Here is a 121,896-nt window from a genome sequence, read left to right on the forward strand (position 1 = left end):
GAAGAGGATGAAATTGACCGGTTCTATGAAGCCCTGCAGCACCTTATAGAATTAACACCAAAAAATGATGTCCTTATCATCATGGGGGATTGGAATGCTAAAGTAGGAAGCCAAAGATAACTGGAATAAGAGGCAAGTTTGGCCTTCGAGTACAAAATGAAGCAGGGCACAGGCTGGTAGAATTTTGTCAAGAGAATATGATGGTCATAGCAAACACTCTTTTCCAACAATCCAAGAGATGACTCTACACATGGACATCACCAAACAGTCAACACAGAAATCCGATTGACTATGTGCTCTGCAGCCAAAGATGGAGAAGCTCTATAAGTCAGTAAAAACAAAACCAGGAGCTGACTGTGGCCCAGATCATGAGCTTCTCGTTGCAAAATTTAGACTTAAATTGAAGAAAGTAGGGAAAAGCACTAGGCCACTCAGGTATGAACTAAATCATATCCCTGATGAATATACAGTAGAGGTGACAAATAGATTTAAGGAATTAGATCTGAGAGTGCCTGAAGAACTATGGAGGTTCGCAACATTGTACAAAAGGTAGCAACTAAAACCAAAGAAAAAGAAAGGCAAGAAAGCAAAATGGCTGTCTGAAGAAGCTTTGCAAATAGCTGAGGAAAGAAGGGAAGCGAAAGGCAAGGGAGAAAGAGAAAGATACACCCAGTTGAATACAGAATTCCAGAGAATAGCTAGAAGAGATAAGAATGCCTTCTTAAATGAACAGTTAAAAGAAATAGAAGAAAACAATAGAATAGAAAGGATCAGAGATCTCTTCAAGAAAATTGGAGATATGAAGGGAACGTTTCATGCAAAAATGGGCATGATAACGGACCAAAATGGCAGGGACCTAACTGAGACAGAAGAGATTAAGAAGAGATAGCAAAATTACACAGAAGAACTATACAAGAATGAGCTTAACATCCCTGATAAGCACAATGGGTGGTCACTGACCTCGAGCCAGACATCCTAGAATGTGAAGTCAAATGTGCCTTAGGAAATCTGAGCAACAACAAACCTAGTAGAGGAGACAGTATTCCAGCTGAGCTATTCAAAATCTTAAAAGACGATGCAGTAAAAGTGCTACACTCAATTTGCCAGCAAATTTGGAAAACTCAACAGTGGCCACAGGATTGGAAAAGGTCAGTTTACATTCCAATTCCAAAGAAAAGCAATGCCAAAGAATGTTCAAACTATCGCACCATTGCACTCATTTCACATGCTAGTAAGGTTATGCTTAAAATCCTACAAGCTAGGCTCCAGCAGTATGTGGATCGAGAACTACCAGAAGTACAGGCAGGATTTTGAAGAGGCAGAGGAACTAGAGATCAAATTGCCAACATATGGGGGATCATGGAGAAAGCTAGGGAGTTCCAGAAAAACATCTACTTCTGCTTCATTGACTATGCTAAAACCTTTGATTGTGTGGCTCACAACAAATTGTGGCAAGTTCTTAAAGAGATGGGAGTACCAGACTATCTTATTTATCTCTTGAGAAACCTATATGCAGGTCAAGAAGCAACAGTGAAAACTGGACACGGAAACACTGATTGGTTCAAAATTGGGAAAGGAGTCCAGCAAGGCTGTATATTGTCGCCCTATCTATTTAACTTACATGCAGAGCACATCATGAGAAAGGTGGGGCTAGATGAATCAAAAGTTGGAATTAAGATTGCCGGGAGAAATATCAACAACCTCGGATATGCAGATGATACCACTTTAATGGCAGAAAGTGAAGAGGAACTAAAGAGCTTCTTAATGCTGGTGAAGAAGGAGAGTGCAAAAGTTGGCTTGAAATGCAACATTAAGAAAACTAAGACCATGGCATCCAGCCCTATCAATTCCTGGCAAATAGATGGAGAAGAAATGGAGGTAGTGACAGATTTTATTTTCCTGGGCTCCAAAATCACCACAGATGGGGACTGCAGCCAAGAAATTAAAAGACACTTGCTCCTGGGGAGGAAAGCTATGGCAAATCTAGACAGCATACTAAAAAGCAGAGACATCACCCTGCCAACAAAAGTGCGTATAGTCAAGGCTATTGTTTTCCCAGTTGCAATGTATGGCTATGAAAGTTGGTGTCAAGTTTCGAGGTAGTCTCAAATATTTACTAGAGTAAATGCAGCTTGAAGTGCTGACAGTTGGACCATAAGAAAGGCTGAGCACCAAAGAATTAAGGCCTTTGAACTATGGTGCCGGAGAAGACTTCTGCGAGTCCCTTGGACTGCAAGGCGATAAAACCGGTCAGTCCTAGAGGAGATCAACCCTAACTGCTCTTTAGAAGGCCAGATCCTGAAGATGAAACTCAAATATTTTAGCCACCTAATGAGAAGGAAGGATTCACTGGAGAAGAGCCTAATGCTGGGAAAGATTGAGGGCAAAAGAAGAAAGGGACGACAGAGAATGAGGTGGCTGGATGGAGTCACTGAAGCAGTCGGTGTGAGCTTAAATGGACTCCAGAGGATGGTAGAGGACAGGAAGACCTGGAGGAACATTGTCCATGGGGTCGTGATGGGTGGGACATGACTTCGCAACTAACAACAACAACAAGACAATGACTGATTTAAATTTTCCATATACCATATACCTCAATAATCTTGAAACAGAACCAACATTCATGACAAGACAGAACATTTATTATGATCAATCAGACTGGCATCAAAGTATTTACAGTATCAAGTTCTTCATTAGGCAAGTTGACAAAAATTAAATAAAAGAAGGGTTTGAGACAAAGAAAGTTAGTGAAATAGAGCCAGCGTTTCAACAGTAGAATGTGCACTTTAATAGCCACATGATACTGAGTATACTAAATGCATTAGTCATGTATACTAAATTATATTTATGGCATATACTAAATATGCTATAGATACTAAAATATATTAGTAATGTATACTAAATACATTAGTCAGTGGTTAAGAGTTGTCACAGTTATCATGTAGAGACAAAGAATAATATCTGCATCCTTCCAATTATGAAAATGTTAAAGCTGTCAGACTCCAATTTGTATCTTCAATGTTGATTTTCTTGTATTCTTGTATGTTCTTGTATTAGAAAATCTCTTCTAAGAGAACATGATTTTTATTTAGAATATGGTACAGTATACAGAATCAAGAATATCAACCTTGATAGCATCTATTGGCTTTTGGAATTTATTTAATTTCTATAACAGACTGTATACATCTCCCAGGAGCCCAGAAAGTGACCACTGATGACCAAATCACACACAATGATTTCAGCCTTTTTAAGAGAGAGATGTTCTCACCAGCCTTGAAGGAAGCAATAGTATCCCCTTCCTTAAGAGGTTGTCATCACTGGATCCTTCCCCGCTGGATCAGTTAGTTCTGATTTCCTTTTGCAGAAGTTTGTAAAAAAAAGTGGTTGGACAACAGCTATAGACGATCTTGGAGGAAACTTCATCATCCATTTCATTCTGATTTCAGACTAGGGTACAGCATGGAGACAATATCCATCATGCTTGTGGATTATCTTTGGCAGAACCAGAATGGTAGTGGTGCTTCCATTCTAGTACTTCTTCATCACTCAGTAACACTCAATATTGTCAACCACAGTATCTTTTTGGACCAGCTGTGGGGGTAGGAGTGGGAAGCACTGAAGGTTTACATCCTTCCTCAGGACTTGGTGTTAACAGAGAGGAAGGGTCACATCCATGGTTCCTCATGTCTGGTGTCTTGATGGTCTTCTCTCTTCTGTTTAACATCTGTATGAAACCATGGTTGAGATCATTTGCTGATTGTCAGCTCTTCAATGTGTACCAGAATAGGGAACCAGAGTCATAAATGTTAGTACCAGGTAGAACTTTTATAATAAAGTTACTGCAACAGAATTGTTTAAGTCTGAATGCATTTTCCCCCTCCTTCCCTTGGGAGTGTATGTCTGGGATGCTTTCTCAAATTACATTTTTGCTCCAGACTCCAATTTCTTTTATCAGATCATTGTCTTGTTTGTGGATCTTCCTCCTGTTTCTCAAGGTTACTTGGAGTTCAGTATCATCAGTATGCTGATGCAACCCAGCTTTACTTCTCAACCCCACGTTGCACTGTCAATGAAGCTGTCAATGTATTGATCCAATGTCTGGAGGCTGCTCAATGGAGCAGCCTCCATTGAGACTTTAGCTCAATTCTGACAAGACTGGTTGACTGTGGCTCTTTGGACCTCCAGGGTCAGGCATTTTAGCATTGTAGATCTTGGATGGGGATGCACTTCCCCATTTATAACTGATGCAAAACCTGGGGATCTTTCAGGGTTCACAGTCTGGGGTAGAATCTGGAGCTGAAGTGAGGGGAGGAATGAAAAGATTGGCTAGTTTGGAATCACTAAGGGAGAGGAAGTGATGGAAAGCAGATCCTCCCTAAATCTGCAGTGCTTATTTAATAGTTTCTCTAGTAAGTGCATTAGTCTAAACATAACATTTTGATCAATTTGGTCAATTACTTGTGTCATCCTGGTCCCTTGTGCCTGACATAGCTATTGCTACAAAACAATTGTGTCAAGTCAAGACAGGTGACAATTGTGGCCCAGACAGTGATTGTAAGGGAGCCCTTCAGATTCATGCCCCAGTCATCTTACGACTGGATTATTGCAATGAACTATACTTGGGACTGTTCTTGAAAACCACTTGGAAGTTATAGCTGTTTCAAAGTGCAGCAGTGAAAGCAATAATGTGCGCTTTTTGGTATGTCCATGTGTCACCACTGCTACACAAATTGCATTGACTGCCAGTCAGCTTCCAAATACAATTCAAGGTGCTGGTTATTTTCTTTAAAGCTCTTCCTGGATTAAAATCTGGTTAGCTGAAAGACCATTTGTCTCCAACAGCTCCTGTTCCTCTGGTATGTTTAGGTAAAGTGAGTGGTCTCCAGGAGCCCTCCATTAAATGTGTTTTCTTCCTGGATTAAGGAAGTGTGACTTCTCTATTGCTGCTCCTACCCTATGGAACAGCACCCCACCCTCAGAGAGAAGAACAGTGCACTCTCTCCTAGAGTTACAGAGGTTCTCCTTAGAGTTACTGTATTTTGTGGGAAAATGTTTCGTTTGGCAAAAGTTGCTTTTAAGATTGTTTTAGTTAAGACTGCTTATGTTGTTCCACTTCATATCTGTTTTTATGGATTTTGGTTTGTAATCGAGTAGAGCCCATTGGCGTTGGACAGCTAATTTTCAGTATTTGCAGAAATGTTCTAGACCAGGGTGCCCAATCCCTAGGCCGCAGCCCATTACTGGGCCGTGGCCTATTCAGAATTGGGCCATGCGAGTGGCTGGCTATGTGCCAGCCACTCGCATGCACGCAGCACAATTTGCACAGGCCGGTGCATGTTTGACAGCCCACCACTTGGATCAATTGAGCTGTATGTGTGCATGCCAGCCCACCACTGGCACAGCCCGGTTCTCTTCTCTCCCCCTCCCCAACCAGGCCACCAAGCCCCAAAGGTTGTGGACCACTGTTCTAAACTATTTTGCATGGCCTGAAGCTATCCATAAAGTACTTGCAATTGAATTATAAAGCTAGTTTGTGGTTACTCTGCTCAGTACTGAACTAACCAGTCTCATACAGGTAGTCCTCTGCTTACGACCTCAACAGAGTCCAACATTTTTGTTGCTAAGCAAGACAGTTAAGTGAATGTTGCCCCATTTTATGACCTTTCTTGCCAGAGTTGTTAAATGAATCACTGTAGTTGTTAAGTTAATGACATGGTTGTTAAATGAATCTGGCTTCCCCAGTGGTGAAATTCAAATTTTTTTACTACTGGTTCTGTGGGCATGGCTTGGTGAGCATGGCAGGGGAAGGATACTGCAAAATCTCCATTCCCACCCCACTCTGGTGCCAGAGGTGGTATTTGCCGGTTCTCCGAACTACTCAAAATTTCCACTACTGGTTGTCCAGAACCTGTCAGAACCTGCTGGATTTCACCCCTGGGCTTCCCCATTGACTTTGCTTGACAGAAAATTGCAAAAGTGGATCACATGACCCTGTGACACTGCAAAAGTTATAAATATGAATCAGTTGCCAAGTATCTGAATTTTGATCCTGTGACCATAGGGATATTGCAATAGTTGTAAGTGTGAAAAATGGTCATGTCCCTTTTTCCACCTTCAGGGCCCAGCAGCACCCAACTTACCTTTGTTTTTTGCAGAGGAGCCTGGGCCAGGTGAGACAAGGCGAGGCTTTTTTGGAGAGGCAGCTGGCCTTGTGCTAATCTTCTAGCAACTGGTACTTCTGGAGAGACACCCATTTTTTAAAGGCGACTCAGTTTGTTTGTAGACTTTTTTTTCTAAAGGAGGCACTGTTTTTTTTCTGAGGTTCCTTGTGGAGCTCTGTTAAAAAAATCTGCTGTGACAGATTATTGAAATATACTTGGTAACAGAAAATCAATTCCTTAATTTGAGTATTATTTTTAGAAACTTGAGAAGACTCCATACTTAGATTTCCCTCAAAAAAGCACTGCTTAGTGATGTTGTACATATACATACATACATACACACACACACACACACACACACACACACACACACACACACACACACCATATATATATATGGTATCTAAAAACAGAAATTTGTTTCTGGGTTGATAAGTATTTTTAAATATATGTTCTCACTAGGATTTTTGATGTTCAGTCCCAAACTAAAAGAGTTCTTAGAATAGCTGCCAAATTTTCCAAGGGAAAAGTAGCAAAACAATTCCATATGGGCATGTTGCCCTCTGTTGGTTGGTTTTCCTCAGAGGAAGACCAATTTACTTTCCAGGCCTAAACTGATGTTCTAGGTCAGAGTTCTGCAACCTTTCCAGCTTTGCGGACCAACTAGGGGTGGGAAAAGGGCTAGTTCCCTGTGAGTGGCTGGCAAGCGCACATGTGCACAGCTCCATTTAGGGGGCGGTGGGCACACCTGCCCACCACTCGTGCAAATGGAGTGTTCCCACACATGCTTGCCCGCTACTCACGCAACTTGGTAGTAATTGTTTTTTTTTTTTGCAGTTCTAATTATCCTCTGAAGTCTGTATCTGTCTTGTTAGGTTGCAGAACCAAACCAGACAGTTATAGAGGTGCAGATGACAGACTCAACAATTCCTCTGTAGAACTGTATTTTTTTTTATTGAAAAGTTTTACAAAAAACAAAAATTTTCTTCCCCCCCATATTCCCTCCACCCTTTCCCTCCCCTCATCCCACCCTCCCCCTCAGACTTCCCAGAGCAAAATACAAGGTGTTTCATTTAACAATCATAAAATAGATTAACCTACTTATCCTCAGACTACTAACTCCCCCCCTGAAACCTTAACTCCATTATAGATAACATAATACTTCTAATACTTAACGTTCATTCATAAGCTATTTGATATTTTCTTGTCTGATACTTATTTTGAACTTATCAATCCATCAGTCAATCCATCTTCTCCATTCCAATACATATCTTTCTTGTGTATAGTCCTTCAAGTACGCTGAGATTTTCGCCATTTCTGCTAGGTTCGTTACTTTCAGTATCCACTCTTCAATAGTAGGCAAAGAGTCCTTTTTCCAATATTGCGCTACCAACAGCTTAGCTGCTGATATTAGATTCAAAATCAATTTAGTCTCTGATACTGTACAGTCCGTAGTTATACCCAATAGGAACAATTGAGGAGTAAATTTCAACCTTCTTTTCAGAATATTCTGCATCACCCACCAAATTTTTATCCAAAATGCCTTGATTTTCTTACAGGTCCACCATATATGATAATAGGTTGCATCATTACATTCACATCTCCAACATTTAGCTTGCAAATTAGAGTACATACATGATAATTTTTACGATCTAAGTGCCATCTATAAAACATTTTATAAAAATTCTCTCTCAAATTTTGTGCTTGTGTAAATTTAACATTTCTGACCCAAATCTTTTCCCACGTTTCCATCATCACTGGTTCCTGAAAGTTTTGTGCCCATTTTATCATACAATCCTTAACCAATTCCATTTCTGAATCTATTTCTAATAATGCATTATACAACCTTTTAATATGCATCTGGCTTTGATCTCTAATCTGTTTCACCAGATTTTCCTCATTTTGCATAACACCAAATTTTTGAACCTCTGTAGAACTGTATTAACAGCTCCTTGGGCAGTTTGAGCTTCCTGAGTTGGCGCAGAAAAAACATTCTTTGTTGTGCTTTTTTGATGACGTTTTTGATAGTAGCTCTCCATTTTAGGTCTTGAGATATGATAGAACCTAGAAAGTTGAAGGTCTCTACTGTTGATACTGTATTTAGTATTGTAAGAGGTGGTAGTATGAAGGGTTTCTCCTAAAGTCCACCATCATTTCTACGGTTCAGTTCCAGATTGTTCTGGTCGCACCACGAGGCTAGTTGTTCAACCTCCCGTCTGTTTGCAGATTCATTGTTGTCTCGAATGAGACCAATCACTGTTGTATCTTCTGCAAACTTCAGTAGTTTAACAGATGGATCATTAGAGATGCAATCATTGGTATAGAGAGAGAAGAGAAGTGGAGAGAGCACACAGCCTTGTGGGGCCCCTGTGCTAATTGTACAGGTATCTGATGTGATTTTGCCTAGCTTCACCTGCTGCTTCCTTTCTGTTAGGAAGCTTGTGATCCACTTACAAGTGTGTTCAGGTACCGCTAGCTGGTTTAGCTTAGTTAGAAGAATGTCTGGAATGATGGTGTTGAATGCTGAACTAAAGTCTACAAAGAGGACCCTTGCGTAGGTCTTTGGAGATTCAAGATGTTGTAGGATGTAGTGTAGAGCCATATTAACAGCATCATCTGTTGATCTATTTGCTCGGTATGCAAATTGCAGGGGGTCTAACAGCAGGTCCGTGATGATTTTCAGGTGGGACATCACTAGCCTTTCAAAGGTTTTCATAACTACAGATGTTAGAACAACTGGTCTGTAGTCATTCAGTTCCTTGATGGAGGGCTTCTTTGGCACTGGGATTGTTGCAATATTTTTAGGATCAGACTCAATAATAATAATGAGAGTTAGAGGTTTAAATATATTTCTCTTTAATTATAATAGGCATTCTATATTCACTGAATATTCACAGATAGAAGCCAAGAAAATGGTGGAGGTGGCTCCTTATATATACAAAGGGTGGAGCCAAGAGTGGGAGTGGTGAATTATGAATACATTAAGAACCAAAGAATAAGTTAACCCCTGATATCCCATATATACATTATTTACACATTAGGGAATAAGGCATTTACATCTGACAAATCCCCCTCTAAATGCCGGTTCACTATACAACACCAATTACATTCAGATTCAGGACAATATAAGACATACAATTTGGAAGTTAAGTATTTGTGCTGTTTAGAAGGTAAAGGCTTCGTCAATATGTCAGCTAATTGTTCAGAGGTATCACAATGCACTGCTTTGATAAATCCATCTTGAGACAATTGTCTCACATGCTTAAATTTTATATCTATATGCCTGGATCTTTGTCCAATGGCATCGGATCTAGATATTTCAATGGCCGCTTTATTGTCTTCATGCATAACAAAAGGCAAAGCAGGTTTTTTCCAAACATCTGAAATTAAATCATTAAACCATACAAGGTTATTTGCAGCTTTGGATAAACAAACATATTCCGCTTCTGTGGTTGAAGTGGCTACCAGTTCTTGTTTACCAGTGTACCAGTAAACTGGACAGTCATTTAACAGAAAAATATAACCAGAAGTACTTTTTCTGCATGATATATCTCCAGCCCAATCCGCATCTGCGTAACATGTAAGTCTTGGTTCTTTATTATCACTAGGTTCTAATACTAGGCAAAAGTCTAATGTACTTTTCAGATATCTTAAAATTCTTTTGACAGCTTCCCAGTGATACATTGTTGGTTTGCTAACGTGCCTTGATAATAAATTGAGTGGTAATGCAATATCTGGCCTGGTCCAATTAGATATATAAAGAAGTGAACCTATGACTGATCTATAAAATGTATTATCCCTGAATTCAGGGGAAGATTCATCAGTATTTCTAAGGAAATCAGTTTGCATAGGGGTGTCACAGGGTTTGGCATTGTTTAAATTGCATTTGTTTAGAAGTTCAATAATCTTATCTTTCTGAGTAAGTTTGAATCCCCTTCTAGTTTTGTTAATTTGTACACCAAGGTATTTGTTTACTTTACCTAGAGATTTCAACGAGAAATGTTCATTTAACTTGTTTACAAAGATTTCTCTTCTCTCTTTGTGTTTTCCTATATATAAAATATCATCTACATAAATCAATACAAATTCAATGTGATCATCACTCTTTTTGACAAAGAAACAGTTATCAGCAGTGGTGGCGTTGAAATCCATGGTCTTAAGTACTTTTACCAAGCAATCGTACCATCTTTTGCCAGATTGCTTTAATCCGTATAAACTCTTGTTCAATAGCCAAATTTCATTTTTATTGGTGTATTGACTGTGAGGTGCTCTTACATATATTTCCTTATCTAGTTTTGCGTGTAGGTACGCAGTCTGTATGTCATATTGAAATACATCAAGATTGAGTGCGGATGCTACTACTAGAGCTGTTTTAACACTCTCTGTTCTTACTGTGGGGGAGTATGTGTCAGTATAGTCCTCCGGATATTTTTGTGCATAACCTTGTGCAACCAATCTAGCTTTGTATAAGGTATTGCCTCCTTCTAGGTTCTTAATTTTATAAATCCACCTGGTACCAATAATTGTTTTATCTTTAGGTGCAATCGCAGGTGTGAATACATTTAATCCTTGCAAACTTTCCATCTCTTTTTTCATAGCTAGTTCCCATTTTTCCTTTTCTTCACGAGGTAGTTTTAATACTTCCTCATATGTATTAGGTGTTATTTGTTCACCATCCATATGCATTATGTAATCTCTGTATTTATTTGGTATTTGATTTCTGTTGTTCCTAATAGCTCTTTCTGGTTTGCTATGGTAGTCATGCAAATATCTTGCTTCCTTTTTTGTTAATGTGTCTGTCTTTATTTTGTGTTGACTATTTGTCCATGTTTTGGTTTTGTTTTTATTTTTGTTGACATTTTGATTTTCTATTGTCCCTTCCTCACGAGATTTGGTATCTTTGCATTTATTCGGAAATATTTCATTAAGATGTAATTTAGACCAGTTGGCCTGTTCATGGAACACAGCTGTTCTGGAAACTATAAATTTATTATTATTATCAATGAATCTGTACCCTTTGGTGCCAGTTTCATATCCCATAAATCTTAGTCTTCTGGATACGTTTTCTCCCTTTCTTCTCAACTGTTTGGGTATGTGTACGTCTGCAGTGACCCCAAATATGTGCATGTGTGCTAATTTTGGTTTCCTATTATACATCACCTCATATGGTGTCTTATTCACAATACTGGACCAGGTTCTATTTTGAGTGTAATTTGAATAATGTAGGGCTTCTGACCAAAATTGTTTGCCTAAACCAGCATCCTCTAATGTGCATCTAATCATGGTTTGTAATGTGGAATTCTTTCTCTCTGCAATCCCGTTCTGGAACGCAGAAAATGGACTAGACGTGTAATGTAGCATTCCTCTATCCTTTAACCATTGGGAGAATTCTTTAGACATGAATTCACATCCCCTATCTGTCATAATTTGTTTTATTCTGATATTATGTTGTGTTTCTATGCGTTTGTAAAATTCCTTAAATTTTTGAAAGGTTTCATCCTTGTGTTTCAATGTGTAAACAAAACCATAGCGACTATAATCGTCTACTATTGTTAGGAAGTAACGTTTTCTATAAGTGATTGATGGAGTTAATGGGCCAACTAAGTCCATGTGTACTAAGTCAAAAATTTTGTTAGTTGATCTGGTGGATTTTTTTGGTCTGGGACTAGTTTTTAATTTAGTAGATTTACATACTGAGCATTCCAAATAATTTTCACAATTTTTTATTTTGACACCTTCTGCGTGTTCAGTCATTTTTTGTACTACAGGAAAACTTGCATGTCCTAACTTCCTATGTAAGATATGAGCACACTCGTCATGAATTGGTTTACCTATTTTTGGTTTCTTCTCATTGTGTGTATCTGTGTGATCATGAGATATTTTACATTCATCATTGTCACTGTTACTAATATTTTCATCATCTGCCTCAATACAATCTTCCATATTTGAATCAATGTTATGTAACCATCTTTCTCTTGTTATCAGATAGGGTAGGCCTCCTTTAATCATCACAGTGCCTACATTTGTTTTATTCTTCTCTAAAGTTGCTTTTCCCTTTGAGAAAACTATATTGATGTCAGAATCTCTGCTTAGTTTTATGGCACTTAGTATGTTATGAGGTATTTCTGGTATTAACAATACCCCCTCTATTTTTCCTAGACCAGGCAAGGTCACATTCCCTCTGCCTAATACTTGAACTTTTTCTTGATTAGCTACCTTTATTACAAACTTATCTTCTGTAAATGAAGACAATATATTTTTGTTATTAGTGGTGTGATTAGTTGCTCCAGAATCAATAAGCCAATTATTGTTCTCATTTTGTTGCGTTTTGGTGCTGTCTTGTTTATTTAGTCCATTCAGTGAACCAGATTTTCTCTCTTTTGAATTTTCTCTGCCCCCTCTACTTTCTCTGTAATTTGGTGGGCTTCTATATTTATGTCTATCTGTGGAAGACTGTCTATAATTGTATTTGTTCCTATATTCTGACCTATGTCTTTCCTTTGAAATTTTGGGACAATCTCTTCTATTGTGTTCTCTGGACCCACAATTGTGGCATTTAAAAGTTTCATTATATTTTTCTTGGAAAGCTACCTTCCTAAAAGATTTGTGTTCTGTGTGATTGCTATAACGATTTTTTCTTGAATTGTCTTCTGCTATCAATTTGTTAGACAGACTTTCTATTGACAAATATCCTAGATTGATGGTGTCTAAGTGTGACATAAAACTATCCCATGATGAATCAAGTGAGTTGATAATAACACTTTTCATTGTTTGATCTGAAATCACTTCCCCCCTCAAATGCAGCTCAGCTCTTATTTTGTTTAAAGATATTAAATGCTCACTTATGGAAACCCCTGGTTTTACTCTGGAAGAAAAGAAGTCCTTAGACATTCTTGTGGTGGTAGCTACACTATCGCTGTGAAACAAATTAAACATGCATTGAATTATTTCTGAAACAGTTAGATTTGGTTTGATGCTATGATACATTGCAGGAGACACGCTAGATATTATTAAGAAAAATGCCTTATGGTGTAAACAATCTATTTTTAAAGTCCAAGGTCTTCTTGGGGGACTAGTGATAAAAAATAGCAAATTTTCTTTCATAAAGACAACCTGGAGCTGTTGATACCATTCTTGTAAATTAATGCCATCAACCCTAAGTTTTGGGAAGTCACTGGGTAAGTTACCCACATTATTTTGTCCATTACTTACAACCTGAGGTAGTCCGTGGTCTCGCAAGTGTAGGAAATTGCAAAACGGCATGGGGATGCTCGCAACGAGTCTGCGCGGTTCTCTGGCCAGTTCAAGTCTTTCCGGACCGTCTACGTAGTTTCGCACATGCGCGTTGTTCATTTCTTCTTTGACGTCGTCGTGGAAGGTTCTCTCCATTGTAGCTCGCTCGCTCCGCTCCTCTTCAGACGAGTCGGTCTCTGGCTCGGTCTTAGGAGTTCTGATGGCGGCGACTGTTCTTCTCTTTCTTTTGGGTGCGTTGGCACTTGCTTCGGTCTGCGGTGTAAGGCGGAATCGACATGGCTCTCTGGGCTCGGGCGTCGTCGTTCTCGAAGTCAGGATGGGAGCGTGCAGGTCTTGAAGTATCGGCTTGTTCGCTTGCTTCTTCGTTGGCGCTTTGGAAATTTTTAATTTTGGCCCAAATGCAGTAAAAAGCGTCTTCATTGCTGACTTTACTTGGGATTTCGTTAAGTCGTCTTCATTTTCTGATTCTGGCTCTTCCGAAGAGTTTGAATCCTCCTTTTCACTTTCGTTGTCTGATAACGTTTTTCGCGCCAGAAATTTTGAACTGAGCATTTTGATTGGCTCTGCTTCGCTCACTTTGGAGGCTTGTTGAAACCAAGATGGCTGCCATTCAAAATTTCGCGCGGGATCACATCTTTTCTTTTTCATAACGACTTTCTCTGTAGTCATATCACTCACAGTTTTTTGGTCTTTGGGTTTCTCTTTAGCGATGTTTTTCTCTCTCGCTGCTCCGCTGTTCTTCAGCATTTCTTGGAGGTTCGCGATGAGGCTTTCATCATTCTTCTGGCTTTTTAATAACTTCAGTATCTCTGACCTGAGTTCGTTATTTTCTATTTCGATTTTCTCCTGGCCATCATTTTCATTTATTAATTCTTCTTCTTCAGTGGTGTATTCTTCGGATTCTCTCGAAATCGCGTTTGTGTATTCGTTGATTATTTCTTGTTCAGTTTCTATTTCTTTGCTGTAGGCCCTGGTGTTGGGCCTATCTTTCTTAGACATTTTTAGGTATTTATTGAGTCAATTAACCATCCTCTGCTACCAGTTTGTTGCAATATTTTTAGGATCAGACTCAATAATAATAATGAGAGTTAGAGGTTTAAATATATTTCTCTTTAATTATAATAGGCATTCTATAGTCACTGAATATTCACAGATAGAAGCCAAGAAAATGGTGGAGGTGGCTCCTTATATATACAAAGGGTGGAGCCAAGAGTGGGAGTGGTGAATTATGAATACATTAAGAACCAAAGAATAAGTTAACCCCTGATATCCCATATATACATTATTTACACATTAGGGAATAAGGCATTTACATCTGACAGGGATGATAGAGCATTTGAAGCAAGAAGGAACATAGCACATCTCTAGCGATTTATTGAAGATACGGGTGAAGATGGGGGGCAGTTTCTCAGCACAGACTTTTAAGCAAGAAGGAGTTATCTTGTCTGGGCCCGGAGCTTTTCCTGGCTTTTGTCTGTGAAATAGGTCTTGCACTTCCTTTTCTGTGATCACTAGGGGTTGTGAACCCAATGGGATGGGGTCAGTTGTAGGAGGCTTGGCTGTTGTTGGTGTATCTGAGATAGGGTCAGTTGTAGGAGGCTTGGCTGTTGTTAGTGTATCTGAGATGGGGGTTGTGGAGATAGGTGGCTGTAGTTTCCTTTCAAACCTGCAGTAAAACATGTTCAGGTCATTTGCCAGTTGTTCATTTCCTTCAGCCTGGGAAGGAGGTTTGCCATAACCGGTGATATTTTTAAGAGTTTTCCACATGTTTGCTGGTTCATTTGTTGAGAACTGATTTCTTAGTTTTTCAGAATAGCTTCTTTTTGCTGCTCTGATCTCCCTTGTTAATAAGTTTCTGGCCTGATTGTACAGCATTCTATCACCTTTTCTGTAGGCTTCCTCTTTGGTACGACATAGCTGCTTAAGTTTAGCTGTGAACCAAGGTTTATTGTTACTGTGTATTCACAAGTTCCTGGTCAGTATGAGCCAGGCTAAGATTCGATATTGGGATAAAACTCAAATATTAGAAATCCAAATCTTTGGTCAAGACAGAAGTGCCTCTTCCGGGCCACGGTACTGAGATGACAAACGGTATTTGACATAGGTACAGAATTGTAAGAGGGCAAACTGACCCTAAACAGATACATCCTGTTGTTTAATGTTTATTACACCCCAAATGTCATGTAGATTCTAGAGAAGGAATATTGCTTCCCTTACTGTCCTCTTTACTGCTCTTGAGGCGCCTTTGAGCCCCTTATCTTCTCTTTATTATGTCTTGAGCTCCGGAGCTGAAAGCCTGAGCCTGTGGGAACCATGCTGTTATGTCTTTCCTAGAGATAGATTAAAGGGTAACTTCTACGTGTGAAATGTTGCACTCTTCGTAATAACTTTGTCTTTATACTGTATAAATATCTGGTTGAAATCAGTAATCTGGGTTCAGACTTTTGTTTCGTGGTCTTAGGACTGTTTGAACCTTTGCGCAAATAAAAACTCTTTCCTGCACTGAAGAGCTTGTCCTAGTCCGTTATTTTTCCTACAACAGCTGGCGACTCCGCCGGGACTGGGTGCAAGGCGATATTTCGCTGAGGACCGTTTTGACCCCTCGGGACCATCGGGAGGTCGCTCCTGAACATTCTCCAGGTGCCACAGAGATACATCTCTGGGAGACAGCCGCGATAACCCGGTGGGCCCGACGGTGCTCTGATCGAGTCCAAGAACCCTGCAGTGCAGGAAAGGTGGTCTGAACAAATTCCTGGCCAGGAATCCACGGAGTGGGAGCGTTTTTAAGTGAGTATATTGTAAGAGAATTGTACCTGCTTCATTTGAAAGCAGAAGGAGGGAATTGATCACTCCCTCGGACTCGGGGTAGGCTACCCTAACGAAGTCCGTGTCAGGTTGTGTGGGTGGTTAAGTCGTCGTATTTTTCGCTAGTGGCCGTGAGTTTCCGGGGCTACGAGTCGACGGCAGTGTGATAGAATGGGAGGGGCTCAGAGCGTGCCAAATACTCCTTTGGCATGCATGTTAAAAGGTTTTGACAAGTATTTCAGCAACCCTTCCTATCCGAAAGGATCAAAGGAGCGATTAAAATTTTTATGTAAGCATGTGTGGCCATTATTGGGGACAGGGTGGCCCCCGCAGGGATCATTAAGGGAGGAAATGGTGGATAAATTGTGGGGGGTGATTGTAGTGAATCAGGATAAATATCTTGATCAATTTCAATACATTGATCAATGGGCGAGAGCCCTAACAGAAAAAGCTGAGGATTTGCTGCAGTGTCAGGCTGAGATGGTCAGGTTATGTGTATCCAGATCTGGCGGAAAGAATAAAGAGGGGAGAGAAGGGGGGAGAAGTGAGCAAGGAAAAACCCAGGCAAAAAGAGGAGAGGAATATTCAAGAAGGAGAAAAGTATTGACAGAGGATGAGGAGGAGTTAGTTAGACCCCCACCGTATGCTCCATTGTGGCAGCAGCCCCCAGCGCAGCAGCAGCCCCCAGCGCAGCAGCAGCCCCCAGCGCAGCAGCAGCCCCCAGCGCAGCCCCTAGACCAACAGCAGCAGTTGCCGGGAGCTGTAGGAGGAGAGGGAGGTGGAAATCAGAGACGCATGAGTGATCCTGGGGCTAGACCGAAAATCCGGAAAAGTCCCCCGCTGGAAGAAGGTAGTTGGAGTGAGGGAGAGGATCGGGATGATAAGGGGTTGAAGAAAGCAACAGGAGAAGAGCAGGTGGGGGTGCAAACTCGCGCGGTAACAGCGAAGTTGAAGGCTAGCAAGCAAGAAGTTACAGTGCCTTTGCGCCAGGTGGATCAGATAATAGTAAACCAGCAGGGGCAGGTGGAACGTCAGCCCCTTTTTCAATACGTGCCATTTACTACTACTGATCTTTTAAATTGGAAGCAACATTATGGGCCGCTGACTACTAAGCCCACTGAGATGGCGGACCTGTTTCAAACTATTATGCTAACACATAATCCAACGTGGCAGGATGTACAACAGTTGTTACGCACTCTGTTAACTCCGGAAGAACGAGAGAAGTGGAAAGCAGCAGTTAGGCAGTGTGTGAAAGAGATGTTGCCAAATGATGCGGATGTGCAGCCGGAGATGTTGGTCCGGGCGCCTGAAATAGATCCCGGCTGGGACCCTAAGGAGGAACAGGACAGGACACGTTTGAGGGAATATCAGAATTTGGTGGTGCAAAGTCTTAGAAGAGCAGGGAAGCCCCCAGTAAATATGTCTAAGCCATCTTTAGTGATGCAGGGTGCGGAGGAAAGCCCGGAGAGTTTCCTGCAAAGATTGATTGAAGCGTATGAGTTATATACACAGGTGGATCCCAGGCAGGGGGATAATGTGCGGATGTTGAATGAAAGATTTATAGCTCAAAGTTATGAGGATATACGGCGAAAATTGCAGCGGGTAGAGGGAGCACTTGGGAAAAACACGACGGAATTGTTGGAATTGGCACGGAAGGTGTATGTCAATAGGGATAAGGTGGAAAAGAAGGAGAGAGATGCTAGAATGCAAAAGAAGGCTGAATTATTGGCAGTGGCACTACAGGGAGGAATGAGTTTTGACCCCAATCCGGGGACACCCCTGGGTCCAAACCAATGTGCCTATTGTAAAGGAGAGGGCCATTGGCAAAGAGAATGCCCCAGACGGATGATGAGAGGTAGAGGGATGATGAGAAGACCGGAGTTTGGAGCAGGGATGAGGGGGCAGTTTGCAGGGAGAAGGGGAGAACGAGGAATGAGAGGGGGCTTGAATAGAGGATTTGGACAAAGAGGCTTGGGACGAGGCTTTGGTAGAGGAACAAGAGGGAGTGCTGGAACAAGAGAAGCAGAGAGTATTGGATTGGCAGACATGGTGTGGTCAGATTGACGGGGACCAGGCTTGGAAGAACCCCCGCCTGAGCCGTTGGTTACAATGAGGATAGGGGGCCAGCAGACAACATTTTTAGTGGATACAGGAGCAGGTAGATCAGTTGTAAATAAGCAAATTGCAGCCCCTGGATCACGTAAAATCCAGGTTCAGGGGGTATCAGGACAGATTATGGGACGGCAGGTCCTGAAGCCTGTGATGTGTGATTTTAAAGGAGCTGAAATCCAGCATGAATTTTTGTACATCCCTGAGTGCCCTATTCCATTGCTAGGCAGGGATCTGCTGAGCAAATTAGGGGCAACAATTTCTTTTGATGAAGGCAGTCAGAAAATGACCATAAGGCATTCTCCGGAGGAGATCTGGAGGTTGATGATAGAGAGACAGGTCGGTGAGAAGGAAAAGGAGGAAAAGTGGAGGATGTTTGATGTGCCGGGTTTGTGGGCAGAGGACAATCCACCAGGTTTTGCAGCACACCACCCTCCAGTGGTGGTTGAGCTAAGGCCGGGAGCGATGCCAGTCAGGATAAGGCAACGTCCCGTTTCATGGGAAGCGATCTGTGCTATCCATGAGAACATACAGAAATATTTGGAAGCGGGTGTTTTGGTGCCGACTCAATCCCCATGGAATACCCCAATTATCCCGATTAAAAAGGCAGATGGGTCTTTTCGCCCGGCCCAGGACTTGAGATTTGTGAATAGCCTAACAGTTACCTTACACCCAGCCGTGTCTAATCCATATACTTTGTTAAGTTTAATCCCACCCCAGGCGGGGTGGTTTTCTGTAGTTGATTTGAAGGATGCTTTTTTTACAATTCCTATTCATCCATCAAGCCAGCCGCTGTTTGCCTTTGAGTGGGAGAATCCTCATACGGGCACAAAAATGCAATACACATGGACTAGGTTGCCACAGGGGTTTAAAAATTCCCCGACATTGTTTGGAACAGCGCTGGCTAGGGACCTGCAGTATTACACACCTCAGCAACCGGGGGATACAATTTTACAATATGTTGATGATGTTTTAGTGACAGGACAGACAGAGGATTTATGTTGGGATAATACTAAAATGTTGTTAGACTTGTTGCTTGAGTGTGGGTATCGGGTATCAAGGAAGAAAGCTCAACTAGTGAAAGAGAGGGTGAGGTATTTGGGTTATGATATTGAGAAAGGACACAGAGCTTTAGGACCTGAGCGGAAACAGGCAGTTTTGATGCTGGCTGAACCTAGAACAAAGAGACAACTGAGAAGCTTTTTAGGGTTGGCTGGCTTTTGTCGTATTTGGATTCCTAACTTTGCTTTGATGGCAGCACCCTTGTATGTAGCCACCAGGGGCGCCAATACGGAACCCCTTGAGTGGGGGGGAGAACAGAAAAAAGCCTTTAAAGATATAAAACTTGCGCTGACTCAGGCGCCGGCGTTAGCCTTACCAAACTTGCAGAAGCCTTTTAATTTGTATGTAGACACAAGTAGAAATATTGCAGTGGGGGTGCTTACTCAACCGTTGGGAAGTTGGCAACGACCAGTAGCATATTTATCAAAACAGCTGGATGGAGTAGCACGGGGCTGGCCGCATTGTTTGAAAGTGTTGGCTGCAATTGCAGAATTAATTCAAGATTGTAATAAACTTACTTTTTCCTGTCCTATAAATGTGCACTCTCCCCATGCGGTGCAATCCGTTTTGGATGCTAAAGGACATTTATGGATTAGTGGGCAGAGATTGGCAAAATACCAGGCAATTATGATTGAGAACCCCCAGGTGCGTTTGGTGATGTCTAATAGGTTGAATCCGGCGACGTTATTGCCCACGGAAGTGGATACGCAACATAACTGCCTACAAGTATTAGACAAAGTTTATTCTACCCGCCCTGATTTAACAGACATCCCGTTATCCCACGCACGGTTTAATTGGTATACAGATGGATCCAGTTACATTGTGGATGGGTATCGGGTGTCTGGATATGCCATTGTAGATGATGAAGGAGTGGTGGAAAGCGGACCTTTAGGAAGTGGACACAGTGCACAGGTGGCTGAGTTGTGGGCATTGATACGTGCCTTAGAAAGGGCCGAGGGAGAAACATTGAATGTGTGGACAGATAGTAAATATGCATTCCTTACTTTACATGCACATGGGGCTGTTTATAAGGAACGAGGGTTTAGAGATTCAGCAGGGAAAAACATTTTGCATGCACATCTTATTAGCCGCCTGATTGAAGCTGTAAATAAACCAAAGAAAGTGGCAGTGATGCACTGTAAAGGACATCAAAGAGGAGATGATAAGGTAGCTATAGGAAACAGAGCCGCGGATGTGGAAGCAAGGGAAGCGGCAAAACAAGAGGGGCCTTTGCCCGATTTATCTGTTTGTGTAGCAATGGATGTAGGGGTTATACCTCCTGAAATCAAACCAACATATACGCAACAGGAAAGTGTGAAAGCAGTGACAGACTTGAAGGCTCAGGTTGAAGATGGGTGGTATGTATTACCGGACAGGAGGGTTTTCGTGCCAGCCTCAATGGCGTGGACACTAGCACGCCTAGCCCATGAAACAACACACATGGGTAAAACGGCTTTGGAATTAGCACTAGGAAGGGATTATTACATTAATGGGCTGGCCGGAATCGCTGCTGGAACGGTTGCAAAGTGTGTTACATGTGCTAAGGTTAATCCAAGGCAAGGGCCGCTGCTGCCCCCTGGTGCCATACCCCGGTCATACATCCCCATGGATTATATTATGATAGACTTTACTGATATGCCTAGATGTGGATTGTTTAGAGCTCTGTTAGTTATGGTGGATATGTATACAGGGTGGCCTGAGGCTTTTCCAACAAAGACCAAACAGGCACGGGAAGTGGCAAGACTATTATTGAAAGAGATAATTCCCAGATTTGGAATTCCTAGTCATATCTCATCGGATAATGGTCCCGAGTTTGTCCATCATATTAACCAGGCAGTTGCAAAGGCGGTAGGAATAAAGTGGCGGTTTCACAGTTCATTTCGGCCAGAAGCAGGTGGATGTGTGGAACGATTGAACAGGACTCTGAAGGAAAGGATTACTAAGATTTGTACAGATAGTCACTTAAAATGGCCAGATGCTTTACCACTAGCCTTGTATGCCATTCGAAGCTCACCGAGGGGCCAGCACAAGTTATCGCCATATGAGTTAATGTATGGACGACCGCCAGGGTTGTTAAGAAGAAACTTGGCAGGGTGGCCGGATTTGGGGCATAAAGGGGGGGTCTGGAATATGGAAATGGTACAAGAACTTAATAAGCAAGTTGAGAGACTTCAGCGATATGTGATGGAACAAGTGCCCCCCCGGTTAATAACCCATTGTCATCCGTTCAAACCAGGGGATCAAGTCTGGGTCAAACATTGGAAGAAAGAGCCACTGGAAGGACGGGGGAAGGGACCTTTTACTGTTATTATGACTTCTCCCCTTGCTATTAAGATTGCAGAATCAAAGTCATGGATCCACTGGACACGGGTCAAGGCGGCAGCAGAAACTGGCTGGAAAGTGATCATGGATAAACAAAATCCTACTAAGCTGACATTCAAGCGTGCTCAAAAATAGTTTTTTTTTCTATTTTATATAGGATACTTGGAGGTGTGATCGATTGTGGGGATCCTCAACAGATCATAAGAGTGACCTACATACCTGGGTTGTCGTATTCCTTTGGAAGCTGATAAACGACAAGTGACTAAAAAGAACAAAAAGGACCCATGTGGGAGGAGAGTTGGATGTGGGTGTGTTGGGGATTGGGGGTATTGGTTCTGTCGATTATTGTGTTTTACAGGTATAAGCAGTGGTTTTGTGGACGACCAAGGAGTATCACGGCACCGGCTACTCCAATTCCTAACTGCCCGGATCTGCTCCTGAACACCCACTTAGTATAAATTGTTTGGTTATTAAAGAAATCTTGATTGTAATAAGTAAAAGGGCGATTTTTGAATGTATTAAGATTTTTTTTTCATTTTTTTTTGGTTCTGTAATTGTGGATGTGAGTGCTGTTGTTGCGCTCATTGTATAGACTGTGTTTTATGTACAGGGTGTTTAATTGAGTGTGACATAAAGATCATAGAAGAAGTACTAGCACACTATTTGGTGATAGGGTTAAAGACATCTCATTATACACTTAAGGTTACCCCCACCGTTGAGAGAGCATTGAGGGACCGGAACAAAAAGGATCGGGAGGATGCAGAATATGGTGATCATTGGACTGGGATTATGGATGAGCGGATGGGTAATGAGACTACGAAGTGAGCTAGACATTCCCATGATAGAGGCGGTGAGTGAGGAGAACTGTGACCCATGCATACGCACAACATTGCAGGGAACACGGGTTTCTAAAACTTTGATTTATCACACTCAAAAGCCTGACGGGTGTAGGGAGTACAAACCCCAAACCTGTCAGGTGAACAATACCATATATCACATGTGTATGCTGAAGGATAAGGTGCAATGTTACAACCCTGCAGAAGCTAAGCAAATCACTACTTATGAGATGTCAATATATACAACAGAATGTGGGAGAGAAGAACTTTTAAATAAGACAGAGTTTAGAAAATTAGGAAATCCAGTAGAGATAACATTTGATGCCTGTTTAGCTATCAATCGTAACTGTGATGTGTGGAAATCAACATGTGGGACATTAGAATGGGAAAGAAGTTATATGTTGGACAAAAAGTATATGTGCCGAAAGCAGGGAGAATGCAGTGATCGGGACACATATAGTTACTGTCCATACTGGGCTTGTGCAGTTATGTGGACGGGGGATCAGCCAGGGGGCTCCCAGAGATGCAAGCTGGAAAACAGGGTAGCTAATAGTAATTGTCAACGAAATCAATGTAACCCTATAAAGATTACATGTACCCCGACAAAATTATGGAAGGAGGACTATGGATTAGGAATCTATGCGAAGGGAAAAGATCCACTTGTAACCCTTCGATGGTATGTCACTAAAGTTACCAGAGCGACACAGGATACGAAAGGATTGTTCTGGTCATATTATTTGGAAATGGAGAAGTTGAATGTACCTGAAATTCCTAGTCATGTAACAAATACCTTTGTCAAATTAGCCGAAGACATAGCCCATACCCTGAATGTATCGAATTGTTTTGTTTGTGGAGGAACTAATATGGGAGAAAAATGGCTCTGGGAAGCACAGGAATTAAATTATTCTAAAGTCTTAGAAATGGATTATAAGGGTAATCTGTCATATAATAAGGGTAAGGATGGAGACTGGACCTTGACTACTAGTTTGGTAGGGAATGTTTGTTTTCAGAGAAAAATTGTGCCAGGCTGTTATCAGGTAGGAAACCTCATATGTACAGGAAAATGGGAAAGTAAGGTATGGTGGTCAGGAGCTAATGCCACAGAGGGAACTGATGAAATGGCCCTGTTTAAAGTAAATGGGTTATCCTTTTTAAAGGATCCAGATAATCAGACCCTTGAATGGCTGGCTCCTGATGGGCTATACTGGATATGTGGAAAGATGGCATATGGGGTCCTACCTAAATCCTGGTGTGGAGCCTGTGTCCTGGGAATAATTAGGCCTGGATTCTTTTTACTTCCCCTTAGAACCCGACAGGTGTTAGGTGTCCCGGTATATGATGAGGTGGGAAACTTGAGACAAAGAAGACATGTAGACACATCTGCAATAGGGAAGGTTAGGGTTGGAGGTAACCAACGTAGTTGGGGAAGTGAAGAATGGCCTGCAGAGCGAATTATTGAGGTTTATGGACCGGCTACATGGGCGGAAGATGGCATGTATGGCTATCGGACCCCTATATACATTCTGAACCGCTTAATTCGTCTGCAAGCGGTGGTTGAAATTATTACCAACGAAACTGTAAAAGGTCTTACTCAATTAGCTAGGGAAAGTGTCAAATCAAGGACATATATTATGCAGAATAGATTAGCTTTAGATTATTTGTTAGCCAAGGAAGGAGGGGTATGTGGAAAGTTTAATTTGACTAACTGCTGTATAGAAATTGATGAAAGCGGAAAGGTTATTAAGGAAATAACAGACAAAATGGTTAAAATAGCTCATGTGCCAGTCCAGACTTGGAAAGGCCTTAATTTACAGGATATGTTTTCAGGATGGTGGCCAAAATTACCTGGCCTGCAGGCCATTTTTGGCCTGGTAGGATTAATAGCGGCAGGGTGTATTTTTCTCCCGTGTATTTTACCTCTGTTTGTTAAAACTATCTCTAAAAGTCTATCCTTGCTGGTGGAACGTAAGACAACTGCTCAGGTGATGGCTATGTGGGATTATAAAAGGCTCCAGCAGGAAGAGGACTTAGAGGTGTGACTCGTCTGGTTATCTCAGATGAGTCACAAAGGGGGGGTATGAGCCAGGCTAAGATTCGATATTGGGATAAAACTCAAATATTAGAAATCCAAATCTTTGGTCAAGACAGAAGTGCCTCTTCCGGGCCACGGTACTGAGATGACAAACGGTATTTGACGTAGGTACAGAATTGTAAGAGGGCAAACTGACCCTAAACAGATACATCCTGTTGTTTAATGTTTATTACACCCCAAATGTCATGTAGATTCTAGAGAAGGAATATTGCTTCCCTTACTGTCCTCTTTACTGCTCTTGAGGCGCCTTTGAGCCCCTTATCTTCTCTTTATTATGTCTTGAGCTCCGGAGCTGAAAGCCTGAGCCTGTGGGAACCATGCTGTTATGTCTTTCCTAGAGATAGATTAAAGGGTAACTTCTACGTGTGAAATGTTGCACTCTTCGTAATAACTTTGTCTTTATACTGTATAAATATCTGGTTGAAATCAGTAATCTGGGTTCAGACTTTTGTTTCGTGGTTTTAGGACTGTTTGAACCTTTGCGCAAATAAAAACTCTTTCCTGCACTGAAGAGCTTGTCCTAGTCCGTTATTTTTCCTACAACAAGTACACATAGATCTTCACAGAAGCTGACATATGAGGTTACAGTATCTGTGAGTTCATCTAAGTCTGCAGAGGTATTTTCGAAAATATTCCAATCAGTGCAGTCAAGGGAGGCTTGTATCTTTAGTTTTGCCTCCTCAGTCCAGATCCTCACTGATTTAATTGTTGATTTCATGGTTTTAAGTCTTTGCCTGTAAGCAGGTACAAGGTAAATCATGCAATGATCAGTGTCCCACAGCTGCTCGTGGTAAGGGCCGATAAGCATTTTTTAGTGTTGTGTAGCAATGGTCTAAAGTATTCTTGCCTCTAGTGGGACAATTGACATGCTGAAAGTATTTTGGTAGCTCTTTCCTTAAGTTTGCTTTGTTTAGATCTCTGAAAAATAATAATGGCCATAATCTGGTCAGATAGAGTTCGTAATGCCTTGTTCCTACACAAGCTTGTATGTTCCTCCACAAGCTGTGTATGTTCCTCCACAAGCTTGTGGAGGAACATACACAGCAATTAGGAGAAATGAGGAAAATTTGTGGAGAATAAAATGGTTTACAGTTGATAAGTAAAGACTCTAAGTTTTCATCACAGAATTTATGCATTATAGTTATATCCTGAGACCAGCTGTTGTTGATATATAAGCATAAGCCTTCTCCCTTCTTTTTATCTGATTTTTACCTGATACCCTGGTATATGCATGCTGTTGTCATCAATTTCCTCATTTAGTCAGGATTCAATAAAGCACAGGGCAGCTGCGTTATAAAAATCAGAATTGCATCTGTTTAAAAGGAGTATTTCATCCATCTTATTAGCAAGTGAACGTAAATTAGTCAGAAAGATTGAAGGGAGTGGGGTTTTTTTATTCCTCCTATTCCTTAGTCTAATCAAAATTCCCATTCTTTTACCTCCTTGTCATTGTCGTCGTCGCCTCCTGCATTTGCTTTTGGTGATCCATAGCTCTGAGGAGTTTGCTTCTTCCTGTGTTAGAATCTCTTCTGCATTTGTTTGGTGCTGCTGGGTGAGCAGCAGGCCGAGTCCTGCAAGTCCCTCAGGTGACTGGATCAACAGTTGGCTGAGGCCTATAAGCTGTAATTTTCCTCCCTTTGCCTGTATCTTCTTTAGACTCCCTTGCTTGGCTGAAAGGCCAGTTTACAAGCAGGTCTCACCCTGGGGGAATCCTAAGGGGCAGAAGAGGGAGGCTGGATGACAATTGGCCAAGACCTATAAGCCATAATTGCCCCCTTCACAGGTGCCTTCTTTAGGCTCCCTTGCCTGACTGAACAGGGGGACCCAGTGAGATGGAAGAGATAGATAGGTGAGAGCGCTGCTGCATCCCTGCAGTGGGTCATAAGGGTGAACAATGGGGGAATTGAAGTGGCCATGACTTTGAAACCAGATTGTATATACCTTTTCAGGGTTGTCTTGTAACTTCAAATAGTTGCTAAGACACCAGTCGTAAGTCAAGAACTACTTGTAAACAGTTGTATAGACATTTTTAGGCATCTCTGGACAAATTGTATGTTTCAATGAAAACTGAAGGGAACAGAAGCTGACAAACCTCTACTTGATCCAAAGTTAAGCCTGATATCTTCATTGTATGTTTACTATTAGTGTGCAGTTTTTACAGTTTCAAAACCATCACCCAATAGCTGCAAATAGCTGCAAATACCATTTCAGTCAGTACTTTGCGACACTTTCTTCTGCAAAAATAATCATTTCCAAATCTTGAGATGCCTGCTTCCTGTAGCAAAAGCCAAAGAACCTATCATGGTTATGTTCAGAGATTGAGAAGAATTCATATCCTAATCATCTGCACATTGCTTAGGTATCAGACAAATGATTAGCCGCCTGGGGTCTGTTCGCAGAAAATTTCTTAATAACAAACTGAAAAATATTTAGTCTCAAAAATAAACTGAAAAATAAATTGTATTCAGATGAAAGTAACCTAATTGCTGAAATCTTAGTCTATTCCTTTTCAATAAATCTTAGCAAAGGAAAATCAGAAAATCTTGTTTTCTGTTGTAATCAGCTTGATACCTACAGTATACCAGAGGACTGTCATCTCAACAAGTCAATCTCTTCCTCTATAGCTCTAAACTCTTGCAGCCACCATCAGCTTGTAGTCACTTCCAGATATGCTGGATCAAATTTATTATCCCCATGCTCTGTCCTCACTCGATGTTCTGCTATCCCAGGTTTCTTGCCATAAATATCTGTGAATCCTTGAAATCAATCGGCAGGACGACATCAGTTGTCTTCTGGATTCTAGCCATCATAGTGGTCCTCAGTTTTCTCAAATTCTGCTTGTTATTCAACAATCCAATGTTTTTTTTTCCTCTTCTCCTTCAGAATTCTGTTTTATACCACTTTTGCCTGTAGTCAAATGTTTTCCATCTACCAATGAGTATGAGGCTAAATTTCAGTATTATCTCAAGATATGGGCTGGAATGAAGAGATTTAATTGACCAGTTGAGAGAGAGACTGTCAGAAGAAATATAGGAGAAATTCACTAATCAAGACACTTCAGATGCCTTATCAGCATTAATCCAGGCCTGCTTTGGTAATGATGAAAGACTAAAGGAATTACTACAGAATATGAGCATGAAAGGAACAGGGCATTATTACCTTTCATTCCTTTATTTCCTTTATTTTTGTCTTGCACATCTAAGACATTATTGTTGAATCCATGGAGATAGAAGCTAGCAGAACTCCAATATCCACTGATGATGCACACAAGGCCAATGTTTTTATTGTGGAGAACTTGATCACTTGATCACTTCATAAATTGCCTATTAATGCCCCCCCTTCCGAAGCAACAATTAAATGGTGTACTGGTGGGGCAGAGAACATAGAATAATAGAGTTGGAGGTTTTCTAGTCCAATCGTTTGCTCAAGGAGGAGACCCTATACAACAGTGATGGTGAACCTTTTAGATCCTGAGTGCCCAAACTGCACAAGCGCATGTCCAAACTGAAAGGTGTACGCACGTGTGAATGTGTGGATGCGTGGGCACGTGGACATGTGCATGGTGGACATGCACACATGCGCGCATGCGCAGGAGAGACCCAAAGACCAGCTGGCCAGCGGGAGACAGGGCATCCCAACACCGGCAAATGTAAGATCTTTTTCTTTCGTGAGATTGTTTCATCATTTGCAGGGAAACAGAAGTTCACAAAAGAAACACTATGGAGATCTGATGTGGGGTGACAATGCGCGTGCCAGCAGAGAGGGCTCTCTGTGCCACCTCTGGCACGTGTGCCATAGGTTCGCCATCATGGCTATACAATTTCAGACAAATGGTTGTTCAGTCTCTTTTTGAAAGCCTCCAGTGATGGAGTTCCTCAATTTCTGAATGCAAGCTATTCCATTGGTTGATTGCTCTCACTAGGAATTTCCTCCTTAGTTCTAGGTTGCTTCTCTGCTTGCTTAGTTTGCATCATCACTTGCCTTGCCTTTTGGTGCTTTGGAAAATAGTTTGATCCCCTTGTCTTTGTAGGAGCCCCTCAAATATTGGAACAATGCTATCATGTCTCCCATAGTTCTTCCATTATTTCTATAATATATTCTTTCTCTAAGCTCTGTGTTTACATTTCACAATACAGTATAAATGAGTTAAAAAGCAGGTAATTTGTCTATCTCAGGAAATACTTTTCTACCTAAAACCAACTGTCTTTTAGAGTTTAGATGTGGAAAATGTCACAGTGAATTTAAGATAAATCTTAAATCTTTACGTGTGGAAGCGCAGACATAACACATTTAAGCATGTAATATAGTGAAAAATAAAATTCACTATTGCTGCTAAATTACGTCTTTATTTTTAATTACCACGTGTTCACATGTCAATATTGCATGCCTAAATTAAGAAATTTTAAAACGCAAAGGATGTTAGACTTTTCTCGCAGAAAAGTCAAAAATCTGTACTGTATCTTTAACATTCAGCATCTTTATTCAGCCTAGCCACGATAAAAACTAAAAGCTTTCAAGTTCATTTACGAAAGCTCCACTTTCACAAACAGCAGCGAATTTTACACGTTCTACTTTTCACTCATCGCCTCCAAGCAAGGCGTTCTTCCCTCTAGAAACCCTCTGCGTCTGCGCACCGTGTTGCGACTTGCGCCTGCGCAGCACGGGCCGCTTTTTCTCCCTTGGTAACGGAACCCAACCCAGCCGGTCCCTGGCTCTCGGCTTCGCTGGCGGTCGCCCTCTCCTTCCCTGCCTTCTTTCCGGTTGACCGTCGCCGCTATGCAGGGGGAGGATGCTCGGTACCTCAAAAGGTAATGGTTTTCCCGCCAAAGTGGCGCGGGAGAGCGAGCAATGCATTGAACCGAGAGTAAGAGCAGAAGGCCGAGCAAGGGGCGCGGTTCTTCTGCTGGAGAAAATGGCAGGAGGGGAAGGAAGGAAGGAAGGAAGGAAGGATGCTTCGGCCAGGAAGGCGGCTGGCTTTTCAGAAGGGGTTGAGCTGCACCAGGTTCGGATTAGTGCCCAGTAGCTGGGCGATATCAAGGAAAAGGACCCTAGTGGAAAAGCCCGGGCGTATTGCCCCTGCGGTGGCTTTGCTAGGCCCCTTGGAGCTCCGACCCAAGAGGAGAGGGTTCTGCAGACTCCGGGGATGAGCTTTAGTGGGTAACAGACCGCTTCATCCGAAGCAGAGTTGCTGGTGCCTGGTCCACTGAACGTAATGACGCAATGCAGGTGCCGACCTTGAAGCTGCTATTCCAAGGCTGTTCGTGCGTTCCCAATAAACCGATACAGCGGCCTCTTTGGACTCTGTATTTTGTAAGGAAATGGGGTTGAATCTGTAAAATGAACGCTGAGAAGGGGAAAAGTGAAGGGGTCAGGGAATGAGATATAGGATGGGGAATGATGATCAGAAAAACTGGATTGAGCTGCTGGACAGGTCATTGTTGAATGATAGGTGAGTCTTTGGCTTGATCGAATTTCACAATAGTTATTTTCTCATGATGCTGTCTTACCTATGAGATCTGAGAACTGCAAGTCCAAATTTTGAATTATGGCTTTAGTCTTGGATTGAAGGGAACTTGGAGGCAGCTTTTTGTTTGCTAGTAGTAAGAATGATCTCTTCTGTCAAACGGGGGATAATATCTCAAGGGTAAAATGGTACAAATTGCATTGCTCACAATGGGAAAATAATATATTGTACCTGTTTACATTTTACAATGGGAATGGCCATTCTCTCTGCTGATGTTAGGGATGATCTCTATTGCTTTTTGGTTGGATATAGTTTCATTTTTTATAAACTTGCATAGTTCACAAGCTGGAAGTAATATAAAGGAAGCATATGTAATAGCTTCTTTATAAAATAGAATATAGATTATCTTGATCAGTTCAAACTTGTGAAATACTGCAACCTGCAAAAATACTCAAAAATGTTTTTATTTCTGTGCACAGCTACAAAAATTGTAGGGTTTTTTATTCACTATTTAATTTTTACTTAACAGAAAGGTAAAAGGAGGAAATATTGATGTACATCCATCAGAAAAAGCACTTATAGTTCATTATGAAGTGGAAGCTACAATTCTTGGGGAGATGGGAGATCCTATGTTGGGAGAGCGTAAGGAATGTCAAAAAATGTAAGTTTACAGTATTCAAGCAAACCTTTGTTCAAAAGTCTTTGATAAAACACTTTGGATAGCTAATGATGTTGTCTTTAAAGTCTTTTTTTAAAGATTGAATTAGAAAAATAAATTCTGAAGCCTTAATTCAGTTTTATATTTTTTTATACATTTAGTCAGAAAAGATGTCAAGCACATTATATTTATTTTAAATAATTTAAAATACATTAAAAGTTCTTACTATGCCCTCAAATATTTTATTAAGAGATCCAAAATATATATAGCACTTTTCCAATTGCAACCACGATCCATAATATCAAAGAAAGAAAATGAATTTTTTATTTTGTTAGATGATTGATTTATCCTCATGAAAAAAGACAAAGCTTTTAGTATATTTGATTTAACCACCACTCTCCTAGGAGAAATAGTTTGCTGCTTTATTTCAGTAAAATAAAAATAATCTTTTTTTTTTTAATGATGGCAAGTCCTTTTTGCACAAACTGATTGTGTTTATTTTCCCTTTGCATGTGTTTGTACACCATACTTTGCCATGGTTTAGCATGGTTAACTAAATTGTGGTTTATAGTTTAATTGCTAGATTTTTCTAATTGCTAGTAAGGCATTTGACAAAGTAGACCACAATGTATTTGTTAGTAAGTTAGAAAAATGTGGGATAGTCAGCATCATCACCAGATGGATTTATAACTGGCTGACAAAACGCACTCAGCACGTATCCCTTAATAGAACTACATCTACATGGAGGGAAATATATAGTGGGGTATCCCAAGGTTTTGTCTTAGGCCCAGTATTCTTCAATATCTTAATAAACAATTTAGATGAGATAATAGAAGGGGAACTCATCAGATTTGCAGACAACACCAAGCTGGCAGGAATAGCCAACATCCCAGAAGACAGGCTGAAGATCCAGAAAGATCTTCACAATTTTGAACACTGGGCCCTATCTAACAAAATGAAATTCAGTGGTGAGAAAAGTAAGGTTTTATACTTAGGCAAGTACAGGTATAGAACAGGTAGAACCTGGCTCAATAGCAGTAACTGAGAGAGGGATCTAAGAGTCCTGGTGGACTATCACTTAAATATAAGCCAGTAGTGTGCTGCAGCCGCAAAAAAGCCAATGCAATCCTAAAATGCATTAACAGAGGAATAAAATCAAGAAGTGTTAGTACTGTTTTATAATGCCTTGGAAAGACCACACTTGGAATATTGCATCCAGTTTTGGTCACCACAATTTAAAAAAGATGTAGAGACTTATTGTGACCTGCCGCCTGCCAGCTGCCAGCGGAGCTAGTGGCAGATTCAGATAATGAGGAAGTTGGGGAAGAACTTGGGCCAGAGATAGAGCCAGGGCCGTCCGACTTTTCCCAGCCAGAGAGGCAGCTGTCTTTGGAGTCAGAGATGAGTGAGGAGGAGGAACAGCTGGGGCTTGTTTCAGATGTGCATATGCGCAGAGCAGATAGGAGAGGTGAACAGTGGAGGACAGTGAGATGAGGCGGCTCGGGAAGCAAAACAAATATGGATGCTGACTGGCTCCTTCCTGGCTGGGGAATAAATAGGAGGAAAAGGGAGTGCTTTGGTTGTCGCAGACAACCGTTTGCATTTCTGGAAAGTTTGTTCCTTCGTAAGACAAAGACTGCCTTGCCAGAACTGAGGTTTGTCTATTTCTCTGTTTGAACTGACTTAATTTGCAGCCTCCTGGCTGGGAGCTCACAGCCTTGCATTTATCATAACGAGCTGATAAGGACTATTGTTTCAGTTAACTTCTTGCAAGACTCTTGCCTGGACTTTCTGTTGGTGAATGCAGTTAATTCCCAATGTGTAAATAAAGAGGGGGTTTTCTTTGCAGGGAGTCTGTTTCTTGCTTCTGCGAAGGCCAGGTCAGAACAAGACTGTGGAAAGTATGTAGAGAAGAGCAACAAAGGGGGCTAGAGACTAAAGCAAATGAAGAATGGTTGCAGGAATTGGGTATGTCTAGTCTAGTGAAAAGAAGGACTAGGGGTGACTTGATAGTAGTGTTCCAATATTTGAGAGGCTGCCTTAAAGAAGAGGGGGTCAACCTATTTTCCAAAGCACCAGAGGCTGGGACAAGAAACAATGGATGGAAACTAATCAAAGAGAGAAGCAACCTGGAATTAAGGAAAAACTTCCTAAAAGTGAGGACAATTAACCAGTGTAACAGCTTGCCTTCAGATATCGTGGACACTCCATCAGTGGAGGTTTTTAAGAAGAGATTGGACAGCCATTTGTCCAGAATGGAATAGGTTCTCCTGTTTGAGCAGAGGGTTGGACTAGAAGACCTCCAAGGTCCCTTCCAACTATTATTATTCTGTTAATTCTGATATTTTGTACTGGCTCAAGGACAAGCCAAACTGTAACCAGTTTTCTTTTGAGTTTTTTCAAATATACCAATCAGAAATCTAGATAAGCAGCCAGTCAGGAACCCACCTTCTTGGACTCCCATGGCATGGATTAATCAAAGATCAGCCTCCCAGGTTTAGATATAAGAAGCCAGTCTCTGTTCACTTGCCTGTGAGCTGCCAAGAGATATACTACAAAGCATTTCACTCTGCCTCTTGTAGGAAGTTAGCACCCACCCCTTTCCTGGAAGAGTGAAATATTTTAGGAAATATGAAAAAGGCAGAATATTATATTTCCCTGGGATAAGCATGTTTTGAAGCAGCTCCCATCTTCCTGCCCCCATCCTTTGTCAATGGGCCATTAAGGCCTGGGCCAGTCTATTCTACATAACAAAGATCTACCTCCTTCAGGCAGAAACCATAGTAGGAATTGCCGAAGATCCAACAAAGATAGCCCTCTACACAATAGCAGCAGAAACCCACCACATGTGACCTGGGAAGCACATGTGACCATCAGCCAGCAAGGCCCCCACCCCCTGGGAGTCTGACAACCAATCAGGGTACTCTTTTGGGGCCCCAAGAAATGCAGAGCCAGAGAGAGCATAAAAACCCGAGGATTTTCTGTATCTGCCCCTTTTCTGTTCAGGAACTCAAGCCATGTGATCCTGTCCACCATTAAACCATCTTTCCAAGCAGTCTCCATGTTTCCAGTGTCTGTTTCCCCACTTGGAGCAGAACCTAGAAGGATGTTTCTTCCAACACTCTAAAGATGCTAGCCACAGTCCTTGAGCCAGGCAAACATCAGGGTACCAGAAAACAAGACCAAAACCATTGAGCTTGAATCAGCCTGAAGTCAGAATCAGGATTTTCCTCTGAAAAACATGGAACATAAATATTTTTCAGGATTGCAGTGAATTGATTGTGAGCAGTCTTTTTGGGGGGTCTACATGCAGTACTCAAACAGAGCAACACAGCAACCTAGTGGTGAAGATGCTTGCCTCCCATTCAGAAGGTTGAGAGTTCATCCTAGGCCCGTGATGGCGAATCTATGGCACGTGTGCCACAGGTGGCACGCGGAGCCATATCTGTGGGCACATGAGCGTTGCCTGAGCTCAGCGTGCTGGCCAGCTGATTTTTGAGTCTTTCGAAATCGGGAAATGGGCCGTTTCCGGCCTCCCCAGGGTGGGTGGGGAAGGCCTTTTTCACCCTCCCCAGGCTTCAAGAAAGCCTCTGGAGCCTGGGGACGGCAAAAAACAGGCCTACTGGGCCCACCACTAACCTTTTTGACATTGTATGCTAAAAGCGGTGGGAGTGCGGGCGGGAGGGTCGCGCATGCATGGGTGGGGGCACAGCATTGGGAGGCATTGAATTATGGCTGTGGGCATGCGTGCGCACGACACCCCCCCCCCCGCACTCCCCCCGCTTTTGGCACGCGACGGCAAAAAGGTTAGCCATCACTAGGCAATGGGAAATGTTTCTCAGGATGCAAAGAGTAAATACCTGCTGTGAACTCCACATAGGTGTCAGGAAGGGCATCTGGCCAGTAAACGCTCAGCTCCATTCAGTTACCCTGACTCCACTCTGAATTAAGGGATTACAGGGTTGTTAAAAGAAAAAAAAATGCAATAAACTCAAACACCTTTTCTAATCTGTGCCTATTTAACTGCTGAGGTTCTGTTGAATTTTTGTACCTGAATATGTAGATAGAATCCTCTGTCACTTAGAGCTGTACCTATGCAGGTTCCTTTAGACGGCCAGGTTGTGTAGTACACAGTGTCTTGAAGTAAGCAGTTGTTGTAGAGCTATGCTTTGATATTTGGGGGGAAGGTCATTAAGAGGTTGGTGAGGAATCAACTATGGAGGACACTAGAAGTATATTGCCTGGATCTCTTTCAGTCAAGATTAAAGTCCAATTTAATTGAAATGGAAACAGCATTTATTGCTGAAACGGATGACCTTAGTTGGAATCTGGAGGGCAGGATTGTGCTCCTTCTATTTCTGTTACACTCTATGAAACAGTTAGATAGGCATTCTCAGGGTAAGTTATCTTGTTAATGATACTAAATTCTACACTATTTCACTACTTTGGTCCTGAACTGGTATCTGAGCTTATTGTCAGGACTATATAATTTCTTTTTATTCATTTATATCTGTTTATTTATTCATTTATTATTCTGCCTATATTATTTTTATACATGACTCAAGACAGCAAACATACCCAATATTCCTTCCTCCTATTTTCCTCACAACAATCCTATGAAGTGAGTTGGGTTGAGTGGCCCCAAATCACCCAGCTAGCTTTCGTGTTTAAGGTGAGAATAGAACACATAGTTCCTGGTTTATAGCCAGGTGCCTTAATTACTAGATCAAACTAGAGGGAGAGAAACAAGCTATAGGTAGTCTGCCTTAATGAACATTCATTCAGTGACCATCCATAATTACTCACCCATGGTTCCCTTCCCTTCCCCACAGCCACAGCACCTGCATACTACCCCCACGCTCCTTGCCTATGACATTTGCCTGTTCCTGCTTAAAGACTTGCATGCTCCTGGGATTACAATGGCAACCCAAATTCCTGGGATTCATGTCACTAAGCAATGTGGTCATTACATTTTATGACAACAATCTCAGTTTCTTTTGCTATCCTAATGGAGGACAGTAAGATAGAAATGCTGTTTGTCATAGACATCTTGACTTCACTGAAATCTTAGTTCCCAGGGGAGGAACAGGTCATGGCTTGGGGATATAGAGGCTGCCTTAAAAGATTGCTGGGAAGCTACAACTTGTACAGAATGTGGTAACCAGACTGCTGATGGCTGTTATAGAAAAAAATGTATAAATCATTGTGTAAATAAAGTTACTGCATTGGTTGCCAGTAGGCCTCTGGATCAATTTAGAATGCATGGCATGGCACTGAATTATCTTATCCAAAGTAAGTCTGTCTGTCCTGCTATAGTTAGGTTAAGGTGTAGCCTCCATTGAAATGGGGAGGGGTCATAAGATGGCTTCTTGGTTGTGGCCCAGCTCCATGCATCTTGAAATATGTTTGGGTTTTTTACTTCTGATAGTTAGAAAGCTCTGAAAAGGTTTCTTTTTTAAGCTGGCCTTTGATGCCTTAGTGCAGGGGTGTCAAACTCAAGGCCTGCACAGCTGTCCTGGAAACGGTAAGGGCTCCCCATGTTGCTTCAGCTCAGACCATCCTGGCAGCCGTGCATGTACACAGGAACCGATGGGCACATGTGTCTCTCCCCATCTCTGCTGGGCCTGGGCAACCACGGCACTAATGGGGATCTGGCTTTCCCTGCTCACAGTGACTGTCTTTTGCCTGCTGGGCCTGGGCGTGCTCTACCACCTCTACTCAGCCTTTCTAGCTGGCCGCTTTGTCTCGTATGGGCTGGGCGGGTCTGTTGAGCGGCTGCGGCAGCAGTCTGCAGCGGTGATCGGGTGTGCAAGAGGAAACGTGCATTGGGTGTGCAAGAGGAAACGCGCTCCACGCACAAGCCAAAGGCAAGACCTGTGAGCAGTCCAAGGAGAAGATGACTAGCAGTGACCTCCTCTCCAGTTCCAAGCCAAAACAGACAATGGGACAGAGTAAGCACGTCCAGTGGTCTGCATGGACAGCCAAGCCTGGTGGTGACAGCGGGCTCCGGAGCTGCAGTGTGTGTCAGCTAAGGGGCCAGCAGGCTATGGCTACAGCTGGAAACTTCCCCCCCCCCTCTGCACACAAAAGGCGGCAAGCATGGGGCAGGGGCCCCATGTAGCTGCCAACTGTTTCCGGTTGTAGCTGCCCCACCCCCTGTCTGTCCTCTCTTCATCCCGCAGGATGAGCCTCCCGTCCCCCGCCCCACCCACCGGAGACCCCTGGATTCCCTCCCAACCCCGCCTGGTCCCCAGAGGCAGAACCCATGTGAGTGATGTCAAGCTGGCCACACTCCCAGGCCACACTCAGTTTGGGGCTTTTGAGTGAAGGGTTTTGCTATAAATAAAACAAGAAAACCAAGTGAGCCAATTTGGTCTACCAAAATAGCAATAGCACTTAGACTTATATAGCGCTTCATGGTGCTTTACAACAGTTTACAGAGTCAGCATATTACCTCCAACAAACTGGGCCCTCATTTCACTGACCTTGGAAGGATGGAATGCTGAGTCAACCTTGTGGGCAGACTTTGCCTGCAATACTGCATTCTAACCACTGCACCACCATGGCTCTTGATGAAGTTGAAATTGTAAAATAATTTATATTTTAAGACTTCGAGTTTTATACATTTAAAACTAAATGTTGAAGACAGAATTTGTGTGCAAGCTGAAAATAAAAGCTTCTGTGTTTTATTTTATAGCATTCGATTGAAAAGTCTCAATGCAAATACAGACATTTCTTCCTTGGCTCGGAAGGTGGTAGAGGAATGCAAACTTATTCACCCCTCCAAACTGGCTGAGGTGGAACAATTACTCTATTACCTGCAAAATCGCAGAGACACCTCATCTGCCAAAGGTGAGCAAAACAAGTTCAGATGGCAAACAAATTGTATGTGGTATGAGCACTTTTTCCTTTGAGAATATTGGAATGGGAAAGGGAAAAGGGAAAGGGAATGGAATGGAATGGAATAGAATGGACCTTGGAGGTCTTCTAGTCCAGTCCCCTTCTCAAGCAAGAGAACCTATACCAGTGATGGCTAACCTTTTTGCCATCGCGTGCCAGGAGCGGGGTTGCGATGGGGGGTTGCGTGCGTGCCCACACCCATAATTCTATGTGCCCCGCCCCACACATGCGTGCACGACCTCCCCTCCCCCTGCTCCTGGCATGCGATGGCCCGGTGGGCCCATTTTTCTCTCTCCCCAGGCTCCAAAGCCTTTCTAGGAGTCTGGTGAGGGTGAAAACGGCCTTCCCCAACCCCCCGGAGGCCCTCTGGAGGCCAAAAACTGCCCTTTTGCCAACTTTTGGTGGGACAGTAAGGCCCGTTTTTTGCTCTCCCCAGCCTCCAGAGGCTTTCTAGGAACCTGGGGAGGGTGAAAACAGCCTTCACCACGCCCTCCGGAGGCTGAAAATGGCCCATTTGCCAACTTCCAGTCCTCCGGAGGGTCTCGGGGGGAGGGGAGGCCATTTTTGCCCTCACCAGACTCCTAGAAAGGCTCTGGAGCCTGGGGAGAGAGAAAAACAGGTCTTCCCTACCACCCCCCGAGGCCCTCTGGAGGCAGGAAACAGCCTGTTTCCCTACTTCTGGTGGCCCAGAAGGCCCGAAAATCAGCTGTGCGCTGGAGTTGAGCTTGCTGCCCACCGATATGGCTACTCATGCCACCTGTGGCACACATGCCATAGGTTCGCCATCACGGACCTCTACCATTTCAGATAAGTGACTGTCTAGACTCTTCTTAAAATCATCCAGTGATGGAGCACCCACGATTTCTGGAGGCAATCTGTTCCACTGGTTAATTTTCCTCACTTTTAGGAAATTTCTCCTTAATTCCAGCTTTTCTCATTGACCAGTTTCCAACCATTGTTTCCTGTCTTGCCCTCTGGTGCTTTGGAGAATAATTTGAATCCTCTTCTTTGTGGCAGCCTCTCAAATACTCTTTAGACTAGCCAAACCCAAATCCTGCAGGCGTTCTTCATATGTTTTAGTCTCCAGAACTTTGATCATCTTAGTTGCTCTTCTCAGAACTTTTTTCAAAGTCTCAACATCTTTTTTGTAGTATGGTGACCAAAGTTGTAGTATTTCAGATGTGGTCTTACTAGGGTTTTATAAAGTGGTACTAATACTTCATGTAATCTTGATTCTATAGCTCTGTTTATATAAACCAGGATTGTATTAGCTTTTTTGGCTGCTGCTGCACACTGCTGGCCCATATTCAAGTGTTCATCCACTAGGACTCCAAGGTCCCTCTCACAGTTACTGTTTTTGAGCCAGGTCTCGCCTAATCTGTATTTATACCTTTGATTTTTCCTGCCTAAATGTAAAACTTTGCTTTTCTCCACATTGAAATTCATTTTATTGGATAAGGCACATTGTTCAAGTTTGTCAAGATCTTTTTAGATCCTGAATTGTCTTCTGGAGTGTTGGCTATTCCTGCCAGTTTGGTGTCATCTGCAAATTTGATGAGTTCCCCTTCTATTCCCTCATCTAAATAATTTATGAAGATATTGAAGAGTGCTGGGACTAAGACGGAGCCTTGTGGTACTCCACTATTTATTTCTCTCCATGTGGATGTAGTACCATTAAGGACTACTCATTGAGTACCGTTTGTCAGCCAGCTACAAATCCATGTAGTGGTGATGTCTATTCCACATTTTTCTATCTTACCAAGAAGTAGGTTGTGGTCTATTTTGTCAAATGCATTACTGAAATCTATGTCCACAGCATTTCGCTGGTCTATTAATTTAGTGACTTTATCAAAAAATGAAATAAGATTGGTTTGGCATGATCTGTTTTTAACAAACTAATGCTGGCTACTAGTTATAACTTTATTTGCTTCTAGTTGTTTGCAGATCTGTTTTTTCATAATCTTTTCCAGGATTTTCACAGGTATTGATGGTAGAGTGATTGGTCTGTAGTTTCCTGGGTCTGTTTTTCCCCCTTTTCTTGAAGATGGGAATCACATCAGCCCTTTTCCAATCCTTAGGTACTTCCCCAGTGCTCCAGGATTGGTACAATGTTTCTAAGATAACATCTGCTAGCAGATGTACAGATATGGTACAATGTTTCTAAGATAACATCTGCTAGCTCCTTTAGAACTCTGGGATGTAAGCTGTCAGGTCCCAGTGATTTATATTTGTCAAGGTCAGATAGGTGTTCTCTTACCATTTTCTTGCTTATTTTAATTTTAATTTTTAGTTTATCTTTTACAGTAGTTTTTTTGGTAGGTTGGGCTATAATTTCTTTTTGTGTGAAGACTGATGCGAAGAATGAGTTAAGCAGCTCTGCTTTCTCCCTATTGCCTGTTACTTCCTTGCCATCTTCTCTCTTTAGTAGACCTACTGTTTCCTTGACTTTTTTCTTGTTATTAATATGTTGAAAGAAAGTTTTTTTTTATTATCTTCGACATTTGTTGCAAGTCTTTGTTCATTCTGAGTCTTTGCTTTCCTGACTTCATCTTTGCAGATTGTGGCTATCTGCTGATAATCAGCCTTAGTTAAGTGTCCCTCTTTTTCATTTTTTGTACTTGTCCTTTTTGACTTTCAGTTTGTCAGAGAGATCTTTGTGCAGCCATGCTGGTTTCTTCTTGGATTTCTCGTTTTTCATTTTTAGTGGTATTGTGCTGGATTGGAGTTTTATGATCGCATTTTTCTGAGTTTCCCACGCTTCTTGAATTGTTTTCCCTTTTAGAATTTTCATCCATGAATCTTCTCTGAGTTTGTTAAAGCCAGTTCTTTTAAAGTTTAAGACACTGGTTGGATTATTTTCTGTTGCTTGTGTTTGCATTATATTGAATTCCAGTATGACGTGGTCACTTTCACCCAAGGTTCTGGCAATTTCAACTCCCTCTATCACTTTTTCTCTATTAGTAATATTGAGAGGAAAAGAACAGGGAAACAAATTGTATGAGGTATAAGCACTTTTTCCTTTGAGAATATTGAGAGGAAAAGGGCAGTATTGTTGGCAACCATTGTTTCAACCAGAATAATTGCTAGGTTTATGGAAAAACAGTGATCACTTACGTGTTGAAATGAAATTTAGCACTATTGGTTTTGATTGATTGAGGAAAATTATGCTTAAACATTTAGTGTATATATGCCTATAGAAATGCTGATATCACATTTAATCAATTCCTCCCACTTTAATTACTCTTTTTTCCTAAACATGACAAAAGGAAAGGAAAGACCTTTAAAAATTATTTAAGCCATTATTTTGTATTGCCTTTCCACAGAAAAGAAAGAAAAATCCAGTAAACCTAAAGATCCACCACCATTTGAAGGGATGGAGGTAGGTACAATTGAATCCAATTAAACTTTAGTATTTTTTCTAAAATTTATATATTATACAAAAATACTGAAACTATTAAAAATTAATCTATTTTAAATAGATTTGCATCTTATGTCTTCATTGTTCAGTTGTGTATTATTTAAAATATAACAAATTATTACATTTTAAAAGAATTTTTAACATTTAATTTAGTTAATCCATTATTTTTTGGTTTTCTCTGTTCTTTGTTTCTAATAATTATGGAGCAAAATAATTATTAAAGTTATTATCATAGTTCTCTATTTTACTCTAACCAGGGCTTAGGCTGTATTTGAATTTATATACTACTAAAACTGTCTGCTTTTAACCTTCAGTTGGGCGAAACATTGCATCATAAGACAACAGGAATCATTATTCCTGTGGGATTGACACTTTAATGATCTTCAGATAAGTTGTATAGGCAAAGTTGTGGCCACTTCAATGCCACCACACTGCCATCACATGATCAAGATTTTTGACACTCGCTGCCAGCTTTCCACAAGCAAAGTTAATGAGAAAGTTGGCAGAAGTCAGAAATCACTCCCATTCCCACTGCTTCTTTGCCCAACTGTTTACCTCTTTGGGATAAGGAAATATTTCTGAAAGAATGAGCCAAAGGGTCTAATATTAGCTGTAATTTATAGGACTATGCAGTGCTTCAGATTTAAAGGGAAGGAGGTGATATGGAGCATACCTAGACTTCTAATATAAAGCTTGCTGGCAACTCCTTAAAGCAGCTACATCTTTTCCCGAATTCACATGACTGCATTCTGCAATCACAATGCAATCCTGGAAAAGGCATGTTTGGTTTCAGATTTGCTGTCAGGTGCTGTGTGCACATCTGCATGCCCTTCAAACCATCTTTTTACTATGGTTCTGGAGCATAGCAATGTGTTATCACATTCTGTTTCTTGTAAGTTAACTGACAAAAAAGCAGTTCCATTCCAAAAATAAAACCCATTGGGTTCAAGTTCTTTGAACTTGATTGTTTTCCTTTAGGCTAGATAACATCAGTTCACTGCAGGAAAACAGCCAAGCTCAGTGAACAACAAGAACCCAGCAGTTCAAATCTGAGTTCCATATATTCTCTACAACTGTAATATAGGATAGTGCATTCAGATTCCTTCAAATTAATCTGGTTTTATATTTCCCTCAGTTCTGTTTATACAAAACTTTATTTTTTAACATGAATTATTGTCTCTTCAATGCATTTGGACTGTTTTCATGTTTAACTTTCCTTATAACTGTTTGCTTATTGATGTCTTACATACCTCTGTATTCTACTTTTCCTTCCCTGGTGTTTTCAGATTGATGAAGTAGCTAATATTAATGACATGGATGAGTACATTGAATTGCTATATGAAGATATCCCTGATAAAGTTCGTGGCTCTGCACTTATTCTGCAGCTGGCCAGAAATCCTGATAACTTAGAAGAACTCCTCCTTAATGGTAATTATCAGATTAATGCTACTACGATTGGGCTGGCTTTTGGCTCAATAAGTGGAGTAAATTTAGCTAATAGCAATAGCACTTGGACTTATATACTGCTTCACAGTGCTTTACAGCCCTCTCTAAGCAGTTTACAGAGTCAGCATATTGCCCCCAACAATCTGGGTCCTCATTTTACCAACCCCAGAAGGATGGAAGGCTGAGTCAACCTTTAGCTGGTGAGATCCAAATTGCCAAACTGCTGGCAGTCTGTGATCAGCAGAAGTAACCTGCAGTACTGCATTCTAACCACTGCACCACCGCATCTCTAATCAGATAAAGGAATCCCACAAGAAATACTAGTTTGTGTTAGTATTGTATTAGTAAGAATAACTGATCCTTAATTAAAGATGCGATTATTCAGAATAACCCAGACAGTGGTTATTCACTGACTCTTGAACTCATTAAATAATTGGCTATCATGAGGTAGCACAATAACTATTTTTGATAATAGTGACTAACTTGGTTAACTTGGTTTGATTAATTTGAAAATCTAAGAAAAAAATATGTGTAAAAACAGAAATTGTTTATCTTTGTCACAGTTTAGCTGTGTCTTTCAGAGTCATTTATAGTCAAAGATTTTTGGTTTGGTACTATTCTGAATTTTTTAATTTTATTCATGGTGATTCATGTCCAGACTTTTTTGGGAGGTTAGGATTTAGAATTTATGTATTCCACAGAAATTCTCATTAAAAGCACTAGTGTTTTTCTTATGTAAGTCAGTAAGGAGGCAATTTAAGGTGTACAGTACTTTAAAGATAATCTTGACCCAATGCACATTCCAGTGTCTATAAATATAGGAAATTGTTAATTATTTTTAAAAACCATCTGATGGGCCATTGTGAGGATCACTCAGATTATAGGGTGGATAAGGTTGCTGGCACCTCCTGCTTTGAAAGAGGCAGTGGTGTGTCACCTCCTCACCATCAACGATCAGTTTCTAACTTTCCTTTTTTAAGGTAGGCTATTGAGAATATGGTCAATCCATAGCTGATGAGAATCCTGGAGGAAATGGATTATCTACACCAGATGTGTCCAACCTGAGGCCTGGTGCCCCATGTAGCCCTGGATAGCTACTAATGTTTCTCCATAAGATTGTAAACTTCCAATATCATTATGTGATTTTATGTTATAAAACTATATTATATATTTTATATGTGACTCAAGACAATTCTTATTTTTTCAGTGCAGCCCAGCCAAGTCAAAAAGTTGGACACCATGAAATAGATCCATTTTGGTCTAGTTTTAAGCTGGGATTTAGTATTGAGACAGCCTTGGTCATGCTTGCTGATGACTTGTGATGGAGCTGGGATGTTGATGGCACATCCATCCTTGTGCTTTTTGATCTTTCAGTGACTTCTGAGCTGTCTATGTGTTGGAAATAGGAGCGTTGCATTATTGTGCTTCTCTTCTTTCTCTGGAGGTCATACTGGATCCATGGCACCTATTCAAATAGCTTGGGATTGGGCTGCTTTTCTATTGTCTACTGACTTTGACAGCCCCCTTTCACCCATGCTTGCCTTGCTTTACCAGTTACGCTGCTTTTCTTCTCCTTTGCCTAAGCTAGGTGGTTAAATGTAGTTCCCAAATCCCAGGTCCTTTGAACTATCACAGGTCTCAAAATGTTCTTTGGATTTTACATTGTGTGGGATTATTTTTCAGCAGTATAGGCTTCATGCCTTCACCAGATAATTCCATGTTGGGTTCCAGGAATTCCATTGTATAGCATGCTGCTAGTATGCCCAATTCCCTAAGCTGGTTTTAGGCTTATACAATGATCGATAGTATCATATATTTGTCCATTTCATTTTGAGGGCACCAACATTCTGGATGATTAACTCCAATAAGCATTCTCTCATCCCATGTCATTCTCTTACTCAACCTATTAATGCAACTCCCTTTTTCTTTCCATGAGGGAGACCTACTTAGACCTACTTAGTACCACAGATTCCCCCCCCCTTTTTGCAGGATTTGTATATGATTACTACATCAGTGAGGTCCTGAAAAAAAAAAGTAATGAACTATAGATGCCAGAATTACAATAAAATACAAAGCTGTATTAAGTGAAGTGATGTTAATACAATCAGTATATTGAGGGAGCTCTCATCCTGTTCATCCATGACAGACAGTGGCAGGAAAGGCCTTTCATCATGTCCTGAGTTTGTGTTTATGAATCTTCTGATTCATATTTTTATAACACTAGGTTTCCTCTTGGCATCCAGCACTATCCTGAGATTGGCACTTTTGCATTCATATCAACAAAAAAAAAAAGCATGTGGGAATCAGGGATATTTCCTGCTCCTCAGAATGCATGGGAGAAATCAGTTGATAGAACAATAATATGGCTAGAGAGAGCAAAAGATTAACTACTTTGTTCTCCAAGGCTGGGAGATTAATTAAATCCTTAGTGTGAAGGAGGTTGAAGCAATTACCTTTTTGGAATGAGGATAGCCACATTGTTAAATAGCAGAAAGGTTAGGAAAAAAGAAAACTGTAAGCTTGTTATCAGGGCTTGCAATTCAAAGAGGCAGTAGGCAATTTCCTTGAGCGAAGTGGCGAGATTAGCTTGACCATTAAGGGTTCTTCATACCCTTAATTTTTCAACCCTGATTGATGCTACTCTTTGTTTGATGCAGTCATTTGGTGGAAGACATACTATAATGCATTATAAATTTGAACTTCATGCTATTGTTGAGACAGTACTTTTCTTCTTTCCTTTTAGAAACGGCATTGGGTGCTTTGGCCAGGGTTCTGCGAGAGGACTGGAAACAAAGTGTAGAACTTGCTACTAATATAATATATATATTCTTCTGCTTTTCCAGGTATGTATAGTAACATATACTATATGTAAGTCAATATATTCTGGAACCTTAATATTTTAAAATGAATATAGCAGTGGTTGTTAAGTCATGCTTGTGGGTTAATATAGGATTTACTTTGGTGCCAGTACTCTGATTTTAATTCTTTTTAATGTAGCTTTTCTCAGTTTCATGGACTGATTACACACTATAAAATTGGAGCTCTTTGCATGAATATCATTGATCATGAGCTAAAGAGGCATGAACTATGGCAAGAGGAACTTACGAAGAAGAAGAAAGCTGATATCCTTGTTTGTTGTTGTTGTTAGTAGACTAATGGACAGGAATGAATCCAACTTATTCTTACAATTTAGAGCAGTCTACTTCATTTTACTCAGTTGTTGTGTCCACTCTGCATACTCATTTCGTTCTTCAGATTCTCCTATCCTATAAAAGATAGTAATGCTTCAAGATTGAAAATATGATTTATGAGAATGGTACTCTTTTGAATATATAGGATTTATTATCAGAGAATGAATAAAATATTAGTATTTTTTCTGTATAGGTAGAAAAATGTTTTATTTTAGTGGTTAACTTAGTTTGGTAATTGCTACAAGAAATTAGTTGTGGTCTGTCATAGTCCCTTTATTTCATGTTAGTGCAGAGAACTAAGATATTGGTTAAAGAGAACTAGTATAAATCAACAAAGTAGCAGCAAATCTGCTCTTTTGAATAGCTGTATTTATATTGACTGGCAATTACTGAGGCTGCTCATATGTCACAGAAAACTAAAACATCCAAATAGTTCTATCTTATTACGAATAATACACTGATATTCATTGCTCATTCATACTTGTTTCCTTCTTGCTCACAGAAATAGCTAAGCAAGTCATGGAAACCCATTCAGTGTTTGGTTTGTGTTGTGTATAAACTGGAATTCCTGGATTGTTTTTGGTAAGGTGTTACTTTTGATTAACAGGAAAGTAATCCAGAGTTCCTGCTTATAACATATTACTAGAACTTTGGTGACTGGTTAATTGTTCTTACAACCAGGAGAAGCTGATAGGAGTGATAGTATATAGCATGTGCCAGTAAGCTTTCTGAATAAGACATCTCATGCTATATGCATATGGCTTCTTGTAATTACAGCAGGACATATGCATCTCCCCATATCAAAAAGCGCTTTATAGGTTTTGCATTTCTTAAGTGTTGAGCATATCCTTATCTCTAAATGTCCACTTGATGAAGATCCTGAAAATCAAACACTGAAAAAAGAATATGAAAAAACCTTTAAAAAGTACCAAGGTCTGGTGGTTAAGCAAGAACAACTACTTCGAGGTACTAATTTTGATTCCCAGTTATTTAATATGCTATAGATACTTTCTCAGCATTTAGCAGAAATTATGGGAAAGTCTGAAAGATTGCATAGCTTATTCTATTTGTTAAAATTGTAGCTATTTGAATGACTTAGAACTCATTTTAGTAGTCTTTGTTTACCAAAAGTTTAAAAAGTTAATACAATAGCTGTTTATTTGTAGCATTCCCTTTAAATTTAGTGCAAAGAATTAAGAACACTGTATATAGGTTAAATCAATGACGCATCAGCTAATGAGTATCGAAGTATGTTTATATAAGGCATGTTCACTGCCTTGTGTTATATATACAGTATAACATGATGGAATTAATAATTTCACATTGTTGTGTATATACTAATATTGGAGAAGCAAATTGTAGAACAGGGGTGTCAAACTCGCAGCCACATGCTTGATGCATCACGTGCTGGCCACGCCCACCCCCGGTTTACCAAAGGGGAAAAAAGTCGCGATACATCACATGATGATGTGACGCTGCAAGGGTGATACCCTGTTCTAGAAGCTGTTTAAAAACTTATATATAGTATTGTAAAGAAAATATATGGAGCAGAAAAAGTGTTTCTGAGAATTTAATGTTAGATTTGAATGCTCATTAGATGAAAACACCCCACTAGTAAGTACTTTCATTCTTCCTGAAGGTCAGTACCGTTAAATAGCCTGCCAGAAAAATTCCAAGAGGGAAAAGGAGACAGACAGAGATCACCTCAGACACTATTCTTTCCTTTCCTCTGCATATTGCTTAACACATTGTAAGCCGCCCTGAGTCTCCGGAAAAGGGCGGCATATAAATCGAACCAATAAATAAACAAACAAACAAACAAACAAATAAATAAATAAACTCATTCTCTATATGTATCCTGATGTTTTTCTTTATGCCTTACAAATTTTTGTATTTTGAGAGTCAGGAAGTATTGTAATAACTCTGGAATGGGAAGAATATCCCCAGTATTTATTAATTAAAGTAGAATTTATTAGTATCCTGTTTCCCCCAAAATAAGACATCCCCTGATAATAAGCCCAATCGGGCTTTTGAGCGCATGGCAATAAGGTCAAGCCCTTATTTCAGGGTTCAAAAAAATATAAGACAGGCTCTTATTTTGGGGGAAACACGGTATGTAATCTGATTGTAATTTGAAAGTGAAGCTAATTAATTTGACTTATTTCTGCTCAAAATACAAATGAAAAAAAATGTTCAGAAATATTAATATGTATTAATTTGTATTATTTTAGTGAAGATAATATATTTAACAGAAGTAAAGTCACTTAAATCTTTTATTGGTTTAATCGCTAACAATTATGATTAAGTTTGGTACAACCAAAAGGTGTTGCATTGTAGTAGATAAAGAGGATGGCCTTGGTCAGAAGGAAGGTTTACTACCAAGAGAACAATCAAATAAAGGAAGCATGACCGTGGGCCAAGAAAAAATTGTGAAAATGTCTCAGGGAGCCCTCTGTCCCCTCCCCTCCCCAATTTTAGTGAAGATAAAAGAGGGGATAATGTAGCACATTGAGACTTTCAACATTTTATTATAGCTATTCTAATTAAAAAATAGTTTAGTTCTTTACTGGATCTGTTTCTTAGTCTGGTCTACTTAATAGGGCCGACATGTATAAAATTTCTTTTTGAAAAGCTTTGAAGAAAGAAAAAGCACACATTTGAGATAGACAATGTAGATGTGTTGATTTATCTTTTGAGTTTAATTAAGTTCAATATGTTGTATACAGTATATAGTACATATACAAAAGAGTTGGTATTGATGGATATAATAAGAGGAAGAGCTCATATTAAAATAACATGGGCTAATTCATATTAATTTATGTTATGATAATTAGAGTTTATTTTAGGAAGAGTATATATTTTTTCCAATAAACTTACATTTTGTTGAAACAGGCTAGTTAATAAAACCAGCATATTCTTTTTTGGCAATTATTTTCTGCTGAACTTTGTACAGGACATATTTGTGATGGCCCAGATGCTTAAATAATTCATGAATTAAAAAGTGACCAGAGTATACTCATAATCTCTCAATTGTGTGTTTTATTTTTGCCTGCTAATGAATCAGTTGCTCTTTATTTGCTGCTAAATCTTGCTGAGGACACACGAACTGAATTAAAGATGAGGAACAAGAATATTGTCCATATGTTGGTGAAAGCTCTTGACCGAGATAACTTTGAACTATTAATACTGGTTGTGTCGTTTCTGAAGAAACTCAGCATCTTTATGGAAAACAAAAATGATATGGTATAATTTTATAGTTTTCTATTGAAATATTGTTACCAAATGCTGAAAGCTAGTCAACAAAGCACAATGAAATTTCATATAATTTTGATTTTGTTTTTATCTGTTGAGTGGCCCATACTATGCATCAGACATTTTGTTGTTTTATTTGTTTCCCGGGGGGGGGGGGGGAGTCACATAGTTGTTTAAAAGACAGAACATCCTTACTATGCAGAAGAATCTCAAATTCATTAAGTGGAGCAATTGAAATTTCAGGTTTCTTTCTTAAAAAGACACTGACTTGTAATAAATTATATCAATGTATTGGAATAGATTGTTCAACTGGTATAAGTTTATCTCAGATATTCAGATGATAAAATCCTATATGTATTAAATTATTGTAGTTTAGTCATTGTAGTAAGTCTGGAATTATGTCTAACAAGTTTTATTGAGTAAATTTGTATACAACTAAATAAAAAGATGAGATATTTAATTTGCCTTTTAATCATGATCAAATGTCTCTTCTGAATTGATAGTGGTTATAGGTATTTGGAAATACCACTTTTAAAACAAAATGCATATTTTAAAGTAATTTCAAATTATACATTTTTGAACATGATATACTTAAATTAAAGCAGTGTATTACTAATACCTTGTTCCCTAAAGCAGATAAACAGTATCTCAGAATGGAAGTTGAATGGAAAATTGAAAAAATTGAAAATATAAAAAATTTGAAAATGTAACTATTTCAACTTAATATGCTAAAATATATTGAGGTTAGTTAAATTATCTGTACTTGATGAATAAAGAAAATCTATAAATAATTCATGAGAAATTCCAACAATATAATTATTGGTACATAATGGAGAGATATTTGTCTATCATTACATTTCTTTCTTCAGTTTGTGTTAAAAGTTACAAATATTTCAAAAAGTCTTTGTGTTTTTCCATACTTCTCCCATAGGTTGAAATGGATATAATTGACAAACTAGTGAAAATGATACCATGTGAACATGAAGATCTTCTGAATATTACTCTTAGACTTTTACTGAACCTTTCCTTTGATACAGGGTTGAGAAATAAGATGGTGCAAGTTGGACTTCTTCCAAAACTCACTGCGTTGTTAGGTAGATTTCATTATTTTCTCACTGTGAAACTTATCATTGATCCTAATAATCATGCTCCATTGTTTATTAGAATTTTATGAATTATATTTTTCTGTTGATTAGCATGATTAACATGTTAACAATTGCTCTAAATGTCTGAATATCTTTGGTTATGTTATCATAACATTCCTGACATATTCTCATAAGTATTCTACAGGTATTAGAATATTTCAGTAAATTCAATAATATTTTTATCTACAAAATCTGTTGATTTTATTATTATTTTATTATGATTTATTTTAGAGCCAGTTTGGTGTAGTGATTAAGGTGCTGGCCTGGAAACCAGGAGACTGTTCTAGTGCCACCTTAGGCATTAAAGCTCTCCAAATGACTTTGGGCCAGTCATTCTCTCCTAGCCCAACCCACCTCACAGGGTTGTTGCTGTGGAGAAAAAGTCGGAGAGGAAGGAATATTAGATATGTTTGCTGCCTTGAGTTACTTATAAAATAATAAAGATGGAAGAGAAATCTAATAAACAAAAAAATACATTTTCTGCAAGCCATTATCATCTTACACAAGTCATTGAGAAAAACAGATAGTAGATCAAGCCCTACTACATTTATTTATTAGGCATCAATATAAATACTGCCCTTGTCTTGGCATGACTAAGCCAGGCTTGTGCCGGTACACAAACAAGCCAGAATCCAACTCCAGTGATGCAGAGCTTTATTGCAACTACAAACCCGGTCTTAGCGCAGACCAAACCACAAAGTGATGTAAAGTCAGCGCTGAGAGCTTCCGCTTCTCAGCACCCTTTTAACAATGCAGTAAAGCCACCTCCCCCAACAAACCACCATCTTATACTCTGAAAAATACGGTATGAGTGATTTTTCACCAATAAAGCCAATAGGAAGCAGTCTTTTCCATGACAAGTCACTTTGTTACAGCACCTGCAACCTATTCTCAAAATTACAAAAGTATTAGCTAAAAAATTTCTTCTCTCTGAATGTAAGTAATATTAAGTATTTCTGAAAGACAGTGACATTATATCTGTGTCTCATTTAATGAGGCTAAAGGAAATATACACCTTACCTAGAATGTTGCTGGACAGCAGTATGGTTGATTTAACAATAGATTCCATCCATCAATCCAGCAATAACTTCTGATTTCATTTTCCCAGACCTAAATTATAACTGAAGTAATAAGATGATCTCTTTATCTCATCTAGCAGGTTTCTAATACATTCAGATTGGATTCTCCAAACTGGATTAATTTGACATAACTTCAGAAAGATGTTCTAAGAAGAATAACACAAACTCTACAAACAAAGAATCTTGGTGTCCAATTTCCAATATCAAAGCATTACAAATTCACAAAATAATCAGCTGAAAATAATAAGGTTATTACTATAAAATCTGATCTTGCCCACCATTCTGCAGAACCAAGCAAAATAAACCAGAATTTTAAAAAGTCAAATGAATTAACAACTAGACCCCTTCTATGTAGTAAGAAGAATTTAAGTAATGGGTATTCTGGTATTGCAGAGCAACCTACTGGAAGTAACTGGTATATACTTCCTAGTAGTGCTCTGATCTTGACTTACTCCTTTTATATTTTTATAGTGATTCTTCAGATTTTAAAACAGCGATCATTCTTTTTTGTTAGACATACAATGAAAGTTAAGAAATGCAAGTTAAGAAAATAAGAAAATACATGTTATGTATTCATCAGAACATTCTAATCTCCACAAGTTCTTAAAGGTGCTACTTAAAAACATGAAATTTTACTGGAGAGTAAATAATATTTTGAAATCAGGGTTGTAAAGAATTATTTCTGATAATCAGCTCAAAATTTCACATTTTTTGGCATTGACATTTTAAAATTGGAACACTGACCCCTTCTGTAAATGATTTTTATCTTTTCTCCATGTTATCATTTTTTCATTCTCCTTAATCAAGGGGCCTACTATGTTAATTTATTTTATATTTTGCTTTGTATTGTTCTTCCTCTGTCTCAGCTATGGCACCTTATTAACATTGTTATTTTTATGAATGGTCCTTTCAAAAGCTATTTTTTAAAAACTATTTGTCCTTTTCATATTGAATTTAAAACTATATATTAAGCAAGCAGTTTACACATATGTTTGAGAAAGGAGTTACTTATTAAAAGCAGCATTGCTTTTCTAATTAAGTCCAATTTATCTTATAAAGAAACATGCATTTCCCAACCCAATTAAGTGAGCAAACAATAAAAGTTAGATGCAGCAGAACATAACAGAAAGCATATGTCCTGCCTTAAGAGTTCAACAATATCTTATCAAGATTGCTTGAAGTTACTTATAGCAGTAAAATGTTGTTTCCTCTTGTTTTTCCAATTAAATGGAAAAACCTTCATTTTTACAGCAGTTCTGTTACAGTTGGTTTCAATATTTTGTGTGTGAATGTTGCCTGAGGTGTCCATTTCTTCCTAGCACTAATTGGTTGTAACATGAAGAATAAAAAAATTGGTCTGCAGACAATGGTAACTACTCAAGAGATATATTTTGAAGGTGGATTTTGTGCTACTATGTACAATCTATGTCACACCCCCCTCCATGTTTTTATTTATTTATTTAGCAAGCACATATAGCTGCTCATTTCACTGATAACATACAATAAAACACTTAAAACAAAACCTTAATTACTATTAAAAACAATTAAAATATACATAAATTCACAAGAGAGTGCTCTGCCCCATTTTTTTTATTAGATTGTTATCCCATTTTTATTACTTCATAAGTAACTCAAGACATAATTTTTTCTCCTTCTATTTTCCCCGCAACAAGGACCCTGTGAGTTAGGTTGGGCTGAGAGAGAATGACTGGCCCAAGGTCACCCAACTCACTTTCTTGCTTAAGGCAGGACTCAGTCTCACAGTCTCCTGGTTTCTAGATCAGTTTCTTAACCACTACCCCAAACTGGCACTCCTCTTGGATATTTTGGCATGTCTAGTGACTTTCTTGCAATGTCTGAATAAATTGTTTTTCAAAGTATTAAAGTATTAAATAATTTCTTCGAAGACAAGTACAGCAAAGTCTCTTTATCTCCCAAACATGAGTAGCACATGATAATAATTATTACTTTTTTCAGTTGTGTACATTTAAACTTGTGAAGTACCTTCCACAAAAATTAATGTATATTTCTAAGGAAGTTACATTTCTGAATTCAGTATCTTAATTAATGAATGACAGTGGTGGGGTTTTTTTTTTTTGTTTTTTTTTTGGCTTTAAGCAACCAAAGGGATGCAGAATTGTAGGTGCATTAAACCTTTGGTGGAATCTGCGAATTTTATTTATTTCAAACAACCCTGCTGACTTTCATAAATTGGTTCTGACCTAATCTCTCTAGTAGCATTGTTGTGTCACATTTGTAACTCCTACAGTCATCAGAAATCAAAAAATGGTTTAACAGACCACGGTCACAAAAAGGCTGTTCGTTCTTGTTGATGTGCTAAATCACTTAATTCAAAACCATAGTGTTACTCCAATATATACATATTGCATGGAGAAAAAGAATGCTAACACTACACTATTGTGTAGTTTTTAATACCAACCTTGGGTTTTTAATGCTAACTTTGGTGAAAGTAAAAAGTAGTTGACAATATTTAGCAGGCATTTCACATATGACAGTAATTTGTTCCATTCATGTAGCCATCCAACTCACATAATGAAATGAAAAATACAAAAGCAATAAAAATAACTAAAAGCATAAGAAACCCACTAAAAACTATTAAACCAATCAGCAGGAGACTTAAACCAAATTCTCCAACTTAGGTACTTCTGGAAGTAGGGCAACTTACAGAATTGCTTAACTACATAACTAACCCACAATTCCCTAAGAGGTAGAGAATTGACATTGAGTTTGGGGAAGGCTAATTTCAACCATTGTGTTTACAAATCATAGTACTTGGAGTCACACATAACACCAAGTGAAAACCAAACTATTATGGCTTAATATAATGTGTGTGCTCAGGTGTCAACCCAGTTATTGTCTATTTGAGATGGCTGAAGTCAGCAAGAGAAGGCATTTCATATATCAAGAAACAACTCCTAAATATCTCTCTTAATACACTTTGAGTCTTCAGAAGCATACACTTCTTGCATCTATGTATGAGTTTTCAGTCACTGCAATGCATTCTCTAGGTCAGATGCTTCGAATTGATGAATGAGGTTGACAAGTCCCAAGTTAGTAAATCTAGCCTTAAAATTATAGAAATGGTGTCCTAATGAGAAGAATAAAATAGTTCTGCTCCACAACTGATATTTTGTGGCTTATTGTTCAAAAGCTTAGAATAATTTTAAACTTGAGATCCAAGATATGTATAGTTAGAACTTTAAATTTGTTGAAAATGTGTGTGAAAATAGCCCAAGGGACAATATTTTCCACTTCAACTGTTCCAGATGAACCACAGCTGCAAATTGAAACAGTATTATTTCTATAAACCACTGAGTATATTCTATAATGGCAATATCTTACATAGAATAGTCAGTTATGACTGCTAATGACTGATGTTTTGAGAATTAATTGACCTCATCTGGGAATGAACAAATATTTCAGAATTGTATTATGAATGCAAAGACAATTGAACGAAATTCACACAATATTTATTAATGAGCTCATCATTATTCAGATTTATTGCTATGCAAGTAGTTCTCAACTTACGACCACAATTGAGCCCAAAACTTTTGTGCTAAGCTGTTAAGTAGGTTTTACTCCATTTTACCATTCTTACCACAATTGTTAAGTGAATCACTGTAGTTGTTAAGTTGGTAACACAGTTGTTAAGTGAATCTGGCTTCCTCATTGACTTTGCTTCACATGCCAGTTTCCAAGTGTTTGAATTCTGATCATGTGACCATGGAGATGCTGCAACTGATGTAAATGTGAAAACTGGTCATAAGTCACTTTTTCAATACCATTGTGACTTTGAACAGTCATTAAATGAATGCTTTTAAGTTGAGGTCTATCTGTAATGCATAATGTCCAGGATGTTGTTTCTAGGGCTCAGGTTTTAAGTCTAATTTGTAAACTTTGTCTCTATGAAAAATTTTAAAGAAAATTTTCTAATATTTTTCTCCCTTTATCTTTAAAAATGATGGTTTTTGTATTTTTTAAAATACATTGAGAATCTCATTAGTTCTTTACTTGCATGAAAGTAAAGTGTGTATTCCAGAAACTTTCCATAGTTGATTTTCAAGAGTATTTTCATTATCTGAAGATTGAGGACAAATGTTTCTGAATAAGTATATTGTAGGATCACATGAAAAATTATCTTCATCCAAAATTGCACATTTATTGGAAAGTTAATGTTTATGTTCTATATACTTTGTTTAGAAAGGTATAATTTTATAGAATTTTCCATAATATAATAAGATTTAGTAAAGTACTTTTCCATTCACATTGATACTAATCCAAAACATTTAACTGAATTGTGCCTAAAGTATTTCTATGTGGTCTGCACAAATAATTTTATTTTTCCATTTTACTCTGTATACAACTCTTTATCAATCCTTTCAAATCTTATTCATAGAACTAATAAACTTTTTAAATTGATGGGTTGGGAAAGCAGGAGATCCTAATAAAAGGGGAAATAATTGGTAATTTACAGCACCAACATCCTTGGAACATATAGCCTACTCTAAAGATAAATACCTATGAGGAAAGTAAACCACAAGTATAGACTTGTGGATAAATTGAGAATTTTAGGCCCACCAAATTGGATTTGGTTTATGTGCAAGTATGTATAGTAGCACTTTTTAAAAGTGCCCTCATATTCTCATGGAGAAACCCATCTGTGGATAAGCTGATCCTTGAATATGGTGAAAATATTACAAAAAATGCATTACCAGTTGATAAATCAATTGTGAAAATTAAAACTTATGAAAATTTCAAGGGTCAGCTTATATATGGTTGGTGCAGTTTTCATGATATTGGGTTGAAAAATTGACTTACCTATGGTTGTCTTATCTGCGAGTATAAAGGATAATATCTGTAGCGTATAATCTCAATACAAAATTCTCTCTAAATTGGTTCCCTTGATTTTTTTCTTCTTAGTATGAAATTTCCTTGAAAATCTTTTATTTAAAAAACGTCATAATCATTAAAAATAAAATTGTTCCTTCTATAAGCTTTGAAAAGAGTTTCTAAATGTGGCTAAATGTAAATTAGATGTGACTAATTCGTGTGTGTGTATATATATATGTGTGTGTGTGTGTATATATAGTCTTTTAATGACCCTGTAATCCAGGGATGTCAAACTCGATTTCATTGAGAGCTGCATCAGAGTTATGTTTGACCTCAGGGGGCCGGGGGAGGGCATGGCTAGCTCAAAGTCACTCATGTCGGGGGCGCCTGCAGTGTCCCGAGTGCTCTGCCAGCGAAAACTGGCTCCCGAGCTCCATTTTTGGCTGCGACAATCTCCTGCAACCCTCTGCCAGTGAAAATGGAGCTGGCAGAGGCACCACGGGCTGGTCCTTCGCTGTTTACAGGGCAGCCCTGCAGGCCCAATCTAAGCATGCCATGGGTCGCATCTGGCCCACGGGTCTTGAATTTGACACCCTGTTGTAATCCCTTGCATCGGGGTGGAGTCAGGGCAACTGAATGGAGGGTTTACTGGCCAGATGCCCTTCCTGTCACCAATGAAGAATTTGCAGCTGATATTTACTCATTGTGCCCAGTGAGAAAAATATCTGCTGCTACCTAGGTTCGAACTCACTTCCTGATTGTGAGGTGAGAGCTCCACCTCTAGGCCACTGCACCATTCACTAATTCATATAAATGCTCATTGTTAAATATTTTTCTTTCTTTCTCCCCCAGGAAATGAAAATTATAAACAAGTGGCTATGTGTATTCTCTATCATATAAGCATGGATGATCGTTTTAAATCAATGTTTGCTTATACTGACTGTATACCTCAGGTAGGTATGTTTTCTTCCTTCGTACTATTTCTATTTTAAAAGCAAGGGTCAACAGCCGGTGGGTCTCCAAGTAAAGTTTAAGGGCAGGGTAATATATTAATTAATTCTGTAGCTTTTGTCCTTTCAGTTTTGTTGAATATTATTTAATTCTACATACAAATGCTGAACTATTTTTTTTATTATGGTTGCACTATTTAAATTATAATGATAGTATTTAAACACATCTTTTTTAAAAAAGAATTTTATAAATATCTCAGACAGGGCAACTTTTGGGGGTATATTTATCCTACTTTGCTGTTGAGATTTTTAAATAACACTGAGGTCCTTGTAATTTTACATTTCCATTCATTTTTCAATAACGGCACTAGATTGTATTGATATATTCAGTAATTTAATATTCTTGATCTGGTTCATTCAAAACATTTCTTTTGTTGGTAATTCTGCTTAGTTGATAGTTTTCTGTTCCAGTTACATGTCAATGTTTAGTACACATATGTACAACATGAATCTAATTATTGCACAAATTAACCTTTGTTTAGTATTTTTGGAGTCTAGTCATTTAGAAATTTTACTTTATTGCAAACAGTGTTATTTAGGTTGGATCACGTCCACAGTATTTACTTCATATTCTGTAATGAAATTTTGATACATAAATGTGCAAATCCCCCACCATAAATTTTGACAGTGTGAAATATATCTTTAATACAATATTGTTATGAATTTGTGATATTATTAATGGGTTATATTGCTTGTTATAAAGATCTTAGCATTCAGATTTCTTACTGTGAAGGCATTCTAAAACTTAACGAGATGTTAATAGATGTTTGCTTTTTCAAGCACCTATAATTCAACATATCAGCAATAAAATGTATTTATATATATACACACACACAATCACAATTGCTTACACGCTCCCTCCCTCACACACATGCATACACAGAGAAAGATTGCAGCATCATGAATGTTAATTTAGAAAAAAAAGTTCTGAGTTTAATGAAGCATACTTTCCTGTAAGTGTACATAAAATAGTAATCTCATATTCCTAACATTTGTTTTGATTCAGCCCTGAAAATAATATAATTAATACTAGACAACCTGTGATCCATTGGGTCATCCTTTCAGATATATTTGTGTGTGCAGAGGGACTAGCAAAGATTGTGTGGATATGGGAGACTTACCCCAGCAACTTAGAACCTTCCCTGCAAGGTTCCCAGGAGGAAATTGCAAGTCTAAACTCAATGCTGTGCTCCTACTGTCAGCCGGAGTCACTTGGTTCCCATTGGCTTTCTCCCTGCAGGCCTCCCCATTGACTTGTGGGAAGGCATCAGGGACTGTTATAAATGAGGATCACATCACTGTAGCACCACGGTTGCATTGAAATGGCAAAAACTTTCCAAAATTTCCTTCTCATGGAAGTGATGTGTCCTGGCATTCTGTAAGGTAGTCCATTTGAGGTACCATGCTTGAAAAAATTTGCCCTAGGATGCACTGTTTCACCCAGTTAAAGGTTACAGACATGAGCATTTTAGTAATTCATAAAGTCAACTACATTACTATTGTGTTGTATTTCACAATTGTTTCAATATTTCTTCCCAAATGTCAACAAATTTGCAGCTTTGAACTTAATCTAATAAAATTTTGTATTAACTGGATGGAATCTTTCCTTCATTTATAATCTATCCAATTTATAATGATTTTGGGCAGCATAAAATTAAAAACACACCAGTATAATAAATATAAAATGAAAGCAAAAGCATGGGGACTAATAAATTTTAACAGAGTACAATTCCCACCAAGGCATACCCTTCCTGACCCAACACCTAGAGCAGGGGTGTCCAACTCATGTCGTCACGGCAGCGTCACATGACATATCAGGACTTCCCCCCCCCCCTTTGCTAAACCAGGCGTGGGTCTGGCCAGTGCATGACGCATCTGGCCTGCGGGCCGGGAATTTGACAGCCCTGACCTAGAGGAAAAGCTAGGTTTCAAGACCTATTTAAAGGTCAACAATTTTGAGGCAACTTGAATCTTTGCTGGGATACTATTCCAAAGCGCAGATGCTACCTAGGTCCCATTAGAAGATATTGTTATGAAGATAGGATCTGGAGTATGGCTACTCTGTCTGATCTTTTCAAATAGGGATAAACAATGGAAGAAAGGCAATTAGGCACTATACCTAATTGTGGGTGCATAGTTTACAACTAGCACATTGAATTTCACTGAATGTTACTGGTAACCAGTGGAGCTCATACAGCAGAAGTGGGTCCATAATTTCTATGACACTGCATTTGGGACCAGCTGCAGCTTCTGAATAGTTTTCAAAGGCAGATCCATGAAGAATGCATTGCAGTAGTCCACAGGCTAAGTGACTAAGACATAAGAGACTATGAGAAAACAATCTCAATCTAAGAAAGGGCACAGTTGGTGCACCAGATTAATTGAGAGAAAATTATTCCATAGCTGCTACCTGTATTTTGAGCAGGAGCTGTAAGTCCTGGAAGACCGAGAAATTGTGCAGAAATTTCGTATGGAGCAACTCTATCCCATCAAAAATAAAGAACTTTTAAGTTATTGTTAAAAGTGGGTATTAATCATGTGATAGAAAATAATTAAATAATAGCTATTTCCTCTCAGAATGTTGAGTTGGGCACAGGAATGGCTCTAAACTAGCTGCTGAAAACTCACCTACTAGGCAAGCCATGCGAGCACTGCCTGCGTTCCAAAGCCCCAGGGACATATACAGACCAGCATTTTTATTAATTATTATTATTAAATTAAATATATTTGATAAAATTAAATATATATATTTAATATACTGTATATATTATAATTTAATCTGTCAAACGGTCATCCTTACAATCAGTTGTTAAACTATTCACAATTGGATAGTTAAAATCTGGTGAAGTATCTGTTCAGATAATCGCTTCAAATGTTAACGATACCTGGTTTAATATAACAATAAAGTGATAAATGGAAGTGATGTTTAAAATCTAAAATATTTGGCAGAACAGGGTTCTCTTTTAGGTACCTGGTAAACAACAGGGAGTTTCTTTGGAAGGTTATTCCATAAGCCTAGGGCTACATTTGAGAAGATCTTGTCTTAAAGTTTTCTGCCTTCACTGAGGGGGGGTGTAGGTGGGGAAGGGGCGACTAACGAGCCTTTGAACTGTTCACAATATGAACAGAACTGATTTTTATTATAGACTTCAGTCTAAAATAAATATTCAAATTCATTCTTTTTTGTGATAATAGAGTTAGATATCTAAGCTTTTTTAGTAAATGGTTATTTAGTAAATTGAACCCAATTTTCAAACTATCTGTAGCTGTTTTTCCTCTTATAATTAAACTTCTCTTATTTACTTTATGGCAAGTTATCTCTCTAATTTGTTAAGCAAATTAGAGAGATAAACAGAGATCAATGTGGCATCTATGCCTTAATAAATGAAGAAATAAAAGCATATGATTTGCAGTTAAATTGATCAGAATTGTCTGTCCAGTATAGTCTATATTTATACCACGTGCCATATTTACATCACTTGCCATTTACTTTGTTTACATGTAACAGACATACATCTATAGTCTTCATTTAGTGACTTCCTTATACAGTTGCTGTTCACAATATAATAATGATGAAGAAATATCTTTAAATATCTGGGAAGAGTTTGACTCTGTGGCTCCTGAGGACATGGACAGGATTCTGGGCAAGCTTAACGCTGCCACATGTTTATTGGACCTGTGTCCTTCCTGGTTGGTACTGGCCTCCCGGGAGGTTACACAAGGCTGGCTCCAGGGGATTATAAATGCTTCTCTGAGTGAGGGTGTCTTTCCCGCCGCCTTGAAAGAGGCGGTTGTGAAGCCCCTCCTCAAGAAGCCTTCCCTGGACCCGGCTATATTATCAAATTATCGTCCAGTCTCCAATCTTCGCTTTGTTGCGAAGGTTGTTGAGAGTGGTGGCATGACAACTACCCCAATACCTGGATGAAGTTGTCTATCTGGATCCGTTCCAGTCGGGCTTCAGGTCACGATACAGCACAGAACCGGCATTGGTCACGTTGGTTGATGATCTCTGGAGGGCTCGGGACAGAGGTTGCTCCTCTTTCCTGGTCCTATTAGATCTCTCAGCGGCTTTTGATACCATCGACCATGGTATTTTACTGCACCGGCTGGAGGGGTTAGGAATAGGGGGCACCGTGCTTCGGTGGTTCTCCTCCTTCTTCTCTGACCATTCGCAGTTTGTGTTGGCAGGGGGGCAGAGGTCGACCTCGAGGCACCTTATTTGTGGGATGCCGCAAGGGTCAATCCTCTCACCCCTTCTGTTCAACATTTATGTAAAACTGCTAGGCGAGATCATCCGTGGTTTCGGGGTGAGTGTTCATCAGTATGCTGATGACAGACAGCTATACATCTCCACCCCAGACCACCCCAATGATGCCCTTGCTGTGATGTCCCATTGCCTGGAGGCCATGCGGATCTAGATGGGGAGAAACAAGCTCAGACTCAGTCCCTCCAAGACCGAGTGGCTGTGGCTTCTGGCGTCCCGGTATAGTCAGCTGGTACCATCACTGACAATTGGGGATGAGATCTTGCTCCCCACAGAGAGGGCCCGCAACTTGGGTGTCCTCCTGGATTCACGGCTATCTTTAGAAGATCATTTGACGGCCGTGGCCAGGGGTGCCTTTTATCAGGTTCGCCTGATCCGCCAGTTGCGTCCCTTTCTGGATCACTCCACTTGCGCATGGTCACTCATACCCTAGTCACCTCCCGTATGGACTACTGTAATGCGCTCTACATGGGGCTCCCCTTGAAAAGCACCCCGAGGCTCCAACTGGTCCAGAATGTAGCCGCGCGGGTGATTATGGGCGCAGCTCGTTGGGCCCATGTAACACCTCTCCTCCGTGAGCTGCACTGGCTCCCGGTGGTCTTCCGGGTGCAATTCAAGGTGTTAGTTATCACCTTGAAAGCGCTCCATGGCTTAGGACCTGGGTACTTACGAGACTGTCTTTTGCCACCAATAGCCTCCCACCGACCAGTTCGTTCTCACAGGGAGGGACTACTCAGGGTACCGTCAGTCAAATTATGCCGACTGGCAACTCGCAGGGGGAGGGCCTTCTCTGTAAGGGCTCCAACCCTTTGGAATGAACTGCCCCCTGAGATACGAAATATCCCTGATCTCCGTGCTTTCCGCCCTGATGTTCCAACAGGCGGGGCTAAACATATGAACATGTGAATGTTTTTAAAATGTTATCTAATTTTAGGTTCTATTTAATTGGGCCAAACTATGTTATAATAATAATTTTAATTAACAATTTTATGATGTTTGTGTATCTATATTTTTCTTGACTGTACACCGCCTTGAGTCCTACGGGAGAAAGGCGGTATAGAAATATAATAAATAGATAGATAGATAGATAGATAGATAGATAGATAGATAGATAGATAGATAGATAGATAAATAAAAATAAAATAATAAAATAAAATAATAAAATAAAATAAAATAAAATAAAATAAAATAAAATAAAATAATAAAATAAAATAAAATAAAATAAAATAAAATAAAATAAAATAAAATAAAATAAAATAATAAAATAAAATAAAATAAAATAAAATAAAATAAAATAATAAAATAAAATAAAATAAAATAAAATAAAATAAAATAAAATAAAATAAAATAAAATAATAAAATAAAATAAAATAAAATAAAATAAAATAAAATAAAATAAAATAATAAAATAATAATAAAATAAAACAATAAAACAATAAAACAATACAATACAATACAATACAATACAATACAATACAATACAATACAATACAATACAATACAATCATTCCTAGCATTTAGCAGACCTGTAAACCAAAGGAAAGCTGAAGTAAGATCATAAGTCCACTCATGGTTTCACTTACTGACTGCTTTGCATAACAGATGAGTTGCTGCTCCTAGTTGTGGTTGTTACTTACACTTGTAAGTAAAACTTGGAGGCACTATTTATTGATAATTCTTATACGGTGTTTAGAAATAGTCCAAAATAGATGCTTTCTTTTTCCTTTTTCTTCCATATTTTTGCATAACTGTCATAAAAGTGAGATTGAGATTAGATTCTTCCCTTTCAGAAATGTAAACTATAAGCTTCCAGTTTATCATAATTTTGCAGACTGTACAGAAGTATCAAATAAACTTTTGTTGTTTAATTCTGTTTTCAAAGTTCTGTTTGTTTCAGGTATAGAACTTGCAGGCTCATTGGATTGTGTTGCATCACTTTAATAGTTGATGAGAATGCAATATCACTAGAAAACTTTTTCAAGCCTTCTGTAGATTGATGGATGAAATTGTAGTTAGAGTTAAAAGTCTATTTTTGTTTAGATCCCACCATCACAAGCATTATTTAAATAGGTGCAAATGTTTTTAACAGCACATAGGTAATAGTCCGGCCAATCAAAGAGCATGGTTGTGCAGTGATGTCATAGTGATATTTAATATTCTTCCACAGAATAGTAGGCAAGCTGCAGCTGACTTATCCACATGTTTTACACTGTGCTTTTCTGTTTGGTCCCTCTTTGATCTACTTTTTTTAGCTTAATGCTGGTAAACGTCCTCAGTTGACAGCTCCTTTAGCTTTTGTCCTCGATTATCTGCTGAAGAAACCAGAGCTTTACTTCAAACATTAGAGTTAGGGAATAGCCAGTCAGAGGCATGCAGGTCTGACATAATCATTCAAAGATGTGTGAGCTGGGGATAGAGAGAACTGGACTGAGGTGTATGAAAAGAAAGCAGTTGGGGGTTGGCCTCTGGTCACTGGTAAATAAGTGAAGTCAGGTGCCAGAGAGTCTAGACACAGTGATTCTAGCCCTCCACTGTGGCATCTGATACGCAACATGGGACTTGTCTGATTGAAAACTACTCTCTGTTCGTTGTACCCGTTGTAACCCTTTTATTGCTCTCCTTCTAAATGAAGAAAAGATGACAATAGTTGCAGTAAAAGCAGAACAAATTTAATTTTGATATTTCCTATTTGGTAGCAATTATACTTTCCTTTGAAGCGGCACAAGTAGCAATCAAATTAAATGAAGACATAATGGGAAAGATGGAACTCATACTAAAGGATTATTCTAAAAACTTAGAATTACTCTAGATAAAATTACAGGACTCCTCCTTCCATTTTTTTTAATAAGGAACTCAGTTTAGTACTGATTCTAAGTTTTTTTTTAAAAAAATAAAAAGATTCATTTTCAGTTGTAAATATACATAAATAGGTTTGTGGCATTTTTTTAAAAATGTGTAAAGTTTCTGGGTATAATGGCTTCTTGATAATGTATTAAATATTCCTTCAAATTCGATTTTTATTATTTTGATTACAATATTAGTTACCTACTGTAGCAAGTTTAACTACCCTGATTGGTTTTGTAAGCTGCAAAAAAAAAAAAATCTTTATATTATATTACTGCATGCTGGTCTCTGGCTATAATAAAGTTTCAGGTTTCATTATTCTTACAGCAGGTTCTAATAAATAATAGTAGTACATATGTACACTACTCTACACATGCACACACAGCCTTTAGCCCCACCCTGCACAAACCTATAATAACTAGCAGCCTGGAGGATGATTTAGGGCAGAATATACTTCCTTTCGGAGTTTCACTATTGTGAAAGAGGCAATCAAAACTGGATGTTTGTTCTGGCACAGACGGGGTAAAACAAACATCTATACTTAACTTTTCCCAGAGGTGTCTCAAATGTCAGCCTTCACCCAGACCTATATTAGAACTAAAAGACTCAAAGTCAGAGTCTTGCTGTTCATAAGATTTTTAAGTTTTATTACAGATACTAGAAAAGCTGTTAATTTGAAGAAAGCCAGTTGCAAAATGTATAGTTCAAGCTATATATCTGGCAGATCCAGATGTCCAAAGTTAAAAATAAATTTGTAACCATCCTATTTTATGGAAATGATACAATATTAATGGTGCATTCCTAGGTAGGGATGATAAGATTACTGCACAGGTTCAGTTCATACTGTGTTTTTAAATATCTTAACATTAATAAGGCCAAGGCCAAGCTGGTTGTCTTCAGGAATACAGGGACTAAGTGTAACTGGAGCCTGAACATGGCTATAGAGACAGGTTAAATCCTATGTGTACTTAGGAATTGTTTTCATAGAAAAGAATTTCTGGTTCCCACATTTCAAGAGGAATTTTTAAAGGGCTGTAGCTTTCCAGCTTTAATTGCCTTTCTCTTAAAATGAAACAAATGATCTTTATGTATCGCTTGTCTTGCCTATAAACAAATCCTTAAAACAATGTCATTTCAGTCCCGATCAGCAAAAGTCTCGTAACATACCTATTTTAACTTTGATCAAATAAAACAAACTTTATATACCTTCCTTTAACTTTTAATATTTTTGATCCTTAAACCCTTCCAATAAACCTTTAGGACTTGATCTCATTTTACTTGTCCCTTCTCACAAAGTTCTTCAAAGCATTAAAAAGGCTTTTTTGTAAATCCAATTTAGGAAAATTGGAAAAAGCCTGGCTAGGTGGCTCAGTGGCTAAGATGCTGAGCTTCTCATTCTCCCAATGGACTGCGGAATGGTCCAGAAGTGGGTTGATACAGTGCAATCTGCCCAGAGACTGAGTCATAAATTTGCTGGCCATGCTCCCACTCATGTCCGTTGGGCCCAGTTTTCGACTCAGTCGTCTGACAGAGACGCGTTTGACAGTTGCTCCTGTCTTCTGGACAGTCTATCATATCAGGTTTTTTTTCCCCGTTCAATTGCCCCTGGTTGGAGTCTTATACTGGCAGGTTCAGCTTTACTGGCAGCGCCGCCAATCATCTGCAGTGGTCCGGGCCGCCACCAACAGCCATGACCGAGTGGCTGCTTCACCGTGAGCAGGGGGTTGGACTAGATGACCTCCAAGGTCCCTTCCAACTCTGTTACTGTTACTAAAATTATCCAGGCCATTCTCTTGGTTTGTTACTTGTAAATCTCTTTAATCATTAAACTGGTTTCATTTGTATGTCTAGTGTAGCATCTTTTTCCATATCATTCTTGTAACCTGTCATTTTTAAATCCATTTTCAGATCTATCTCAGTTTTGTCTGGTAAAACTTGTTCCTCTCTCATAATAACTTTTAAACACAAACTACCTATAGAGGCAGACAATTCAGTTTAACTTCTGGGTCCATTATTCAGAAATATTCTTCAGTGTGTCTAGTTTTAAAATATTTTGCTTCGTTCTGTAGTAATAGATAAGTTAAATGTTCTTCTTTAATTTATAACCTTTATACACACACACATGTACAGTACACACACGTTATGCATGCATATACACTTACCTTAAACTTATATTCTTTGCTAAGGAAATTCACCTGATGTTTTCTGACATGTTGATCTAAATGTTTCTAATGGGAAAGACAAATTCTAAATATGATTAAAAGGGAGTTTGTGAATCCAGTGTCCTTTTGAAGGTATTGACCACAATTTGAACAAAGTGGCTATTCCCTTGTCTTCCAGAATTCTAATCTGCTGCAGACCTCTGTCATACGGTTTCCTTTTAATGGGGAACTGTCAGAAACATTTGTCTATGATCTCAACTCCTTCCCTTGTCTGGTGAATTATGAAGAGCTGATCTACTCACCAGCTCTTCTGCTGCGATTATTGACTATGTTTTTAACAGAGTTGTCTTCAGTTTGTCATTTCTTCACCCAAAGTCCAATTTCCTGGAAAGGTCTATACTATATACTGTATTTTTTGCATTCTAAGACGCTCTGGACCATAAGACCCACCTAGCTTTTAGCGAGGAAAACAAGAAAAAAAAATCTGCCTCTGCCTTCCAGCATCCATCGGTATTCATCTGGCTAGCATCCTTGCAGCAAACAGCCTGGTCAGCTTGAGCACGTTATTATAGCCTGGTTTAGCACGAGCAGCTGATTGGTGGTTGGATCAGCCTCCCGGAATACCGCTTATCAGTTGTTCCAGGCTGCGGGGATTGCCTCCACCCGCTGCCACCTATTGCCGCCTCCGCACATCCCGTTTTTGGCCTCCGCGGGCCCCATTTTTGGCTTCCCCGTGTCCGTTTTCATCCTCTACACGCCCCATTTTTGGCTTCCAAACGTCCTGTTTTCGGCCTGTTCCAGGCGATGGGGATCGCCACCACTGCCTTTCGCTGCCTATCGCCACTGCCACCTATCACTGGCAGCAAATGGCGGCAGCAATTGGCGGCGATAGGCGGCTGCAATTGGCACTAGGTGGTGGCAGCAATTCCTGCTGCCTGGAACGGGCCAAAAACGGGAAGTGCGGAGGCCAAAAATGGGGCATGCAGAGGCTGAAAATGGGGTACACGGAGGCTGAAAACGGCTGAAGGTTGGGGGCTGAAGGATGGGTGGGGCTTCGCCAACATTTGCTCTATAAGATGCACAGACATTTCCACCCACTTTTTTGGGGAGAAAAAGTGCGCCTTATAGTGTGGAAAATAGTGAGGCCCATTTTCGCAATCAAAACTTTTTTTATTGTTCTCTATCCTCTTATAGAAAAATAGGGAAAATTCTGTATATGATAGATTTGATCACCAAAAAACCCTAATAGATAATGAGAGATATCATCTTTGTTGCTCCTGTTTTAATCAACTTTGCAGCCTTTCTGACGCAACACTTTGCTTTTCAGAATGAAAGAAATACATCTTGGTCTTGATTAGTGATTATTAAGCAAGACTTTTAAGGATTACCATTCTATAAACTCATTTGTGTACCATTGCTAGTTGTTTGAATATGATACCAAAAGCCATATGTACAATTACTTTGAATCGCAGCAAGGCTCTTTAGAAACTTTGTACTGAAAGTCAATGCTTTAATTTTGTATAGAAATCAAAGGTGCGTTGAATTGGATATAGCTATTTTCCCCAGCAAAATATCCAATGAAAATTAATCCAATGTTACATAGTTTATGGGAAATTTGTCTATATTCAAGCAGCTTTCCGAACAGTGAGTTATAAATCAAGATCCTACTCACAAAGAGCAAGAGTGCAATTTTACAGGAAATGGTTTAAGAGATAGAAATATATCTTTCACTTTAGCATGCTTTTCTAAGAAATACAAGATCCAGAGTACCTGCTGGCATTTCCTGTTAATGGGCAGAAAGAGCCAATAGAAGAAGTATTAGATTTGTAGTTTAAAGTAAGCAATATTGTAAGAGCCAATGGTTTTTAAATATTAGGGAGAGGTGAATGCAGTGCTGCTGGGATACAAACCCCAGATTTATGGGAATAAATAATTCAACTTCTGGTTTCCAGAGTATGTATAAATACTGACACTGGTTATAAATAATAAAGATATTAAACAAAGATTATAAGGACTTAATGAAACCAATTATTTCTCCAGTTTTTTAAAATGGCAGAAATTTCTTGTTTTGTAATCCCACCCTGAAACAACCAAGAGTGAGTGAGTGAGTGAGTTAGTTTATATGCACCAAGGGCGCAAAACGTAAAATGTGAGGATAGTCGTAAGTTCAAGGACTGGTCAAAAGTGCGAGGACCGGTCAAAAATAACTTTTTCAGCCCTCTGAGTAGGCCATATGCACATAGGGACTACTCAGAGGGCTGAAAAAAGTCATTTCTGACTGGTTCTCGCACTTTTGACCAGTCCTCGCACTTATGACCATCCTCACATTTATGCCCGTTGCGGCATTCTTAATTAAATTAATTAAATAAAAATGACCTGCTGGAGCGGTTGGAGGTGGGCATTCGGGCCAGCTGCAGGGCAAAGTGATAACAACCAGGGTAGGTAGGCTGCTGCTGCCCAGGTGGGAGGCGGGCGCAGGCCTACAGGGCTGGCTGCGGGGTGAAGTGATCGGATGGGGTAGGTCAGGGGTCTGCAACTTTGAACACTCAACCTTAAACACATGTAAACACTTAAACACAACCTTAAACCTGGGTGGGTATTGCCAACTCCATATCATATCATATGATTCGGTGTGCTGCGAGGCCAATAAATTACAAAAAAACACTGAACCGTTTGTTAAATTACTGGCTCGCTCGCCCCACCCCGCCCCCACTATTTATTGGCAAGGGGCGGGGCGAGCCAGCAATTTAACAAATGGTTCGGCCGAACTGCCTAGAACCGGCAGAATCCGGTTTTCCCTTTCTTATATTTCCACTGTAAATCCCAATGTAATCATTTATGTTTTTAATATTTTTTCTTCTCCTCCATCCTCTTTTCCTTCTTTTCCTTTTGTTTTCCCTTCTTATTCCTTTCTTTTGTATTTTAAAATTCTGCACTCTCCTATTCTGCCCTATATTTCCCATTGTTTCTCCTTTCTCTTTCCTTTTTTGTGTTTTTTCATTGTTAATGCCAGTATGCTTATTTTGTATTTTAAAATCATAAAATCTTTTATTTTGTTCTTTATTTCTTATTATTTTCCATCTCTTTTCCCTCTTTCTTATCTTTCCACTGTAAATCTCAGTGTAATCATTTAAATTTTTTATATTTTTCCTATTCCACCCTCTTTTCCTTCTTTTTTTCTTTTCTTTTTGTCCATACTTAATATTGCAATTGTTTAATTTTCCATAGTCAGTCTCTTTGTCTTTGTCTTCTTCATTATCCATCTCTCTTTCTTGTTTCTCATTAGTTGTTTCCTTCTCATCTTCAGTGCATTCTAGCTCTGTCTTTACCTCCTCAGATTTCGATTTTCCATGCAAATTTATAATCATTTCCTTTATTTCCAAACACATCGTCTTTATCAGTTCATTAAGTTCCTGTTCCATTTTATTCTTTCCGGGTTGATATTATTCCAGTTTTAAGTCGCATCAAAGTCCTCCTTTTATAATCATCAAAGTCTATCCTCTTGTAGGCAAAATGTATCCTCCTTAGTTCTCGCCAGTTATCTTTTTAAAAGTTCAAGGTTTTGTTTTTTTCCCCTTGTTTCTTCAAAGGTTTTCTCAAAGTAGACAATTCCATGTCATGCTTTTCCTTCTCCTGCAGATGTCTCTCTATAATCCACAGTTCCACTCGACTAATTAACAAATCACCATTTTATTTGTAATCCACATCCATGTTTACCGAGTCATAAAAGAGAAAAAGCCAGTTTTCACATCTTCTTTCACCTTTATATACAACCATTTAGTTTATAATCCAATTCAAATTGAATCCAAGTTCCAGATTTACATTTACATTTGTCAATCCCTTTTAATTCTTTATTCGGGTTCTCCTATGGCGCGCTTGTCATTCTCACTTTCTCTTTCCATCTGCCATCTCCCCCCGCCACTATTTAGCCGCAGATTCGGAAAGCGTCGCGGCATGACTGGCTGGGAAAATGCCGGGCTCCAACGAGCTCGGCAAAAACCAGCCAGATGAACCGACACCGGGGAGTCTTCGGACCGAAGCTGTCCTGTAGGGACAGTGAAGAAAGAGAGGCAGCTCGGTGTCTAAAGAGGGACAGGCAAGTCCCTTGAATAGCCCGAGAAACACTCTCTGAGCCGGTGACGGGGGGCGGCGATCAGGGTGAATCGCCATGAAGCTGGAGCCTCTGGAGCAAGCAATGTGCAGGAGGGAAGATTTGGACAGAGTGCTGGTGTTGGGTGAGTGATTGGCTAACCCACAGACAATAAACAGAAAATTCTAAATATTTTTAACTACTAAACTATTACTAAAATCACCCCGGTGTGGAAAAGTTCCCACAACTTCTGAAGGCAAGCTGTTCCATTGGTTGATTGTTCCCACTGTCAGAAAAGGCTCCGCACCACTACTACCAGATCCCCAGCCCAGATGGCAAAGCCATGTCAACAAAGTGCCAAACCTTATAAAACATCCCCATCCATCAGTTGCCTCTAACTACAACTTCATTATTTTTGTTCTGTAGATTGATAGTCCTTCATAGCAAAAGATTTCCCTACTCTGTTAAAGGAAAAATTACTTTAATTAATGCTGCTACAAATAGATGTCCTGAAAATTTAACGGATTGAAATTCATATGTTGCCAGCTAATGAAGATGCTGCTGGAATGTCCCGATGAACGTGTTGATCTGGAACTCATTTCCTTCTGCATTAATTTAGCTGCTAATAAGAGGAATGTACAACTAATTTGTGAAGGTGAGTATTGACAAGTATATTCAAGGTTTGCTGACTATGAGCAAAATAACAACAGCTGGCTTTAGAGAGATTTCATTGTGTAAAATATTGTCTGAGGCAACTTGCATTTTTGTCTTCTAAAATAATAGAATCCTTTTGTGCTTTGGAATTATATGTAATTATCCATTATTTTACCTGGCTTCCAAATATATTGTGTTCAAGCTGAGTAATTTATAGGAAGGGAAGAAATGGAGTGAAGTATTAGTATCTAAATATAATATTTTAAAAAACTATAAAAATTGTTTCTGCTTTCTGTTTGTTTTTGAGGGACTGCCTGGACTGGTCTTTGCAGTTTTCTTAGCAAGGTTTTTTGAAATTGGTTTGCCATGGTCTCCTTACTAGGACTCAAAGTCACCCACCTGATCTCTAGCCTGATGCCTTAACCACAAAACTAGCTTCATTTTGGCTTATACATCAAGTTAAATTACAATTGAATTATTTCGTTCATTTCTTACAGTATTATGTGTTTATATATTCGAAACTTCATTTTCAGAATCTTAGTACTCTGAGAAATAATTATCAGCAATTCTTCTGGTTTTGTATTAAAATAATTGATACATTTGAAAATCTGTTAATATTGTTTTTTGGGGATGTGATGGTATTTCACCTAAAGAAAATTTTAGCTAAACCTTGGACATGAGAGCACTGAAAAGGCCTTGAAAATAGATTATCTGGATCTACCGTATTTTTTGGACTATAAAATGCACTGCCCCCCTCCCCCAAAGTGGGTGAAAATGTTTGTGTGTCTTATACAACAAATATTGCATCAGCTGGGGGTTTGCCATACCTCCGGGGAGGTGGGGAAGAAGTTAGTGCGGCGACAGGCAGCAGGGATCCCCGCTCCCTGGGACAACTGATTGGCGGTATTCTGGGAGGCCAATCCAACCACCAATTGGCTGCGAAGGCTCCAGAGTTCCCTGGCAAAAACGCAGAGGTGGAATTCAGCCAGTTCAGACGAATCGGTTGTTAACATTGTGTGCAGTTCGGAGAACTGGCTAATCCCACCACAGGCTGGCCTGGCCGTGCTGTAGGTCTGCCTGCCCTGCACAACTTCGTCGAGCAGTTCGCCAAGGATGCCCTGCCGCCGCCTGCAGCCCCACTGCAAGTGCGCCCTTTCTGGCCTGCATGGTGGACTGGCACTGGCTGAGCCCAGAGACACAGAGAAAAAGAGGTATGAATGGACGACACTTGGCTTCCAGCACTGAGAGGGCACTGCGGAAACAAAATACGGTCCTATGAATAGTGCCTAAGAAAGTGTCCTCTAATAAAGTGTCCTCTTTATAAACTGTCCCCTATATCTGTCCCCTATATCTGCAGCAGATTCCCCTATAATAGTGTGTCATTCCTTGATGTTCTCAGCTACAGTGCTCTCATAACAATAAAGGACACATTGCTGACAGTTCTTTCTTCAGAAAAATATGATGGTACCTCCTCATGCTACATACAAGGATGTCAAACCAGAAAAGACTAGCATATAAATTTCGTTTAAAGTGGAAGTAGTAAAATATGCTGAGGAACATGGAAACAGTGCAGCGGAGAGACATTTTGGGCCACCTCCAACTGAAAAAATGATAAGAGAGTATAGGTGGATCAGCTGCAAAAAGTAAAAAAGAAAAGTAAGCACAATTTTTGTGGGCTTGCTGCAAAGTGGCCACAGTTAGAGGTGGACATGAAAGAATGGATCACACATCACTGGAATAATAGCTTCGCAGTTTCTACAAAAATGGTAATATATGAAGCCAAACGCATTGCTGTAGAGAAAGGAATTCAGGATTTTACTGGATCACCATTTATGAAGATTTATGAAGCGATATGGCCTTGCTATGGGCACCAAAACTAGAATAGTGCAAAAAATGCCAAAAGAATATGAATCTAAGATTCTGTCTTTTCATACATTTGTAATAGGTGCTAGAAAGAAAAATAGTTTTGAAATTGGCCAGATTGCGAATATAGATGAAGTCCCGCTAACCTTTGATGTGCCATCTAATAAGACTGTTGATCTGAAAGGTGCCAAAAGCATAACTGTGAAAACCTCAGGACATGAGAAAACACATTACACGGTTGTGTTGTACTGCTGTGCAGACGGCACCAAATTGCCACCAATGTTAATTTTCAAAAGGAAAACCTTTCAAAAGAAGTGATACCATGAGGAGTAGTTGTGCATGTTCATGAGAAAGGATAGATGGACAAAAATGGAATGAGAGTAGTGGAATTAAAAAATGTGATCCAAATGTCCTGGAGGGCTTCTGAAAAAACCTGCTTTATTAGTTCTTGATCAGTTTAGAGTACATATTAGCGAAACCACAAAAAAGAGATTTAAAGAAGTGAAGACTCATCTAGCTGTAATTCCTGGGGGTCTTACCAGTCAGTTGCAACCTCTTGACGTTTCAATCAACAAACCATTTACAGCCTAAGCGAGAAGAAAACAAACAATTACTACCAACCTGCCTTCCATTGAGGACCTGTATACTGCACAAGTCAAAAAGAGGACTGTGAAAATATTTACAGACCCCTCGCATCCTGGACATAAATTGTTTCAACTCCTACTCTCAAAACAACACTTTAGAGCACTGCACACCAGAACAACTAGACACAAGAACAGTTTTTTCCCGAATGCCACCATCCTGCTAAAAATTATTCCCTCAACGTTGTCAAACTATTCACTAAGTCTACATTACTATTAATCTTCTCATTGTTCCTATTACCCATCTCCTCCCACTTACGACTGTATGACTGTAACTTGTTGCTGTATCCTTACGATTTATATTGATTGTTTCCTAATATGATTTGATTGCTTATTTGTACCCTATGACTATCATTAAGTGTTGTACCTTATGATTCTTGATGAACGTATCTTTTCCTTTTATATACACTGAGAGCATATGCACCAAAGACAAATTCCTTGTGTGTCCAATCACACTTAGCCAATAAAGAATAAAGAAGAAGAGTGGATCAAATGGATGGCTGCTGATAATCATGATCTGACACCTACTGGACGAATGAAGAGGCCCACTATCACTCAAGTTTGTGAATGGGTTAAAAAATCATGGCACTCAGTGAAAGACGAAATAGTTGCACGGTCATTCAAAAAATGTGGCATTAGCAATGCCTTAGATGGAACTGAAGATAGTATTATATATGAAGATAGCGAAAAAGGTGATATCAGTGATTATGAGCAACTGACCTTCCTAAATTCTGACACTAGCAATGATGAGTTCTTGGAGTTTCCAGAAAAATAGAAGAGTACTTGAACCTTAAAGTCGCTCCTCATTTGTTAATGACAGTGATGATGGTTCTTAATGCCACTGTTGACTTTACATGGTTGAAATATTATTCTGCTATATTTTATTAAATATATTACTACACCATTTGGTTCAGAATTTTTTTTTCTTGTTTTCCTCCTCTAAACCTAGGTGTGTCTTATTGTCAGGTGCGTCTTATAGTCTGAAAAATATGGTATTTCATTTTGGCTTAAGATATGGCATAGAAAAAAACATGATTGTGCTGATTGATGATCTTTAGAGGGAGAAAGGCCAGGGAAATATTTTTATGTTTATTCTCAAGGATCTTAGAATAGACTTCATTGATTACAGACTACTGTTGGAATGGCTCAGTAGTCTGGGAATTGGAGGCACTGTGTAGTTCGATTCTACTTGTAAGAAATTGGCTGTCCAGAGATCGGCAGTGAATAATTTCTATTTTATTCCATTCTATTATCTTTGAATTGTGGATGCCATAGGTTTTATTCTTTATGTTCTGTTGCTCTGTATCTATATGAAGCCAAAGGGGATAGTCATCCAGCGTCCTCAATATGTCTTGTTCATCAATGTGTGTGCATTATTTGGCTCTGCCTCCATTGGAATAATTTTTATAACAATCTCTGGCTGTGAAGGACTGGATGGGAACTAATAAACTGAAGCTGAATCTTGATAATACAAATCTGTTGTTGTAGTTAGGTGGCTTGAGAGTTAGAAGGAGTATTAAGGTAATGTTCCTTCTGGAAAAACAGGTACATAGATTGGGAAATTTTCTCTGTTCAAAGTTTTATTGTCAAGAAGCTTTGCTAAGCTTTGGCTGATGCATTAGATGCAATGCTGTTTGTACCATGTCATATAACTCTTAATGGAACCATATAACAGCAGCCCTGAAAGCAGTGGTTGCCTGTGAAGTGTCAAGGCCAATTTATGATGTTGGTACTAGCTCACAAAGTCTTAAATGGCATGAGATCTAGGTAGTTGAAAGATTACTGTTTCTATTTCTATACAATTCTTGCATTAGAGTCAGCTGGAAAGGCTGGTGAAGTGTTGCTTGCAGTTTTACTGTTGAGTTTGGCTCTTAGCACAGTGGTTTTCCCAGTAATAGAGCCCCACTATGACTGGCCCATGAACTTTTTTCTTTGAAACAGTAAAATCATATGTGTTTACTGAAATAATTTATATACCAGAGCTGCTAATTTACATTTGGATTTATTTACATTTTTTAAAGCTGTCAAATAATGGATTTTTTGTTTGATCTTTTTTAAAAATAGTCTCAGAAACACTCTTGTAGAAAAGCAATTTTAAAAAATTAATGTGAAGGAACTTTTAAATGTTCTATTAAAATAGGCTTTGTTAATATCCTGAAATGTTTTTGTCTTGCAGTAATACAATGAGAGTGGAGCCTAAGTTGTAAGACTACAGGATAAGAATAATTGAGCTGAACTAAGAAAATCTCTAGGCTGTAGTTGTATCTGCTATCTGCTATTTTTGGTTTTTTTAGGGGATATAAGTAATCATATGAATCATATGAAGACCCAGTAATGGGTTTACTGTATTTTTTGTCTTCAATAATACTTTCAAACAAGTTTCATGAGAAGATGTTAGCCTACCTTAATATCATTTTTGTTTCCTTTGTTTTAAAAAATCAGTTTTATGGTGGCAATTGTGAAATTGGAAGCATAATTAATTGATTCATACATTTTTCATTTATATTCTTACATTTTCAGGAAATGGGTTGAAGATGCTGATGAAAAGAGCACTGAAATTCAAGGACCCATTGTTAATGAAGATGATTAGAAACATATCTCAACATGATGGACCAACTAAATCTTTATTTATTGTAAGCATAATGGCTTTCATCTTTTCAAGTTCTAAATTTGTGAAATGAGATATTGGAAGAAGCAAACTTATTTTATACATAACAAATGTTATGTATATCATTCTCAAATGATTGCATGTGCCTTAATTCTACTGGAATTGCACAAGAGTATGGAATTTAAGGGCTTGTTATATTGTAGCACTTTCACTTCTCCAATTCATAATTAAGGCTTGTCATTAATTTTACAAAATACATTTATTGGTGTCCTTAACTGAACCTGTGCAGATGCTAAATTATTAACTATGACAATTATAAAACTAATGTAACATTTTTGTTCTTTATGTGCATGTGCCCTTTGAAAAATTAAGCTGTCATCAGTTAATAATCTGTAATAGTGATTTTATTATCACTCTTCTGCATATATTTTGGTACATAGAAATGAGCCAGAAATCATTTATTTTAATTTCACTTCTGCAATGAACTAATTGTATGGTCATAGGCACCCATTATCTACATCAGGAATCTTTCATAGCTGACACTGACTGTCAGGCAGAAAAGACCAGGTTCACACCTGAAGCTTCAGTTAAACTGATTTATTGGATAAAGCTTATTCATGGGATCTATGCACTTCAGCACCTGGTTAAAGTTAGATAAAGGTCAGTGGCACTCAAGGAGGGTTGGACTTAGCTTGCTTGTGGCTATGTAGAGATTCTAGGCTGATTCCTCTCTTCACTCTGTTCCCAGGTTCTTTCCGCCCTTCTACATTATATATGCTGACAGACAGGGTTTCTATTCTCCCCTCAGTTTCTTTTTGACTGCCAGAGATAGTACATCATTTTCTCTGCCCTTCCTGCAAAGAACTGACCTTAGTTTTTAATTTCTACCCAACTTGCCTGATTGCTATTACTTCTCTCCTTCCATGTTGTGCTTTCATTCCTTTCTTTTAAAAGAGAGTGAGAAAGCTCCAAACTAAGAGAATAAGGGCACTGGCTTCTTGATGTTTTTGACAGACTTTGATGCTGCTGGCTGTAATTAGTCCAGGTATGATAGTAAAATACTACTGTATTTAGCATGTCTTATTTACATCAGTGAAGGCCAAGTAGTTGATAGATGTGCATGCTACCAAATATTTTCACAGCAATATACAGTTCTTATAGATGTTTGAAGAAATAATTCATTTTGGCTTTGAGCCTTTCTTTTGGACGGAGATTCACTCACAAGTACTTAATAGCCTTGGAACAAAGATAATTTACTTCATATTATATCTTCAGTGGTCAGATTTGCAATCAAGAGTGATAAATTCACAATTTATAAGAGTCATTTATTTATTTGGGATTACATCTGCTTTATACTTGATAATTTGCTCATTAACTTCTGTGCAGTGTGTGCGGTTTCTCCATCTGAAGATGAGTAAGCTAAAAATATAAATCAAAGAATGAATAAAAGTTTTATGGGTTGAAAAGAAGAAAAATCCCAAACCATCATTCATTAGGCTTTGGCACCACAGCTAGGTCTGACAATTAATTCATTGCCAGGTACCACCCTCAGCTTCTTCAGTGATGACTTCATTAAATCTTAGAAAGTCTAATTATCAATTTCTATACCCAGCTTGCAGCTTTTGCCATGGTATCAGAGAATGAGATGCAGAAAAGATTATTACTATAGTCTCTGGGTCTTGAAGGTTATTTCTGATTATATCGTCGTTTTTCCAGTGATTATATATTACAATTTTTTAGACTTCTCAACCATTTGTATGTTAGGAAAAACATACTATTCTATGTAAGAGAGCAGTAGAATGAGTCCCATAAATGCCTGTATCATTAGTAGTTATTCCCATTATCTCACCATCCCATAGAAAGATGCTTACTTTGTCCAGTTTTAAACTTTGAAACAGAAAAAGTGGAATTCTTACCATGTAATTCAAAACAGATTATATATGTAGTTATGGCCATGTTACAGAAATTATCGTAGACTTGACACTGACTCAGATTTTCCAGTTATGAGTTCTCCCATTTTGTGTTTCATCAGCTACAAGAGTTTTCACAAAATGTATGACAGTCATGATTGCATATCAGATCTGAATGACATGTAGCCATACATTGGCTTCTCTTGTCTGATAACATTTTGGATAAAATCTGGAATTGGTGCCTTTGCCAGATTTCATACAGGAACAGTATTTGTATATCACCCAGAATCAATCTATAAGGAAGATGAGCAGTTTTTAAATATTGCATATATTAAAAAAAAAATTTACATTTCATTTCTTTCTCCTGCCTTGACTTGCTAACTGACTTTTTGCTGCTCTTTTCCCAAACTGGAATATAGAAACCATTTGTTTACATAATGGCCTAAACAAAAAAGTGGCTCTTTGCTTCCAATCTTACCAGCTCCAACTTTACACCATACTTCATTTTTTTTTCGTTTTATGATCCTATAATCCCTTTTATCAGGGTGGAGTTGGGGCGAATGGATGGAGCTGAGTGTTTACTGGTTGGATGCCCTTTCTGACACCTACACGGAATTCACAGCAGATATTTCTCTTTGCACCCTGATAGAGAAACATCTGTTACTGTCTAGGATTGAACTCTCAACATTCCAAGGGACGCAACCGTCTTTACCTCTAGGCCACTGCGCCACTGCGCCACTGATTACACCATCCTTCATACTTTCTCATTTATCATACTGTATTTCACAGATTAGGTAATAATTTGGCAGACTTTCTCTGTCAAATTTCTTTTGACTTTCACATTTCATTGATCCACCAAATTTCTTCTCTTTCTGCATCAATTTCCAGTGTGGATCTTTGTGACTTCAGGGTGCCTCTGAATGTCATACTTTTATCTTCTATGGCAAAGTTATGTTATCCCAGAATATGGATAAACTGCATTGTTGAAAACTACAAACACTGCAAGAGGCAGTATGGTTCCTTTAACCTACTGTATAATTTCAACAGATCTTGAAGGTTCTAATTGATTTTGCATCATATATTTCTATATACAAAGTTTTATCAGGTTTTCAGTTTTTGAATCTTTCAATTAGATAACCCCTATTATATGTCCACTGAATCTGGTTAGCCAATTCATTTTTACTCAGAAGAATATAGCTGTGTTATCATTGCCTGTTATCATTGCCTATGTGCTTTGTAGCAATCTCTCTAAACTACAGCATATATCATTTTTCCTCTCTTGTCTTTTATTTCCTAAAAGTTTAGTTCCTAATCTCTATCTTCCAGTCTGTCCTTTGACTTTTGATAGGAATGTATCAAGCTAGCCATATACAAAGGCAGTTTAAATCTTTTGTTGATCTCCACTTACCTGCAGTGATAATCTTTCTTGTAGCAGTAATGTGAGAATGACATGTTAAGAGAATTACCGTATTTTTCGGAGTATAAGACACACTCCCCCCCCCCAAAAGAGGGTGAAAATCTGGGTACGTCTTATACTCCGAATGTAGCCCTGCCCAGCTTCTCAAATGGAAGTTTCAGAGGCTGAAAAAAGCATCAGAAAAAAAGCTTCAGAAAAAAAGCCTCAGAAACAGAACTTCAGAGGCTTTTTTTCTGAAGCTCTGTTTCGGAGGCTTTCAGAGGCAGAAAAAAAGTTTTTTCTGAAACAGAATTTCAGAAGTTTCAGAGGCAGAAAAAAAAGCAAAAAAACCCAAGGCACAGAGCTCACAACCAACAAACCTGTTGGTAAAATTCACCTCTGATTGGGGGTATTCTGGGAGGCCGATCCACCTGCCAATCAGCCTTTTCCTTATTTTCCTTCCCAAAAACTAAGGTGCGTCTTATACTCCAAAAAATACGGTAGTTACTCTTTAGGGTGATCTTTAATTCTATTCCAACAAGGTGGTCTTGTGCTCAAAATCTCTTTTCTTTCAAGTTCATTTATTTCAGTAATGCAACTTAAAAGGTGAAACTAATATATGAGATAGACTCATTACATGCAAAGCAAGATAGTTCAAGCCTTGATTTGTTATAATTTTGATGATTATGGCTTACAGCTCATGAAAACCCCAAATTCACAATCTCAGAAAATTAGAATATTACATGAAATCAATAAAACAAGGATTGTACATAGAACAATATCGGACTTCTGAAAAGTATAAGCATGCATATGTACTCAGTACTTGGTTTGGGCCCCTTTTGCATCAGTTACTGCCTCAATGTGGCGTGGCATGGATGCTATCAGCCTATGGCATTGCTGAGGTGTTATGGAAAACCAGGATGCTTCAATAGCGGCCTTCAGCTCTTCTGCATTGTTTGGTCTCATGTCTCTCATCTTTCTCTTGGCAATGCCCCATATATTCTCTATGGGGTTCAGGTCAGGCGAGTTTGCTGGCCAATCAAGCACAGTAATCCCATGGTCATTGAACCAGGTTTTGGTACTTTTGGCAGTGTGGGCAGGTGCCAAGTCCTGCTGGAAAATGAAGTCAGCATCCCCATAAAGCTCGTCTGTGGAAGGAAGCATGAAGTGCTCCAAAATCTCCTGGTACACGGCTGCGTTGACCCTGGATTTAATGAAGCACAGTGGACCAACACCAGCAGATGACATGGCTCCCCAAATCAACACAGGCTGTGGAAACTTCACACTGGACTTCAAGCATCTTGCAGTGTGTGCCTCTCCATTCTTCCTCCAGACTGGGTCCTTGGTTTCCAAATGAGATGCAAAAGTTGCTCTCATCAGAAAAGAGGACTTTGGACCACTGAGCAACAGACCAGTTCTTTTTGTCTTTAGCCCAGGTAAGACGCTTCTGACGTTTGTTGTTCAGGAGGAGAGGAATACGACATTTGAAGCCCATGTCCAGGATCCGTCTGTGTGTGGTGGCTCTTGATGCACTGACTCCAGCCTCAGTCCACTCCTTGTGAAAGTCCCCAACACTTTTGAATGGCCTTTTCCTGACAATCCTCTCCAGGCTGCGATCATCCCTGCTGCTTGTGCACCTGTTTCTTTCACACTTTTCCCTTCCACATAACTTTCTATTAATGTGCTTTGATACAGCACTTTGGGAACATCCAACTTCTTTTGCAATTACCTTTTGAGGCTTTCCCTCCTTATGGAGGGTGTCGATGGTTTTCTACACAACTGTCAGGTCAGCAGTCTTTCCCATGATTGTGATTCCTACTGAACCAGACTGAGAGACCATTTAAAGGCCCAGGAACCCTTTGCAGGTGTTATGGCTTAATTAGCTGATTAGAGTGGGACACTTTGAGCCTAGAATATTGAACCTTTTCATAATATTCTAATTTTCTGAGATTGTGAATTTGGGGTTTTCATGAGCTGTAAGCCATAATCATCAAAATTATGACAAATCAAGGCTTGAACTATCTCGCTTTAAATGTAATGAGTCTATCTCATATATTAATTTCACTTTTTACGTTGCATTACTGAAATAAATGAACTTTTGCATGATATTCTAATTTTTTGAGTTTCACCTGTATTTGTTAGATTTGTTAGATTTTCAGAGACAATCTTCCTCATTCTCAACAACTATTTGTTGAGAATGAGATTTCCAGTTTAATTCATTGTGGGAATATTATTGAAGGAATACTTAGGGTCATACTTGTCCTTTACATGGGCTATTCTATCTTGACTTGCAATTGGTATCTGGTTTTTCACCTTTTAGGTAAGATTATTAGGCACCTGTATATGTGATGTAAAAAGACCATAATGAAAGATAACATGCTCTTATCTGTAGTCTGTGTTCTTCCTACAGCCATCAGTGCATTTACACAACCCAGCCACTTCCTTGCTTGAACCAGCATGCCTGGTTCAAGGCGTGCCTGACACACTGTATTTCTGATGCTGCTACAGTAGTGACCAAAATTGTGGAAACCTTTTAGGAAAAGGGTATTTTCTAAAACTAGCTAATAACACCACTTTTTTTGGTGTAGTAACATAAAATTATATATCAATGGAAAGATAATTTAATAAAGAATGTAATGCAATAACTTTTATGAAGGATTTGCTATTAGAATAGCAGTTACAGTATAAAGAAGAAAAGTGAAACACATAGAAAAAACAAGATATGCAAAAATTATCACAATAGAAAAAACGAGATATACAAAAATTATCACCACGTCAGTTAATACTTAGTTGGGTAACCTTTAGCATGAATTACAGCCTTACAACGTCTTCCCATGGAGTGAGCCAAGTCTTTTTGTTCTGCAGCTGTTAAAATGTGAAACCAAGATTGAAGGATTGCTTCTATTCACTGGGTTTTATTGCTGGGTCGCTTATGACTAACAAGTTTCTTTAGTCGGCTCCATAGATTTTCAATTGGGTTAAGGTCTGGGTTATTCCCAGGCCAATCCAGCAGTGGAATATGATTATCTTGAAACTCCAAAAAAAGTGGTGTTATTAGCCATCAAACCTCAAAAATACACTTTTCCCAAAAGATTTCCACAATTTTGGCCACTACTGTAAATTGTCCTAAGAAACATAGAGGAGAGCTGGAGCCCCACCTACAAGACATTCAGGGGGTAGACTTCCCACCTAAAATCTTCTCAGCTAAAGAAATCCCCTGACATAAACTCTGCACAGGTGTGGAATCCCATATGAATGAAGGCACAGATGATTACTCAGAGAATACCATTGCAGGTGTGCAGTCTCTTCAATATTAGCACCTTGTATATTCCTTGTAAGTATAAGAACTGACCTGCTTAACAAAATTGCTACAATAGTGCATATAAACTGAATTACATATAATAAATATATCACCAGAATTGAGCGATCCATCCAGAAAAAGCAGCAGTTAAAAGTAGTGAACAGTCTTTCATTTTTTTATCCAAGTCACACATTTTTCCTGGTGTGAGTAAAAAAGAGGATGGAGAAAATTGAGTTTGAAAAAAGTACAAAACTATAAACTGATTTTTGGCCAATTCAGTTTTTATAATAATAGAATTTATTAGTTTACAGCAGTTTTATTAATCATTTAATAAATATTTCTTATCACTGTAAATCATCAATCCAGCAATGATTTGAAAAAAAAAGTATGGTTGAGTTCATGCAGTAGTTCTCATTGTTTTTCTAATATTTCCTCTTTTACATATCTCAAATCTTGCTTTGTTTGTTTTGTTTAGGATTATGTTGGTGATCTGGCTGCTCAGATATCTAATGATGAAGAAGAGGAATTTGTGATAGAATGCTTAGGAACATTGGCTAATTTGACTTTATCTGATTTGGACTGGGAACTTGTGTTAAAAGAGTACAAAATGGTACCATATCTGAAAGATAAATTAAAGCCAGGTCTGTATCTTTAAATTTTCACGAGAATATACCACTTTACTGACTTAACATATTGAATATCATTTTAATTCCTTTTTGAACACTGCACACTTCTGGAACATTTCTATATTTACATTGTTTTTATTAAGAATTATTTTGTTTTTTCCTTATAACGTTTGTAAACTTCTTTAAAGTTCAACTTCATTTTATTTGCTTTGGATACATCCTGAAAATTCTCCAAAATTGTATTAATTTTTTAGAAAACGTCTTCCGTTCTGATGGACACCCTTTGTATTGGTTATGTTAAAAAAGAAGAAAAAAGTTTTTACTGGAGAAGGTCTTCAGTAAGATAAATACTCTCTTCTCCAGCCAGACAAACCCAACCTCAGAAAAACAGACAGAATTTATACCAAATATATTACTGTGCCAAAAGAAGATGGAGGATTTTGTCCAATTTTAGTCTGAGCAAACTCAATAAATTAATCACCCTATTATGATTTTACAACACTGACTTGAAGGCATGGGCGCACACAGAGAAATACATAGGCTTTCATCCTTTGTCAACAAGTTGTGTTTTTTCTGTCTTTCTGGAACTAATTCTTCCTCACCTCACAGCACTGCCTTTTGTTTCCCACATTGAACTTAAACTGCAACAGTGAATACATCCCAATCGACCTAATTCAAGAAATTACATTTCTTGAATTAGTTTAAGAATCTAGTTTATTTATTATACACACATTATTTATCTGTTACTTTCATTTGCTAGAGGCAGCTCATAATTTTACTTTTGAAACAATTTTATTGGAGTCATCCACCAGCACAAAGAAATTGGTATTCAGATATTCAAAACTAAACTGACAATTTCAGCACAGTTAGAAAAGATACAAATAAACAAAGAATTTTGATAAAAAGATAATATTAAACCAAAGAATGCTAAGATGCTTGCTTTGGCTATGTGTGCAACAAGGAAAAAGATTGAAATTAGCAATCTGAATAGATAAAATTATCCAAAGAGATTTGAGGATTATATTATTTTTCATTTACTTTTGGATGAATATAATTTAATAATATACATGTTTTCATTCCTAACTTCCCAGTTGAAAATGTTCCAGACTTTGGATGTTCACTCAGCATTGGGTGGTCATCTGAGCATTCATACAACTCATCCAAATGTCCATATAGACACTTTTTTTGCATTGATTGAAGAGGTTAGGTTAATCTGGAGGAGTGAATGCCTTAATAAGAGGAAGATGTGCAGGTGTAAATGTAAATATATGTAAATTCAGTGATGACCACTTGAAGAGCCACAATTATAGCTAAGCAACCTGTGCTGTCAGAGAAAGCTATTTGGAGAGTATATGGATGGATTAGGAAGGATTCCTATATTAATCCTGTCTCATGTGTTTTAACAAATAAATCATGAATTGCTTTTTACTGAGCTACATGAATGATAAAATAATCCAAGATGCCTTCTACTTACATGCAAAACATGTCATTCCAAGAATGGAATGTTCTGGGGAACACGGGAACATTCTATTTTTCTTCCAGCTATGCTTCCAGTCATCTTTGGGGTGGTCCAGAGACTTTCCAGAAGTAAACCTTCTGGAAGTAAAAATAGTTCATAGTTTGAATTGGGGCCAGGCTGGGGGAGGGGGGGGAGAGACAAAGGAGACATATGATAATACATGCATCATGATACAAATAATATAACATATATTTTAGATGTCAGGATGACTATAAGGGCAGGTTTGCCATCATGATGTCACCATGCGTTATCATTTTGTTTTTGGCTTGCTGCAGAGCCTGTTGGCCAGATTGCAGCTGGGAACATGACAATCTGTTCCTGTTCCAAAAAATTATACACGCAGAATTGTTGGATTGGCATGATCTAGAAGTAAAACAAAATGTGCCAGTGTTCCCTGGAATGTTCTGTTCTTGGAACAGTCTGACCAACATATCCCTGCTTCTTTTTTTCACTTTCCAAATGACTGAGTTTGAATCACCAAATTAGGGTGGTGCAGAAATGGATAGACTAGGGGAGAAAAATAATTATTTTTGAAGAGTCCATAGATTTTACAGTGCCTAGTAATCATTCAAAAAGCTGCAAAGAACACAGAGCAGGAAGATTTAAATTTTATATTAATCTAGAGCAGGGGTGAAATGCTCCCGGTTCAGACCGGATCGCCCAATCCGGTAGCGATGGAGCTGGGTGGTTTTGGAGAACCGGTAGCAAAAATCCCTGTGTGCTCCCCCCATGCCCAGCTGAGCCCCACAATCATCAGAGGCTGTTTTTTTTAACTTTTAAAAGCATTCTTTCTACAACCTCTTCAGCCGAAAAATCCTTTTAAAAGTAAAAAAAAAGCCTCTGATGATCAGGCAACTCAGCTGGGATCGTCAGAGGCTTTTAAAAGTATTTTTTCTACAACCTCTTTGGCCGAAGAGGTTGTAGAAAAAAATGCTTTTATAAGCCTCTGACGATCCCAGCTGAGTTGCCTGATCATCAAAGGCTTTTAAAAGCATTTTTTACAACCTCTTCGGCTGAAGAGGCTGTAGAAAAAATGCTTTTAAAAGTTTTTTTTTTAAAAAAAAGGTTGGCCACGCCCACCCAGTCACATTACCCCCCCAAGCCACGCCCACAGAACCGGTAGTAACAAATTTTACATTTCACCACTGATCTAGAGTACTGTATTTGTAAATAGGTTCTTTAAGAATTGGTGCAACAGTTGTGATGACATAATTTTATGTTCAATGTTCACGTTGAGTGATACTTGAAAGCTGAGCCAGCATGTCATGTCAGGGTAGCAATAATAGCGTCCCTATAATTTAACAAGGTTTGCTCATATTTTGAGATATGCTGTAAAAGTCTTTGAACAAAGAGGTTTGCATTTCAGTAGGGTGCTGTAATATTTCTGCTCTATTAAATTTACCAGGTTCAGCAGAAGATGATCTTGTCTTGGAAGTGGTAATAATGATTGGGACTGTATCAATGGATGATTCCTGTGCAGCGCTGCTAGCTAAATCAGGAATCATTCCAGCACTTATTGAACTACTGAATGGTACGTAGCAAGTGTTGCACACTACTTTTTGAATGTTTGCTTATTATTCATTAACTTACTGTTCCTCAATTTTTATTATCAAAATTTAGCAACACTGTGTTGGAATCAAGGTTTTAGTACGGCATTAGGAAGTTTCATCCCATCTCGCACCAATAATGAGATTGAATTTTACCAAGTAAAATAGTTTGTGCAGTGAACAATTTTATAGAAGAAATTAAGGCTTCGTTGAGTACTCACACCCTAGAGTTTAAAATGCAATTTAATTTAAAGACCTGTCCTGAGCTATTGAGATATCTGCAGGCCCATGTCCCAACTGAGACTCCTCTGTGTAAAGGCTGCAAGAACGATGTTTGAGTTAGAACTACAGATCTGGAAGGCACAGAAATAAGATGCTTAGATCCAAGATGGCGCCGCTGAAGGCGCCAACTTCCTGACTAGTTCACTTGCTAAGAAGATGGATGAAATACTCCGTTTAAACAGATGCAATTCTGATTTTCACAGCACAGCTGCCCTATGCTTTATTGAAACCTGGTTATATGATGATATTGATAACAACAGCGTGCAAATTCCAGGGTTTCAGATACACAGAGCAGACAGAATTGCAGAATCATCAGGTAAAAAGAAGGGAGAAGGCTTATGCTAATATATCAACAACAGCTGGTCTCAGGATATAACTATAATATATAAATTCTGTGATGAAAAATTAGAGTCTTTACTTATCAACTGTAAACTATTTTACTGTCCACATGAGTTCTCATTTCTCCTAATTGCTGTTTATGTCCTTCCGCAAGCCTGTGTAAACAAGGCATTACGAACTCTAGCTGACCAGATTATGGAGGCTGAAGCCAAATACCCTGATTCATTGGCCATTATTTTGGGTGATCTAAACAAAGCAAACCATGCGCTCCATGGCATAGGGCCTAGCTATCTCCGAGACCGCCTGCTGCCACCGACGACCTCCCATCGACCCGTGCGCTCCCACAGAGAGGGCCTCCTCGGGGTGCCATCAGCCAAACAATGCAGGCTGGTGACCCCCAGGGGGAGGGCCTTCTCTGTGGGGGCTCCCACCCTCTGGAATCAGCTGCCCCCTGAGATAAGGAGAATCCATGACCTCAGTGCCTTCCGCCGTGCCCTTAAAACCTTCCTTTTCCAACAAGCCGGGCTGGCCTAATTCTTTTTAAGTGTTTTTAATTGTTTGGTTTATTGTTTTAATTAATGGGGCCAAATTTATATATATATTTTTAACTGTATTTTAATATTTGTATTTGATGTTTTTATTTGGCTGTTCACCGCCCTGAGTCCTCAGGGAGAAGGGCGGTATACAAATTCAAAAATAAAAAAAATAAATAAAAATAAAGGAAAGAGCTACCAAAATACTTTCAGCATGTCAATTGTCCCACTAGAGGCAAAAATACTTTAGACCATTGCTACACAACACTAAAAGATGCTTATCGGTCCTTACCACGAGCAGCTGTGGGACACTGATCATTGCATGATTCACTTTGTACCTGCTTACAGGCAAAGACTTAAAACCACAAAACCAACAATTAAATCAGTGAGGACCTGGACCGAGGAGGCAAAATTAAAGCTACAGGCCTGCCTTGACTGCACTGATTGGAATGTTTTCGAAAATACCTCTGCAGACTTAGATGAACTCACAAATACTGTAACATCATATGTCAGCTTCTATGAAGACCTATGTGTACCGACCAGGAATTGCGAATATACAGTAACAACAAACCTCAGTTCACAGCTAAACTTAAGCAGCTACGTTGTACCAAAGAGGAAGCCTACAGAAAAGGTGATAAAATGCTGTACAATCAGGCCAGAAATGTATTAACAAGGGAGATCAGAGCAGCAAAAAGAAGCTACTCTGAAAAGCTAAAGAATCAGTTCTCAACAAATGAACCAGCAAACGTGTGGAAAACTCTTAAAAATATCACCGGTTACGGCAAACCTCCTTCCCAGACTGAAGGAAATGAACAACTGGCAGATGACCTGAACGTGTTTTACTGCAGGTTTGAAAGGAAACTACAGCCACCTATCTCCACAACCCCCATCTCAGACACACCAACAACAGCCAAACCTCCTAGAACTGACCCCATCCCATTGGGTTCCCAACCCCTAGTGATCACAGAAAAGGAAATGCAAGACCTATTTCACAGACAAAAGCCAGGAAAAGCTCCAGGCCCAGACAAGATAGCTCCTTCTTAGAAGAGCAAGTAAAAGAAACAATGATAGCATGGGCAAAAAATTGTGGATACTCAATTGAGCTTGATAGATGGCAACAGTTATGGGAAAGGAACTATAAATTAACAATGTCGACTGCATATAAAGAGAATCAGTATAAAATGTTTTACAGATGGCATATGCCTCATGAAAAATTGGCAAAAATGTTTAAAGACAAATCAGCTAAATGTTGGAAATGCCACCAAATACCAGGATCTTATTATCATATGTGGTGGACTTGCCCAGAAGCTAAAGATTATTGGAGCAGAATTAAGACATGGATAGAAGAAATGACTCAACAACATACTGATTTAAAACCTGAGTTGTTCCTACTGGGTATCCTACCTAGCAAAGAAACTGTATATTTGATTATACATATAATAACTGCAGCAAGAATAGTATTTGCACAAAGATGGAAAGCAGAGAAAATCCCTTTAGAAGGGGAAGTAATTAGAAAAATTTCGGACTGCGCAGAGATGAATAGATTAACCTTAATGATTAAAGAGAAAGAGGATACGGGTATTTTAAGATATGGGGGAAATTTTATGATTGGATAGAAAAGAGATATAGATAAAGAATTTGATAAGCAAACAGAAGAAAGCTACATTAAATATATGTACTTTGGGGGAAATAGAGAAATGGGATGTAATAAGGAAGAAATTAGAAGAGGAAGAGTAACAAAAAGAAGTCGTCACCGAAGAAACACCGAGATGACACACAGAAGGACTGATATATTATATGTTTGTTTGTTTTAAAATAAAAAATAAAACACTTTTTATTAAAAAAAAAAAGATAACTGCTTCTTGCTTAAAAGTCTGTGCTGAGAAACTGCCCCCCAACTTCACCCGTATCTTCAATAAATCGCTAGAGATGTGCTATGTTCCTTCTTGCTTCAAATGCTCTACTATCATCCCAGTGCCAAAGAAGCCCTCCATCAAGGAACTGAATGACTACAGACCAGTTGCTCTAACATCTGTAGTTATGAAAACCTTTGAAAGGCTAGTGATGTCCCACCTGAAAACCATCACGGACCCGCTGTTAGACCTCCTGCAAATTTGCAAACCGAGCAAATAGATCAACAGATGATGCTGTTAATATGGCTCTGCACTACATCCTACAACATCTTGGAACTCCAAAGACCTACGCAACGGTCCTCTTTGTAGACTTTAGTTTAGCATTCAACACCATTATTCCAGACATTCTTTTAACTAAGCTAAACCAGCTAGCGGTACCTGAACACACTTGTAAGTGGATCACAAGCTTCCTAACAAACAGGAAGCAGCAGGTGAAGCTAAGCAGAATCACATCAGATACCTGTACAATTAGCACAGGGGCCCCACAAGGCTGTGTGCTCTCTCCACTTCTCTCTCTATACCAATGACTGCATCTGAAACAATATATCTGTTGAAGTACTGAAGTTTGCAGATGACACAACAGTGATCGGTCTCATTTGAGACAATGAATCCGCATACAGATGGGAGGTTGAGCAACTAGCCTCGTGGTGTGACCAGAACAATCTGGAACTGAACACATTCAAAACCATAGAAATGGTGGTGGACTTTAGGAGAAACCCTCCCATACTTCCACCTCTCACAATACTAGACAACACAGTATCAACAGTAGAGACCTTCAAATTTCTAGGTTCTACCATATCGCAAGATCTAAAATGGACAGCTACCATCAAAAACATCATCAAAAAAGCACAACAAAGAATGTTCTTTCTGTGCCAACTCAGAAAGCTCAAACTGCCCAAGGAGCTGCTGATACAGTTCTACAGAGGAATTATTGAGTCTGTCATCTGCACCTCTATAACTATCTGGTTTGGTTCTGCAACCCAGCAAGACAAACACAGACTTCAGAGGATAATTAGAACTGCAGAAAAAACAATTACTACCAACCTGCCTTCCATTGAGGACCTGTATACTGCACGAGTCAAAAAGAGGGCTGTGAAAATATTTACAGACCCCTCACATCCTGGACATAAACTGTTTCAACTCCTACCCTCAAAAGGACGCTATAGAGCACTGCACACCAGAACAACTAGAGGCAAGAACAGTTTTTCCCCGAACGCCATCACTCTGCTAAACAAATAATTCCCTCAACACTGTCATACTAGTTACTAGGTCTGCATTATTATTAATCTTCTCATCGTTCCTATCACCCATCTCCTCACACTTACGACTGTATGACTGTAACCTTGTTGCTGGTATCTTGACTGTTTCCTAATATGATTTGATTGCTTATTTGTTGGAACCCCGAGAGGTGGCATGCCGAGAAGAGGGAGTTGAGGGGTTTTTAAAAATTGTCGTTAGCCAATCTTTTTAGGGGTTTGACGGGGGAGGGTTGTTTGGTGAGGGAGGGGTGTGTGGAGGGTGATTTGTTAAGAGGCCAGGCCTGGCACAGGGTCGCGTCATGGGAGCGGGGAGTTGAAGGGGTTAGTGTTGGTAGGGAGGAGGGCGATTCCATCTGTACTGTGGGTGGGAGGGGCAGATATGGTGGGAGCAGGGGGCCATATCGTGTTGTGGGGGCACGCATCCGCTGTCTTTAAGTGGTGGTGAGCTCCGGCTCCCAATGCTCCCCTCGTTCCCTGGTTGTCCAGAGCCTCAGAGCCCGAGCCTTAGGCTGATGATGTGCAACGCCAGGTCCGTGGTCAACAAAGCCCCCCTCATTTGCGAGCTGATTCAGGAGGGGGGAGTGGACCTGGCGGGTATTACAGAGACCTGGTTGGGCCAGGAGGGGGGTCCCCCTCGTAGAGATGTGCCCACCAGGTTTTCGCGCATTTCATCAGCCGAGGGCCCAGGGTAGGGGTGGGGGGGGTGGCGGTTATCATAAAGGAAGGTCTTGATCCTAGGGAGGCCACTGTACCTCAGATAGCCGGATGTGAGTCTCTCCTTGTGAAGTGGGGTCATGGGATGCAGGTGGGCTTGCTGATTACGTACCTGGCTCCCTGCCGTGTGGCAGCGGCCCTGTCCGAGCTCCTCAACGTAATAGCCAGGGTGGCGGTTGATACCCCCAGGCTTTTGGTCATAGGGGATTTCAACCTGCCGTCCATCGGTGAACGTCTGAGGTGGCTCAGGAGTTCATGGCTTCCATGACAGCCATGGACCTGACCCAGTTAATTCATGGCCCTACTCACACGGGAGGACACACTCTGGACTTGGTTTTTGTCTCTGGTCAGTGGTTGAATGGCCTAGATACAGGGGATATAGTCATTGAACCTTTATCATGGTCAGACCATTCTCTCCTTAGGCTTGACTTTCTGACCGCTACACCCCACCGCAGGGAGGCGGAACCGATTAGGTGGTTCCGCCCCAGGGGCCTGATGGATCCTGATAGGTTCCAGATGGGCCATTCCCTGAGACTCTGGCTCACAACTCGACTGAAGACCTGGTGGCCGCCTGGGATAGGACGACCGCTGGTGCTTTGGACCGGGTTGTGCCTTTGCGGCCTCTGACCCGGCACCGAACTTGACCAGCTCCTTGGTTCTCCAAGGAACTGAGGGAGATGAAGCACCGGAAAAGACGCCTAGAGAGTGGTTGGAGGGCTAGTCGTTCTGAACACTGGTGAGGTCTCATATTAAGACCTACTTAGTGGCGATAAAAGCGGCAAAGTGTAATTACTTTTCCGCTCTTATTGCGTCGGCAAATAACCGCCCAGCTGCCCTGTTTAGGGTGACCCACTCCCTTCTTCACCTGGGAGCGCGGGAAGACCCCTTGCAAGGGCGAGCTGAGGATTTTGCACAACATTTGCACGATAAAATCGCTCAAATTCGGGAAGGCTTGGACTCTGACTGGGTAGGTTCAGGCGGGATGTCTGAGGCGGTTCTTGAGAATGTTATCTGGGATGAGTTTGACCCTGTGACTCCTGAGGATGTGGACAAGATGCTGGGGAGGTTGAACGCAACCACATGTTTATTGGACCCGTGTCCCTCCTGGCTGGTGTTGGCTACCCGGGAGGTTACACGAGGCTGGCTCCAGAGGATTATAAACGCTTCTTTGAGTGAGGGTTTCCTGCCACCTGAGGCGGTGGTGAGGCCCCTCCTCAAGAAGCCCTCTCTGGACCCACTGTTTTGGCAAACTACCGTCCAGTCTCCAATCTTCGCTTTGTGGCGAAGGTTGTTGAGAGTGTGGTGGCATGACAGCTCCCGCAGTACCTGGATAAAACTGTCTATCTAGATCCGTTCCAGCCCGGCTTCAGGCCTGGGTACAGCACGGAAACGGCATTTGTCTCATTGGTTGATGATCTCTGGAGGGCTCGGGACAGGGGCTGCTCCTCTGTTCTGGTCCTATTAGACCTCTCAGCGGCTTTTGATACCATCGACCATGGTGTCATGCTGCGCCAACTGGAGTAGTTGGGAGTGGGAGACACCGTTTTACGGTGGTTCTCCTCCTTTCTCTCCGACCGGTCGCAGTCTGTGTTGGCAGGGGGGCAGAGGTCGACCTCAAGGCACCTTGTTTGTGGGGTGCTGCAAGGGTCGGTCCTCTCGCCTCTCCTGTTCAACATTTATGTGAAGCCACTGGTTGAGATCATCCGTGGTTTTGGGGTGCAGTGCCATCTGTACGCTGATGACACTCAGCTGTATATCTCCACCCCAGACCACCCCAATGATGCCCTTGAAGTGATGTCCCGGTGCCTGGAGGCCGTGCGGGTCTGGATGGGGAGGAACAGGCTCCGACTCAACCCCTCCAAGACCGAGTGGCTGTGGTTGCCGGCGTCTCAATATAGCCAGCTGGTGCCATCGCTGGCTATTGGGGGCGAGTCATTGGCCCCCATGGAGAGGGCTCGTAACTTGGGCGTCCTCCTGGATGCACGGCTGTCTTTAGAAGAGCATATGATGGCCGTGGCCAGGGGGGCTTTTTATCAGGTTCACCTGATACACCAGTTGCGCCCCTTTCTGGATCGGGACTCCTTATGCACGGTCACTCATGCCCTCCTCACTTCCCGCCTGGACTACTGTAATGCTCTCTACATGGGGCTCCCCTTGAGGAGCACCTGGAGGCTCCAACTGGTCCAGAATGCGGCCGCACGGGTGATTGTGGGGGCGACATGGCGCTCCCATGTAACACCTCTCCTGCGCGAGCTGCACTGGCTTCCGGTGGTCTTCCGGGTGCGCTTCAAGGTATTGGTTCTCATCTTTAAAGCGCTCCATGGCTTAGGGCCTGGGTATCTACGAGATCACCTTCTGCCACCGATAATCTCCCATCAGCCAATATGCTCCCACAGAGAGGGTCTCCTCAGGGTGCCATCGGTCAAACAATGTTGACTGGCGGCCCCCAGGGGGAGAGCCTTCTCTGGGGGGCACCCGCCCTCTGGAACGAGCTACCCCCAGGGATACGAATGATCCTGGACCTCCGTACTTTCCGCCGGGCCCTGAAGACTTTTCTATTTCAGCAAGCTGGGCTGGCTTAAAATTTTTAACTGGTTAATTTTATGGGTAAGGGGTTTTAAATTGGGGAAGCCAAATTGATTTAATTATGTTTAAAATTATTTTAATTTTCATATTGTATGTATTTTAATCTTGGCTGTTCACCGCCCTGAGTCCTTCGGGAGAAGGGCGGTATAAAAATTTAATTAAAAAAAAATGTTCCCTATGACTATCATTAAGTGTTGTACCTTATGATTCTTGACAAATGTATCTTTTCTTTTATGTACACTGAGAGCCTATGCACCAAAGACAAATTTCTAGTGTGTCCAATCACGCTTGGCCAATAAAGAATTCTATTCTATCTATTCTTCAGGGAATGTTTTCTTGGGATTAACAATCTGTTCAGGAGTCCACTGGTGTTTTTAAGTGGACCAGAAGTCTAAGATGAGCCAGTACAGACCCACTTACTCAGGAAGAGGTTTGGAATAATAATCATAAATGGGACTATACTACTGTATTTTTCGGAGTATAAGACGCACCTTTTTACCCCCAAAAAGGGGGTGAAAATCTGGGTGCGTTTTACACTCCGAATGTAGCCCCGCCAACCCGCTGGCCCCCACCCTTCGGACATTTTCAGGCAGTTCCAGGCGGTGGGAATCTGGGTCGGGGCACAGCCTGAGGAACAAACCTCTTCGGGACAATCTGGGGGGGCGGTGGAATCTGCCTGGCAGCTTCGGGGAACAAGGCGGGCCCCATGGTTTGTGGCTGGTCACCCCTCTGGCCACCCAGCAGGTAGCTCAGGGCAGACAATGGTCGCAATGACTTCATTCCCCAGCAATGTGAGGAGCCGCCACCTAAGCCCTTTCCGCACCCAGGAGCCGAGCGGGAGCTCCTAAAGTGAAACGTCCCTCCTTTCCAGCCACTGCTGCTCGGATTCCCCATTGCAATTCTCAGAGCCGCGTTTCAGGCGGCCAGTTCCCCTGCAATGTGCAGCGGGAAACTGGGAACCATTTTGGATTCATGGAGGGGATTGCAGCGCTGCCACCTGAAAGTGCTTTTCTTCCCATTTATTTATTTATTTATTTATTTGATTTGATTTCTATACCGCCCTACTCCCGAAGGACTCAGGGCGGTGCACAGCCAAACAATAAAATACATACATACAAAATTTAAAAGTGGAATTAAAATCAAATTAAATAGTTTTGGCCCAGACAAATTAAAACCCCAATCAATTTAAAACCAATTTTAAAATTTGAATATATAAAATACTAAAAAATATTAAAAATTAAAAATCTTTTATAAAAGAGGGAGAAAATTAGGCCAGGCCCACCTGGTGAAATAAAAAGGTCTTTAAAGCGTGGCGGAAGGTGCGCAGATCCGGGATCCTCCGTATCTCCGGGGGGAGCTCGTTCCAGATAGTAGGTGCCCCCACAGAGAAGGCTCTCCCCCTGGGGGCCACCAGTCGACATTGTTTGGCCGACGGCACCCGGAGGAGCCCCTCTGTATGGGAGCGTACCGGCCGGTGGGAGGCTATTGGTGGTAGTAGGCGGTCCCACAAGTACCCAGGTCCTGAGCCATGGAGCTTTAAAGGTGGTAACCAAAACCTTGAAGCGCACCTGGAAGACCACCGGGAGCCAGTGCAGCTCGCGCAGGAGGGGTGTTACATGGGAACGCCATGTCGCTCCCATTACCACCCGTGCGGCCGCACTCTGCGCCAGTTGGAGCCTCCGGGTGCTCTTCAAGGGGAGCCCCGTGCAGAGAGCGTTACAATAGTCCAGGCGGGAGGTGATGAGGGCATGAGTGACTGTGTGTAAGGAGTCCCGATCCAGAAAGGGACGCAACTGGCGGATCAGGCGAACCTGATGAAAAATCCTCCTGGACACGGCCGTCAAGTGCTCTTCTAAAGACAGCCGTGAATCCAGGAGGACGCCCAGGTTGCGCGCCCTCTCCGTGGGGGCCAATGATTCGTCCCCAATAGTCAGTGATGGCACCAACTGACTATATCGGGACGTCGGAAACCACAGCCACTCGGTCTTGGATGGGTTGAGCCTGAGCCTATTCCTCCCCATCCAGATCCACATGGCTTCCAGGCACCGGGACATCACTTCAAGGGCATTGTTGGGGTGGTCTGGGGTGGAGATGTACAGCTGGGTGTCGTCAGCGTACTGGTGGTACTTCACCCCGAAACCACGGATGATCTCGCCCAGCGGCTTCACATAAATGTTGAACAGGAGGGGCGAGAGGACTATCCTTGCGGCACCCCGCATATGAGGGGCCTCGGGGTCGACCTCTGCCCCCCTGTCAACAGAGACTGCGACCGGTCAGAGAGAAAGGAGGAGAACCACTGCAACACAGTGCCTCCCACCCCTAACTCTTCCAACCAGTGCAGCATGATACCATGGTCGATGGTATCAAAAGCCGCTGAGAGATCTAACAGGACCAGGACAGAGGAGCACCCCCTGTCCTGAGCCTTCCAGAGATCATCAACCAACGCGACCAATGCCGTTTCCGTGCTGTACCCGGGCCTGAAGCCTGACTGGAACGGATCCAGATACGACGTTTCATCCAGGTGCTGGGGGAGCTGTTGCGCAACCACACTCTCAACAACCTTCGCCACAAAGTGAAGCTTGGAGACCGGACGATAGTTTACCAACATTGCTGGGTCCAGGGAAGGCTTCTTGAGGAGAGGCCTCACCATCGCCTGTTTCAAGGCGGCGGGAAAGTCACCCTCACCCAAGGAAGCATTTATAATCCCCTGGAGCCAGCCTCGTGTCACTTCCCGGGAAGCCAGCACTAACCAGGAAGGACACGGGTCCAATAAACAAGTGGTCGCGTTCAGTCTACCCAGAATCCTGTCCACGTCCTCAGGAGTCACAGGATCAAACTCATCCCAGATAACATTCTCAAGACCTGTCCCAGTCTCTCCCCCTGAGACTACCCAGTCGGAGTCCAAATCTTCCCGAATCTGAGTGATTTTGTCATACAGATACTGACCAAAATCCTCGGCTCTACCCTCCAAGGGGTCCTCCCGCGCTTCCTGGTGGAGCAGGGAGTGGGTCACCCTAAAGAGGGCGGCCGGGCAGTTATCTGATGACGCAATAAGAGCAGCAAAATAGCTACATTTCGCTGCTTTTATCGCCACTAGGTAATTCCTAATATGGGATCTTACTAGTGTCCGGTCAGATTCAGAAAGACTGGCCCTCCAACTACTCTCTAGGCGTCTTTTCCGGCGCTTCAACTCCCTCAGCTCCTCGGTAAACCAAGGAGCCAATTGAGATCGGTGCCGGGTCAGAGGCCGCAAAGGCACGACCCGATCCAGAGCTCCAGCGGCCGCCCTATCCCAGGTGGCCACTAGGTCTCCAGTCGAGGCGTGTGCCAGAGCCTCAGGAAATGGCCCAAGCTCCATCTGGAACCTATCAGGTTCCATCAGGCGCCTGGGGCGGAACCATTGCACCTTGCAGAGCCGCGCGCCCTCATCCTCCTTCTCAGCAGACTCACCTTCTCTTTCCTCCTGGCCAGATCCGCAGCCTGAAACGTGATGCACTTTTTTTTGCCTCTGCACACCCCATGTTTGGAATCGGGAAGGGGATCGCGGGTCTGCCGCCCGAAAACACTTTCCTTTGGAATCCTGATGCCCCGAAGCTGCCTGGCAGATTCCCACCCAGACCCCCCCCAGACCGTCCCAAAGTGGTTTGTTCCTCAGGCTGTGCTCTGTCCCTCCCCCCAGAGCATGCGAGGCGTCTCTTTGGGGGAAAGTGAGTAGTCCCTGCAGATCGCAGGAGCACCCTGATAAGTTTTCTGGAAAAGAACTTATCAGTAATCAACGCCCTCTTTCCCAGCCGAGTCTCTGAGGCACCTATCGCTTGCAGGAGGAGGAGGGCGGTGTAAAGCAGCGCCACCTTAAATGCTGGTAGGCAGAGGTTTGTTTTCCTCCCCCAAAATTAAGGTTCATCTTATACTCCGGTGCGTCTTATACTCCGAAAAACACGGTAATTCTTTTGTGGGATCGTATGATCCTGTATGGTCCCATGATATGGGACTGTACAGTAACTTTTTTGTGGTATCATGATATGGTCCTAAATATCTTTTTTTTTTAATTTTTTTTATTATTAAAATATAAACACAGATATAAAGACAATACAATACAATACAATACAAAGACAAACAAAAAACCCACCACCTACAAACCCACCTAACATTTTACATTTACGCTTTTGTCATCAACAGAATATATGTCATTGAGCTTATATAGTTTAATAAAGAGTAATTATTAAATGTCTAATTCCAATGTTATAACTTTTCACTACAAATTTACATTTCTTATGGGTTCATCTCCTTGTGAAAGTCTTTACCCTAATTTCTGTCCTCTACATTTTTGCTGATTTTCCTTTCCAGCCATTGATACTATTGGTGCCATACAAGATAGTATTCGCTTTCTTCCTTTTCCTGGAGTTCCAGCGTCAATCTGTCCATTTCAGCACACTCTGTTATCTTTGCAACGATTTTGTCTTTGGATGGGAGTTGGTCTGATTTCCAGTTTTGCGCGAACAGTAGTCTTGCTGCTGTCAAGATATGTATGATGAGATATTTCGTTTCCTTAAGATGTTGTGCCGTTATCATGCCAAATAGAAAAAATTCTGGACAGTTTTCTATTTGAATGTTCGTTATTTCTTCGATAATATTTTTTATATCTTGCCAATAGTGTTGGGCTTTCCTACATTTCCACCAAGTGTGATAATATGTCCCCTTTTTTGATTTACATTTCCAACACAACGCCGAAGTGTTTGGGTGTATTTTGGCAAGTCGGGCTGGTGGTAAGTGCCATCTATAAAACATCTTAATGAGGTTCTCCTTGTAAGATGTGGCTCTTGTCATTTTTATGTTCTGCTTCCATAATTTCTCCCAGTCTGCCAATTGAATATTATGTCCTATGTCCCTGGCCCACATTGTCATATTATGTTTAACTGTTTCTTCTATTAATTTGTCTCTCAAAAGGTAGTTATATGTTTTAGTAATCATTTTCTGGTCTGCTCCTAATAAAATTCTGTCCAGTTCGTTCAGATCTTTTGCAATTCCATATTTAATTTTATCCGCCTTGTATCTTGAGTATATTTGAGTATAGTGCCACCAATCAATATTTATATCGCCATTTTGGAGTTGATGTCTTGGAATAAGTTCTCCTTCATGATTCAGTAAATCTTGGTATCTCATAATCTTTCCGATTTCAAGGGTATTTGGAAATATCAATGCCTCCATCGGGGACCACCATTTTGGTATTTTAGTATAATAAGTTTTCTTAATTCCCTGCCAAATCTTGAAGAGTGAGGCCCGAATTATGTGTCTTTGGGAGTACATGTGTTGTTTGTCTGGTCCATCCCATAGGAACGCGTGCCATCCTCGTATGAGATCAAAGCCTTCTAGATATAACATTCTTTTGTCATCTAATCTCATCCATTCTTTGATCCAGGTCAATCCGGCTGCTTTATAATATAGCTCCCAGTCTGGTACTGCGAGGCCTCCTCTGTCTCGTGTGTCTTGTAGCGCTTTAATTTTAATTCTGGCTTCTTTCCCTGCCATATATAGGTCATTGTAATTTTGTTGAGATTTTTGAAGAAGTCTCTTCCTGGATGTAATGGTACTACCTGGTATAGATATAGTACCCTCGGTAATATATTCATTTTAATTGAACTGATTCTGCCCATCAATGACAATTGTAGCCTGTTCCAGATTTCCAGGTCTTTTTTAATTTCTTTTAGTAATTTCGTGTAATTGTCTTCTTTGATCGTGGTTGCTTTCACCGTCAGCCAAATACCTAAATATTTTATCTTCTTTACTAATTGGATTCCTAATTCTTCTTCTAATTCCGATCTCTGAGTCTGGGTCATATTTTTCGTCATTATTTTTGTTTTTTGTTTGTTTATTTTGAGGCCCGCGACTTCCCCGTATTGTTCTATCATCGACATCAGTCTGGGTCCAGATCGTCTTGGGTTTTCCAAGTTGAAAATTACGTCGTCTGCAAAGGCGAGCAATTTGTACTCCTCTCCCCGGATCTTGAGTCCTTTGATTTCTTCCTCGTTCCTTATTTCGTTTAATAATACCTCCAATGCTATTATAAATATTAGCGGTGACATGGGACATCCTTGTCGTACTCCTTTCTGAATATCAAAAATTTGTGTCATGTCACCGTTTATTGAGATTTTTGCTGTTTGTTGGGAATAAATTTTTTTAATCAGGTTATGAAATTTCTCTCCACAGTTCATTAGTTCAAGTTGTTTTGTGAAAAAAGACCAATTCAAATTGTCGAAGGCCTTCTGGGCATCAAGGGAGATTATGGCCATTTCTCTGTCTATCTTCTGATCATAATATTCCAGAATATCTATAATCATTCTCAAATTATTCTTTATTTGTCTTTTAGGTATGAAATATCTTTTCTTTAAAGCAGTTGCCTCATTCAGAATTGATTTAAAATTAAATTTTAAATAATGACATGGTAGTGGTATTTTTTTGGACTACAGAAAACCAGTGAACTGACTGTATTCAATTCATAACTGATCCCAATTCTTTCTGCCATATTTCTTGATGAAAATTGAAGTAAACTGGATTGACCAAGACAGATGTTGTTTTTGTTTTTCTCAGTGGAAGACATATGAAATTCTGGAACAAGAAATGTATTCCCTCTTTAGACAATTTGTGGTGTGTTTTCTTGCCTGAAGAGAACAAAAAGAATCTGTATGTTGGGATTGCATTGAGATATAATATAAGGTGTGTGTATTTGTATGAGTAAAGGAAGCAGGGAGAGCAGGTACTTAACTAGAGAGAGAGGGCACCTGCATCTGAAAAAGTTGCCACTGCTATAAATTTAACATAGTTTAAAGCTTCATTCTTTTATAAGTAATTAGATGCAGTGTTCATTAAATATGTTTTAAAAAATTATTATTCCTAGTTTTAGTAAGATGTGTAGATATGTACTATACATTCATGTGACTTAACGTATTTTTCGGAGTATAGGACACACCTTTTTCCCCCCTAAAAGGGGGTGAAAATTTAGGTGCGTCTTATACACCAAATGTAGCCTCGCCCACCCACTGGCCCCCACCCTTAGGCCTCTGACTCCCAGCAGTTACCTCCTTACAAGCAAACAGCAAGAAAAAACAGTTCCTTTCAGCTTCAGCACAGCCTAATTAGCACAAGTTGATTGGATCGGCCTCCCGACTCTCAGCTGATTTGCTCTCAGCTGTTTTCTGCAGGGCTCTGCTGCTTGCTGCAAAGGTAAATTACTGGAGCAGATTTTTTTTCTCCTTGTGCTAATCAAGCTATGCTGAAAGCGAAAATGAAAGTAAAGCAGGCTGTTTGCTATTTGCTGCAACCAGGCAAAATTGCTCAGAGGCAGAGGGAGATTTCTTTTTCTTCTTTTTCTCACCAAAAAAGGTAGGTGAGTCTTATACTCCAGTGCGTCTTATACTCCAAAAAATATGGTAGATTGCTTGTAGTCTAAGGTGACCAGACGTCCCGCTTTTGGCGGGACAGTCCCGATTTTTAGCAATTTGTCCCGCGTCCCGCAGCGTTTTAAAAAAGTCCCGATTTTTCATTCTGCCTCCTGAGTCCCAGCTGATGGCTAGAGGAAAAAAAACTGTTTAAACTCTTGCCGCGGGGCTTCAAAGGGCCGCCCTACAGCTGTTCTGTGTTAAAAGAAAACAAATGAGTAGACCCATGCCTGCAAAAAAAGAAAAAACAGCCCCTTACAGCTTCCGTGTAGGTTAATTAGCACGTTGATTAGCTCGGCTTCCCCACTCTCAGCTGATTTGCTCTCAGCTGTTTTGTGCCGGGCTCTTGCTGCTTGCTAAATTGCTCGAGCAGATTTTTTTTTCTCCTTGTGCAAACCAAGCTCAAAACGAAACTGAAAGTGAAACAGTCTGTTGGCTTGTTTGCTGCAAGGTTGGAAAATTAGGCAGCAGATTTCTTTTCTTTTTCCTCACCAAAAAAGGTAGGTGCAAACAATGGGAAATTTAGGACAAAAGAGGAGAGTTCAAGATTTTAAAACACAAAAGAAAAAAAGCTCTATTTAACTAGGGAATTGTAATAATTGAGATACTATTAATTGTATATTGTGTTGAAAGCAGAAATGGTTAAGTTGTGGTTTGGAGGAATATATGAGGGAAATTATTTGGTTTATTATTATTGGTAAATATAATTAATTGATTTGTAAGAAATTGGATTGCATGGAAATAATTGGAATATTCATGTTCATATTGATTAATATACAAAAAAGATAGTTATATAACTAATTGATTTATATTAAAATGTTGAATTTGTATTAAACAACTGTATTACATAATTACATAATTAACCAGTGTGAGGATGGATATAAAAATAGATGACAATGGGAAGGGGTATAATATAGAATAGAAGGGAAAAATTGAATTTGATTAAGATTAGAGATGAGGATGAAGGGTAATATTGTTTTTTTAAAAAAATAGATGAGGAATAAATATGGCAAAAAGGAAATATAGAAATTGTAAATTTAATTGAAATGACTAAACACTGTTTAAATTTGTGAACCAGCCAAATATTCTGTTCAAAGAAAATACATTGTATGTTTGTATGTGTGTTTCTAATTATTGCTATTTATTAATATTTGTTCTCTTTTATTCTTTAAAGTTTAACAATTCGTTCTTTATCTTAATATCTTTATATTTGTTTGGGGTTGGCTTTCTTCCCTTTCATCTTTTTTATTGTACAGCAATCTTTCTCCTCAAACCTACCACCTCTCTCTTTTCTTTCCTTCTTACTTTCTCTTCCCCCCACCCTCTTCTTCTCCTCCCTTCTTCCTCTTCCTTTCTCCTTCTCTTCTCTTCCTCCCTCTCTTACCCTCCCTCCTACTCTAATTTCCCTTCCCTTCCTTCATCCCTCTCTATTGCTGTATCCTTTTATGCATATGGATTACTCAGAGGGCTGAAAAAGTTATTTTTGACTGGTCCTCGCACTTTTGACCAGTCCTTGAACTTACGACTGTCCTCACATTTTACATTTTTTGCCCTATCTTATCACCATGGTGAAGAGAAGCAGTTGTGAAATGAGTGACATGGTTGTTAAGAATGCTGCACAGGCATAAATGTGAGGATGGTCATAAGTGTGAGGACCAGTCAAAAGTGCGAGGACCTGTCAGAAATAACTTTTTTCAGCCCTCTGGTTAGTCCTTTTGTGCATATGGACTACTCAGAGGGCTGAAAAAGTTATTTTTGACTGGTCCTCGCACTTTTGACCAGTCCTCGAACTTACGACTGTCCTCACATTTTACGTTTTTTGCCCTATCTTATCACCATGGTGAAGAGAAGCAGTTGTGAAATGAGTGACAGGGTTGTTAAGAATGCTGCACGGGCATAAATGTGAGGATGGTCATAAGTGTGAGGACCAGTCAAAAGTGCGAGGACCTGTCAGAAATGACTTTTTTCAGCCCTCTGAGTAGTCCCTATACACATAGCCATGGCCACCTGGTCACATGACCAGCTAGCCACGCCCACCCAGTCACATGACCTCCAAGCCATGCCCACAAAATAAGCCACACCCACAATGGTGTCCCTCTTTACCAATATTAAAATCTGGTCACCTTATTGTAGTCAGTGATTTAAAATATGACACAGGATAACTTTCTCTGTTTTTATAGCTCAGCAGGAAGATGATGAGTTTGTGTGCCAAATCATTTATGTGTTTTACCAGATGGTCTTCCATCAAGCCACTAGAGATGTCATCATCAAAGAGACTCGTATCCTTTTTCAAATGTTCCTTTGCTATTAGTGCTTTTAATGGAAAGACAGCTAGAACTGGCATTGAGAATGCATGCAGTGACAATGAAGCGTTCTCTCTCTCTCTCTCCATTCATTCATGTGGAGTTGTTTTTGACTTTTGTATTTTCCCCCAATTTGTGAGAAAAATCAAAGGAATGTAACGCAAGTATACCTAATATGGAAATGTAGTGACCTATGGGATTGTTTGTTTTCTGTCCCACAACAGAACTTGTGAAACAGAGCAAGCCTATATATTTCAGTGTTGTTTTCAAAACTCATTTACTGCCCACCCAGATCAATACCTGGGTTTTTTATTAGCAGATGAGTGAGTCCCCTTGATTATGCTGTTATTAATTGTCAGGTTGGGATTAGCTTTCTTCATTTATAAATGGAAAGGAGCAATAGGCTGTATCCATACAGTCCTGAATTTGGTATCTTTCATTTATGTGTGCAAGGTAATAGGCCATCAGTTTATAATTCTTCTAACCTTTTCTTGATCTTCATGAGATAGTTAAACAATTGGATTACAAAAGAGGGGAAATATACGTAGATGGGATGAGCTAAATAAATACTATTCTGGAATATGAAGGTATCGGATGGAGCAGAAGGATGAATCAGTGAGGAGACTAATCAAGTTTTAGAATTATATTGTTTCAAGCACATCCAGTTTTCTTTAGCCAGTATGTAGAAAGAATTGTGTGGTAAGCCGACACATACTATAGTTTAGCTATTTGTGAAAATGCTTCAGAATTGGCTATATGACTGGAATATATGATTTCCATGAATGCAGCTGGAGACAAAGAATGCTTGCCACAAGCTAGACCTCTGGAAAACGTCCAAGGCTTTATCCTAAACTTGCTTTCTATTTGCTACTTTATCTGAAGTAGCAGGACAGGAATAAGACATAATTTTGAAGGATGGATTCTATTTCCATTGTCTTTCCCCTTTTCATCTACATTATTATTGAAAGCAAAATTTCCAGTAGTATAGTATGGTGTAGCGTGGAATAGTGTAAATAGTGCATAGGTTCCTGTTCTGTTGAAAATAAATCTATGTAGCTTAGCAAAAGGCAATCTACATGTGCTTACTCTGCCATACGTTCTGTTGAAAATAGGGGCTGTTTATCTTCAAATAGATTTGGTTATGAATTTGTTAAATAAATATACTAGCCTCATTTGCATTTTGGCCCTTCCTCATCCTCTCCATTTTTAAACAGAGTATCTGAAATAGAGTCTTTTTAATGATAACTTGATATTCCTGTTGTACACTTCACACGGATAGAGGAGACACTATATTCCATTGCATAGACTTAATGTCTGCCAGTAGAAGGTAGCAGCAGGAGTGCAGGGTTAACCTGTCTATATACTTTATGAAGCAGACCCCTTTCCTTCCTCTTTTAGGATATTTTTAGTGAGTGTAAAATGACATTCCTTTTTAAGGGTAATTGTTTGGGGGAGAAATTATTTCTTTTAAAATAAATATAGTATATCATACTCAAAAGGGATTGTTCCCTTCTTGTATAAATTATAATGAAGTTTAGGATTAGTATATAGGTTTCCTTCTTTTATTTCTTTTGATGTATCTTTTACAGCAAAAACATACTAATCACCAGATTCAGGCTTCCAAAATTGTTTTAGATCCTTTACTCTATTGTCTTAGAGGCTCCTGCATATCTTATAGACTTGATGCATGATAAAAATTCTGAAATCCGTAAAGTCTGTGATAATACACTGGATATAATAGCAGTAAGTGATTATTTTATTCTAATACAGGTAGTCGTCAGTTAACAAACATTTGTTCAGTGACTATTCAAAATTATGATGGTGTTGAACAAGGAGACTATAGCTGGTCCTTGAAGTTATGGCTGTTGCAATGTCCCAGCTATTATAAGATCACAATTTGGGTGCTTGGCAACCAGTTTGCCAATTATGGTGGTCACAGTATCCTATGGTTACATGATTAGCATTTGCAACCTTCACTGCTGGATTCTGACAAGCAAAGTCAAAGGGGAAACCTGCAGGAAGTCGTAAGTGGAGATCAAGTGATGTCATGCCTAATAATCATGAAGGATTCACCTTACAGTGGCAACTGAAATTGCCCAAATTTGCTTTATGATCACATCACTTAGCAACAGAATTCCCAGTCTCAGTTACCAAGGACTACCTGAATGAACAGTTATTCTTAAGAGCAAGACAAGAATTATAACAATGATAAATGAAAATATGTTTACAAATTGCACCCACTATGTAACAAGAATATTTCAATACAATATATTCATTATACTTACTGGTACCTTATTTATATATACTGGTACCGTATTTATAGGCAAATTGGATATAGGACTGATGAATGGTTTAACATGAATATGATTATTTTTTATATATGAAATTCTTTTGGAAGAGTTTTTTTTAATTATTCAAGGAATACTTATATATGATGTGGATATTTACTTATAAAAACAATTGTAATGTTATGTAGAGCATAATATATCAATTTATTTTTAAAAATGCACAGAAACACTGTCAAGTGTTTATTTTCACTTTCTTTTCTTGAATAAGTCAAATATTGCAAATGATTAATTACAATATTTTCATATTAGCAGCCTCTAATGGATGTAATGTTATAAATTTTTAAAAATGAATTTCTTTTGATGACTTTTGAATTATTTTTGCATGACCATCACAAAACAATTTAAAATTTACTGTTGGCTGTAAGGCAACGTAGCACTCATTTGAACTTGCGCCGAATTTAGAATTAAAGAAAAGTATACTGTAAAAGTTGTGTTTCATCTTAGTGGTAGTTAAAGACCAGTTGCTAAATCAGAATACCATTTGTCTTCTTGATTACATCTTGGTTGCATCTCATTGGCTATGTGAGGTAGAATCCTGGATTAAAGATGGCTCTTTTCAGACCCAACAGTGCTAATCCTAGGGTCTTGTTTTTCATTGTATTGTCACTCTTTTTTATAAATAAGTTTTAACATTTTGACAGTTACTCTCACAGGCAAATAAATTACATTTAAAGCTAAAACTCTGGCACAAGATATTCAAATAAGAAATTAATTACTGCTTGCTTTTTGTTTGCTGTTTGAGCTTGATCTTCCTCTTTTCCACTTTCTCATCTTCTTGCAATACATTTGATATTGTTTTGAAGGCAAGGATAACAAAGAATGCCATTGAAATCTTAACATTAAATTTCTAAATGGTCCAAACAGGAGTATGATGAAGAGTGGGCTAAGAAGATACAAAGTGAGAAATTCCGATGGCACAATTCTCAGTGGCTAGAAATGGTGGAAAGCCGGCAAATGGATGAAAATGAGCAATACCTGTATGGGGATGACCGTATCGAGCCCTATATTCATGAAGGAGATATTCTAGAAAGACCTGATCTTTATTACAGTGCTGGTAAGGCTGACACAAAAAGCAGCATACAACTCTCCTTCCCATCCCAGGCTTCTTGAAGTTGCTTCTTGGAACAGATATGCAATAACAGTACATTCCTCCTCCATGCATGTTTGATATCAATATTAAAGTTGTTAAGGCAAGAGATTTTTCTGTATATATTGACAAGGCTCTCCTAGGTTTTGAGGACTATTTTGTCAATCTGATGGCAGAGGCTATATCTTACTTGGAAGAATTTTTTAAATGATTGCTAGTTCGAAGGGATTGAAATAGATTAATAACCTATTATATACATTACATGTAGTCCTTGATTTACAACCATTTGTTTAATGATTGTTCAAAGTTACAATGGCAATGAAAAAAGTGACTTGTGACCATTTTTCACATTTCGTGACCATTGCAGCATCCCCATAAACACATGATCAAAATTCGGACACTTGGCAACTGGCATGTATTTCTGACTGTTGCAGTGTGTCAGGGTCACGTAATTCCCTTTTGCGACCTGATAAACAAAGTCAATGGGGAAGCCAGATTCACTTAACCATGTTATTAATTTAACAACTGCAGTGATTCACTAAACAATTGTAGCAAGAAAGGTCATAAAATGTGGTAAGACTCACTTAACAAATGTTTCTCTTAGCAATGGAAATTTTGGGCTCAATTGTGATCATAAATCAAGGATTACCTGTAATGCCCACAGATACTTACATATAACAGAATACGTGCATGCATGTGCATATACTTGGGTAATTCCAGGTCTCTTCCTTCCTCCAGCCCCTCTTGATACAGCTTCAAATTCACAGAATGCAACTTCTAAGCAGTCTCTTTATCTACAGAATTGATTGTCACACTCCTGGCTTACTGTGGTATTAGCCCTGTTGAATTATTCTAAAAATCCCTGTTTGGAAAGGCCAAGGGATTTTAGCAGAGCATAAGACAGAATTCTAATAATAAGGCTTATACATTGGAAGAACCATGGTCACTTGCTCTTATAGAATAATGGGAAGCTATAATTTGAATTGCACCTGATAAGTAAACTTCTTGCAGTAGAGGTGTTGTTACATAGAACCTAAGAGGTCCTATCACACAAATTGCTGCTTATTGTATCAGTTGAAGCTGGTACTATTGAAGCTGTGACCTGAAAATCTAGTGCAGCCATAGTTCTGAAGGCCTAATTTCTGAAAATCGTTATATAAAATTAAGCAAAGAATTTAAAACTTTTTTGGAATAGGATATAGCAGCATTCCTCAGGTTTGAAGTATTTGTAATTTCTCCTAAACATTCATACTTTCCTTTCAAACTGATTGCTTTTTAAAATCATTAGCTACAATTAATTACTGTAATAGAAGGCACAGAGATGCTTTTGATTGCAGCAGTATATAAATATATTCAGTAAATAAAAATCAAATTGATCAATAATCAAGATGTGTGAGATTGTATCATATTTTGAATTTTCCTGCTCTGTTCCAGTCTATTTAAAAGAACAAGGCAATTTTAGAGAGTAATGATTTTAATTTAGGAGTGAATGGGTAGAAGAAGATTGACTCCCTATAGCATTTGCAATTCCTAGCTCTGATCTAAAATTTTATAGTCATATACTCTGAAGTCTGTTTAACTTACGTTCTTGCAGCATATACCTCTCCAGTGGGATTTAGAAAAAAAGAAACATGTTTATTCAATTCATGATGCCATTTACATCTGGTTATAATATAAACAGATAATTAAAAAAGGAAATTTACATGTTTTCTTTCGTATTTTTTTTAGTGTTGTTACAATATGTTTGCATATATTTGCTTGGATTGGAGAAATCTTTAAACAATTCCGATTTTTGTTTGCATCTGTTTTATCTGATGCTAGCTTGTTGTCACAAATACTAAAACAATTGCTACTTGAATTTATCAAGTAATTTTTCAGTTTCAAATTCCCATTTGAATGGAAACATGTAATGAACTCTGGAATGTGCATTTTATGTGTATGTGTGTGGGTATATGTGTCTGTGCTTATATAATATTAATTGTGTATGTGTGTATGAATATGTATGTTATGTATTTCAGAAGACATATTTCAACACATATTGAAGTTGCCATGGAAAACAGTGCAAAATTCTAACTTAAGCCAGTATGCTGTACTAGAATAGTTGTAATGTATAAATAGTGACAGGTAATCCTTGATTTATAACAGTTCATTTAGTGACCATTTAAAGTTACAGTGGCACTGAAAAAGTGACAGTAACAGAGTTGGAAGGGACCTTGGAGGTCATCTAGTCCAACCCCCTGCTCACGCAGGAGACCTGTACTAGGGATTCGAACCGCTGAACTGCCGATCTTTCTAATCGATGAGCTCAGTATCTTAGCCACTGAGCCACCAAGTCAGACTTATGTCCGCTTTTCACAGTTACAACCTTTGCATCATCCCCATGATCATGTGATCAAAATTCAGATGCTTGGCAACTGGTTCATACTTATGACCATTGCAGTATCCCAGGGTCATGTGATCAATTTTTGCAATCTTCTGACAAGCAAAATCAATGGGGAAGCAAGATTCAGTTAACAATCAGGTTACTAACTTATCAACTGCAGTGATTCACTTAACAACTGCGGCAAGAAATGTCCTAAAATGGGGCAAAACTCACTTAACAAATTCCACTTAACAAGGAAAATTTTGGACTGAATTGTCATAAGTCAAGGACTACCTGTACTTTTACTTATTATGAAATTGTTACTTTTCAGTAATGTTTAGTCTTTCTCGCTGCAAGTCTCCCTCCCACACAATGCTTTATTAGTATGAAGGGTGGGGAGGGGTGCATAGGGCACAATAATTACAAGAGAATCTCTTCCTACCTAAGATGGTCCCTCTTGCAGGGGATTTCCCCCCATCTCAATATAATATGGAGACTACAGGAAGTGTTGTGGCCCATCAGCGGCCTGTGCAGTTAGTAGCTGATTCCTACAGCGAGGAGGCTGGTGTGCTGTGCCAGCAGCCTGTGCAGCTGGCACTCGAGTCAGACAATGAAGAGGCTGGAGAAGTTGTGCCAGAGGCAGGGATTCAGCCAGGGCCTTCAGAACCTCCAGAAGCTCCCATAAGTGAAAGGGAAGAAGAGGGGGAGCCTCTTCTCGATGCACGAGTGTGCAGAGCTGTTAAAAGGCAGGAGTGGCTCCTCAAGAGGAGGTCTCCTCGAGAGTAAGGCTTGGGGCTAATTGGCCACTCCCCTAGCCTATTTAAGGAAGGACGATGACTGATGCAATTTGCAGGAAACAACGTTCATATTCCTTCATGTCTTGATTCCAGAAACGTTTGATTCGGCTCTTGTTTCTCTCATCAGTTTTCCTGCAAATTGCTTCTGGGCATTCTGCCAACCACAGTAAGGTTACGGTTATCTGAAATACTGTGCCTCAGAATTGAGTTATTATTCTTTGGATTCTTGTCGGCTGTTAATTAAGTTAAATTAACAGCCCTTGTTCAGAAAAGACTGATTTAAACTGTACTTGTGTTTGAACAACTACTAAGAAAGCTTATTAGAAGTCCTTAATTAGTAAACTAAGGTTTGTACGGACTTTGTGTGTGCTGCGTTCTATGGGGTCCATAGCTGGGGCAGAACAAGGAAGTGGGAAAACAGTTAAATTTGTAGTTTGTTTATTGTCTTAGCATCACCACCATCTTTCTTGGTAGGGGAGAGTTGAGGATAAAATCATGAACTATCATCCCACTCTAGAATCATAATGGCAAAGCATACCAAAATATGCAGGTCTCAAGGGAAGGTGTCTCAAGGCCTGGTGGCTAGAGCAATGAGTTCGTAATAATTCTGAAATATAAGTAGAGTTCTGCCTTCAGGTACTTTTTCAAGAGGCAACTGAACTTTCTGGTTTTTCTTTGAAGATGTTTTGCTTCTCATCCAAGAAGCTTCTTCAGCTCTGACTGAATGGTGGGAAATGGAAGAATTCATATTGCGTGCAGACATCTGGTCATTTGTATTCTTTTAGAAAGTCGTTAAGGCTATCTGGAGGTTTATCTGTGTCATCGGGTTCACCTGTGTGGTGCAAATGGAGTCTGTGGAGTCTTCTTGGAACTGTTGCAGACTGGAGGTGGTTGATGTCGTATCCCTCCCCCTCTGTTGAGACAGGGCTGTTCAATTTTGACATAGATAGTCTCTTTGAGCCCTCTTTCAAACCAGCAATCCTCTGTCCAAAATGTGGACTTTGCTGTCTTCAAAAGAGTGGCCTTTGTCTTTTAAATGCAGATGGACTGCTGAATCTTGTCCTGATGGGTTTGTTCCCCTATATTGTGCCATGCGTTTATGAAGTGGTTGTTTTGTTTTCACAATGTACAGATCTGCACATGGCTCACTGCATTGTACTGCATATACCACGTTGCTCAATTTGTGGCTGGGTGTTTTATCTTTGCGGTGGACAGTGCAAAAAATAATGGTTAGTGTAGAAAATAATAACTACATGCATCAAAAGAGTCAAATTAATTTTTCACTTTGAGCCCTTCAAAATCCATGAATCAACTTCCAAAAGCCTTCTAAAGGTTTGACTGGAAATATTCAAAGACGGTTATATAGTTAGTGGAAGTGACAAATCTACCACTGACAATTGTAGTACATGAAACTAATGCAACTTAGTAGTTCCAAAATAAAATGTCTTAAGTATCTACTTTTAACATTTTACTTTAGAAATACCATATTCATGCCCTATTTTTTCTTGTTTCATAGATGGATTAATAACACATGATGGAGCAATAAGTCCTGATTTCTTCAGTGATTACCATCTTCAGAATGGAGATCTTGTGAACCAGCATCCTTTCTCTGGCAGGTAAATTACTTCTAGAAAAAGATAAGTATATATTAGTGAAATCAGAAGTTGTCATTTGTACATTTCCAAACAAATCTTTTAGAATGTGAAGCTGTTCTTGAGTTATTTCAGGGCCTGTAATATTTGGCAGAAGATCTGCTATGGTAATGTAACATAAAATATGATGCCCTAGAGAAGGTTAGTAGCAGGGTACCAAAGACATTCTGATTGAAGACCCCAAAACCAACAATATTTGAAATAGCTTTGGTAGCTAGATTCACATATACCAGTGATGGCTAACCTTTTTCTCGTCGTGTGCCGAAAGTGCATGGCACCCAAAATGCAATGTGCACCCCCTGCGCATATGCGCACGCCCCCCCTGCACTCCCCCCGCCCCTCATGCATGCGCATGTGACACCCTCTGTGCATGCGCATGCAACGCCCCCACCCCCCATTTTTGGCCTAGCAGGCCTCCCTGCAGCCTCCTGGGCAAAAATATGGGCCTGGTGGGGGGGCAGGCTGCACCTCCCCATGCCTTGTTTTTGGCCTAACAGGCCTTCCTGCAGCCTCCTGTCCTGGGCCCAAAAACGGGCTGTGGGGGGAGGGCATGCCGCACCCCCTAACATTCCACCCCTGCGCATGCGTGCACAACCCCGACACATGCGACACCCCATGCGCATGTGCACACATCTTCCACATGTGCCCTGCCCCCCGCACATCCCGAAAATCAGCTGGCCAGCGGGAGGCACGCATGCACATATGTGTGGTGGAGCTGAGCTGGGCAACAGCTTGCGTGCCTGCAGAGAGGGCTCTGCGTGCCAACTGTGGCACACGTGCCATAGGTTCGCCATCATGGACATATACTGTATCATAGGCTTTTTTCGTACTCACCACTAGTCCCTATTAATGCATTGGATATTTTGCTTGTCTTTAATAAAATCATTTTATTAAACAAACAGAGAAACAAAGCTGATTGTAAAGTTCAGTACAACAGCATCTTTTATTTATAAACATGTATATGAAATCAGAAAATTGAAATGGAAAGGCCTAGGGATCTTCTTAAAAACTAAGATATTGTGACTCCCTAAAATAATAAACCAATTTCTGTCACTTCTACCCTTATCCAAACAAAACTCCTGATCTCATTGGGACTTAGAATTGAGCAAAAAATTAATTGTTCTACTTATTTTTAATTATGCATTTTAATATATGTATCCAGGAGCTCTCAATCTTTGTGGTATCACAGCTACTCATAGTGGACTTGTGAAGGTAAAATGAGTAGCAAAACTCAGAACAAACTAGAATCATAAAGCTAGAAGGGACCTTGAGGTCTTCTAGCCCAACTCCCTGCTCAAGATATACCATTCTGGACGAAAACCTTTCCAGTCTACTTCGTGGAAACTTCCAGGGATGGAGCGTCTATAACTCTAGAAGGCATGCTGTTCCATTGGTTAATTGTTCTGTCAGGAAATTTCTCCTTAGTTCAAAGTTGGATCTCTTTTTAACAAGTTTCCACCCATCACTTCAGGTGCTTTGGAGAAAGTCGATCCTCTCTGTGACAATCCCTGAAACATTGGAAAACAGCTATCATATCACTCATAATCCTTCTCTTCGTTGGGCTAGACATATCGAGTTCCCTTAGCCATTCCTCATACAGTTTAGCCTCCAGACCCCTTATCATGTTTGTTGCTTTTCTCTGCACTCTGCACTCTGCACTAGGGTCTCAGCAACTTTTTTTTTTTTAAATCATGGTGACCAGAACTGGAAACAGTATTCCAAGTGCGTCCACTTCTTGTCTGGCCATGTCTGATCAATTTTTATTCCATTCCATTCCATTCTGCCTAAGGAAGTCACTTGACTGTCCAGAAGTCTATCGCAATTTTGCTAAGATTAAGATTCCTTCCTTCCAAAACTATTCGGGAGCTGCTGCCACTGTAATTACTGCAGTTCTTAGAAAACTTTCTGCCACATCCAAATATATGATTTTGGATGATTTTCTTCAATAAACAAATGAACAAGTATAATGTTTTTGAGTCATTTGTTTAATTGGTTCTCTTTAGTTTTAGTATGTTTTTTTATTTTGATTCATATGCCGCTCTTCTTCGGAGACTCAGGGTGGCTTACAAGGCGTTAAGCAATAGCCTTCATACTTTTGTATATTTTATACAAAGTCAGCTTATTGCCCCCACAAACCAGGTCCTCATTTTACCTACCTTAGAAAGGATGGAAGGCTGAGTCAACCTTGAGCCTGGTGAGATTTGAACTCACAGTAATTGCAGGCAGCTGGAAGCTAAATACTACCTTTGTGTTTGTGGAAAACAGGTCACTCTTTAGGTCATATTTATGTAGAAATGTTGAAAATTCAAAAGTTCATAAATCTAAAAACCACTATATTTGTTAATAACATTTATACTGTTAATAACTTGAAACATTTTAATCATAGTTTAATCATAGAATCATAACTCATGATTGTGTGGGTTAAATGGTGAGGAGTTGCTCTATAAATATTAAGTACAATCTTCTAAGATTTGATTGATAATTTTCAGTTGTACACTAGGATAAAACTATAGAATCTTTGATTGGATTAAGGTATTATTCAATAATAATTGTTTCTCTCAGTGGACATGACTTTTCATTTTATTAATTTATATTAATGGAAACTATAGCAGTATTTATAATCTAGATACAGTAATTTTATTTGCCAAATTTGTAAAGCTGTCCAATTCCATAAAAACTGAGCAATTAAAGTTTTAATTTTCTGCATGTCCCAGGAGAAAACTGTCAAAAACAGTTAGCTTTTGAAACTTAGCAGTAATTCCTATGGTCTTACTTCTCACTGAACTTCCTCCAGATGTGCTGGTAAGAATGAACCAGTTCTTGAGTTGTAAGTCATCTGGGCTGATTTAAACAAAAATTGAACACATTATAGAAGTGCTATTAAAGAAATGTATGCTTATATACAAATCTGAAAAAATAAAAATTATAATAAATGGGAATGGAATGTGCAAATGAAAACCTGTTTGTTTTAAGGAGTTTATGACCTTCTCAGTTTCAATCCGAAGGAAAGAATTCTGATTTTATTTTTATCCTCCCCCTCTTCCCAAAACTGCTTACAGAAGTATGTGAGACAGAAACAAGGAAATACGATGTTCTGAAGTTGACTGGTCGAAACCACTTGAATTAATGTGACAGCTCATAAAATAGAACAGTTTTTAGGTGGACTCTGTTTTAGTTTGCCAAAGTGATTTTTCTTGCAGGAAGTAGCCTGAAGGTTTATTTTAATTTCCAGACTGTGGCTTTGATCTCTCTGTTCAGTCACTTCTCAGGTTACATGGCCATTTTTTTTCACTGCAGTAAATCAGCAACAGTTAAATGGAATAAAATTTCTTCCTTAGTGATCACTTGTTGTTAAATGCCAAGTTACGGCCAGAAGAATCCTTGTAGAGCTCCATTATATGGTACAAGAGGGAAATTTGATTTAATCATCTTGTCTTTTTAAAATTTTATTGTGTTTTTCTTTTTAAGGAAACTGTATAACTGTATATCTGAAAATTCACTAGCATTTGTAAAGCTAGACTCTAACAAAAGAGCTTTTCATTGATAATAAGCATATCAGAGCTAGAGATATAAATTAGTATGTTGAATTAAGGAGCAGGAGTAACCTTATAGCTTATTTCTTGAGGGTTATATACCTCTTGCTCCATTTTTTAAAAATTAGAGTATGATTGTTCAATTGGTGCAACTTGGCTTTGACGGTAGCCGAGAAAGAAATTTTACAATTGTTCAAATTTTATGTTTCAATAAATTCCAAAGTAAGTAAATGCTGATACAAACTCTGTAGGGTATAAAGTTGAACAAAATATCTTTCTGCAAATTTCAATATTTGTATGAAATATTCTGTTTATAGAAAAGTATGAAAGTGGCTGATGCAGAAATTTGGACACCTTTCCAGTTGATTCAGTTCTTTTTTAACTGCATACTTGTTAATAAGGTTCTAAAATGTGATTGATTTGTTAGGGATAACGTTAGCCTGGTGATGACAATTCCAAACAGAACAAATAATCTGAACTTCTTTGGTTGTGATTGCTGTTCTGTCTACTTTCAACAGTCACGGGCTGATCTACTCACTTGGCTGAACATTTGCAAACAAAAAGACTTCATTCTTATAAAATGGAGGGCTATACAAAAATCTCTAAGCAGTTTCAGCTAGTAATTTCAAATGTGAGAAACATTGTTTAAGAAATAGAAATTACACGGAATTGTTGAAATCAAAGCAAATTTTAGGAGACCAAGAAAAATCTATGCTAAAAATTGCCTATATCTGCAAAACAAAAACTACAAAAGACAGCAGAAACATTGATCTAACTAACATTAGAGTAGTTGTCCACAGACTGACGACATATCGTTGGATTTGCATACCACAAGAAAATCTTTTCTCTAAACCCATCAGAAATCTATGGATAGATCTCAAACATGTTCCACTATTTTCTTACTTTAAATCAGTAAACAACAATATATAAATAAGTGTTCAGATTTGGAGAATGACTATAGAGTTGACTTAGCTAATAGATTGTGAAAATTGGTCATAAGTTTTTTTTCAGTGCCATTGTAACTTCAAATGGTCACTAAAGGAATGGTTGTAAATTGATGACTACTTTTATCCCAATCTGGTGTATTTGTAATACTGATGTATTTGCAGATTGCTGGAAGAATAAAAAGTGGTTTTAAGAATATAGGAAGATCTTTGAGAAAGAATTTGAACACCTGGGCAAAGAATCAGCTCTTCAAGGCCCTTTGAACACCATTTGGGTTTGGCCTGTTCAAATCTCAGGAAAAAAAGCCCAGATTACCTATTAGGACATATAGGTACATTGTTATTGAAATACGATATACCAGTGGAACAAAATTGCATGTTATATTGGATGCAGAATTTCAGAGAAGTAAACAAAGTTTGGAAAAAACTATGGCGAAAAGAATCAATAAAATTCACTCCCTGTTATAATTTTAGGAGGAATCGGTATAAAATGTTTACAGATGGTATATAATTTTATCAATAATTACCAAGATGGACAAGTCTTTATTTATTAAAATTATATACCACCCAACTCCCAGTAGTTTACAGAATGTTAAAAAAGCATTTAAAACAAGAAAACAACATAAAAAAGGAGTAAACTTGGCAAAGATAAGTAACCCAGATGGGAACAAAGAAAAAGAAAAGGGGGGTTCAATCACGCTTATCAAATGCCTGGGCAAAGAGTCAGTTCTTCAAGGTTCTTTGAAACACCATTTGGGTTTGACCTGTTCAAATCTCAGAGGGACTTTCATTCTAGAAGTAACAATCATGTAAAAATAATTGTTTAAAGTACCATAATAAAGAAAGAACATTTAATCATGTGACTTGGTTATGTATAAAAAAAAAACCCTAAAAACTGCTGGAAACAAAAACATCAAAATATTCAGAAAATCCTAAAATTTGAACTGAAACCACATAATTTCTTATTAGAAAATTCCAGAAAACATAAATGAAAAATTAATAGCACATATCCATAATAGAAGTCTAACAAAACGTAAATTAAAATGGCTCCCTTATACATTACACAGCAGGGCAAATTAAGACATTCAGTTTTTAAGAAGAAATATAATAGATGAATATAATAAGAGATAAAAGGATACCGTATATCCTTTTATATTGTGTATACTGGCAATTAGTTTTAATGTGTGTAAATACAATATATCTAGGTTGTGGTCAACTGTTGGAGAAATAAATGAAGGTAGATTTGTTATCAGAAAGTTTTCTCATGTTTTTTATTGACATTTTTCATTTGTATTACAATAAAAATATTTTTTTAAAAACATTGCTAATAATGTTTACATTTGTACCATGCAAAGGTTGTGTCATCTACTTTTCACTTCAGAATTCACTGAAATGTAAAATCTAACCAGGGTGTATGCAGTTACATTACAACTGACTATGCAAACATTGCCATATGTATAATGATTTACCGGTAATCATGTTTTCTGCCATCACCACATATTTCTTTTACCTCAGTAAGGGACAGTAAAAAGTCTTACCAGTGTCAGTGTCAGTGTCAACTAAACATAACACAGACACACATTTTCAGAAGGTATTATGAAATTTTTTAGTTCTTGCGTGTAAATAGAATACTAAGCTATAACCATCTGCTGTTTCATTTTTTATACATAGTGTAAAAAGATATTTAGAAATTTATCTAGTTTGAAAAGACAGCTTTATATAATTTCCAAGTCTCATTTTTTATTTTCACCATTGCATACTGGCTAGTTATATATCTCACCTTTCATTCAGGTTGTCAGTTTCTAAAAATTGCTCTGCATATTCACTCAGGTTTTGTAATTAATGCAACCTTATGTTTTTAGAAAAAAAATTGAAAACAGTTTTGCTTATAGATTTGAATCTTTACCAGCATGTATTTTGGGATGTGAATTATTCCTTGTAATCTACTGTAAATGCTTTAATACATGCATGATTTAACATTGCAGAATGACATATCCAAGCTACTGCATATGTAAGTGATTTGGAAATCTCCAAAACATCACAAGCTCTGAACATTAAGACACTGCACTTAATTATTTACATGTTTCTTGAACTAAAAGGATTGATTTGATCAGGACTTAATTAAAACCATGATTCTCTCTCCTGCCTAATTAAAAATATGTTCAGGGGTAGTTTTGTGTAAACTGAAATAGATTGAAACTGTCTGGAAATAATTAGTGGTAACTAAAGACAATAGCTTGCCATCTAGTGGTTCAAGAACAACTTCTAAATAAACAGCATTCTCCTGGTCTAGCAGAGAAATGCAGTAAGTTAGGCATGCAAGTTCTACCACTAAGGAACATCAAGAGATCTTTATGATTGCCCTTTCATCAGATAAGATAATTGCAGATAAGATACTTGCTCCTAGTTTTTCATCTCTTGGAAGACAAAAAAGGAAAATAACAGAATAACAGAGTTAGAAAGGACCTTGGTGGTCTTCTGGTCCAATCCCCTACTGAAGCAGGAAACCCTCCAGTATTGGAGCACCCACAACTTCTGGGGGAAAGTTGTTCCATTGATTAATTGTTCTGTCAGGAAATTTCTCCTTAGTTCTAGATTGCTTCTCTCCTTGATTAGTTTCCATCCACTGCTTCTTGTCCTGCCTTCAGGTGCTTTGGAGAATAGGTTGACCTCTCTTCTTTGTGGCAGCCCCTTAAATATTGGAATACTGCTATCATGTCACCTGTAGTCCTTTTCATTAAACTACCCAATTCCTGCAACCATTATTTGTATATTTTAACCTCCAGTCCCCTAATCAGTCTTCTCTACCCTTTTTCTAGAGTCTCAACCACTTTTTTACACTGTGGTGACCAAAACTGGATACAGTATTCCAAATGTGGTCTTACCAAGGCATTATAAAATGGTATTAACACTTCACATGATCTTGATTCTATCCCTCTAATAATGCAGCCTAGGACTGTGTTAACTTTTTCGGCAGCTGCAGCACACTGCTGGCTCATATTTAAGTGATTGTCCACTAGGACTCTTAAATCCCTCTCACAGTTACTACTGTTGAGCCAGGTACCACCTATTCTATATTTGTGCATTTGGTTTTTCTTCCTTAATATACTTTTTAACTTTTCTCACTGTTGATTTTCATTTTGTTAGATAGGACCCAGTGTTCAGGTCTGTCAAGATCCTTCTGTATCTTGAGCATATCTTCTGAAGTGTTGGCTATTCTTGCCAGCTTGGTGTCATCTGCAAATTTGATGAGTTCCCCTTCTATCTCCTTGTTTAAATCATTGATGAAGATATTGAAGATTACTGGGCCTAAGACAGAATGTTGGGGTACCTCACTGTAAACTTCCCTTCATATAGATACAGTTCCATTGAGGACTATACTTTGAGTGTGGTTGGTCAGCCAGTTACAAATCCATCTGGTGGTGATGCTGTCCAACTCAGGGGTCTCCAAACTCCAGGTCATGGCCCACTACTGGGTTCAGAACCAGCTAAAATAAGTGGTGGGAGAGCATGTGTAAGGGGAGCTGTGCATGCTCACCCGTCGTTCATGTGGAACCATCTCCTCCCCCCCTCCTGACAGTCTGCAAAGCTGGAAAGGTTGGGGATCACTAGTCTAACCCACATTTTTCAAGTTAACAGGTTGTGATCTATTTTATCAAATGCCTTATATCAACAGCATTTTGCTCATCCACTAATTTTGTAACTTTGTCAAAAAATGCAATAAGATTTATCTGGCATGATTTGTTCTTGACAAACACGTTGGCTTCTGGTTATGACTTTGGTTGCCTCTAGGTGTTGACGTCAGGCTGATGGAGCTGTAGTTTCCTGGATCCATTTTCCCCCTTTTTTGAAGATAGGAATTACATCAGCCTTTTTTCAGTCCTCTAGTAGTTCATTGGTGCTCCAGGATCTTTGAAAAATAGTTTTGAGATCACATCTGCTAATTTCTTCAGAACCCTGGGGCATAATCCATTTGGTTCTGGTGATTTGAACTTGTCTAGAGTAGATACATGTTCCTTTACCATTTTCTTTTGACTTGCTTTCCTAATCTGCATTTTACAATTTTTTTTATAGGTTGAACTGTTTTTTTTCTTTTTGTGTAAAAACACATGCAAAAAAATGAACTAAGCAGTTCTGCTTTCTCCCTGTTGCTCATCGCCTTCTTGCTATTTTCTCCCATTAATGGACCAATTGTTTCCTTGACTTTTTTCTTGTTTTTATATATTGAAAGAAGTTTTTTGTTGTTATTTTTTTACTTTTGTCACAAGCCTTATTTCATTTTGAGTTTTAGGTTTCCTGACTTCATCTTTGCAGGTTCGGCTATTCGCAGATATTGTACCTTAGTTATATGCCCCTCTTTTCACTTTTTATACTATAAAAGTTGTATTATTGTGCAGTAATACAGTTACAGACATTATAGGATGTTATTGTGAGTTATTAATGTCAGGTATTGCATAACAACTTAGAAAAATGGCTTTGATTATAATAACTGTAAGCTAGAATGAACCTAATTTATTTGATGTCCTGTGTAAAATTGATATTAAATAATTTACTACTGTTTATTGTTTTCCCCAAACCTTTTTGCATAGACAATGTATTGAATCTGTATGTTGACTGTGTCTTTTCTTTATAGTGTTGCAATGGATGGATTTGGCCAGCCCATAGGTATTCCAAGCCGCCCAACTACTGCTTATGGGTATCGACCAGATGAACCTTACTACTATAACAACTTTGGATCCCGATAAAGCAATCTACCATATTAAACTTACTGTACTGTTGAATTGTGTCTTAATTAGGGCATTTTTTCCTATTATCAATGCATGATGCTACTGTTTACACGACTGTGATACATGTTTGTTGTTGTCCCAGGAAAATGTTAGTAATTCAATTCCCTTCCTTCTCCAGCTATGCATTATTTCTGTTGGGGTTTTTTCCCTCCAGATGTTGGAACCTAGTAACTGGAAAGTTAATGTTATGTATATTGAGCAATTAATTTAATTACCTTAAAAATAGACTGAATGATTGTTACACTGTATGCCCAGGGTCCATGAGTTAAACTAATATATCTTGTTTCTGAATAAAAATTTAATTGATGTATAAAAGATATAACTGGTTTATGCTTTATAATACCATTGAAAAAACTGAGTAATATTCTTAGTACCTTTCCTTTCTGTGAGATTTTTCCCCAGGATGTGATTAGTTGTATTGATGTCATTTCATAGCACAGATGTGATATACATTTTGAATTTAAAATCAATTGAAATTTCATAATGTATAATGCTGTTTGCAAATTGTAGGATGAATTATAATTTTGGTACTTACCCTGTA

At 39.3% G+C, this 121,896-nt stretch overlaps 2 protein-coding genes across 3 annotated transcripts; both read left to right on the forward strand.

Moving 5' to 3' along the window:
* The first annotated feature begins 22,470 nt into the window (after positions 1-22,470).
* On the forward strand, positions 22,471-24,588 carry LOC148114748 (endogenous retrovirus group 3 member 1 Env polyprotein-like). The gene has a single exon (XM_087890710.1). The coding sequence runs from the start codon at positions 22,471-22,473 to the stop codon at positions 24,586-24,588; it is 2,118 nt and encodes a 705-aa protein (XP_087746836.1).
* Positions 24,589-29,271: 4,683 nt separating this feature from the next.
* Positions 29,272-121,670, forward strand: KIFAP3 (kinesin associated protein 3). Of its 2 annotated transcripts, XM_034409849.3 has the most exons (20): positions 29,272-29,449; positions 30,635-30,766; positions 37,461-37,615; positions 40,987-41,042; positions 42,368-42,509; positions 45,271-45,370; positions 45,525-45,649; positions 46,586-46,684; positions 48,783-48,961; positions 49,902-50,064; positions 56,898-56,998; positions 70,962-71,070; positions 76,094-76,206; positions 83,264-83,429; positions 86,339-86,464; positions 103,723-103,821; positions 105,503-105,588; positions 107,058-107,247; positions 111,956-112,055; positions 121,202-121,670. In XM_034409849.3, the coding sequence occupies exons 1-20, from the start codon at positions 29,418-29,420 to the stop codon at positions 121,311-121,313; spliced, it is 2,385 nt and encodes a 794-aa protein (XP_034265740.1). In that variant the 5' UTR covers positions 29,272-29,417; the 3' UTR covers positions 121,314-121,670. The 2 variants fall into 2 exon arrangements, with proteins under 2 accessions (XP_034265740.1, XP_087746304.1); XM_087890178.1 differs by lacking the exon at positions 37,461-37,615 and having other exon boundaries at positions 29,299-29,449.
* The last annotated feature ends 226 nt before the right edge of the window (positions 121,671-121,896 follow it).

Source organism: Pantherophis guttatus, chromosome 3 (genome assembly GCF_059756535.1).
Source record: "Pantherophis guttatus breed Tessera chromosome 3, ASM5975653v1, whole genome shotgun sequence".
Classification (NCBI taxonomy): domain Eukaryota; kingdom Metazoa; phylum Chordata; class Lepidosauria; order Squamata; family Colubridae; genus Pantherophis; species Pantherophis guttatus.

Bases quoted from the DNA above. Each gene is read 5' to 3' on its own strand.
- LOC148114748 (XM_087890710.1), top strand. From the start codon at position 22,471: ATGCAGAATATGGTGATCATTGGACTGGGATTATGGATGAGCGGATGG.
- KIFAP3 (XM_034409849.3), top strand. From the start codon at position 29,418: ATGCAGGGGGAGGATGCTCGGTACCTCAAAAG. The intron at 42,510-45,270 runs GTAATTATCAGA...CTTTCCTTTTAG, and splicing joins AGAAGAACTCCTCCTTAATG to AAACGGCATTGGGTGCTTTG. The intron at 48,962-49,901 runs GTATAATTTTAT...CTTCTCCCATAG, and splicing joins TGGAAAACAAAAATGATATG to GTTGAAATGGATATAATTGA.